The sequence below is a fragment of the Oreochromis aureus genome, linkage group 16, assembly GCF_013358895.1.
Source record: "Oreochromis aureus strain Israel breed Guangdong linkage group 16, ZZ_aureus, whole genome shotgun sequence".
NCBI classification, from domain to species: Eukaryota; Metazoa; Chordata; class Actinopteri; order Cichliformes; family Cichlidae; genus Oreochromis; species Oreochromis aureus.
Genome location: NC_052957.1, coordinates 29107866 through 29238920, shown reverse-complemented (window position 1 = coordinate 29238920; position 131055 = coordinate 29107866). Strand labels below are relative to the sequence as shown.

The 131055-nt window shown below is 42.2% G+C and overlaps 7 protein-coding genes and 2 pseudogenes across 7 annotated transcripts; 1 reads left to right on the top strand and 8 right to left on the bottom strand.

The window, feature by feature from the left end:
- Positions 1 to 28927: 28927 nt before the first annotated feature.
- On the bottom strand, positions 28928 to 29852 carry LOC116319981 (annotated as a pseudogene).
- Positions 29853 to 39889: 10037 nt separating this feature from the next.
- LOC120433520 (olfactory receptor 6N2-like) lies at positions 39890 to 43148 on the bottom strand. The gene is made up of 2 exons (XM_039599799.1): positions 41738 to 43148; positions 39890 to 40645 (listed from the first exon to the last, which is right to left on the bottom strand). The coding sequence occupies exon 2, from the start codon at positions 40640 to 40642 to the stop codon at positions 39890 to 39892; it is 753 nt and encodes a 250-aa protein (XP_039455733.1). The 5' UTR covers positions 40643 to 40645; positions 41738 to 43148.
- A 1841-nt stretch (positions 43149 to 44989) lies between these two features.
- LOC116311229 (olfactory receptor 6N2-like) lies at positions 44990 to 45910 on the bottom strand. Its single transcript, XM_031728287.2, has one exon. The coding sequence runs from the start codon at positions 45908 to 45910 to the stop codon at positions 44990 to 44992; it is 921 nt and encodes a 306-aa protein (XP_031584147.2).
- Positions 45911 to 51514: 5604 nt separating this feature from the next.
- LOC120433518 (olfactory receptor 11A1-like) lies at positions 51515 to 52498 on the bottom strand. The gene has a single exon (XM_039599798.1). It carries the CDS (start codon positions 52496 to 52498, stop codon positions 51515 to 51517), a length of 984 nt encoding a protein of 327 aa, XP_039455732.1.
- An 11406-nt stretch (positions 52499 to 63904) lies between these two features.
- On the bottom strand, positions 63905 to 64906 carry LOC120433517 (olfactory receptor 13C2-like). The gene has a single exon (XM_039599797.1). The coding sequence runs from the start codon at positions 64904 to 64906 to the stop codon at positions 63905 to 63907; it is 1002 nt and encodes a 333-aa protein (XP_039455731.1).
- Positions 64907 to 71491: 6585 nt separating this feature from the next.
- Positions 71492 to 72418, bottom strand: LOC116317814 (olfactory receptor 2AT4-like). The gene has a single exon (XM_039599796.1). It carries the CDS (start codon positions 72416 to 72418, stop codon positions 71492 to 71494), a length of 927 nt encoding a protein of 308 aa, XP_039455730.1.
- A 4488-nt stretch (positions 72419 to 76906) lies between these two features.
- Positions 76907 to 77883, bottom strand: LOC116325919 (olfactory receptor 6N2-like). The gene has a single exon (XM_031746980.2). The coding sequence runs from the start codon at positions 77861 to 77863 to the stop codon at positions 76907 to 76909; it is 957 nt and encodes a 318-aa protein (XP_031602840.2). The 5' UTR covers positions 77864 to 77883.
- Positions 77884 to 109708: 31825 nt separating this feature from the next.
- Positions 109709 to 116895, top strand: LOC120433516 (annotated as a pseudogene).
- A 13058-nt stretch (positions 116896 to 129953) lies between these two features.
- LOC120433515 (olfactory receptor 13C2-like) lies at positions 129954 to 130895 on the bottom strand. The gene has a single exon (XM_039599795.1). It carries the CDS (start codon positions 130893 to 130895, stop codon positions 129954 to 129956), a length of 942 nt encoding a protein of 313 aa, XP_039455729.1.
- Between the last annotated feature and the right edge of the window lie 160 nt (positions 130896 to 131055).

Here is a 131055-nt window from a genome sequence, read left to right as displayed (position 1 = left end):
GAATTCCAAACATTCCGGGCGTATATGTCATTCGAATTCGGAACTTATATGCATTCGGAATGCCGAACACTCCGAACTTATATGCATTCCGAATTCCAAACATTCCAGAACCTATATGCATTCCAGAATTCGGAACTTATATGCATTCTGGAATTCGAACAGTCCGAACTTATACGCATTCTGGAATGCCGAACATTCGGAATCTTGGCCCATTCCAGAATTCGAACATTCCGGAACCTATACGCATTCCGAATTCGGACATTCCGAACTTATACGCATTCGAATTCCAAACATTCGGAACCTATATGCATTCGAATTCGGAACTTATATGCATTCGAATTCCGAACATTCCGAACTTATACGCATTCGAATGCCGAACATTCCGAACCTATATGCATTCGAAATTCGAACATTCCGAACTTATCGCATTCGGAATGCGAACATTCGTATGGAGGACCACAAAGCCACAGCGCATCGAAATAAAAATTTCTGTGTTTTAATAATGAATTGTAGAATAAATTCTGCAATTGTAAATTCATTTTTGAATTCCAATTTAATAAACTGCATTTCAAAATCCTTTTTCCAATTGCACTTTAATAAACTGCATTTCAAAATCCTTTTTCAGTTGCAATTTAATAAACTGCAGTTCAAAATCCTTTTCCACTTGCAATTTAATAAACTGCAGTTCAAAATTCTTTTCCACCTGCAATTTAATAAACTGCAGTTCAAAATCCTTTTTCCACTTGCAATTTAATAAACTGCAGTTCAAAATTCTTTTTCCACCTGCAATTTAGTAAACTGCAGTTCAAAATTCTTTTCTACCTGCAATTTAATAAACTGCAGTTCAAAATCCTTTTTCCACTTGCAATTTAATAAACTGCAGTTCAAAATCCTTTTTCCACCTGCAATTTAATAAACTGCAGTTCAAAAATCCATTTCCCTTTCCTGTTCGCTCCGGGATTAGCTGCTGGATTAGCTCCTGGATTAGCTGCTGGATTAGCTCTTCGATTAACAATTTGCTGGAGGCTATTCAAATTAGCCACACCGTGGGATGTAAGGAGCTCTCTGATTGGTTGGTCGGACACAGGCTGTCTGCCAGCCTGGATTTTTCTAGCTCATAGCTTCTCCCTGCTACGAAGCGTGTGTGCTTGTACAAAGGCCGTTTAGCGTCGGGATTTACACTCGGCTCGACACGGATATGTGAAGAATGAAGGGACCCTGCAGCGAAACGGAGAGCCAACCTCTGACTGAGTGCCTGTCTACACATTCTGACCACCTGTTGAAGGTAAGGTGCTAACGTGGCTAACGCTAGCGTCACCGCACGTAGCCCAGTTATTTTAAGATCATCTTAGCTAATGAAAGTTTTACGTCGCAGCTGTACGAGCTCGCTACGTGTTTTGTAAGCTGCTGTGCTCTTCACAAATAAAACTGGAAGCAGCTCAGACTGTTAGAACCAGCACTGAGCCCTGTTACATTTATACAGTGTTAGAGCAATGGCTGCAACCTACAGCCTTTAAACTAGCGATTACAATGCTGACAGTAAACTCGTCAGTCCAGATGTTACCACATTACTCTATGGTACTTAGAGTTAAAACAACTGAGACAGGCTGATTAAAATAACAGCTGTCAGTTCTCTCATTCAACATATAAAGACTGGAGATCACACTACTGATTTCAGTTCATTTAATATGTGAGTGCACAGATTCATTCTCAACTGGACATAAATGATGATCAAAGCTTGTATATATGATGAATTCATCAAATCCCAGCCTCTAACACAGTGCGCTGTGTAACGTCGGGTTGTGTTTAGTGGTTGAGAGGAGGCGGTAGAAACCTTAGCAGGATAGTAGGAAGAATACACGATCACACTGGTACTAGGAATTCCACAGCGTATCCTTTAATGCACATTCTCTTCTTCAACCATATAAGCCCGGTTGAACGGCTGCAGCTTAACAAACATAATGCGCAGTGTTCGTACAACCCATACGTTGCAAACAAAAGAAAAACAAAAGAAAGGTCTCTCCTCATGCACTAGCGTGCAAGCACATGTCCATAGAATCACAGAGAGAGGGCAGTGGCCCATACTGATGACAACAATAACCCTCGACTTGGGTGTCTTAAAGAGACACCACACCATAGTGGCTGTTACATATTCCCCCCGGGTTGAACAAAGGCTGTCCCCAGCCGAACACAGCAGAGGTACAGTCCAGACTTAAACAGCCTCCATACATGGTCAGCAGGATAAGATGATGAAACCAAAACAGGGAAATGTACAGTGCAATATCGACAACTGGCATACATGACAGTGTCCCACATGGTGAATGTCCATTTAAATAAATGCTAAAGAAAGAAAATAAACTCAGGACAGCCAGGATAATTACAGAATGAAATTCCTTTTTTTTTTACATTGCGTTTCTTCTTTTTCAAAAACTGCAACAGTCAGCAGGAACACCGTACCAAAACATGAAAACATTATCAACATGTAGTGCAGAAAACTCAAACCACGGTCCTGTTACAACAGTAGACCACATAAAACACATCAAAAAGCAAATAAGGTCACTTTAAGTCAAATCTGTCAGTATGAAAAGGGTTGGTCCACCTATTGACTGACCAGTCAGTGGTGACTCTAGGAACTCGTCTTGGTCTGAGGTTATAAGAACCTCTAACAGCACACCCATTGTCAGCAGGAGGTGAACCGTTAACCTCTGTCTCCAGAGCAATGTCAGCAGTCTCTTGGAAAGAGTTCTGGTCCACGAAAAGCGGGACAGTGTCAGTACAGTCAAAGTCAGTCTCAGCAGGGGTGTTGCTAAAGACCGTGGGAGTTGTGTCAACAGCGTCACAGTCCATGCGGCCTGGGGTTGAAAGAGCAGGAGGCAAGCTGCAGTCCGGGACACTGAGATCCAAAGCTGCTGCAGCCTTTAGTTTTGCATGCTTGCCAGATAAAGCTGAGGCCCAGGTGTAGAAAGGTTGCAGGTTTGCAACATTAAAAACTCCAACTTTCTCCCCAGTGTCCACTGTGGTGAGACAGTAATTCACATCAGACATCCTCTTGGAGATGCGGTAGGGACCAGTGTAAAAGAAAACCAACTTTGCAGAAAAGTTGGACGATGCACCCGATTTTGGGTGCGACTTTACTCTGACGAGGTCTCCAACTTCATGAGAGACTGTGCGACGTCTCAGATCATAGTAGTGCTTTTGCCTTTTATGACTCTCTTCGAGCACCAAGCGAGCATGTTCATGAGCATCCCGAAGTGAAGCTCTCAGGTCATCTGAGTAAGACGTTTCAGGGTCGCTCAGTCCTTCCCAGGAGGGTTGAGTTATTGGCTGGGGGGAGGGTTGCCCCTGTGAAACACTCTCCCCCCCCTGAAGTTTCCCTGCCGCCTGCCAGCTGCTCTCGTCTCTCTGACAATGCCAGTTTCATCTGGATCTGCAGGCTGAGTTACTGGATGGTGGTCAGGAGGCAGCGATTGAGGAGGCTCCGGAGCTGTCCTGGGAGAGTGGCGAGCTCCTGAAAATCAGTGGAACAGTTAGGGCACGTGAGAGATGTAACACCAGGCATGGCACATTTAAAACAGCGGGGTCCTCCCTCAGCTCTGTTTTCAGCTGAACTTCGGGAAGACTGTGAAAGGCTGGTGCCAAGAACAGAATGCAGCTCATGGGCACGCAGCACTAGATCAATTACTGACCTTACAGGTGTTCCATACAGTGCTACTCTGTACTTCTCCACTGCGTGTTTACAGATTAGCTCAATTTGCTCCTGTTCAGATGGTGGGTTCCTCAGTCTCCTGAATTCACTGAGCATATGGGCAACAAACGTTGGCAGAGGCTCTTCAGGGTGCTGCTGAAACGGTCCAGGATGCCTCTCAAAAAAATCTGCTCCTGGTTGTCAGCAGGCAAGAAGACAGTTCTGAAAAGTTCACAAAACTTAGCCCATGTAGATACATGAGGAATGAGCACATTAAACCACTTTCTTGGCTCCTTAGCTAGGAAGTGTGGTAGCTCTCTGAGGATTTGGGCATCTGTTAAGTCTAAGGAGGTTTTATAAGCCTTAACAGACTGTAGCCATTCTTCTGGGTGAAGACTGCCATCATTAGCGAACACAACTGGCTCTAATTTAGCTTGGTGCAATGCTGCAGCAAGGACTCTGGTTGTATTAATTAGCTCCAGCGAATCCGATTGGGATTGGGACAGAACCCTGGCGGGCTGCGTGGGGCCAGGTGCTGAGATAGATTGCCCTGTTTCCCTGGTTGGCAGGCCTGGCACATATGGAGTAGAGGAGGCCTGAGGAAAAGGGTGAGTAATCTGGGCAGCTGGTACTTTTGGGACTGGTCTTTTTTGTTGAGTCCACTTGGGCTCGACTCCACTGCTCCAAAATATTCCTCTGGAGGTCCAAAGATTCATGAAGGCACTGCTGAAGCATATCAACCTCTGCCTGTAGACTTTGCACTTTATGCCCAAGGTCAGCAGCACTATGTCTAGCAGGAACTCGGTTGGGGTGTAACATAAAGTCTATATCATCACACATGTCAGTCAAGTCAGGATGAGTAGCCATAATACACACTTATCAAAATCAACTTCAGTTCCGATCACACAAAAATATCCAAACCATGTGAATTCTTAATTTAAGCAGCAAATGTATTATCTGACTTTGAAACGTGGAGGCAGAAGAAGTAAACACCCTGAATCAAAAGCGTTTTGCTGCAAAAGTGATCCAAACTTATGAGTAACTGTGTATGAGTAACACCTTTTCAAGTCAAATGCACATAAAACAGCATCTCAATAAGAACAGTTAAGTCAGGAGAATCAATAGTAAATCAGTTTGAAATATAGACAGCGTTTTTTTTTTTTTTTCAAATATATATACACTCACAACATCAGTTCGGTGATTTTCCAGCCAACTCCAAACTTGTCCAGTCCTGACACGGCATAGAGGTTTGTCCGTGGAAAAGTTCCCACTTGCAGAGACCGTACGGATGAAGCAAAGTCTGCAGCGTGAGCTCGGCTGGTGAAGGGAGAAAAAAAAAATCCGTGCGCTTCACCTCGCATACATGCACTTCAGAAACTATGAAGAAGCGGCATCCGTCTCGCGTCCAGGTAGTGTGAATCACGTTAATCCAAAACGTCGCGGTAAAGGCGTTCAGCAGATAACGATATTATATCCGAAAACAGCGTTGCGGTGGCTTCACCCGTTGCCGTGAAACACACCTCCGTGATCCGGTGAATCGGTGATCTTCCCGCGTCCGCCGTTAGAGGCCAGCCTGGTCTGTTTCCATGATATGGCAGACATCTACTTTGCCGCGATGTACCTTGTAATGTATCAATCATCAGCTGCTCGAAGATACTGCATACTGAGGTCCAAGAGAAGATGTTCGGGCGCCATTTTGTAACGTCGGGTTGTGTTTAGTGGTTGAGAGGAGGCGGTAGAAACCTTAGCAGGATAGTAGGAAGAATACACGATCACACTGGTACTAGGAATTCCACAGCGTATCCTTTAATGCACATTCTCTTCTTCAACCATATAAGCCCGGTTGAACGGCTGCAGCTTAACAAACATAATCGCGGTGTTCGTACAACCCATCGTTGCAAACAAAAAGAAAAACAAAAGAAAGGTCTCTCCTCATGCACTAGCGTGCAAGCACATGTCCATAGAATCACAGAGAGAGGGCAGTGGCCCATACTGATGACAACAATAACCCTCGACTTGGGTGTCTTAAAGAGACACCACACCATAGTGGCTGTTACAGTTGGCTCTCCGTTTCGCTGCAGGGTCCCTTCATTCTTCACATATCCGTGTCGAGCCGAGTGTAAATCCCGACGCTAAACGGCCTTTGTACAAGCACACACGCTTCGTAGCAGGGAGAAGCTATGAGCTAGAAAAATCCAGGCTGGCAGACAGCCTGTGTCCGACCAACCAATCAGAGAGCTCCTTACATCCCACGGTGTGGCTAATTTGAATAGCCTCCAGCAAATTGTTAATCGAAGAGCTAATCCAGCAGCTAATCCAGGAGCTAATCCAGCAGCTAATCCCGGGCGAACAGGAAAGGGAAATGGATTTTGAACTGCAGTTTATTAAATTGCAAGTGGAAAAAGGATTTTGAACTGCAGTTTATTAAATTGCAGGTGGAAAAAAAGGATTTTGAACTGCAGTTTATTAAATTGCAAGTGGAAAAAGGATTTTGAACTGCAGTTTATTAAATTGCAGGTAGAAAAAGAATTTTGAACTGCAGTTTACTAAATTGCAGGTGGAAAAAGAATTTTGAACTGCAGTTTATTAAATTGCAAGTGGAAAAAGGATTTTGAACTGCAGTTTATTAAAGTGCAATTGGAAAAAGGATTTTGAAATGCAATTGGAAAATGGATTTTGAAATGCAGTTGGAAAAAGGATTTTGAAATGCAGTTTATTAAATTGGAATTCAAAAATGAATTTACAATTGCAGAATTTATTCTACAATTCATTATTAAAACACAGAAATTTTTATTTCGATGCGCGTGGCTCTTGTGGTCCTCCATAATTCCGGAACCTATATGCATTCCGGAATTCCAAACATTCCGAACCTATCGCATTCGAATTCGAATGCATATAGGTTCGAATGTCCGAATTCGAACTTATACGCATTCGGAATGCCGAACATTCCGAACTTATACGCATTCGAATTCCAAACATTCCGGAACCTATATGCATTCCGGAATTCGAACTTATATGCATTCGAATTCCGAACATTTCGGAACTTATACGCATTCCGGAATGTCGAACATTCCGGAACCTATATGCATTCCGGATTTCCGAACATTCCGGAACTTATACGCATTCCGGAATGCCGAACATTCAGGAATTTATACGCATTCCGGAATTCGGAACGTTCCTTTCAGGTCTCTACTGCACCTCTTTACCTTGTCCTTCTGTTTGAAGTGGTCGAATTTGGCCACAATAGGACGTGGTCTCCCGGCCCTGGTCCTCTTAGCCGTAATACGATGGATTTGATCAAAAGTGATGTTCTTCACGGCGTCCTCTGGTAGCTTCAGGTGGGTTTTAATGAAGCCTCTCAACATTGCTTCTGTGTCCTCACTGGCAGATTTTGTGATACTAGAAAACACAAGGTTATCTCTCATGCTTGCAGGCTTGCAGATCAATAACAGTCTCTTTTATTTTCTTATTTTCTATGTTAAGCTTGGTCACATTCTCGGTCAGAGACTTGACTGACTCCCATAGCATGGCGTTTTCAGCCAGGAGCGTGCGTTTCCACCTGCTGCTGGTTGAACTCCAGGGATTCTCTCAGGGATTTAATTTCCTGGTGTAAAATCTACACCAGGGACAACGAGCTGGAGATTCGCATGCCAATTGACTCCAGGAAGTCAGTAATGTGTTTGCCGGCAGGTGATGTTGTGCCGGGGGAGTCTGCCGACGGGATCTCATTTTTTGCCGGGGAAGATGCGCTTTGGACCTTCTTCATAACTACACCCTCGGAGCACTGGTCGATGTAATCTTGGAGAGCGTCTAAACTCTCCCCACTCTTTTCTTTGGCTCTCGGAGGAGGTGGACGCATCTTTCACCCTCTCCTTCCCTTGTCTTCCCTGCTGCCTCTATGTCTCTGTCTAGTCTCGTCTAACTCTAACCCTCAAAGAGTCTCTCAGTCTTGTTCTCTAAAACCGAAAAAATTATGGATTTGATCAACTGGCCCCGTAACGAAATTGAAACCCTCCTGGGCTTGGGAGAGTCCGATTGTCCTGCTGAGACGTTTGCTGCCGAATACTCGATGGTTGTTTGCATCCTGTGTCTGGCAACACTCTCAACTGAGGGCATTGAATGACATCTACCAATTCAGAAACACGATAACAGAGTTCTGGCTGATTGGAGCTGGCTCAGCCCTGTCTTATCGAAGAACAAGAAGCGGCTACAGCTGTTCAAAATCCCACAAGGATGGCCGACATGATAGACCAGGGGTGTTGTACTCTAGGCCTCGAGGGCCGGTGTCCTGCAGGATTTAGATGTCCTTGATGCAACACAGCTGATTTAAATGCCAAATGACCTCCTCAATATGTCTTGAAGTTCTCCAGAGGCCCGGGAATGAACTAATCATTTGATTTAGGTGTGATGACCCAGGGTGATATGTAAACCCTGCAGGACACCGGCTCTTGAGGCGAGTTCGACACCCCTGTGACAGACGATGGGCAGGGCTGTGAATACTCAGACTGTGTTTATTGAACGCAATATGGATAACATCTTGGAGAAGCTCATGGTTTTGAAATGGGTAAGATCTTGGAGAAGAAGAACGGGAATTGAGAGAATTGGTGACCAGTAACGGACATTTGACAAACTGTAAAAATTCGATGCAGTTGTTTACACTAAACACAAACATTCACCATCTTCACTCAGGTGGCTATCCCACTGGCGCCAGCTGAAGGCCTGCCAAGGTCAAAGCTGACTGGAACAACAAAAATTCTTCCATGATAAACAGGACTGTTGTCAGAACTCTTTGTCCCTCCTTCAAGGCCACCTGGGTCCACTGGAGACTGTTGACCTTCGCTTAACCGGGCGTGGTGACACTTTCTCTCAGCTGAACATGGGATACACACACACACACACACACGCACACATGTACACTGATACTGATACACTCTCACCATCACCCTCCCTTCCCCAAATCCAACGCCTCCTCCCATGCTTACCTCCCATCCGATATGGACAGCGGATCAGCTGGAGGTGCGATGGAAGATTGCAGCGGTCCCAGATCCAGCTGTGCACACTGGAATATTCTCCCATGTTGCTTGTCTGTGTTTTATTGTGTTATGGTGTGATGATATATGTGCATTCCTGGATTATCCCTTTGTGTTACACATTTCACTGTTTTTTCCTTTGCTACCTAGCCTGATCTGGCTCCCCAATGTGATGTTTGTGTATTTTATATACGGTCGGCAAGGTCTGTTATCTCAGTTGTGGGCAACTGCAACTGACAAATAAAGGCCATCTCATCTCATCTCATCTTATCTCATCATTATCTGTCCTCCAGGGTGTTAATTAGGTTAATTATGATAAGATATGGTTAATTATATGACAGTTGATTGGTATATTTGGAATAACGGGAGCTTGAAAAAAAAAACCCTTTTGTTAAATTCTAAGCTACCATTTGCTTTCTTTCTGCCAAATCTTCTGCGTCTGACGTCACCTACAGCATGAGTCACTTACCTTTCCCGTCACCAGTGAAGCTAGTTTTTTTTACTTTTGTAATGGCGGCATTCTGGCTCTCTTTCACTCTTCTGTACCACCTTTAGGAGTCAATCCAGCAACAGGCAAATGCTAGCAAGACCAGGTACTTTTCTTTCAAAAAAGATGTTTAATGAAAATTTAAATTACGGCAAGACTCTGTCAAAAAACTGTGTTGCTTCTGGCTTATCCGACTCCCCCATTATGTAAGAACATAATTACAGTGTGCCAGAAGCCCAGAATATCAAAAAGTGCATCTATATTCTATACTTTTAACATAACAGTATTTGGCTATTAACTGGAAATTATACACTTATACACACAACAAAAATATATATTTCTCCAAAAACTAGCCTTTAATTGGCTCTTACATTGGTGGCTGTAAATAAACCCTTGAACTCTTATGTGAGTCCGCGCCTGAGTCCGTTATGTTTGACACGGAAAGAGTGGAAAACGCACACAATCACACACACACACACACACACACAAGAAAACACAGGCTGGCAGTGGGTCAGAACGATGTGCAGCAGAGAAACGCTAAGACCACGGAAGGGTTATATGTTCTATGTCAAATCATCAACGATGAATATGGGGAAAACAAAAACAACCTTTATAAATATCTTGCTTTTCTTTTAGCTTGTTCTCCAGGTGTTGTTGAGAACTTTTGTGAATGTAAATGTTAATTGCTTTCATTTAATTATTTTTAATAGTTCTAAATTCAACCAAGTATAAAGTCCCTGCTCTTTATTAATATAAATCATGCAAGCTATGCATCAGCCGCACCCAAACACTCAACATGATTACATAAATTAAGTCATACAAACTTAACAACAACCTTACTGAAGTCTCCAATAAACCGTCTATAGAAATTGGCAAATCTTAGGAACCGTTGCAGCTCCTTCTCAGTCTGGGGCTTGGGCCATTCTATCACGGCCTTTTTCTGGGCCGGAGCTGCCCCTGCTCCACTATGATTCCAAGAAATGACACTTGTATGTGAAACTCGCATTTCTCACCTTTGACGAAGAAAACTTGAAAACCAGGATGAGACAGACATGGTTCATTTGGTCAGAGAGATTCTTAGTGAAATTAAGAATATCATCCAGAGAGAGGAAGAGAAAGTGGATAATGAAATCTCTCAGAATGTCATTTGCCAGTCCCTGGAATATGGCGGGAGCATTGGTGAATCTGTGAATTTGTGAACGACAAGGCGAGATACTCGTCTGATACCTCAGATATGCAAACTGGTTTCCTTTGCATATCCTGACTAGGTGGTGGTTACACAGGTCCAGGTCCTGCAATAACTCAAAAGCGGAGGACAACAGCGTTAGTGGGTACTTGTTCTTCACCCTTCACCCGAGTGGGAACGTGGATGGCAGAATGATCTCTGCAGCTAGTGAGTCGGTGATGTAGCACTCCATTGCCTCCCTATCAGGTTTTGAAAGACTATGTAGCCGATTGGTGGGCAATGGAGTGCCAGGAAAGAAATCTATAGGCACAGGTATCTTCAGGGAAAACATAAAGGTCAGGCTTATCTGTAAACTCCGAAGGCTCAATAACAGAAACACTTTACAATAAAGAAGTCAGGTCTGATACAGTTATTGTCCAGGTAGCATTTGATACACATTGGCATGTGAGAGGTCATTGTATGTATACTTTTCAGTAAAAGGGTTTTTAATACAACACTGCTGGCACAGTGATCTGGGTTTTCCCCCCCTCCACATACATTTTACCAAGACTGTTGAATAGAAGTTCGTTCATATAGAAAAAAGATTCTACATGATCATAAGAAATGCCGCATTTCTGCTGTAGTCAACCTCAAAATCTTCTGTATTGTGCAAAAATCCAGATCCACCCCTCATTGTTTTAGTAAAGTAAAATACAGCAAAAAATAAGAAAAATCAAAGATTCAGTGGCACTAAGTCCTGTTGTTCTTAAATGTATTTTCACCTGTTTAGCAGGATGGATGTTTCCTCGGTGCTGCAGCGGTCATGTCAATGGGGGATCCGGTGGTTTGTCTGTGAATTTCACATTCCTGTGATGCTAATGTATTTGTCACTTTTTACGGAATCATACTCAAAGTAATGTCAGTAATTCCAAGTTTTAAACGCTGCATGGTCGTACTCTCTCCCGAACTCTATATTATCCATTGTTGATCTACACATGTCTGTTGCTGCCACGGACATCGCAGGCTCGTACGTTATTGTCATGAGACACTCTCACAAACAAAATCCCTGTTTAGTAACGCAGTAACGCAAGTAACAGTAATCTAATTCCTTTTTTTGCAATAGTTATCCTTTACTTAACTTGTTACTTGAAAAAATTAATCAGATTACAGTAACGCGTTACTTTTAACACGTTACTGCCTATCTGTAGTTATTACTATATTCACAAGTCTTTTTTAATTTTTAATTTTTAGGTTTTTGTTGTTTGCAAACAAAAACCTAAAAAGCCTTTACAACATTGGTGTAACACCAATATTGTATAGGCCCAGAATAGGCCCAGGGGAAGAGAGAGAGAGCCAATGGTTGCCTGTTCACTGTTCATCCCAGTGATCTAAACCAGCTTCCACAAATAAACAATTTAATGAGAAAAAAACTTCATGACACACATCATTTGCCTGCACACATGCACAGGGTCTAGACTTGTTTTGCTCAAAACTGCAAAGTTGTTTTACCTGCATACGTGACAGTTAGTTCCAAAGTAAAGGACATTAAGTGAAATAACAGGATGCATCTGGCGGAGGAACAGAGGAAGGAAATGTTATTTTTGAATGTGTCCAAGGTTGGGATTACTGGAACTGATGCATGTTATCTATCTGCTTTGACACATGATGCCCGTCATCAGTGTTATATTATAAATACAACTGCTGATGTATTGTTCGGGGGAGATCGATGCAGATTGTGTGATGGTGCTCATCTTCCCCACACGCGTGTGTTTAATAAAATCATTGTTTTGACACCCTGGGACCTTGCAGTCGTTTGTCTCTTCCTCAAATACGAATCATGACATGTATTTGTCACTTTTTACGGAATCATACTCAAAGTAATGTCAGTAATTCCAAGTTTTAAACGCTGCATGGTCGTACTCTCTCCCGAACTCTATATTATCCATTGTTGATCTACACATGTCTGTTGCTGCCACGGACATCGCAGGCTCATACGTTATTGTCATGAGACACTCTCACAAACAAAATCCCTGTTTAGTAACGCAGTAACGCAAGTAACAGTAATCTAATTCCTTTTTTGCAATAGTTATCCTTTACTTAACTTGTTACTTGAAAAAATTAATCAGATTACAGTAACGCGTTACTTTTTAACACGTTACTGCTCATCTCTAGTTATTACTATATTCACAAGTCTTTTTAATTTTTTAATTTTAGGTTTTGTTGTTTGCAAACAAAACCTAAAAAAGCTTTACAACACTGGTGTAACACCAATATTGTATAGGCCCAGAATAGGCCCAGGGGAAGAGAGAGAGAGAGCCAATGGTTGACTGTTCATCCCAGTGATCTAAACCAGCTTCCACAAATAAACAATTTAATGAGAAAAAAACTTCATGTTCTTTCACCTACTATTTAACCTACTCTAAATATGCCATTCCTTTAAAAAAAAGTTTTGTTTTGTTGTTGGTTTTTGGAAATAGCCTGGATAGAAAGGTGGCCAGTCTATAACAACACTAAAACAGTAACTTCCACTTCTGCAGCCAATTTAAGATTTTAAGCAAAATCTGGGACTCTTCACTGAACTGAAGAAGTAAAATGTCTTCAAGGAACTTAAAGTAGTCCAGTTTTCCAAGCTCCTTAAATTGGTTTTGCGGATGATCACAAAATAACATTTTACAGTCAGGAAATCCCCCAAATCTTAATCCAGTCGAGATAGTCAATCCTATAATGCAAGTGAACAAACAAAGTCCCACAAACTGTGATCACCTTGGAGCTCTGATAAGGCAGGAACGGATGGCCATCAATCATCATTTGGCCACAGAGAATTTCAGAAGTTCCATCCATCCATCCATCTTCATCCGCTTTATCCGAGGCCGGGTCGCGGGGGCAGCAGCCTAAGCAGAGAAGCCCAGACCTCCCTCTCCCCAGCCACCTCCTCCAGCTTATCCGGGGAACACCAAATGCGTTCCCAGGCCAGCCGAGAGATATAATCTCTCCAGCATGTCCTGGGTCTGCCCGGGGCCTCCTCGGTGGGACATGCCCGAAAACCTCACCCAGGAGGCGCCCAGGAGGCATCCTTGTCAGATGCCCGAACCACCTCAACTGGCTCCTTTCGATGTGAAGGAGCAGCGGCTCTCTCTGAGCCCCTCCCGGATGGCCGAACTTCTCACCCTATCTCTAAGGGAGGCCAGCCACCCTTCGGAGGAAGCTCATTTCTGCCGCTTGTATCCGCGATCTCGTTCTTTCGGTCACTACCCACAGCTCGTGGCCATAGGTGAGGGTAGGGACGTGATCGACTCGGTAAATTGAGAGCCTCGCTTTTACACTCAGCTCCCTCTTCACCATGATGGACCGGTGCAGCGTCCATCACTGCAGCCGCAGCACCAATCCGTCTGTCGATCTCCGGCTCCCTTCTCCCATCACTTGCGAACAAGACCCCGAGATAGTTGAACTCCTCCACTTGGGGCAGGAACTCATCCCCGACCCGGAGTGGGCACTCCACCCTTTTCCGGCTGAGAACCATGGCCTCAGATTTGGAGGTGCTGATCCTCATTCCCGCTGCTTCACACTCGGCTGCGAACCGTTCCAGTGCGAGCTGGAGGCCCTCACCTGATGAAGCCAACAGAACCACATCATCCGCAAAAAGCAGAGATGAGATTCTGAGGCCACCGAAGTGAAGGCCCTCTGCCACATGGCTGCGCCTAGAAATCCTGTCCATAAAAGTTATGAACAGAACCGGTGACAAAGGGCAGCCCTGGCGGAGCCCATCACCCACCGGGAACGAGTCCGACTTATTGCCGGCAATGCAAACCAAACTCTTGCAACGGTTGTATAGGGATCGAATGGCCCGTAGCAATGGGCCAGACACCCCATACTCCCAAGAACACCTCCCACAGGACACCCCGAGGGACACGGTCGAATGCCTTCTCCAAGTCCACAAAACACATGTAGACTGGTTGGGCAAACTCCCATGCACCCTCAAGTATCCTTGAGAGGATAAAGAGCTGGTCCAGTGTTCCGCGACCAGGACGAAAACCGCATTGTTCCTCCTGTATCCGAGGTTCGACTAGCGGACGAACTCTCCTTTCCAGCACCCTGGCATAGACTTTCCCAGGGAGGGTGAGGAGGTGATCCCCTGTAGTTTGAACACACCCTCCAGTCTCCCTTCTTAAAGATGGGGACCACCACCCGGTCTGCCAGTCCAGGGGTACTGCCCCTGATCTCCACGCAAAAAATTGTAGAGGCGTGTCAACCAGGACAGCCCTACAACGTCCAGAGCCTTCAGGAACTCGGGCGGACCTCATCAACACCAGGGTCTCTGCCACCAAGGAGTTGTTTAACTGCCTCAGTGACCTCGCCCCGAAATTGGCGGGTCATTCCCTCATCCCCAGACTCTGCTTCCTCCTCGGAAGACGTGTCAGTGGGATTAAGGAGGTCCTCGAAGTATTCCTTCCACCGCCTGACAATTTTCTCAGTCGACGTCAGCAGCGCTCCGCCAGCACTATACACAGTGCAGGTAGAGCACCGCTTTCCTCCTGAGACGCCTGACGGTTTGCCAGAATCTCTTCGAGGTAGTCCGAAAGTCTTTTTCCATGGCCTCTCCAACTCCTCCCACACCCGAGTTTTGCTTCAGCCACTGCCCGAGCCGCATTCCGCTTGGCCTGTCGATACCTGTCGGCTGCCTCCGAGTCCCACAGGCTAACCAAGCCCGATATGACTCCTTCTTCAGCCTGGTGGCTCCCTTCACCTCTGGTGTCCACCATTTGGTTCGGGGATTACCACCACGGCAGGCACCAACCACCTTGCGGCCGCAGCTCAATGCAGCAGCTTCGGCGATGGAGACGCTGAACATGGTCCATTCGGACTCAATGTCCCCAGTCTCCTTCGGAATGCTGTTGAAGCTCTGCTGGAGGTGTGCGTTGAAGATCTCACGGACTGGGGCCTCTGCTAGACGTTCCCAGCACACCCTCACTACACGCTTTAGGTGCACCGGGTCTGTCCAGCGTCCTCCCCCGCCACCTGATCCAACTCACCACCAGGTGGTGATCAGTTGACAGCTCAGCCCCTCTCTTTACCCGAGTGTCCAGAACATATGGTCGCAGGTCTGGTGATACGATTACAAAATCGATCATCGACCTGCGGCCTAGAGCGTCCTGGTGCCACGTGCACTTATGGACACTCTTATGTTCGAACAAGGTGTTCGTTATGGCCAAACTGTGATTTGCACAGAAGTCCAATAACAAAACACCGCCGGATTCAGATCAGGGAGGCCGTTCCTCCCAATCACGCCCCTCCAGGTCTCGCTGTTGTTACCCACGTGAGCATTGAAGTCTCCCAGCAGGACAACAGAGTCTCCAGGTGGGGCACCTTCCAGCACCCCCCCCCAGGGACTCTAAGAAGGCTGGGTACTCTGAACTGCCACTCGGCGCATAAGCGCAGATGACAGTCAGGACCCGTTCCCCGACCCTGAGGCGCAGGGAACAAACCCTCTCATCCACCGGGAAAAACCCCAACGTACCGGCAGCAAGCCGAGGGGATATTAGAATACCCACCCCAGCCCGCCGCCTCTCACCAGGGGCAACTCCAGACTGAGACAGAGTCCAGCCCCTCTCCAGGAGACTGGTTCCAGAGCCCCAGCCATGCGTAGAGGTGAGCCCGACTACAGGGAGTGCAGAATTATTAGGCAAGTTGTATTTTTGAGGAACAATTTTATTATTGAACAACAACCATGTGCTCACTGAACCCAAAAACTCATTAATATCAAAGCTGAATGTTTTTGGAAGTAGTTTTAGTTTGTTTTCAGTTTTAGCTATTTTAGGGGATATCTGTGTGTGCAGGTGACTATCACTGTGCATAATTATTAGGCAACTTAACAAAAACCAAATATATACCCATTTCAATTATTTATTTTTACCAGTGAAACCAATATAACATCTCCACATTCACAAATACACATTTCTGACATTCAAAACAAAACAAAAGCAAATCAGCGACTAATATAGCCACCTTTCTTTTGCAAGGACACTCAAAAGCCTGCCATCCATGGATTCTGTCAGTGTTTTGATCTGTTCACCATCAACATTAAGTGCAGCAGCAACCACAGCCTCCCAGACACTGTTCAGAGAGGTGTACTGTTTTCCCTCCTTGTAAATCTCACATTTGATGATGGACCACAGGTTCTCAATGGGGTTCAGATCAGGTGAACAAGGAGGCCATGTCATTAGTTTTCTTCTTTTATACCCTTTCTTGCCAGCCACGCTGTGGAGTACTTGGACGCCAGCGTGTGATGGAGCATTGTCCTGCATGAAAATCATGTTTTTCTTGAAGGATGCAGACTTCTTCCTGTACCACTGCTTGAAGAAGGTGTCTTCCAGAAACTGGCAGTAGGACTGGGAGTTGAGCTTGACTCCATCCTCAACCCGAAAAGGCCCCACAAGCTCATCTTTGATGATACCAGCCCAAACCAGTACTCCACCTCCACCTTGCTGGCGTCTGAGTCGGACTGGAGCTCTCTGCCCTTTACCAATCCAGCCACGGGCCCATCCATCTGGCCCATCAAGACTCACTCTCATTTCATCAGTCCATAAAACCTTAGAAAAATCAGTCTTGAGATATTTCTTGGCCCAATCTTGACGTTTCAGCTTGTGTCTCTTGTTCAGTGGTGGTCGTCTTTCAGCCTTTCTTACCTTGGCCATGTCTCTGAGTATTGCACACCTTGTGCTTTTGGGCACTCAGTGATGTTGCAGCTCTGAAATATGGCCAAACTGGTGGCAAGTGGCATCTTGGCAGCTGCACGCTTGACTTTTCTCAGTTCATGGGCAGTTATTTTGCGCCTTGGTTTTCCACACGCTTCTTGCGACCCTGTTGACTATTTTGAATGAAACGCTTGATTGTTCGCTGATCACGCTTCAGAAGCTTTGCAATTCTAAGACTGCTGCATCCCTCTGCAAGATATCTCACTATTTTTGACTTTTCTGAGCCTGTCAAGTCCTTCTTTTGACCCATTTTGCCAAAGGAAAGGAAGTTGCCTAATAATTATGCACACCTGATATAGGGTATTGATGTCATTAGACCACACCCCTTCTCATTGCAGAGATGCACATCACCTAATATGCTTAATTGGTAGTAGGCTTTCGAGCCTATACAGCTTGGAGGGATACAACATGCATGAAGAGGATGATGTGGGCAAAATACTCATTTGCCTAATAATTCTGCACTCCCTGTATATCTAGCCGGTACTTCTCAACCTCACGCACTAACTCGGGCTCCTTCCCCACCAGAGAGGTGACATTCCATGTCCCTATTGCCAGTCTTGGCAGTGTAGAAATGTTTAGCTTATTTTAGAGTTTAGATATGTAGGAATGTTTAGTTTGCTTTAGAGTTTAGAAATGTGTTAAGATAGAATGTAGAATTATGGTAGAGACACTGACACTGCCCTGGATATAAATAAAGGCCTGACTGTGTCATGAACTTAGGAGTAGATCTTAGGAGACCCTCCCTAGTTGAACTGTGAAAGTAAGACAAAGAGGAGTTATTGCTGAGTGGAAATTCCCAGAGGGATACCTGTGTGGGGGTCTCAACATTTAACTTGATAACTGTGGTCTGGAGAGGAGATGGTATTTATGGCCCCTAGGAAGAGACACACACCCACAGTGTTTTAACTGTTACACTCACACATCCACATGCACACTCACTCACGTGCACGCACATACCAGGTATGCACACACAGTCACTCACGAGCACTCACACATACACGCGGGAACGCGCACACACAGGCATTCACATGCTTGTGCACATAGACACAGACACAGAGTTTCCAGCACACTGTGGGGGATTTATGATGGGGTCGCCTCTATAAAGCTGGCTGGAACTAACAAAGGGGTGAAGATTGTTTCAGAGGGACATCGGCCTCGTCTTCCCTTCTAGAAGTGCATGCTTAAATGAAGATGAATAGAGATGAATAAAGATTTTGTAAAAATGACTACTGAGTTCCGGTGCCATTTCTGGATCCCTCGACGAATAAAGGAACTGGGGTAAAACTGATTATGCAACAGTTTTGGTGCCGAAACCCGGGATTCGTACGAGGCCCAGAGAGGATGAATTGGCAGAGCTGAGATCGTGAAACGAGGCGAACAGAGAGCTAGCTCACATGATTAAAAGGTAAGCACGACCTGTTTATTTTCCAACCGTGCATATTGTTTAAAGCCTAAATTATCTGTTCGCTAAGTTCAGCGTGTCTCAGTGTAAATTCACTCAGTATGTAAAAGAAATGGTGTTTGATCTGTTTTAGTGGCGGTGCGTGATCCGTCTTAGTTAGTATTTAATAGAATCGGTGTTTCATCCGTGGCGGTGTGTGATCCGTCTTAGTATTAGGAAAAAGTGGCGGCGTGTGATCCGTCCTCCGTGCGTTAAAGCAGGAAACGTGTTACTATTAGTTAGAAAGCGGAGCTGAAAGGCCTCGTCGCCAGCTTAGGGCTGTGTGTGTTCCGGGCTTGGTTGCCCCACCTATTCTCGGACGCGGGGATAGGACCTGTGGGACAGGAGATTCCAGGGTGGTTACCTAGGGGACCGGGGACGCCTTAAATAACTAAAGCTAGGTGTTGGATCCTAGTCGCCCTTGATAACCTGCATGAGAGTGGGGGCAAGTTGCTTCGTTAGTGAAAGCATGACGGCTTGGCTCACCCCACTGACTGCAGCATTAGTAAATTGCGTTGTGTGTGTGGAAAGCGCCGTTAGAGTCGGCGTCTCGTTTGAAGTACGGGAGTCAATTACAGTAACAAAAAGAATTTGTGTCTAAAAGTGTGTGTTTGTGGTGTGTAGAAATTGCGGCAGGAGGCCGTGTCGCGAATTGTTGCAAACTGTGAAGTCAATTGGGCGGTTGAATTTGGTTTTATTTTTTATGGGGAAGAGAAACTGCGGTATCCAGTCCGTGGCGCAGTTTGAATAATTCGTGAGGCAAATGTGGTGCGATCTGAAGATCGTGAGCCTAATTGTCCTAGTTAGGTTGAGGTGTATAAGAGCGGACGGCACCCGCTCTTTGTGCTGATCAGGGCGTTGTCCTGTATCAGCAGAGAAGGTGTCTCGCATTAAGTTTTAATGGGACTGCGAGAAGCATGAGGTGTGTGAGCCAGCCTCGAGGGGGCGGGTTCACAGGTGGAACAAACGAGGAGTAAAATGTGTGTGTGTGTGAGAGAGAAACAAAAGGTGGGGGCGAGTGACCAGCCTGTGAGTGTGTGTGAATTACTTGATGACAAAAAGGGAGACAAAGCAGATGAGTTGATTTTCTGTGAAATAATAATAGTTAAGAAATCAAAGTGATCAAATAGGAGAAAATGAAATAAAGTAACTAAAGAAAAACTAAACAGTGGATTAGTGTTAAGTAAATGATAAATAAATTGATAAAATTAATAGTGACATTTAAAGGTGATCAAGTACTCAAGGATGAATGGAGAATTTGTTTGCTGACTGTATGCGAGCTGTTGGGGTTAAAGGAGAATGAGGTTGGAGATGTCATGGTCCTGAGTCTGTCTACTCAGTGTTTTGTGTTTCTTTATGCTTTTGTTTATTCTGAGTATGTATTCTGTTATGATTTGCCATTTGTTAGGTTTCTGTTCTGTGCCTGCCTTGGTCTCACTGTCTGCTTGTGAATCTCTCTGTGTAGTTCAGTGTCGTGTCTGGTTCTCTGTGTCTGAGTTTCCTGTTTTATTCTGAAAGTTCATGTCTCATATCAGTGTGTCCAGTTTTACCTCTCCCCTGTCTCGTTAGCCTAATTTCTACCAGCTGTGTCTCCCTCCTGTTGCCCGTTCCCTGATTACTCCCCGTGTATTTAAGCCCTGTGTTTTCCTGTGCTCTCTGTCGCGTTGTACCCTCAACTTGCTGTGTGCTCATGATTTCCAGTCCTCCTGCACCTCTGTTTTGAGTTTTGTTTGCTTTTGTGAGTTTTATTTTATGTGGAAGTTTTTGGTCCAGCAATAAAGCTGCGTTTTCAGTTTAAATCTAGTTTCCGAAGAGTCCTGCATTTTGGGTCCACCACTCCTGCCTGCCTGCCACACAGCCTACCATGACAGGAGAAGTGAGTTTACAGGTTAATGTGTGGGTGTAAAAAAAAAAAAAAGAGAGAGAGAGAGAAGAAAATAAAAAGTATGGAAGTGTGAGTGGGAAATTGTCTCCAACTGGGGGAAGCAGTGACACTTCAGGTCACCTTCTTCCCCTGCTGGACACAAAAGAAAACATAATTTGGAGTGTTGTGAGTGAAAATGATTAATAACAACATCAAGAAGTTTTTTGTGTTTGCGGTTAAGGACAAATAAAATTTTATTTTGGGGTTTAAAGTCAGTAGAGTACAAAACAAAATAAGCGGAGATGTGTTGCTTTAGGAGTGATGAAAACATGTGCAGTCACAGTGCATAATGAAAGTCTCTCAGTCTGTCGGTTACAGGTGGGGAACGGACCTGGATCAATTCTCCACGGGCAGCAGTCGGAGGAAAATTATAGGTTAAAATCATTAGAAAAAAAAAATAGAAACACCCAGCCAGAATTTTTTGGCTGAATTGTTTTGCAGCTTCCCGTCCTCATCCTGAACAAGCAAGCTCCAAGGAAGCTAATCTCTCCCTGAAGACACAGAGTGCAGTTCCAGAAGCACAGCCATGAACATTAACAGTGGACAGCAGTCCGAGAGACAATACCAGAGACCTGAGCAGAGAGGTCCAGCAGCACTATGGGCAAACGGCATCAGAGAGAGAAGATCCATCATCTTGATTGGATGAATGGAGATTCGTTTCCAGCAAGCTGCAACCTCACTGTGTGTGAAGGACCTTTGAGAAGATTGTCTGAGTTTGACATTTGCCATGTTTGGAGCGAGATGGCAATGAAAGAGACAGTGGGACACAGAGATACACGGGACAAAGCTGAAGAAGACTGACTGACATCGGACTGCAAAGTGGGAGAGAAGAACGAAGAGAGAGGACCAGAGTGAAAGAAAAGGAATGCTGTTTTAGTGTGGGGAGAGGACTTATTGTTTTAATCTGTAGATGTCGTGAGGTGCCATGACGAGAAGGAGTAACTGAGAGGATCGTCTACAAGATGGGAGCTGAGGCCAGGAGAGAGTCTTCAGGAGGATCAGAGATCACCTTCAGCACAGCAGACATCGCGCAGGAGATCGTCATGAGGAGACTCTGCACAGCAAAATTTTAAATAAAATGAAAGAGTGTTGACGTTGAGGAAGACAGCTAAGGTGTACGACGTGCTCTGCCTTAAAATCTTCAGCAGCGTTGGAACATGAGAATCGAGGGATGGAGAGAGCGTGCCAAGCTCCAAAAGTGACAGCGCAGAGGAAGTCCAGCGATGGAATTGTGATTCTGTGAACAGCACAAATGATTTGATGCTCTGTAGAGAAGCCTTTTATGAGGGAGAGATGTAAACAGACAAGCCTTTCATCTACATTTATATCATGTCAACTTCTCTAGGCTGGTTAAGGGGAAATTGGAGAGAAACAGTAGTGTTAGGTGTGATAACTGTTGTTATTGTAACTGTGATTTTTCTTATAAGTGAATTGCCCAGAGACAGACCTGAATCCACTCCGGCGACTCCACCATCACAGGCCACGGCGAAGCGAACCAAACGTAGGGAAACAGGTAAATCAGATGAGTGTTTTGATTATTATGGCGGTATAGAGTTGGACCACGTTAAAGGGTACATAGCTTCGTATACATTCGACCTTTGTGCTGTCATTAAATGTAAAGGTTTAAACAGTTCATGGCGGGGATATGTCTGGGTAGGTTACAATCCAATGGTAGATATAGAGTGTAATAATCAGAAGCTTGGCTACCCCTATCACACTTATTGGAAGGGCCCGTGTGAGTACTGGTCTACCATAGTGAAGTATTCTGGCACGTGGCGCCCGTACAAGGACACCGCGTGGCAGAAGCTTGGGTTTCAGCGGGACTTCTCAGCTGGGCAGAACCCGTTGACCCTCTCACTGACCCGTTGGTATGACACTGTGTGGCCCGCCCGGTCTGTGGTGTATTTATTTATAGGGGCAGATGTCTCAAGGAAGGATCCATACGGTCTGGTTAAAATTAATTTTAGAGAGTTTGCACCTGATGTGGCTGAAATAATTGTATTAACACCTCCCCCACCATTGTCACTTTCAGAATAGGGCCCACAAATACTTGAGGTAGATTATACAAGACTCAAAGCTAAAACAGCTCATTACAATGGCCACTGGCTACCGTGAGAGCAATTTATGGTTAGACTGGCTTATCCAAAATGCTAGGGAACAGAATGTTTCAGATTGTGTGGCGTGCGCAGCTGCCCGCCCACATCTTTTCACAGAACCAGCTCCTTTATATCCCGAAGACCAGTGGGGATTTGAGTGCATGCTCAGACTCACCAGAGAAGCGGTTTTTGAAGGTAATTGTACTACATTAGCAAGTTTGTTTCCACCAATAGGTAATGACACTGTACTTGGTCCCTTCATGCCAAGAAGAGCCAACTACACATGTTTTAACTTTACTGTGTTTTTCCCTGACAGACATGAGAATGAGGTCGGGGAGATTAACGCTGATTGGTGCACTGTGACGTACCTGGCGAGAGGAAAGTTATCAAGAGACACCGGCACTGAAATAGGCCTGTGGGCACGTGCTGGTTTGTAGTATTATTATGGTGGGTACAGATTGTATGTTAGAATTCCTAGTGGGACTTCTGGTCTCTGTGCCATGGTACGTTTAGGTGCACCTCTCGTTTTAGTGGAGAAAAGGGGGTGCGGCTGGCTAAGCCCGGCACTGCTCAACTGACAGCCACGTGCAGACGTCATGTGTTGGCCAAACGGTCACCAGGATCATTTGACCTTATAATAGGATCACCAACACACATAGATGCTATTGGAGTGCCTAGGGGTGTGCTTAAATGAATTTAAGGTAGCAGACCAAATTGCTGGAGGAATTGAAAATCTCCCAATAATTTCTGCATTTTTTCCAGTAACTCCAAATAAGAATGTGGATCGTATTAATTATGTGCATTATAATGTCCTGAGACTGGCGAACCTTACCAGGGACGCGGTTGAAGGGCTTGCTGAATAGTTGGGTCCAACATCTTTAATGGCAGTACAAATCGGATGGCGTTAGATATGTTGTTGGGAGAAAAAGGGGGCGTTTGCGCAACGTTTGGGGATATGTATTGTACTTTTATTTTAAATAACACAGCTCCAGACAGCTCTGTGATCCGAGTTCTGGAAGGCCTAAGGACGTTGTCCACCACGATGTACGAGCATTCAGGAGTGGATAACCTGCTGGAAGTATGGATGATTTCTGTCTTTGGGCAATGGAAAGGTTTCATTATGTCAATTATGGTTTCTTTGTCTGTTTTTACTGCAATATTAGCGACATGTGGGTGTTGTTGTGTGCCGTGTATCAGAGCTTTGTTCGTAAGACTCATAAATCGTGCTGTGGGAGAATCTGATACAAAGGCAGACACCATGCTACTTTTGGGAAATGGGGAGTCACAGTATGAAAACATTATGGTGAAAGATTTAGTGTAGTTTTATCTGCCATAGGGCAGATAAAAAGGGGGATTTGTAGGAATGTTTAGTTTGCTTTAGAGTTTAGAAATGTGTTAAGATAGAATGTAGAATTATGGTAGAGACACTGACACTGCCCTGGATATAAATAAAGGCCTGACTGTGTCATGAACTTAGGAGTAGATCTTAGGAGACCCTCCCCCAGTTGAACTGTGAAAGTAAGACAAAGAGGAGTTATTGCTGAGTGGAAATTCCCCAGAGGATACCTGTGTGGGGGTCTCAACATTTAACTTGATAACAGTGGTCTGGAGGGGAGATGGTATTTATGGCCCCTAGGAAGAGACACACACCCACAGTGTTTTAACTGTTACACTCACACATCCACATGCACACTCACTCACGTGCACGCACATACCAGGTATGCACACACAGTCACTCACGAGCACTCACACATACACGCGGGAACGCGCACACACAGGCATTCATGTGCTCGTGCACATAGACACAGACACAGAGTTTCCAGCACACTGTGGGGGATTTATGATGGGGTCGCCTCTATAAAGCTGGCTGGAACTAACAAAGGGGTGAAGACTGTTTCAGGCTACGTCCACACGTACCCGGGTATTTTTGAAAACGCAGATTTTTCTATGCGTTTGCACCTTTAAATCCCACGTGTAAACGGCGTTTTCGGTCACTGAAAACGGAGATTTCTAAAAACTCTGGCCAGGGTGGATATTTTCGAAAACTCCGCGTTTTGCATTTACGTGTGGACGAGAAAACGGAGAAAACACAGCGTCAAAGGTGTGCGCCTTTTTGGCGTCACAGTGTGCGCCACGTTGTTGTTTCGGTGAAATGAATTTCTACAATACTGTTACTGTTAATTGTACTCTCTGCAGTGTTTAAATGCTTACATACACACACACAGTTACTGTCCCTCCACACATACGACTCGGTTCTGTTTCTATGCCCCATCTTTGTTTACTATTTCCCACCGAGGCTTCTAGACTTCTGATTGGCCAACATTTCTACACGGTTAGGAATATAGCGCCACCTGTTGCTTTAGCATGTTCCTAGCAGCGTTTTCCTTCATTTCTGCCTTTACGTGTGGACGGGATTATTTTTAAAAACGAAACGGAAAATCTCCGTTTTCAAAAATACCCGATATGCGTGTGGACGTAGCCTCAGAGGGACACCGGCCTCGTCTTCCCTTCTAGAAGTGCATGCTTAAATGAAGATGAATAGAGATGAATAAAGATTTTGTAAAAATGACTACTGAGTTCCGGTGCCATTTCTGGATCCCTCGACGAATAAAGGAACTGGGGTAAAACTGATTACGCAACAGCAGCCGGGGATCAGTCCGCCAGGGCCTTCGCTCCTGGCTGCCGCCCGGCACACAATTTCAGAAGTTATGAAGAAGAATCATCACTGTACACACTGGATACATTTGATTTCTTTCCCAATTAAATTCTTTAATCTCATGAAATGCTTGTGATTGTTCTTCATTATACTGAAGCAGAAATCAAGTGAACATCATGCTGTATAAGAAAAATTCAAAAGGAACCAGTTAAATGAGTAAATCATAAGACTTATCACCAGAATAACAGCAGCAGAAACAGTTTTAATAGTTTTGCTGCCCCTCGAGGTAAAGTAGGAACCGATTTTCTTTTGTCCACTGTCCACTTTCTGCTGTGACACAACAAATTTCCCACGTGTGGGACTAACAAAGGTTATCTTAAGTTTGGAGGTCTGTAGTGATTGAGGAAAACTGGCGACCTCTAAGCATAAGCATCCGTTGACACCACTCTGTGTCCACTTCATGGCTGATTTACTGTCTTTCCCAATTTGCTATAATACCACTGATAGATGACTGTGGAATATTTAGTAGCAAGCAAATTTCACTAGTCTGCACATCTAGGTGCTTGATGTTATACACCTGTGGCCATGTAAATAATTGGAACACCTGCATTCAATTTTTTTTATGGGTTAATATGTTAAAGGTATTCACTTAATGTGTGACTGAGGATGGATGATTTCAAGAAATAAATGACAAACCTTTGTTAAGGTGGAGCAAATGGCAGCACAAACATGAGTACAAAGAAAAGTACTGGAAACATACAGGGAAGATAAGACTGTTTCAGTGAAGGCAAGAAGGCAAGCGCTATTATAATTTTTCACAAACCTGACATTCACCAGGAGCTCACCAGATTTGCTGCATATGGAGTGGATGTTAGCGAGGAGGATAGTAGGAAGAGGGAGCCAATGCTGGCCCAGTCTTTTCAGGCTGTGATGAATACTGCCATGACTGCCCTATTTCCATGGCTTGGAATCCTGATTTAGGTGTGATATATGAAAGCACATGACATACCAGAGGATATATGGAATGTTAAATTCACTGGTAGTATTTCTCTGGTTACCTATCAACAGTGTTGGGTAAGTTACTTTAAATTAGTAACTTAGTTACATTACTAGTTACTTCTCTAAAAAAGTAACTCAGTTACTTCAAGTTACTCGTTACTTTCAAAGTAACTAGTTACTAGGGAAAGTAACTTTGGTTTTACTCAGAATTCTCTTGTTAATGTGTTGCTTCCGTAACTGGATACCCAGCCAGACTGCCAGTCTTCTAGCTTGCTTACTTGCCACAAGTGCACTGTGCCACCTACCAACAGAAAGGAAAAAATAATGTGCACATTTCCACGAGAGAAATCCCACGCCTGGACCGTCGTTGACCGCCGCCATGATTCTAGCCTGCTTTTTACATCCAACACAAAAACTGCAGTCGTGGTGCTTTTGATTGTACTCAGAACTTGGAAATTCTGCCTTCTGAATAGGAAGATGTAGGTAACACCAGACTGCAGATGAGCTGCATACAGAGCTGGACTCTGTATGCAAAAAATCGTCCCGGGCATTTTGACTAGAGACCGGCCCACCATTATAGGAAAAATCATAAAGCCTTTGAATGAAAACAAACACTGTTGTGACAGTGATGTACACTGTTCTGATGGTATATATGTATCAATCTATCAATCGTTTGTTGTAAGACTCAGATAATTATTTTTTTAAAAGCGAGACATTTTAAATGAGAATAATAAAGAAAAGTATTTCTTTGTGCCCCCCCCCTTTCCTGTTAATGCCCTACCTGGCCCCCTGGCATCACTTTGCTAGACCCGCCCCTGCACAGTTACCAGCTGTCAGCTACGTGAAAAGGATCCTGGTGTTATTTGTCTCTCAGAAACAGTTCATAACTTCCCTTCAACTCATCCATGTCACCTAAAAAGGTAAACCTGTTTCTCCATCACCTGTTCAGCTCTGATGATTCAGTAAGGACATCTCCTGGTTTCATCTTCATGTTTCCCTCTCACCAGATAACCAAACCGATATCATGACCAGCAGCTTTACAGCTGTGGCTCCAGCAAACATCAGCTGATACTAGAAATTAATATTAAATAAATTCTAACAACAGCTGATCAAGCTTAAACGTGCTGCTGTTGTTTAACGCGACATCCGCTGGTTTCCTCTTTCTGGCGCAAAGTGGGCGATAAATAAACAAGAGAAAAAAGCCGATCAGCTGATCATTGATCAGTTTCATGATTGAAGTAGAAACAGGAGAGGAGAGAATGAGAGAAGAAGAGGCAGCTGTGCAGCTTCAGCTTTGTGTCTTTTTCATTGTAGCTGAAGTCCGGGACAAACTGTGTTCCTTTTCACCTCAGTACGAAACGCTTGAAATATTTTCTCTGAATACCAGACGATTCTGTTTTTTACGGACGGTTGGCAACTCTAATAATTAACCGTATGAACAAAATAAAGTTCAACATCAGTAACATAGCACCCACCCAGCTGTATAGAAACTCCGTCATGCTAGCTAGCACGCAGATACGAAAAAGTCAGCATAACGAAAATAAACTCCACCTAAACTTGGTTTATATCTGACCCAGATAGACTGCAGGTCATAACTTCTTACCTGAAGTTCAGTTCACCTGACACGCGCGGACCGGCGGCCGCTTGGGTCTCTCCTCTTGCCTCCTTTTCCTTCATCCACCTGCTGGCTTCCACCACTTGCTAATGTTATTGAATCTGTGGAAGATCCGCGATATCCACCACACGGCGTAACGAGTAACGAGCCTATCTAAATCCCAGTAACGAGTAACGCGTTCCTGGTTTTGGCATAATAACTAGTTACCGTGCTCGTTACCACAATAATAACGTAGTTACTGTAACGCGTTACTTAATAACGCGTTAGTCCCAACACTGCCTATCAATGATAAATCACTAATTTAAGCAAGGCAAAGTTTTACTAATATTACATGATAATAATAACTGTAAGCTGTAACACCTGCAAACTGTAACTTTATGGCAGTCTAAAATACCACTAAGTTGGACACCAAATCTACTCATAGCATTGTTTAAAAAGGAAGGCTACAAAGACAGTTCTCTCTCTCATACACACAGTTTTGTGCACAAATGACACGTAACTCTATAGGCTAATGTTATACAATTTTATATCTGACTGAATAAAATATGTCTTGTAATAATTTCCTGTGTTCAGCATTAGCACATTGCATTTGTACCAGATATTATTTAGTAAAGATGTGTCTCTAATCATGTTTTTAATTCCTCTTCCGGCCCTGCACCAGCAGCTGCAGCAGTAGGACTTGTGGTGGCAAAAAATATGTTCACATTATGTTTAATCAGAATCAGAATACATTAATAACCCTTAAGGAAATTAGGCTTGTAAGAATAGGCAGTATTCCTTAAGAAAATGAAAAAAAAAATCAGCGTCAGCAACAACTAAATCCCAAACAACAACAATAACACGATAGTTTTAGCTGTGATTAGGATGGTCTTTGAGTGCTTGAGCAGTCGAGTATGAATGGCTGTATTTACCTGCAGTAGGCATTTAGAGTCACTGCTGCTTCTTGCATGCATGAGAGCAGGAGGGAAAAGAAAAATACATAATTGATACTGATGTTACTGTTTAATTAGTCATAATCATGAACACAAATGATTTCAACTGTAAGTAAAAAAAATGAGTATTGACAGTATTGATACATTAGTTTATTTTGACAGCGCAGAACAACCTTTTGAGGTGTTTAGAAATCTCCTTCATTTTTAGTCCATATATAATTGGATTGAAAAGGGGAGGATACATTACGATTTGCAAAGTCAATATTGAATGTACAATCTTTGGAAAATTAGACTCCAGACCAGATATAATGATATCAAATGCACACAAACACAAATAGCTGATCAAAACTATCAAGTGGGGCAAACAGGTCTGTGCAGCTTTTCTCCTGACTTCTTTACAGCTTTGATAGGATATCACAAGTATCTTGGTGTAAGTGAAGAATATGAAAACTGCAGGGAGAATTGCAACATTAAATAGTACAACCATATTATGTACAGTCTGTGCTTTTAAATGCACACATAGAAGCTTGTAAATTGTATTGTTGCAAAAAATTCCAGGGAAAGTAAAGTTACAGATTTTTTTATTGGCCATTAATACAGCTGCCACTGCAACCTGAGAAGAAGGCACAATCCAAGCTAAGGTTAAAAAAATGCTGATAGTGTTTTTTGTCATGATAATTGGATATTGCAGAGGTTTGCATATAGACACATATCTGTCATAGGCCATGGCAAACAAGAGTAAAAATTCTGAACCACCCAAGGAGTAAAACATAAAAACTGAAAGAGACAGACGAATAAAATATGATCTGTCTTTTAGATAAAAAGTCAATCAAAAGCTTTGGGTAAATAACAGTGCTTAACATAACAGAGTTCAATAGCAAAGCTGCAATAAAAATGTACATAGGCTCATGGAGACTTTTCTCAACCACAATGAGGAATACAATGGTGAAATTACAACAGAGTATGAGAATGTATACAGTAAACATGATCATAAAATAAAGATATCTGTATTTGTTCACCTGGAAAAACCCATCAAGAGTTACGTATGATACATTTAATGCAAGCTCCATTAAAATGATGAACCAAAATTGTAATAAATAAAATGAGATATGACAGCAAGTGAGAGAAAACAGAAAGTGAACACCTACCTTATCCTGATCGGCATATGAGTGGACTTAAGAAAGTGAATGGTTTGACTTCTACTTGGACTCTGTTCATGAAACTGCTTCACCCTCTATGGACTTCATCCCTAACTTCATCCCTAACTCTCAGTACAGTCCTGTGTTGAACTGTTTTCTCAGTACTGCCCCCGCTGTTTTTTTTGACTATTAAAACATTTAAGGAATTTCTTGTTTCATTCCTGATCACAACCACATTTATTGTGAATATTTGCACCCACAAAGTAAAATTGTATTTATTTTGTAAGAATTTTTCCATTCATCTAAAAAATACTTTTTGTCCTTTGTAGTATTATAGTGTATATATGTTCTCACTGTAAAAAAAATCCTTTCACAAGACTGCAAGTAGTGTGAAAAACTAAGTACACACTGGTTGCTTCTATAGGAATTAAAAGGGTAAGTAGTAACAATGTGCTAATATTTAAATGCAACTTATTAATTGATCATTAGCAAGTGTCAACATATAGGTTATATGTAAAAAATATTGTATATATGAAAAAGGTTATTAGAAAAAAAAAAACCTAAGCAAATATAAGCAAAAACCTGCTGAATGTAATGATAGTACAATTACAAAAAGACTGAACAGGTATGGCTTATTTGGAAGAGCTCCCAGGAGAAAGGTTTGTGAGGTTGCATCTAAACAAACCACAAGAATTCTGAAACAATGTCCTTTGTAGAGATGAGACCAAAGGGGGGATGCTTACCCAAAATATATAGAGTGTTACAAAAACCATCCATTTTCTTCCACTTATCTGGGGTGGCGACTCCATCCTTTCTCAGCTGTGGACAATGGGCTTAAACTTGGAGGTGCTGATTCCCTTTCCTGACGCTTCACACTTGGCTGCTAAGTACTCCAGTGTGAGCTGGAGGCCACCACCTGATGAAGCCAACAGAACCTCTTAATCTGCAAAGTGCAGAGACAAGATTCTGAGACCACGCAAGTGGAAGCCTTCCACCGCTTGGTTAGAAATTCTGTCCATAAAAATTATGAACAGAATCGTGACAAAAAAATAGCCCCGGTGGAGTCCAACATCCACCAGGAACAAGTTCAACTTGCAATGGCTGTATAAGGACCGAATGGCTCGTAGCAACAGGTCAGACAGCCCATACTCCCGAAGTTCCTCCCACAGAATACTCTGAAGAACATGCCCGAATGCCTCATTCAAGTCCACAAAACTCATGTAGACTGGTTGGGCAAACTTCCACACACCCTCAAATATCCTCAAGAGGATAAAGAGCTGGTCCAGTGTTCCACAACCATGATGAAAACAGCATTGTTCCTCCTGTATCCGAGGTTCAACTAACACAGTCTGCTGTGCAGCACCCTGGCATAGACATTCCAGGGAGGCTGAGGAATGTGAGTACACCCTCTGGTCCCATCTGGATGGGATCCACTATCCCAGCCTGCCATTCCAGACGTACCACCCCAGATCTCCATGCAGCACTTTAGAAGAGTACCAACCAGGACAGTCCTCCAACATCCAGAGCCTTCAGGAACTCAGGGTGAACCTCATTCACCCCAGGGGCTCTGCCACCAAGGAGTGGTTTTACTTCCTCAGTGACCTCACCTCCAGTGATGGATCATTGACTGTAGAAAACATGGACGACGCCACAGCTCCCCAAATATGAAGCCAAAACGTCTCTATCGCCCCCTGGTGTCTGGCTGCAGTATAGGTCATAAACCCCGCCTCCTCCATGTTAGCGGATGGGACTGGGGTCAGACTAAAATAAATTTATTCTCCTCAGATAATTTTTTCCCAATGATTCTTTCTTTTGTTATCAATAGTTCTCATCATGCTGATTGATGTCCAAGGGGTCTCCTTTCCCATAAGTTTGATTCTAATTCCTACAGCGGTGATGTTAAATTGGGATGAAACGTCATCATAACAGCTTTGACTGGCAGCTGCAGTCACGGAGAAACTTGCGTATCTCTGTTCGGGAATAGCAGATAGGGCTTTGGAGTTGACGTCACTGGAGGTGGGCCACGCCTCCCTTTCCGCCATGACAGTAGGCTAGACACAGGATACAGCTTCAGCTATGGTTCGTACGTGTTGTATTATCAGTTGCAACGTTTGATCACACGATCGTGAAGGCAAGAAGCTGGATAATGGGCTCTCTTTTCATCGTTTTTCAACCTGGAGGCAACGTGAGGGATCCCATGTATCCGATATTACTAAACAAAGACGTCAGGCTTGCATTGCAGCGGTGAGACGAGCGGATCGAGTTCTGTGCAATCCCCAGCTTTTTGTTGGTTTGGTCTCCGCATCTTCTTTCCGGTGAGTTCTAAATTAATTCATATCACTATTAAAATGCTTTTAGTGTTATTTTCAATGTGCTGAGGTCATAGATAATGAGATAAAACATGCTAATGTGTGATGCTGCAGAACCACGTCATGTCATCATGTCGACTGAGTAGCTTATGATTTAGCATTATTGCAGGCAAACCAGCATATGAAATGGATGTAACAAATCCAGACTGGGCACCAACACTGCACATGGGCCTCTAAAACATACTAAATTGCTCTCATTGTACACTAATCCGCACATAACTTCCAGATGAATCACACACCTGTCATGTGCACTAATTTTATCTTACAGGCTTTTATTATGCAGCTGCAGAGTCTGAAGGTTCTTATTAATAATAATAAGCATAATTCTTAAACTGGTTTGCTGTGATGCGCTGACTCCACAGACAAAGGGCTGTATCGCGACCGATTGCGCCGAGAGCGCCAAGAGGCGGTACTTTCAAAAATTGCGTGCATCGGTAATGTGGACCCGTATGAAATAAGGAAGCGGGTGGAAACCCAGACGACCTACCGCCTTTGTCCTATCCCGATCTTTGCATACCTTGGCTGTGGAGTCAGCGCATACACAGCGAACCAGTTTAAAATTATAAATCCTGGAGGCCCACATCCAATTCACGAACGGCTGGGTGCAAGATTTGTCCATCTTTATGCCTCCATGCTGTGAGTACGTTGTCGTTAAGACAAAGGTAAGTCGGTTTGAACATGATAACTTTCTAAACAACTTCCTTGTTACAGTTTTTGATTTGCACGTACAGCCAACCCATCTATATTAGCCTTGGTTCATTACAGACCTTTTTATTAAAAGTGGTTTTGTGTGTTTCAGGTACTGCACTCACAACAACTGAATGAAACTGCACTGTGACCTCGTTGTGTGGACACAGAGAGACCTTCTGTCATCTGGCGTCTTCCCTGATGTGGATTTCTGGGAACCACGTTTAAAGCAAGCACAAGACTTCTTTCTTAAAGTGTGTCTTCCTGAACTTGTTGGGAAATACTTCTCCAAACAACGTGCTGCTCTAAATAACCTGCAATGTTTCATTTGTGGTTCAAGATTGATGCCAGCTGTGTGTTGCCATGTAAATAGTTTGCATTTCGTTTTTATGTACTTGCTAAGTACATGTGAACAGATCAAGAATAAAAAAAAACAAAAAACATGTATACTATTCTTTTCTGTTTCATTGAAACTACTTCACACAAAGTACAATTATTTACAATGAACCACACATGCAACACAACAGCTTTATGAATACTCAACAAGAGCAAGTTTCATTTGGCGCTGGTAGCGTAGGCTCTGAGAGGAGGGCCAGCGTTTATGCTACGAAAACACGACCGCCTGTTTTAACCTGACAGCCTGAGGTGTTCTTCAGTAAACTGGACTACCCGACAGAAGGACCCGAGGCCCCGCTGCACTTTTTCGGTAAGTTAATCGTGTTTGTAAGCTAATCCGTAACTACTGTCCTTAGCTATGTCCTGAGACCTAGCTAGCTAAAATGAGCACTCGGCTGTCAGGGTTCGTTTAGCTAATCTGTGCAGGTGAATGAATTTACTAAAGAAATTAAGAGAAACGTTCCGGGCTAATCAGTCACTAATTACTGTTACTGTACTTTTATTACAAGTATTATACTGTAAAAGCAACAGGCTGCACCCTGCTTCAGCTCCTGTGCAGAACTGAATATCAAATATATGCAAACAACAGCATGTTTTCAGTCTCTTGCCACATCTGTAAAGACAGTATCATTTTTTTAAAAGCTTGTACTTCAGTAACTCCTCGTTAATCAGGAACTATGGATTAAAGTACTGTAGTGTACTGTAATACTGAAAAAATGCAAGAGAAGAACTTCAGATCCTGAGTGTGTGAGGACAGAAGAATCAGCTTCATTTCAATTTTGAGGGATAAACTTTATATTTGAGTTTGTGATGGTTCTGTTCTCTTTGTGATTACAGGAGCTGCCTTCAGATTCAGACCTCAGCACCACCCAGTGACAGCAGACAGATCATCCAACATGTTAACTGCAAAATGAACTGATGAAAACAGAGCAAAGGTTAAAGTACCACATGTGCTGTAGTGAAAGCTGCAGCTTTATTGATAAAGTTAAAGACAAAAAAACAAAAGGATTAATCACTCATGTAACTATGTCACTATATATCAGCATTAACAGGACCTCAGTTTGATGTTTCACAAAGGTGCTGATCTCAGACCTGCACAGCTTCCGTTTTAAACACTTTATGTACTCAGCTGCATGAAGAGCATATGAGATTTTCTCTGGCACAATTAAATAAAACCTGATGAAGGTCAAAGGTCGTCACTTGTATGTTGAACTACAAACTTGTGATCTGCAGTTCTTTCACAGTTTTTTGCAGATAGTGTGTTATTTACCATAAAGTGATTCAGAGTTATTCATACCAGAGTAACCAGAGAAGATCATATATTTTTAAATATATAACTTTCTACAGGACTGAATATAATATCTTTATGTAAAAGTCCGGAGCCTCTGGGGAGTATCTGAGTATTTATAACATTACACAAACCAAAGGTCTCCATCACAGTGTTCATGAAATGCTGGGTTTATCCATCTCCTGGATCGGGCCTACGGAGTGCTGAAGATTTCCCTGTGAGGGAGCTGCTGGTGAAGATCATGAGTCCTGCTTGATCAATGTGATGAGCTTCAGTCTTCCTGGTGTTTCTTAAATGATGCCTCTCTCAGTGGGTCAACAGAACTTCTGGCACAGGACAGCTGTGATGAAAGAAAAGGAAGAAGTTTCTCCAAACCTCTGGACCCAGGAAACCCAGCTTGGTCCTGATGGTCTCCCTCACTAGTTTCTCTCCAGGGTGAATGTAGCTGTTGATATAATATGGACTCTATTATTAAATGAAAAGAACAAATTAGACTACACTACTGAAACGTTCTGCTGATGTTTTTAAAGTTTTTATGTTACCAGGCTGTAGAGGGCTCTGAAGATTTAAACAGTTTTAGATCCATTACACTCACAGTCTTATGTTAAAATCTCAAAGGACAGCATTATATTTTTGATATTAACAGTAACTCTGGACCTCTGTAGAGTGTGCAGATGATCTCATCGCTGTCTAAAAATGGATAAAAACAAACCTAAGAAGTGCTGAATCCTTCAATAACACAGACTATTAGAGTAGCAGGTGTGTAGCATCGCTAACTAGCTAGCAACAAGCCTCCAACACAGTGCGTATGCTAGCGGCTAATCTAGCAAACGAATTAACAACAAAGTGACTTTAGAACTATAAGATGATAAGCTGTGCGTCTTTTTTTATAACAGTGACATGGTTGTATTTACCTTAATTAAACGAGTCGTCAGTCGTGGTAAACCAGCAAAAAAACTCGAGCAGCCGGGCTACGTAAAAAGTGTAGAGGGGCGTGTTTGCGGTCATGTCCAGCGGGTGTGTGGGCGGGAGTGTTACACAGTCGCTCCACCTCAAGTCACTACTGCGCAGACTCTGGCTCCAAATTTGCAAAATGGCAGCCTCCACAAGCGGGATATTTTGGCTTCATTTTTGCACAATGGTAGGAGGCGGAGTCGCGTCGTCCATGTTTTCTACAGTCAATGTGATGGATGAGTCGTCAACATTGACAGAGTCCAGCCCCTCTCCAGGAAACTGGTTCTGGAGATCAAGCAGTACGTTGAGGTGAGGCTGACTATATCTAGATGGTACTTCTCAACTTATGCACTGGTTCAGGGTCCTTCCCCACCAGCGAGGTGACATTTCATGTCCCAATCTCCAGTCTTGGTAGCTGGGTATCAGTGCGCCAGGGTCGCCACCCTTGGCCGCTGCCCAGCAGACACTACACTGGACCCTTTCTTGCGGGTGTAGGACCTACAGAAGGGTGGGCCCATCCCCCTTCTGTGGGCACCCTCCCTCCCCAGGACTGGCTCCTGGATGAGGCAAACAAATGCCTGCAAACTTCAATGAACTGAAGCAACACTGTTAAGAACAGTGAGACAAAATTCCTCCACAATGATGTGAAAGATTTAAAGAATGACGATAGTCATACAGAAACTGATTAATCCCTATCCTTTCTGTTCAATTAATTAATAGCATTGTGCTAGGCATACAAAATCTGATGTATCATTCATTTTATTAAATATTCAGTTAGAGCTGACATGTTTCTTTACACTGCCACTGACATCCTTCTTGGTTAAGTCTGTTTTTTGAAGTATGTGACAGTTACCTCAAAAAGTTGACTCTGTTCATCTGGACATGACGTCTCAGTGGGAGCAACATTTTGTCCAAGTGACTTCTTGGATGAAATGTTTGTCCCACTGAAAACGCTACATCCAGATGAACAGAATCAACTTTTTGGGATTTCCTTACCTGGATGATTGAGCATGCATCAATATATGTAACAATTTGTGTTGGGGTTTTTTTTGTATTGTTTGAGCCAGTGTGCCAATTGAAGGACCTTTTGGCTTCATATGTCCCAAAATCATGATTGAGTTATTCTCTTGTTTTATTGTTTCATGATCTAAAACATCATTACTGTGAAAACCTAGTTTTTAGTATAAGTATATAACATTTAGACCAAAAATATATGTGAAACAGTAGTCTGTGAATTTAAACATTGAATTTAAAAAAAATTCATTATCTAAAATCTTTTTCTCCATACATTTTAGTTACTTACATCAGGAACACTGAGCACAAAAAAAACAAGGGAATAACCACCAGACAAGACAAACCCTGGGAGAGGAAATTAACATTTGTTATTGTATTGTTTCCCTAAAGAGTTGTCTTATGGGTCTTGAGAGTTGCCTGGATGTGCATGTGTGTGTGTGAGAGGGAGAGAAAACATTATGAGAGAAACATTAATATGAAATTAATATTAAATTTAGAATTATTTTTGTACAATGTTATTAAAATATCCCCGTTTCATACATTTTTAATCACAGTGAAAGGAAAAAGCCATCAATATTTGTTACCAGATTGGATGAGTTAAACAAAACCTCCAGGATAAACAGGTCTATACATCTTTAAAAACAATCTCTAAAATTTCAATATCAGAATAAAACAACATAAAAATCATACATAAAGAGTAGTATTCCACCAGTGACTGATGTCTAATAATGATATCAGGAATGTCACACTCAGAAATGCAAGTTTGTAAAGTGCATCAGCACATAAATATTTCCCTTTTAAAGGAAAGTCAAAAAGTGTTTTCTTTTTGTAGCACACAGACAAACTGCTACCATAACACGGTGAGCAGAAGCAAAGCTAAACCAAGGGAATTTGTGGAGGACTATAAATATCTTGGAGTACACATAGACAATAAACTAGATGGGCTAAAAACACCACTGCACTTTGAAGGAAAGGCCAGAGTCGTCTCTATTTTCTAAGGCGGCTGAGGTCCTTCAACATCTGTCGGACAATGCTCAGAATTTTCTATGAGTCTGTTGTGGCCAGTGCGATCCTCTATGCTGTTGCATGCTGGTGCAGCAGGTTGAGGGTCGCAGATGGCAACAGATTAAATAAACTGATCCGCAAGGCCAGTAATGCTGTGGGGATGGAACTGGACTCCCTTAGGGTGGTGTCTGAAAGGCGGATGCTGACCAAGATAAAGACAATGCTGGATAATATCTCCCACCCATTCCAGGACGTGCTGGCTACTCACAGGAGCACGTTCAGTGAGCGACTGAGATTACCAAAAAGCACCAATGAACAACACAAGAAATCATTCCTGCTTGTGGCCATCCCCCTGTACAACTGCTCCGTCTAATACACTGTAAACACTGCAATAGTTAAATCCTTTTTATATTTATTGTTAATTTTTGATATTTATAATTGAATGATTTGTATATATTAGTGCCATTTCTTAAATTTGTATAATCTGTAACTTATTGTATTGTTTAAATAGTTTAGTCTATTACTGTTACCGTCTTGGAGCAACCGTAACCCACAATATTTCTTAGGGATTAATAAAGTATTTCAGATTCTGATTCTGAAACCACTACATGTTGTGGATATAATGTACAGGCAAACAGAACATCTTTAACATTATTGTATCCCCAGAAAATAGTCTGCTGTGTCTTGAGGATTGTTTCTTTTTTCACTTCTTTATTTTATTCAACTTCAGTTGTGTGCTTTTTGTAGAATTTTTTTTCTATTTGCCGGTGTTTTCTTAAGTTGTAGTCCATTTGACCTCTCTGGGCCACCATACATAAAGTGTTGTGACAAAGAGTATGGGCTGTGGTGGACAGCTTTGTTATGTTTAAGTTCAATCGGAAATTTCCTCACAACTAAATATTTTACTGTCAACTGTTAGTGGTATTACAACAAGTGATAGGTCATGTAAAATCACAGAGTGGGGTAAACGGATGCTGACGTGCATAGTGTGCAGAGGTTGCCAACTACCTGCAGAGTTAATGGCCTAAGATCTCCAAACTTCTGGTCTTCAGATTAGTTCAGGAATATATTCCATTAAACCTTATTCACGATTTATGATCAGTGTTACTATTAAGCATTTATTTTTCTTTTCATTGTTATGTCAATTTCTGATTAATCCTTTAGTTATGTCCTCCAATGATGCATCTCTTCTCCACTTCTTTCATACCCAGTGTTTTCATATACCACTACTGCATCACATTAGCATTTGTCTTTGTGTGTGTGTTTTTTGATATCTTTCTATGCTCTCATATTTTCTATTTTCTCTTTCTCCTCACTCTCAACCAGCTGTAGCAGATGGCTGCCCCTCCCTGAGTGTGGGGCAGGGAGGTGATTTATTTTTGAGCTTCTGACAAAGCTCATGATATCTTATGTCAATGAGACCTCCCATCATCTCCAGAACCAAAAACTTTGTTTGGTTCTTTATCATCTGCAGGTTTCCAAGTATAGTCCTAAATGTTCCAGGCATAACTTGTCCTATATTTAGAATGCTTGCTTGGCATATACTGTTTGAAAGTATATGCTATAGTCTTCTCTTGTACAGAAAAAGTTGTGTGCATGTATGTGGATACGTGCATGCATGCTTACGTGTGGGTGTGTGTGTCCATCTGACAAAAGGGCATGTACGTGAACTCAGTTATTTATACTAACTCGTCTATTCCACATTCATTTCTAATGATAGGTCATTTCTGGCCAGGAAAACCAAGAGTGTGCAAATGTTAACCACCAATAAACCACCAAAAATTGTATGCAGACTAAGAGAGTTTATTTTGTATGTTGAAATCCTCTTTGTGGACAAAGTCGTGGAATCATAGGTCAGTCTGATCACTAACGTTTTCAGGGAGAAAAACTTTTAAATCAGTCAAATTTGACTGGAACAAAACATGAGTTTTAATCGTTCTCATTCTATATCCACACTGTAACCACAACAGTTCATGTCCATGAAAAATAAAAACATTATGTCACAAACTGCACTGAAACTGCCAAAGGCTGCCAAACCTATCATCTTTATTCAGAATTACTGGATTATTTTTACTATGATGTTTCCTGTTACTATGAGTGCTAAACAAGAGAGTAATCAAGGATTACTCTCTTCATCAATGACTGCAGAAAACATTATGCCTTATAATGCACCATAAACCTGTTTCTTTTACCAGTGTGTTGCACAATAAATAAATTACTAATAAATTAGTAAATAAATGTATAATAACACTACATTATTTCATGTGTCTAAGCAACCTTTTAAGGTGTTTAGAAATTTCTTTCATTTTCAGTCCATATATGATTGGATTGCAGAGAGGATTATAAGTTATTATTTGGAGTGTCATTACAAAACGTGCAGTTTTGGGAAAATCAGATTCCAGTTTAACAATGACAACATCATAGGTAATCAAAACAGAACAGTTCATCAAAACTAGCAGGTGAGGTAAACAGGTCTGAACAGCTTTTCTTCTGACATCTCCACAACTCTGAAAAGCAATTATGATTATCTTTGTGTATGTGAAAAGTATAAAAAGCATAGGCAAAAGTCCGAGATTCAACAGAACAATTACACCGTATATCGATAATTTGTTTGAAGTCACACAGAAAAGCTTGTTAAGTGAATTATTACAAAAAATTCCTTTCAAAGTAAAGCTACACAGTTTGCTATTAATATTTAGTGCAATTGGCACTACAACATAACAAGCAGGTACCAGCCAAGCAAAACACAGCAGTAAACTGACAGTAGTTGTTGTCATGATGGCTGGATATTGCAGGGGTTTACAAATAGACACGTATCTGTCATAGGCCATAGCTGACAATAGTAAGAACTCTGAAGAGCTTAAAAAGTAAAACATAAAAACCTGAAAAAGACAAGCTTGGTAAGATACGATCTGTTTATCAGATAAGAAGTCAACCAAGAGCTTTGGGTGGATATTAGTGCTGAAAAGAAGAGAGTTCAATAACAAAGCTGCAATAAAAATATACATTGGCTCATGAAGGTTTTTGTGTATAACAATAAGGCATATGATAGAAACATTAAAGCAAATTAACAGAATATAAGCTGTAAGCATGATCACAAAATAAAGATATCTGTATCTGTGAATTTCCACATGCCCACCAAGTGTTACATACGTCATATTTAAATCAGCATTGTTAAAGTACAGCTATAACTACTCTGTTTCCTACACTGTGCACAGAAATTCACACTATTTAACTGTCCTTAGAATTCAGAAAGTAAATCATTCAGTGTTTGTGGTATGGTTTTATCCAACACAGACACCCTCCATGGATCTCATTAACCTCGTCATAAAAAGATTTCACCGACATCGTGAAACTCTGGAGGCTAAAAGACTTTTACGATAATTGCTGACAGGTAGGAGCAATTGTGAATGTTTCGGTGGGTCTAAAACAGTAATCGGGTTAAAATTGTAACAAATATTTGGTGTTGTTAAGTGAGGTAGGATGGTTGAAAAAAAATTGAAGTGCCCCCTGGTTTATCTCTGATTACATGTGAAAGAGGGTAAAAGGACTTAACATGCAGCCTCTTATCTCACTCACCTTCCAGGGGCATTGTTATGACTATGATGCGTCCTTGGCATGTGTGTGTTTGACATGCATGATTTTATTAAAGAAGTTATATTGAGTATATTGTGACTGACAAACACAAAGTCATGAAAAGGAAACGTCACATAAATGTATTCCTGTGTAATTGAGTTACAAAGAGATCATATTTGAATCATAAAGAATCATGACATTCATGTGATTGAGCTGATGATAAATCCTGTTGATGTTTAATTGCATAAAGTGAATGCAACATAAAGGTAAATATATTCATATGTGATTTTATAGTTTGAATTATGTTCATGTTGATGTGTAAGGTCACAGAGAGACACAGAGAGAGAATATAGGGTGTGGTTGGACATCGGCTGATTGGATGTCAAACAGAGACTGGAGGTGGTATAAAATTTTTGTGTGGAGAGATAAGTTGCTCATCCCTTTGTATCCTGCAAGATGAGCAGTACAGAAGATTGGCTTGAAGAGTTCACAGTAGGAAATTTCAGCAGAAACAGAAGAGGAATCAACCTCTCTGCACATTTTTGCTGCGATCAATTTTAAATTCGAGCTCTGCTTTGCCTTCTGCATAATACTCATGGACCTTTTTGAAATGTGTCAATCAAGACTTCCTGTACAGGAGTAACAGTTCTGCCAGTCCACAGTCTACAACCTCAAAACAGATGCAAGATCAGAGTGTCTCCAGGTGCCTACAGTGCTCAATTGCAGAGACTTTTTTTATTCATATTGTGCTTTAAGAACTTTTCTGATGGACAAAAGCTTACAAAGCTCTGTACTTAAGAACTTTTGTTATCACACTAAAACAATGGAAAACAATTGTGACATAAATGTACAATTATCTGCTATATTAAACCCTTTTGCACATAGTTTTACTTATATTTTTTAGTTATGTGATGATTGCAAAACCCTGGAGGAGAACAAAAAATGCCTACTTATTACTCCTAATCACACTGCTTCAGGTGTCACTGTCAGTGCCAATGTAAAAGTGCAGGGAAATAACCCTCTTGGCCATGGGGGAAAATTACAACATATATGCAGAGGGCCATGGGGATGGATGTTCCCTCCACAAGCTTAAGGGTCAGTTCCCAGTAATTCTGCATCAGGGAGGGTGAACCTGTCCCTTGCTTTTTTCTTTACAGTGTCACGGTTTGTGGGGCAAGCTGTGTGGTGTTTGTGAATAAAGGACCCAAAATGCAGGCAAAGTAACAATGGTAAAAATAAAGGCAAAAATGCGGGATGGGGAGCTGTTAGGTCTGCGCTTACAGGCCCCGCTGGTTCAGAGACTTATCACCGTGAACAAAGCAAGACAAACAGCGATCCATTTTAACTTGCAAGGGAAGCCGATCGGATCAGGGTCTTGGAGCTAGGAGCCCCTCACCTGATGCCAGACAACTCCAAAAAAACCCACCAGCCTTTACACACTATATATACACATGGAGGGAAACAAGGCAAACAGGAAGGAGGCACAGCTGATCCTAATTAACATGACGAGACAAGAGACATAGACCTTCAAAGTAAAACAGGAAATCCACAGACTGAATTTACATACACAGACTCAGGGACATGAAACAGAGCACAGAGAGAACACATGGACAGGGATAACTAGACACTCAACAGAGGAGGCACAGGAAGAAAACCTAAAACCTAGAAACGCTGAGAACAAAACCTAAACACTAATATAGATAACATTGAAGAAATCAAACATCAAATCAGAACAAAACTCAAAACACTGGGTAACCGATCCAGCACCATGACACACAGGGCTTTCTTGAATCCCTCTTTGTCTGGTCCATCAGCCAGGACCAGTTTGGATCATTGGGATACACAAACCCATCCACTGTAAAAAGCTGGTAATCGACTAATGTTCTGATTTGCTCAGTCTAATTTTGATTTATTAAACTAGAAACTAGTGTTCTTGAGTCTGGGCTGATATTTATTTTGAGTTCAAACAAAATGAACAAATGAATCTTCTAAATTTATCATCTATATTTAAAGCTATGACAATAGCTATTGTAAATGTATTTCTTTTACAGGATATTCCAGTTTGGAGCCTGCACCCTCTTTGGTTTTAGAAGGCATTCAGAAGCTCATACAAGCCCATTTAATGCCTAATTGCAGAATCAGGAATTTGACTGCCAGGGTCTCCATTGCTGACCGCAACTCAATTCACAAAGCACCAAAGTCCTATGCCTGTTCAAGCTAATGGTGGGCCCACATGAGGGTGGCCCATATAGGGCTGAGCTTAGCTGTGACCCACAGATGAGGCCCCACCAAGCCCAGCTCTTTACTCTATAAGAGGAGGTGTTTTGACAGCTGGCTGAGAATTCTTGTGAGGTGTGGCTGTCTCTGCTTTGCCTGCTGTCCCCCCCATGACCTTGACCCATGTAACTGGATAGCAGTAATGGATTATGACAGGGAAGTGTAATACCCCAGAGAGACTAATGCAGGCTACTGCTAGCTTTAAGCTTTTGGGACTTCTTTGTTTATGTTTGGTTCTTAGTTTATCATTGCTATATTTGATTTTCATGTATCTTAAGTCTGTGGTTGTTAATTTCAGCATATTTCAGTTTGTATTCTGATTGAGATTTATTTAGTATAGTGTTGCCTCCCCCCGAGTTTTGTTTTCAGGTCTGACAGGTTTATTGGAGGTTTATTTTGTTTTGTCACAATCATTATGTTTTGGATTGATATAAAACACTCTTATTAAATTGCTTGTTTTTGTTAATCCTGCCTGTCTTTTGAGTACGCATTTGGGTCCTGCAAATAAACTAGAGACTAGAGTTGGACCCAGCAGACTCCAACTCTTCTGATGAGGACAAAGAGGATAATATTTACACCATAATGCTGAAGTGCAATGAATGGCTGACTGGCTCTTACAAAGAATATAAAGAAACTGTTTTCTATTTTCACATGCTGCCCATATAACCTCCAGAGGGTCTCTGTCTCTTCTTCTGGCGCAGCAGAAGCAAGGCCCAAGAAGGCCCTGGACTCTGATGGTTCTTGTTTTTGATCATGGAATTTAATAAATCTGTGATTTAGTATAGTCATCACCAACTGCCAGAAAGCATCTGAGGTCACATCTCCTCAAAGGCTGACTCAAAGCATCCAGAGGGAAAGTATCTGTCTCCACTGTTGCCCTCCTAGAAATGTTCCTAAGACTTTGCTCCTCCTCCAGGTTGATCCACTGAACTGTTCCCCTGCTTTGCCCCATGGCTTGGCTGGCCCCAGGAACTGTCATCACTGCTGCCTGAAATCTCCTGCTCCCTGTTTTTTGTTTTTGGTTCTGAAATTTAATAAAACTATGATTTTGTATAGTTTCTAAAAGCACAAATATGCCCAAATGCTTGATGAAAAATTAAAAAGTCTTGAAGTTAGTCTGTACAAACGGAGCCCTTTGCCTTCTTGCTCTTCAGTCAGTATATGTGAATCTTTAATTCCCTCATCAATAGGCAGCAGCAAAGTGACTGAGTCTTTCTTATACATAAACACAGATCTATTTAACATTTTAATATCATGTAAATAGGATGAAATGTTATTTAACCCACTTCAAGATGAAGCATCAGAAACTGCAGAAACAGGAAAAACAGAGTAAAATTGACAAATGTGTAACTGATGAGTGTGTGTGCACTAGTACATGTGCTTTTCTCACATCTTCACAACATTAAAAACTTTTAGATTGATCACTAATTCGAAATATCCTCACATCAATTTTAAAATGATAAAAACATTGAAAATGTGCACATTTGTAATGCTATATTAGTTTATGATTTCTTAACAAACAGCCTTTTAAGGTGTTTAGAAATATCTTTCATTTTCAGTCCATATATGATTGGATTGCAGAGAGGATTATATATTATTACTTGCAGTGTCATTATGAAACGTGCAGTTTTGGAAAAATCAGATTCCAGTTTAACAATGACAACATCATAAGTAATCAAAATAGAATAGTTGATCAAAACTAGCAGGTGAGGTAAACAGGTCTGTGCGGCTTTTCTTCTGACATCTCCACAACTCTGATAAGCAATTATGATTATCTTTGTGTACGTAAAAATTATGAAAAGTGTAGGAAAAAGTCCAAGATTAAACAAAAGAATTACACCGTATATAGACAGCGCTCTTGAACTCACACAGAGAAGCTTGGAGGCAGAGTTATTACAAAAAATTCCTTTCAAAGTAAAGCTACATAGTTTGCTATTAATATTTAGTGCAATTGGCACTACAACATAACAAGCAGGTACCAGCCAAGCAAAAATCAGCAGAAAGCTGACAGTGGTTGTTCTCATGATGATTTGATATTTTAGGGGTTTACATATAGACACGTATCTGTCATAGGCCATAGCTGACAATAATAAGAATTCTGAAGAGCTTAAAAAATAGAACATAAATGCCTGGAAAAGGCAAGCTTGATATGATATGATCTGTTTCTCAGATAAGAAGTCAATCAAGAGCTTTGGGTAGATGTTAGTGCTGAAAAGAAGAGAGTTCAGTAACAAAGCTGCAATAAAAATATACATTGGCTCATGAAGGTTTTTGTGTATAACAATAAGACATACGATAGAAACATTAAAGCAAATTAACAGAATATAAGCTGTAAGCATGATCACAAAATAAAGATATCTGTATCTGTGAATTTCCACATGCCCACCAAGTGTTACATACGTCATATTTAAATCAGCATTCATGAAATAGTCAAAAACAGACACAATAGTTATTTAAAATGACCTGACACCCATATACATCTTGTGTCTTTGTCAGAATTCAGAAAATAAATCGAATGCCAATGTTTGTGCAGCACTTTTAATCAGACTATGGCACCCTCCATGGACCTTATTTGCATCTTAACAAACATTTCATCACCATCACAAAACTCTGAACTTTATCATGCAGCATCCATACACAGTAAGTGCAACACATATACACACAAATCACTCAGCAAAAAGAAGGCATTACTGGCACTAATTGGGTTCTTTTTAGCACACAAGACATAACATTTAGTCACAAATTTGAAAGGTTTGAAATGGCATGAGCTGTATAAGCACAGGAGACAGCATAGGTGAAACCTAACAAATACTAATGAGATTTCTAACCAGGTTGTAAATATGTTTTTCCATACTGTACCCTTGGGGTCATTTTTGGAGCCAGCCTCAAGTGGTCACTAGCTGAACTGCAACTTGAGTCTTATGTAACAGAGTTTGCGCTTTTTTCTTGAGCCACAAATATTTAGTATTTAAGTAAATAAGCAGTGTTGGGACTAACGCGTTATTAAGTAACGCGTTACAGTAACTACGTTATTATTGTGGTAACGAGCACGGTAACTAGTTATTATGCCAAAACCAGGAACGCGTTACTCGTTACTGGGATTTAGATAGGCTCGTTACTCGTTACTTCGTGTGGTGGATATCGCGGATCTTCCACAGATTCAATAACATTAGCAAGTGGTGGAAGCCAGCAGGTGGATGAAGGAAAGGGAGGCAAGAGGAGAGACCGAAGCGCCGCCGGTCCGCGTGTCAGGTGAACTGAACTTCAGGTAAGAAGTTATGACCTGCAGTCTATCTGGGTCAGATATAAACCAAGTTTAGGTGGAGTTTATTTTCGTTATGCTGACTTTTTAGGTACTGCGTGCTAGCTAGCATGACGGAGTTTCTATACAGCTGGGTGGGTGCTATGTTACTGATGTTGAACTTTATTTTGTTCATACGGTTAATTATTAGAGTTGCCAACCGTCCGTAAAAACAGAATCGTCTGGTATTCAGAGAAAATATTTCGCGTTTCGTACTGAGGTGAAAAGGAACACAGTTTGTCCCGGACTTCAGCTACAATGAAAAAGACACAAAGCTGAAGCTGCACAGCTGCCTCTTCTTCTCTCATTCTCTCCTCTCCTGTTTCTACTTCAATCATGAAACTGATCAATGATCAGCTGATCGGCTTTTCTCTCTTGTTTATTTATCGCCCACTTTGCGCCAGAAAGAGGAAACCAGCGGATGTCGCGTTAAACAACAGCAGCACGTTTAAGCTTGATCAGCTGTTGTTAGAATTTATTTAATATTAATTTCTAGTATCAGCTGATGTTTGCTGGAGCCACAGCTGTAAAGCTGCTGGTCATGATATCGGTTTGGTTATCTGGTGAGAGGAAACATGAAGATGAAACCAGGAGATGTCCTTACTGAATCATCAGAGCTGAACAGGTGATGGAGAAACAGGTTTACCTTTTAGGTGACATGGATGAGTTGAAGGAAGTTATGAACTGTTTCTGAGAGACAAATAACACCAGGATCCTTTTCTCGTAGCTGACAGCTGGTAACTGTGCAGGGGGCGGGTCTAGCAAAGTGATGCCAGGGGGCCAGGTAGGGCATTAACAGGGAAAAGGGGGGCACAAAGAAATACTTTTCTTTATTATTCTCATTTAAAATGTCTCGCTTTTAAAAAATAATTATCTGAGTCTTACAACAAACGATTGATAGATTGATACATATATACCATCAGAACAGTGTACATCACTGTCACAACAGTGTTTGTTTTCATTCAAAGGCTTTATGATTTTTCCTATAATGGTGGGCGGTCTCTAGTCAAAATGCCGGGACGATTTTTTTGCATACAGAGTCCAGCTCTGTATGCAGCTCATCTGCAGTCTGGTGTTACCTACATCTTCCTATTCAGAAGGCAGAATTTCCAAGTTCTGAGTACAATCAAAAGCACCACGACTGCAGTTTTTGTGTTGGATGTAAAAAGCAGGCTAGAATCATGGCGGCGGTCAACAGACGGTCCAGGCGTGGGATTTCTCTCGTGGAAATGTGCACATTATTTTTCCTTTCTGTTGGTAGGTGGCACAGTGCACTTGTGGCAAGTAAGCAAGCTAGAAGACTGGCAGTCTGGCTGGGTATCCAGTTACGGAAGCAACACATTAACAAGAGAATTCTGAGTAAAACCAAAGTTACTTTCCTAGTAACTAGTTACTTTGAAAAGTAACGAGTAACTTGAAGTAACTGAGTTACTTTTTTAGAAAGTAACTAGTAATGTAACTAAGTTACTAATTTAAAGTAACTTACCCAACACTGTAAATAAGTAAGTAAGTAAAATAAGTAGTAAGTAAATTTGATGGTTTGAAATCCATATACAGCATCCAATGATGTATTCTTGACGTTTTACTGCCACTGGGAGAAGAGTGTGTACAGACAGCTTGGCTGGAAGCTGAAAGATAAGGAAACCTTTACTACCAGTGAATACTAATTAGCTAACACTTGCTAGCTACCAGGAGCCATAGGTCAACAGCTCCAGTATATCTTATCATTATCAGTGATATTTTAAAACATGTCACAACTAAAAGCACATCTTATTTCTTATTTTTTCTTAATCTCTTATTATTATATTATTATTATCATATAGTTAATTGTTTAGCACAGTAACTTCAATTGCTTGATTAATTGTTACTGTAGTGTTTTTTAGGAGCGAGAAAACAAATATACTCCAATTAAAAGTCTTCACAATTTATTATCAAAATGGTTAGAATTTCATATTAGTTTTACATGGTGCTGTGGACTCGTCTCTCTAGCTCAGAGACAAAAGGCTGCTGCACCCAGGCTGTAAATGCTTTTTATAATGCGTGATAAACATAATGTTAACATGACTGATCGAAACAGTTTAGGTCTGATGTCGGTTCACGTTTCTTCTTCTGCAACTTTCTGCATATCTCCTTATTTGGAGACAAGACTTCACCCATCACCATGGCAACCACCTATTGCCCATTCATACTCAGATGGATGAATCAGAGAGCACCTTGGTGTTAGTATCTTGCCCAAGGATATTTGGCATGCACTCTGGAGAAGCCAGAGGTTAAACCACCAACCTTCCACTTAGTAGATGCCCTGCTCTCCCTCCTGAGCTACAGCCACCCACAAATAAAAAAGCACTATATAATTGTGAGTTGTCAGAAGAATTTGTTTACCAAACCACTCAGGCAATGATCACAGTGTCTCAGAATCTAAACTAAAACATACAACGTCTTGGCTTCATTTATAGTGGGGTCCATCCTGCGGTTTACAAGTACTTAATGTATGGAACTTTCCACTGCCCATGCAGACATACTGAGACCGGTAGGTCTTATCTTTATTACCCCAGCTTTCCTGCTTTTAGTTTGTTTCCTTCCCAACAACCTTTTTGCTGTTTCACAAGTCCCCTTCCAAGTAAATAATTAACTGCCCTCCAACAGACATAAATTGGGCAAGTTGGGCATGAGTCCAACTCCAGACGTCGAAGGCCGGTGTCCTGCAGGTTTTAGATGTGTCCTTGATCCAACACAGCTGATTTAAATGGCAAAATTACCTCCTCAACATGTCTTGAAGTATCACCCAGGGTGATATCTAAAACCTGCAGGACACCGGCCCTTGAGGCCTAAAGTTGGACAGCCCTGGCATAAGTTGTGCTAAGAAAATTTCCAATCACAAGTACATTTACTGCTTCTAAATAGAAACTGCATTGAGTGTACTCCATTTACTGATGAGGCCAGCATCTAAGGCAGCCAAAAGGACAGTGTAGTATACAGAAGAGGACCAGATAACTTTCACATTGTTTCAACGATGTTTCATTGTTTTCACAATATGCTACAGCATGTAACAAAGTATGCGCTTTGTCTAGCACTTTGAATTAATACACTCTACTGAGTAAACGTCTTTATTTTTTAGTTTAGTTTAGCCCGGGTTATGTTGTGTTCCCATGTGTTTCCACTTCCCTAATCATCCCTCAGTCTATATATTGTCTCTGCTTTCCCCGGGCCTTTCTCAGAGCATCTGTTTAGTCACTCTCTGTGTTGCCATGTTACTAGTGTTGCAGGTTTCTCGTGTTTAGTTTGTACCAGTCCAACATAGTGCATTACTATAAATTTTACCATAATATTATGAACTAACCATTTTAGTCTCCACCAAACTGTACTAAACTCTTAGTATTTTCATGCAAACTTGTAATAGAGCTAATTATTTAAGCTATTTATCAGGTCTTTCACAATATGAAAAAAACACAACTTCAGCAACAGATCACATATCTGATTCCTTTGACAATAATCTATCATCTTCCTCTCTTGTCCCAGCTTTCTTTTGTTTTTTGTGATGTTATGGCAAATTACATTTTTTTTCTCTTTGGGAAATACAGCATCTATATTTAGTTATCAGACCTGTTATGTGCAGAACTATTTGTGTGTTTAGCACTGTGAACACATCAGAGGAATGAGAAGGAACAAAGGATGTGTTGAAGGTGTAAGCAGTTCTTTCAATATCGTAATATTCGTATTACCGAGGAAATACTAAACTCCATACTGTTAGCTGGAAACAACGCAAGGCTAAAACAGACAGGGCTAAAACAATATTTTGGATGAACCAATGATATTCAATTGCTTATTATGATACCAGGATGTTGATCTGGATCATGCTCACTTCAACTCCTGTGTACATTGAAAATATGAATACTGAAAATATCAGTTAGTTTAAATTATAATTATACAGGCAACAATAAAGTTCTAAAAGCTTTCAAAGCATGTCGGGCTTATTGATTTAACTTTAACACAAAGAAAGAAATCTTTTCTATTCATTAGGTGACCTCAAATACCTCTGAACTATTTTTGAGGTCACAGATTTATTAATTATTTATGAAGTGTAGGAAATGGTATATGTTCATTTTGCAACAACGTCACTTTATGATACTTTCAGTCTTCAATGATATTGTATGGTGACAGACATTAAAAATGGTCATTGCCAAAACATTTGATGGTACGAAGGAATACAAAGGGTGCATAAAAAATTAAAGCAATAAATCATGACATTAAACAGAGATAGTGTCTGTTTATAGTATATTATAATCATATATCATATCATATCTTAGATACCATCAGTGTATCTAGAAAACTACTGAAACAGAACAAAATCAGAAACTAAATATGATCACAGCTGCTGGGAATATGCAGTTCTGGTGAAAAGGGCAAAGCTATTGCATCATTGTAATGCATATTGTGTTCAGCAAGCAGGATAAGTAGGTTAATGAGTTTAAGTATTATATTCTATTGATATACTAACTATCATCCTCTATTTGTACAGTATATAGTAGACACACAAGTATATAAAATAATACCGACGTATATAAATGCATGCAAATTAATACAGGTACATCAGTACTTTACAGTATAATATTATAGTGTAATATTTACATAAACAATAATGATAACAATAAAAACAACAACAGGTGTAATGTATATCACCTGTAAAAACACACAACTGCACTGAAGAGAAGTCAGGTCTTTAAATTTAGATTACAAAGGAAATTATTGCACTTCTAGCATCAGCTCTGACAGATAATTTAAATTTGCTCTGACAAAACAACCTCCTGAGGTGTTGAGAGATTTCTTTCATTTTCAGTCCATATACAACTGGATTAAAGAGGGGATGATACAAAACCACTTGTAAAGTCATTATGAAACGTGCAGTTTGGGATAAACTAATTTCAAGTCGAGTTATAATTATATCATACGAACACAAACATGAGAAGCTGATCAAAACGAGCAGGTGAGGTAAACAGGTCTGTGCAGCTTTTCTCCTGACCTCCCTGCAGCTTCGATAGCATATTATAAATATTTTTGTGTATGTAAACAGTATGAAAAGCAAAGGAAGAAATACAGTGTTAATTAGTATAAACACACCATATATTAAATATGATATTCTCGGGGTTGCACAGTAAAGCTTGGAAATTGCATTGTTACAAAAAATTCCATTCAAAGTAAAACGGCAGATTTGTGAAGTATTTATAATTACAGCTGATGGCACAAGCTGACAAGCAGGCAGAAGCCAAGTTAAAACCAACAAAATTTTGACAGTTGTTTTTCTCATAATAGTATGATATTGCAAAGGTTTAGATATGGACACATACCTGTCATAAGCCATGGATGCCAAGAGGAAGAACTCTGAACCAGTTAAAGAGTAATAAATAAATCCTTGAAAACTGCACTGTGAATGAGTTGTAATCTGCTTCTCAGATAAAAAGTCCATCAAAAGTTTGGGGTAGATATTTGTACTGAACATAACAGAGTTAAGCAACAAAGCTGCAATAAAAACATACATAGGCTCATGGAGGCTTTTCTTAATCCAGATGAGGCAAACTATGGTTGAATTACTGCAGAGTATTAGAATATAAGCAGTAAACATGATAACAAAATACAGAAATTTGTATTTTTCCAATTCTATATGCCCACCAAAAGTTATATATGTCTCATTAAATTCATTATCAATTGCCATGAAACTAAATTTTGTATTAAGCAGACTGAAATCTAAATGTAAGGAAAACACACAATACAGTGAGAGAAAATTTGTACCACTTGTTTACCCTTTTGCATAACCATCAAGTGTTATATTTGTTAATTTTAATTCCTCATTCACTAATAAAACCAAATGTTCAACATTAGTACATCAGTCAGACTATATTACAGGCAGAAAGACAAGATGAGATCAGAATTTCATACAAACGCAAGACGCCAAGCAAGAATGATCCACAGTCATCTTGATATGTGAAAACATGACAGTGAAATTTTAGAATTAGTGGAAGGACCTTATGAATCATTTCTTTTCTCTCTCTGGTGATCTCATTACGTCAAGAGAGTGACTGCCATGTGACCACCTCCTCCGAGCCCTAGAGGCCCTGACCTGTAGGCTTTATTAGTGTTTGTGCAAATGTTGTCTTGAAATTTTTCTTGCTCCTATTCAATTTTTGATATGTTGCCATATATGTTACATTTAAAAAAAAACCATCCCATGAATATTTTGGTTATAACTGAAATAGTACCATCAGCTGCACAGCCAGTGGCGGTCCTAGCCTGTTTGGCTGCCCTGGGCGAACACTCCCTCCCCCTTATTCTTCTTATATTTATTGTTTGTTTACTTGCACTGCTGTAACTGGAGTCTCGTCGTCTCGTCTCTCTATATACTGGACTGTATATAGCGGAGATGACAATAAAGTTTACTTTGACTTCAGCACAGCAGCAAGCAGGCACATCGAGGGCTCTTGCGCTCATTTTTCGCGTATAGAATTAAAAAAAACATCGGTGCAAATTATAAGTCTGTATCATAATGTCTGGTGTTTTCGTGTTTGTTAGTTTGTTTTTATTTTGTTTTATTTTGCAAGTTGGTTATTAGATGCCACTCCAGCCAGCCAGAGAATCCCCCGCCGCCCCGCCCTCTCCTCCTTGTGCCACAAACAGCAGCACCTCGCAAACGGAGGGCGCCCTTAGTCCCAGCAAATGGGCGATAAAAAAACGATCGGTGTTCATGCAATCTCCGAAATGCATTGGCATGATGTCGGGGCAGCATGGGTGTGAGCAACTTTTTTTTGCCGATGCTCGTGATGTCGCCCCCACCAAGATGCCACCCTGGGCAACCGCCCATGTCGCCCCTATCAAAAACCGCTACTGTGCACAGCCAACAAACTGTGCATAATGACTTCATGGAGATCCTTTGTGACTGCAGGATGTAGCAGACAGCAGTCTTGGTGTGTAGCTGTAATGTAATAAGTTGAAAAAAGGGGGGCAGGGATAGCTCAGTAGGTAGAGGTGTCGCCCCATGATTGGAAGGTCGGGGGTTCAAATCCACTGAACGGCTACACTGAGGTACCCCTGAGCAAGGTACTGTCCCTACACACTGCTCCCTGGGCGTGTGCTTAGTGGCTGCCCACTGCTTCACTGAGTGAATGGGTCAAATGCAGAGAAAAATAAGTAATTTCCCCGCGGGGATCAATAGAGTATACATCATTATTATTTACATGTAAATACATATGAGCCATCTTGCTTAATTGTTTCTGCCATAGAAGGACCCTGGAGTGTATTTTATACCTTAATTTTTGAGTAGTGACTTTATGGCTTTAATTATGTATATATTATCTCACCCTCAACTTCTGCATGCGTGCCCATTTCACGCTTTGTTTATCCAAAGCGGGAAATGGACACGGTGGACTGGAGTGTCTATTACACGCTAATGTTGTGGAAAGAGTTATTTATTAAACCAGGAGAACATCTATTCTCTATTCATCTATTTTCAGATCTCATAAAAAACTGATATAATTCACAAAATTAAAGATATAGGCTACTTCACTTCAAGAAAGATTACCAGCAACATAGAACTGCTGTAAGTTTTGTTATCACAGTTTGCTGCCTTGATTTCAATCTTTCGTACCTCATTACAATCTAACACTTAGTTTTTCAAGAGTGCACTGCTGAAAGCAGAAAAAAAGTCTGATTTTATGAACTCTGGACATTATTTTCAGTGGCTTTAGTAATGAATGAGTTAATTGTCTATTTTATAGGTTGATTATTTAAGCCTGTGACTTTCAGTTGCGCTGCACAAAGGAAGCTCTCATTGAAGATGCTATTAAATTTAAGCTTGATCATAGTCTGAGATTACCAAAAAGCACCTCTGAACGACACAGGAAATCATTCCTGCCTGTGGCCGTCTCCCTGTACAACTCATCCTAAAATACTGTATACTCCAATAGCTACACGCTTTTTGCACATGCTCTTCTTTCTTATTCAGATATTTATTAGTAAGTAACTTATATGTATGTATATATTGTATATATTGTGCTATTTCATACTTCTTGTATTGTCTGTTTTTGTTACTGTTTGAACTGGAGCACTGTAACCAACATAATTTCCCCTAGGGATCAATAAAGTATTCTGATTCTGATAGTCGGCATAGTCACATCAGAAGTATACTATTCTGAGTTCAGTGGAATTGCTGTAAAGCTCAGCTTTTCAAATATGCAGGGCACCGTATTCTTAATGGGTTGCTTGGTGGTGCACTGGTTGGTTAGCACTTTTGCTTCATAGCAAGATATTTCTTTGTTTTGTGTAGAGTGCACGCATGTTCTTTCTGTGCCTGTATGTGTCTTTTTGGGATTCTAAGGTAGTCATGGAGGTGAGGTAAACAAAGTAGTTTAAATGTAAAGTTCTGCATGGTTACCTAGAAAAGCGCTATATAAATCTGAATAGATTCCATTTACCATGCTTGAGTATGGAATGCAGTAATCACACTGGACTTTTGGGGTAAAAAGTATCCTGTTCAAACATGGTACACAATAGATTTTATATGTTACAAACAAGCCTCGATATTGACTGATGAGGCCTGTAAGACAGCCATACAGATAATATTGTATCTGTAAAGCAGTGGGGGTGTGATAGCTTTGACAAGGTCCCAGAAAAAGAGATCTGTTGATGGGTGTGGTGACCTATTCTTGACTGAAGAAGTCACCTGGATGGGTAACAAAATGTTTCTCCCATTGAAAACACTACATCCAGATGATAGGTAGGCTTACGCAGTTAATGATGAAAAAATTTTATTGTAATTTTTGCAAGTGTAATAAATATATATATGATATAGGTGAATAAAGGAATATGAACAACATGTGCGTAAAAAGTGCTATATATAAGATACTCCATTTCCATTTCTACAGTGTACAATATACAGAAATAACAGAAATGTATATGAATTTAACACAAATACACAAAAATACCTGAAAAGTACCTCTACACACACACACACACACACAACACACACACACACACACACACACACACACACACACACACACACAACACACACACACACGCACAGACACACACATATATATGGTGAAGGTTGCAATACACTATTAAATTTCATTATTTAATAGATTACTTAACTTGAGAATTTGCTAATGTTAATCTTTAATATGTACAGTATGTGCTGTATAAATAAATCTCTACTCTGCAGAGAAGTCAGGCCTTTGAACTTGAATTGCAAATGAAATGACGGCACTTCCAACATCAGTTCTGACACATAAGATGCAATGACAAAACAATCCTCTTGAGGTGTTGAGAGATTTCTTTCATTTTCAGTCCATATACAATTGGATTAAAGAGGGGATGATACAAAACCACTTGTAAAGTCATTATGAAACGTGCAGTTTGGGATAAATTAATTTCCACTCGAGCTATAATTATATCATACGAACACAAACATGAGAAGCTGATCAAAACGAGCAGGTGAGGTAAACAGGTCTGTGCAGCTTTTCTCCTGACCTCCCTGCAGCTTCGATAGCATATTATAAATATTTTTGTGTATGTAAACAGTATGAAAAGCAAAGGAAGAAATACAGTGTTAAGTAGAATAAACACACCATATATTAAGTAGGATGTTTTGGGGGTTGCACAGTAAAGCTTGAAAATTGCATTGTTACAAAAAATTCCATTCAAAGTGAAATTGCAGATTTGTGAGTTGTTGCTGAATACACCTGATGGCACAAGCTGACAAGCAGGCAGAAGCCAAGCTAAAACCAACAAAATTTTGACAGTTGCTTTTCTCATAATAGTATGATATTGCAAAGGTTTCGATATGGACACATACCTGTCATAAGCCATGGATGCCAAGAGTAATAAATAATTCCCTGAAAGCTACAAAGTAAATGAGTTGTAATCTGCTTCTCGGATAAAAAGTCCATCAAAAGCTTGGGGTAGATATTTGTACTGAACACAACAGAGTTGAGCAACAAAGCTGCAATAAAAACATACATAGGCTCATGGAGGCTTTTCTTAATCCAGATGAGGCAAACTATGGTTGAATTACTGCAGAGTATTAGAATATAAGCAGTAAACATGATAACAAAATACAGAAATTTGTATTTTTCCAATTCTATATGCCCACCAAAAGTTATATACGTCTCATTAAATTCATCATGCATTTGCTCCATGAAACTAAAATTAAATTAATGACACTAATTAAAGATTTCTAAATGTGAGCTTTGCACCAAACTTTACTTTATACCACAATTCAGCCAGGGACTTTTATGACACTTGGTTACCCTCTGCAAATTTTTCTGTACTTTTATTTAACCATCAAGCTTCACATTTTAACTCATCCTTCAACAACAGAAATAAAAATCCAGCAACATTGATAACAACAACCAGAATGTACAACGGGGAGAAAAACTGAGATGAGATCAGGATTTCATACAAATGCGAGATACCAGACTGATATTGTCTCAGCAGTGAAAGGACCTTATGTATCTTTTTTTTTCTCTGTGGATCTCATTACGGCAACTGAGACATGTGACCACTGTCATCCAGCTCTAGATTTCATGACTTGTACGTCTTGTTAGTGTTTGTGCAAATATCTCAAACTTTTTTTTCCTCGAATTAAAGTTTTAATATGGTGCAATTTATATAATGAATATAAGTACTTATCCTTTTAAAAAATTCAGTCATGAGTAAGGCAGTAATATTAAATGTGGTTAATTACTTTAGTCATAATATTTAATCACTTTGTATTGCAAGTCCTCTCCTCTCGTTAATCACTAAGCTTCTGTCTTCAGAAAGATGCTTTGTGAATAAGTGTTACCTTAAAATTCCACCTTTGCAATATAACACCATGATTGGCAACAAGCCCATACATTACAGCTACAGAATTACAGCTTTCCCTTTCTTTTGAATCTAACTAAATGTATTTATTCTAACATTAACTGTCTTGCCAGCATCCCATATATATTGCTATAATTGTAAATTTTATGTGAAGTTAGTCATTGTGCTTTGGGGGCTGGTGATGTTGCTCTCAAATGGAGAAAACAACTGCAATCACATCCTGTGTGCCACTAGATCAGGGGTCGGCAACCCGCGGCTCCGGAGCCGCATGCGGCTCTTTAGTCCTTATTTTGCGGCTCAAGGTGGTTTGGGAAAATAGAAGAAGTATTTAGCTGAAGTGTATTTTATTTGTGTTTAGTTCTTTCTTTTTTTTAACTTGTAGTTCTAAATTGGAAGATTATTGTGATTTTGAAATATAAAAATAAAATGATATCTTATTATTTTTTTTCATCGCTCACAATAAGCGTCACACTCGCGGAAGCCGGTGTACCCGCAGAAACGCCGTGCATTTATCGAGACTTTCGACACCAGGTAGGCCAATTATGGATCTTCAGATCCACATTATGTCAGCAGCTGTTCTCCACCGTGAACTATTTTAAAAACAAACACCGCTCACGCCTCACAGATGACAGCTTACAGTCCTGCATGAAGATGAAAGCCCCGATTTGCGGACGCTGTGCGCAGAGGTTTGGGACCAGAAGTCTCATTGTAAACACATCACGGCAGACCCGACGATGTTTCCATGAACATGCTTTTCAGCATCTCTTTATTGAGCACTTTTCACACACGGTTGCTGTACGCATACAGCCGGCTGTAGCTTTTCAGCTCACAGCCCGACAACACAACAGCAGAGAGAACACAGACTTTAAGGCGGCAAGGCGCGATTGCGGGTGTCGCTTAGGTGCGTCCGACTCCCATGCAGCGGCACTGCAGACCACGCCCCGCCGCACGCATTAACCAGGTAAAATAGATATTTAGGCAGAATTTTGCAAATATCTATTTTTTATTTTTTTTTAGCAGCATAGTGCTTTTTTTCCAGTTACTTTTTAAAAGTCAGGTCAAGGCTCCAAAAGCCCAAAGGCGATATAAGGGTGGCGGCTGAGAACAGTTTTGTTTGCTACATGGATCATTTTAGTTCAGCTGGGTGTCTTTCCTTTTGTTATATTTCTTTAAGAGTTCAAAATGTGTTGATTACATAAATAAAATGTAATTTTCTCTGTAGCACTTCATGGATTACATAAGCAGCACACCTTAGTTGCTCTGTGGATTCTTTTAAAAAGCAGTTAAAAACCTTTCTGTTCAAACAAGCCTTCTGTTGATCTACGCATTTTATATTCTTTACATTCTTTACATTTGATCTTTTACATTGTGTATAATGTCTATTGATTGTATTGTTTATTTTAATATTTGTGTACAGCGCTTTGTGACTGCCTGTCTGTGAAAAGCGTTTAATAAATAAACTTTACTTACTTACTTTAGTTGTTCACACAAAGCACAAAAAACAATATATACAGTGTTATCTTCATTTCAGATTTCAAAAAGTATTTGCGGCTCCCAGTGTTTTCTTTTGCGTGGAAACTGGGTCCAAGTGGCTCTTTGGGTGTTAAAGGTTGCAGACCCCTGCACTAGATGAAAATGAAGTGAGGCGGTTTTTGGCACTTTATGGCTTCCAGATTTGGTGTCATGGTCTGGGGTAGTGTCTCCCTGTTTGGTGTTTTTTTTCAGCTCCTGCACCTGGCCTCACCCATGTTGTTTGGTGTCTGCTGGCAGAGCCGGCCCAGTCACAGCTGCCGGCATCAGCAGCAATCAGTGGCCCCGCACTTAAGGCCAGGCTTCTTGGATCACTGTCCATCTGACCATCCCTGCAACGTCTGCAGCAGCTAAACAACTCACCTGCTTGCTTCCTCTCAAAGCTCGTGATTTCCTGAATCACTCACCTGGCCACCCTGCTTCTTCTGGAAACGCTTGTCGAAGGAGCTCCTCCCTTGGATCCTCCTCTATCTGGACATCTGGACACTTAACAGGAATCCATAACTCCCATATTAACTGTACCCACAATAAAGTCAAGAGCTGTGGTTTTTTTGGCTATCTGTCTTCAGTCTGTGTTACCCACAGGTTCAAGCAACTCACACTCAGAGGCCAATCAACCTCCAGATCTCACCACTGTACCCCTAAATTACCATGATCTCCATGAAATCTTTAGCAAGGATAAGGCCATGTCATTACTGCTGCATAGCCCATATGACTGTGCCATAGATGCATCCTTCCCCGGGCCCCGCTGCTGTACAACCATTCACTGCCCTAGAGGCAGGCTATGGAAAAATACATCCGTGTGTCGCTGGTGGCAGGCATCATTTGCCCATCATCTTTGCTGGTATATGCAAGGTTTTTTCTTTACGGCTGAATGACATTACAATAAAAAATAAATATCCTTTGCCACTCATCAATTCTGTCTTTGAACCACGCCAGGGGGCCACTATCTTCACTAAACTTGACTTCCATAATGCTTATCATTTGGTCCCCATTGTGGAGGGAGACACGTGGAAAACAGCCTCCAATACTCCGTCAGGTCATTTTGAATACTTGTTCATGCATTTTGGACTCACTAATGCACCTGCTGTATTTCAGGCTTTAGTACACTTTTTGAAGTTCTAAGAGATTTTTAAAAATCTTTTTGTTTTTGTTCATCTACATGACATTTTGATATTTTCCAAGGAACACCGGATACACCGCCTTTATGTCAAAGCAGAAAAATGTGATTTCACTCATCATCTGTTACCTTCTTAGGTTACATTCTCACAGAGGGGCAAGTGGAGACTGACGAGGTAAAGATTAAGATAGTGGTGGACCGGCCAACCCCCACCTCCCACCACTTTCTTGGGTTCATCTGAAACCGCAGCCAGATAGCAGCACCCCTTAAACAAGTCATCTCCACAAAAACTCCCTTCCTCTGATCTTCAGAACCTGAAGCCACATTTTCCAAGCTTGAAGCAATGTTTACTTTGGTGACAATCCTTGTCTATCCAAATACCAAGTTGCAGTTTATTTTGGAGGTAGTTGCATGTTATTCGGGGCTGGGGGCAGTCCTCCCACAATGCTCTGGTCCTCAAGGTAAGCTGCAACCCTGCGCCTTCTTCTCTCACCATTTAACCCTGATGAAGCTGTCAGTGAGTTTTTTACATTCAGCCCGAAGGGAAACAAATTGTGTGGACAGGCATACCTTTTATCCCTCCAAGTAGCCAGGAGGAGGGATTCTGTGTGGATCAGCCAGACATTTATTCTGTTCCTAAGTATGCAGGAGCGCTGCTCGTGTTGACCTCTATACTCGACGGCACTTGCGTGAGAGGAGGTGAGAATGTTATGATCGTACTCTATCCAAGGTAGTTGCTCACTCCAGATGACCTGATTGGAGGCTGAGAGTGGCCTCTAGTTCTTGGTTGGCGTGCTCAGTTTGTCCATTGCTCTGTGGGTGAAAACTGCGTGTGGTGAGTGGTTGAGCCATCTCCAGATCTGTGGGGAGTTTGGATAAGGCTAAAAAGTGGGCAGCTTTTAAGAAACAATCTATGATTGTTAGTATGACTGCGTTACCTGCCAACGGAGGAAGTACAGTAATGAAGTCGAGGGTGCCAGGGGTTGATAAATGTTGGAGCAGACCAGAAGGTGACTTATTCACTGGTTTGTTTTAGGCGTAGGTGGAGCAGGTGGTCACATACTCCCCGGTGTCCATGGACAGAGTGGGCCACCAGAAGAAACTTTGGAGGAAAGTTTTGGTGTAATGGACGCCAGGGTGACAGATAAACTTGGCAGTGTGCGCCCAATCCACCTCCTGGGAACGAATGGAAGTGGGAACAAAGAGGTGTTAAGCAGCACAGTCCGAGATCTGCTTCCAATCGCTGTGCTTCACGGACCACCAAGATCTAGAAACTGGAGAGGAGGAATGGCCGAATGACACCAGCAGCCCATTATATATTTTTCCATGGCCTCCCTTTCGGATTGCGACAAACTGCATGATCTGCTGGATGGAAGCAGCGCCCCATAGAGGAGGTCTATTGTGCAGTCATAACGTCTGTTCGGAGGTAGCGACAGCACTCTACCTTTTCTAAATACCTCATGTCATGGTAGACTGCAGCTACCATGTAACAGATCAGGCTTTTCGGGGAGTGAGACTTGGTTCTGGGAGTTAACAACAGAGTGGCAGACTTAAGGCATTTCATGTGACATTCCTCTCCCCACCCTGACACACATTCTTTCTTCTACTTAATACAGAGATTATGCTGTTGTAACCCAAAACGAGAGGAGTGAGGTGCGCTTTGAAAACAAAGAAACTAATAACTTGGTGGACTGGTTCTGTAATATGAGTTATATCAGGGAGACACAGAGCATGTGAGGCAGGGCGTCAATGGAAATGTGTAATCCACGGGCAAGAGAAGCTCTGCTCTAAAAGTTCTGCTCTGTGGTCAATCAAAGAGACCTGAGAGTGAGTGAGTTATAGCCTGATTGGGGATTTTAGCCAGCATAATGAGATGGGGAGGAGAATTTTTAGTAGACAGGCCGCCCACCAGCCCTATGCTATTGGCGGTTGTGTTCTTTTTGGCCAAGCCGGGCTGACAACAATGTAATGGCCTCTGTGGCCACAATATAGGCACTGTTCAGCGGAACTTCTGCCGGAAGTCATCCCCAAGTGAAGCATTGCATGCTAGCCGTTAGAGTTTTGTTGTCCTCTTGCAGTTTTTTCTGCCAGAATCCAAAAATCTATGGAGCAATCAGCCATGCTCTACTTACCTTGTTTGAGGTTTAACAGCGATGCGCAGTAGCCGCAGAGCTGGAACTTTCATCAGAAACTCAAGATAGGTTATGATCAGGTTTGCTTTTAACGCTGCTTGAGCCCACTTCAGCTCTTGATCGTTCAGCAGCTGCAAAAAGTTGGTAATTTTGGCTCCATCATCCATGAAGTACCAAAACACGAACATTTGTCCAGCTCACTGGTGAATGGTTACTGGGGCGGCAATAACCTTTGTGTGGCAGGAAGTGGTGTGGCACTCAATTTCTCCACGCATATGCATCAACATTTGTTGATGCCTCTTAAGCTGCAAAAGCCTGGCAAATTGGGTCAGAGTCTGCTGGTGCCATGATGTGGCTGGATTGTTCTGTCCCAGTGAATGAGTCGAATCAAGCGCAGGACTCTGTTGATGTTGAGAAAGAAGAGTTTATTTACAATATCACCAGGTGCTATAGGGCTCCAGGCAATCCAGGGATGGGGGAGGAAAAAACACACTCCTCTTCGGCCACATGCCACTCTCCTCTTTAGTCACCCTTGCAACTCAGAAAACACTCACATACACTAGGGATGAAAACAAGGATGGGTCCAGGAAGATCTACACAAGAAAACACGTCTGTCTGGAAAACACTAGAGACGAGAATATAGGAAAGCGCAGAGGCTACACTGATGAGTGTCGCACAACAATCCAGCAATGAGAAACACTGAGTCATTGTCTTAAGTAGTGGCTGGAGTCAGGCTAACGAGCAGCAGATGAGTGATTATTTGCAGATGCATAGAGCAGAGGTGGGAACCCGCAATGTGTTCCACCCCGGCAGAGAAGAGCGAGGGAGAGAGAAGGAAGACAAAAACAACAACACCGCAATCTCAGGAGAGCTGGGGAGACATGGGGAAATATGATAAAATTGAATAAAACATAAACTTGTGAGGTTAAACATGTTGTATAACTTGTCCAATTATATTATTATGATTCTAATTTGAAATGACTTGAAACAGAACAAAATTAACAATTTAAATTGATCTAAAAAGTGACTAAGCATATGCAGTTGTAGAAATGTTTGAAGGTCTTCCATAATTTTAATTTTAATTTAGCGTTTGCCCATATATATATATTTTATATGCATAGGTTATTACAGCTTAGTATGAGTAAGGAAATATGATGTGCATATACAGGAAAAAGGGTTACATAAAACATCTTGTTTGAACAGTACAAACACACAATAACAGAACTTTATATGAATGTAATACAGATATAAAAAACTACTTAAATACTGTATAAGATTAAATGGTTTTTAATTATGGTAATAATAAAATAGTAATATTACTATTACAATACAATACAATCAGTAATCTATAAAATTTTCATTAGTCAGTAACCAAAGTCAAACAACATTATAATACACAATTTTAATATGGCTAAGTTAACTTGAGAATTTGCTAATGTTAATCTTTAATATGTACAGTATGTGCTGTATAAATAAATCTCTACTCTGCAGAGAAGTCAGGCCTTTGAACTTGAATTGCAAATGAAATGACGGCACTTCCAACATCAGTTCTGACACATAAGATGCAATGACAAAACAACCTCCTGAGGTGTTGAGAGATTTCTTTCATTTTCAGTCCATATACAATTGGATTAAAGAGGGGATGATACAAAACCACTTGTAAAGTCATTATGAAACGTGCAGTTTGGGATAAATTAATTTCCACTCGAGCTATAATTATATCATACGAACACAAACATGAGAAGCTGATCAAAACGAGCAGGTGAGGTAAACAGGTCTGTGCAGCTTTTCTCCTGACCTCCCTGCAGCTCTGATAGCATATTATAAATATTTTTGTGTATGTAAACAGTATGAAAAGCAAAGGAAGAAATACAGTGTTAAGTAGTATAAACACACCATATATTAAGTAGGATGTTTTGGGGGTTGCACAGTAAAGCTTGGAAATTGCATTGTTACAAAAAATTCCATTCAAAGTGAAATTGCAGATTTGTGAGTTGTTGCTGAATACAGCTGATGGCACAAGCTGACAAGCAGGCAGAAGCCAAGCTAAAACCAACAAAATTTTGACAGTTGTTTTTCTCATAATAGTATGATATTGCAAAGGTTTCGATATGGACACATACCTGTCATAAGCCATGGATGCCAAGAGGAAGAACTCTGAACCAGTTAAAGAGTAATAAATAATTCCCTGAAACCTGCATAGTGAGTGAGTTGTAATCTGTTTCTCGGATAAAAAGTCCATCAAAAGTTTGGGGTAGATATTTGTACTGAACATAACAGAGTTGAGCAACAAAGCTGCAATAAAAACATACATAGGCTCATGGAGGCTTTTCTTAATCCAGATGAGGCAAACTATGGTTGAATTACTGCAGAGTATTAGAATATAAGCAGTAAACATGATAACAAAATACAGAAATTTGTATTTTTCCAATTCAATGTGCCCACCAAAAGTTATATATGTCTCATTAAATTCATCATTCATTCGCCCCATGAAACTAAATGTCAAATAAAGCAAACTAATTAAAAAAGTCAAAATACCACCTCTAGGCCAAAAAGGAGTCAGTGAAAATCTTTTACGACTTTTGATGTTTAAGTTCTATGGATCTTCTACAACAATTACAATTTTTATGTGTTACATTTGACTAACTTCAATCATTCAGGGATTGAATTAAAAATCCAACAACAGGGAGAACAACTGAGATGACATCAGCATTTCATACAAATGGGAGATACCAGACCGTGAGAGCCACTGTCGTTTCAGGATTGAGAAAGTGAATTATTACAATAAGTGGAGTGACCTTATGAATCTCTTCTTCTTTCCTCTGTGGATCTCATTACATCAACGACGGTCATGTGACCATTTCCATGCAGCCCTAGAGGCCATAACCTGAAAGCCTTGTTAGTGCAAATGTTTTCTTAACATTTTACTTTCTTACATTAAAGTTTGGGTATGGTGTAAAATATATCAATGTTTGGCTCCACACATATATGAACTTGACTGTGTAATGGAAAATTTCTATTATTCCCATTTTACCTGTTTAAGTGCTTATGTGCATGCTCAGTTGTGACACCATAAGAATTGGTGTGGGAGTGCAAGACAGTGTGTAAGCTTAATAGGCGATGATTAAAAGGTCGCGCCCCGGGTCTTTGTGTCAAAAGGTGAAGACCCCGCACTTTGACCTATAGAGGAAGAACTAGCTGTCTGTTTTCAAACATGCTGGGAGGAAGACCGTGGAGCATAGCCCACTCTAGCAAAAGCAAGAGGAAGGAAGCAAAGAGGAAGTACTGTCGTTATGAGAGGTTAAAAGGGGTGCTGGGACGCCTTAAGAGCTCAGAGATCACATGACTATTAGTCGTCTGTTTGCTCTCCCATGCGTGTGGTAAGGTGTTGGTCACAGCTAACCGTGTCTGCAGACTTTGTTAATCAAAATTCCACGACAAGTGACATTCAGTTCTTAATTGATAGGGATGTTGGCCTAGCATTTGCATCTATTAGAGCATCAGCTCTTCTAGGAAGGTTTTCCACAAGGTTTAGAAGTGTTAATGGGAATTATCTGCCCTTCATGGAGAAGCCCATTGTTGAGGTCAGACACTGATGTTGGACAAGAAGGTCTGGTTTGCATTTTCTGTTCTAATTAATCCCAAAGGTGTTCAGGTCAGGATACTGTGCGGGCCAAACAAGTTCTTCCACACCAAACTCACTCATCCATGTCTTCAGACTGTGCAAGACGACTCTTAACAGGCATCAACAGAAGATCTCATATCACTCCAGTTTTGGCCTCCCTTCACTGGTTGCCTGTAATTTTAGGTTTTATTTTAAATTTTTAGTTTTAACCTTTCGGTCATCAGGTCAGAGACTGCTGGTGGCCCCACGCACTCGATTTAAAACTCGTGGTGATCGGGCCTTTCAGGCAGTGGCACCAAGGTTGTGAAATTCTCTTCCACTGGTGTTGCGCTGTACAGACTCCATTGATTCTTTCAAAAAACAGGTAAAGACATTTTTATATAGATAAGCTTTCAAATAATTTGCTGTTTTTAGGTTGTATTTTACTGTTTTACGTTGTTATTTGTTGTATTTCCATGCTTTTTCATTTTCATTCACTTTATTGTGAAGCACTTTGTGATTTTTTTCTGTGAAAAGTGCTATATAGATAAATTGTACTTACTTCATGGAGTAGCATTATGTACTCCTGCACAGTCATATTGGAATGGCAAGTGGTCATCCCCAAATTGTTCCCACAAAGTTAGGACCATAAAATTGTGCTTAAACTGTCACTGGAGTCAAGCCACCAGATGTTTGTCCTTCTCTATGCATCTTGGAAGTAGATGATGTTGTTTGGATAGCATAAAATTGTCCAAAATGTCTTAGTATTCTGAAACATTAAGAATTCCTTTAACTTAAACTATGTGTTTGCTGAAAATCTCCTACATGGTGTTTCAGGTATGCCCTACCAGGAGAAGACATTGGAGCACACCCACAACACAGATTATGTCCTTATTTGGCTGGATACCAGTGTAGGAGGAGGTAGGTCTGGATATCTATCTTTGTCTTAAAAACTTAACCAGGGACAAGCTTTACAAATTAGCTGTGACTAGAAGTCCTATGTACACTGTAACATTTACATTAAAATTAAGCAATGTTAATATGTATCATTCCTGCTACATAAAATATATTAAAATAAGGCTGAATTAAAATTTTTCTCATCTCATGCAGATTTCCATGCATATGTCACATAAACTGTTTAATTTGCACTACTGCATGTCACGGCTGTGTCGCCGAATAACTGGATTAGACTCAAAAGAAGAGCCGAGACAGACACAGCTTAAAGGTTGATCCAGGTGGTTTGCAGGAGAGAACTAGCCTGTTTATGTTGGCATTGTGAAACAGTTTTAGGAGAATCTTCAGCTGGAAGGCGCAATAATGGAAACAAGGAAAAACACACAAGAGCAGGAACACAATATAGGAACTCACAGAGAATAAGACTGGCGTGTTACCACTTATAAGAGGCAGACCATCTTGCGTTGACTGGCTGGTTCTTAAACTGGCATGATGAACAAGATAAAAATCAGGTGTGTCTGGCAGAGGGAAACCCTTGACTCCACCCACATATGACTAGAGTGCCTGCAGCACTCTAGTCATATGTAAGCGAAGAGAAAATAACCCTGCCTGCACAGTGTTACAGAAAAAAAGGTTTTCAAGAGTCACAATATTGTTAGTAATATGATTTTAAGTACTTTTTTCTATATCTAACAGCTTCACTGTTGCACACAATGTCTGGATTTATATGGTGCACATAATTGTAATAAAGCTGCTATTGTCTGGATAAATTCCAAAACCTATCCCCCCTGAACTATGATGGAAGGAAGTCTATACTCTCCTTCACCTGCCTGTCCTCAATCTGAATTGCCATGCTGTTTCTGGACTTACACATCCAGCTACACTGTCATAACCACGTTATTAGATTACTTACTGTTTCGTGTGACCCATTATGTTGCATTGATTTTGCTAGAGTGTGCTATGTTTCTGTTCATAAATGTGTCCATTTTACATTTTTTTTCTTGAGATTGTACTATTATTTTTCCACATAATGTACATAGAGAGATAAAATACAAAGTGATATTTATATTTATGCTTATATACATACTTTTTCGTTGTCTTTATATTATCATTAATAGTTGTCCTTATCAGGCTGCTTTTATAATATTTTATTTTGACCTCACACTACCCGCCCTACTTCGTATTTCTGCCCCTTAAAATTTTTTTGTTTTTCTATTTTCTAAGCTCTTGTGGTTACACTTCCCTTCTGTAATGTATTTTTCTGATAGTAAATTCTCAACAATACAATTCTTGTATTTCAGTGATTCTTGAGATAAGGCACAAAACATGTCCGGCAGATAAAACCCAATTTTGTGGTTAAAAATATGCATTCAAGTGTTAACCCAACTGCCTAAAAGACAAACCAAGGCAATGTTTATACAACAAAAGTATGATTTTGCATTTTTTATACATATATATTTATGTTAAATGGTACAATAGATTACCAGTACCTTAAAAATCCATTGTCCAGAAGCAGGTGTGATAATATTAAAATACAGAAAAAAAATTAAAAGTAATGTAAAGTTAAACATCATGGCTCTCGTCACTAAGTGACAATTAAAATCGTGTCCAGAGTTTTTGTCAACACCATCAGATTTTTTTAAAAGTACAAAAAAATCAGGAATTATTGTGGGTAGCTTACACTCTGAGGACCGCTTTACCACTTCCTGTTTGATACACATGCCATGAGGTCACTGCTGTGATAATTTTTTTTATTTTTATTTCATTTATTGCATACCTTTCTGATAAACCTCTGTGTCGCAACCATAATGCGTCAACACCAAAGTCAATGTAATGCAAGATTTAATTTTTTTTTTGTAAAAAGAGCTTAATTTAGGTAGATTGTTGAGGCCATAAGCAAATGATGAAAAACAAGATGGCTTCTGTCAGAAAAACGTGTTATGAGAGAAAGTAGGGTATTTTGTCAACACCATCAGGATTTTTGTCTGACGGTGTTGACCCTTTTTCTAATGGTGTTGACAAATGCCACAAAAGTGTGCTATTCATCAATTATATTAAGTTATTTTTATTAATATTTCAGTTATATTGCTTCCTGTGTATTTTACTGATATTTCTGCTTTACAGATGTGTCGAATATTATCAAATTTGCATTATCTTGAACCTCATTGTTTATGTATACATTATTAATCCTGTAGGAAAAAGCTTAGTCCTCTGCATTTGACCCATTCACTCAGTGATGCAGTGGGCAGCTACAAATCCAGGATAGCCGCTGTTCGTTGGATTTGAATGCCCAACCTTCCGATCATGTGGCATCTACTGAACTATCTCTGCCCCGAGAGCTGGTCTTTAAGTGATGATGTATGAATCCTGCTTCCGGGCCCAAACTACTCTGTGTTTATTAAGCCTGTTGTGCTGTTAAAATGTTTTAATGCTTTTTATCTTGTTCTATTTAATCTGAACAAGCCCCTAAAGTCAGTGATCACTGTTGGCCTAACCATCAGAAACCCTTGCATTAACTTTTATCAAGTAGAAAAAAGCTAGTGTTCATCCTCCAGCTTCACTGTGTTTATGTTATGCTGACATAGCTGTGTCACTAGCAATCACCTAGCACATATAGCCCAACTTCAGTAACCCTACAAAAGTCACTGCTGCTTAGTTTTCTGTCTTCATTTATGTTGGAATGTAGGTGGAAACCAGCGAGCTAACTTCTAACTCAGCCACACTGATCATTTTATTAAAGATGAAAGAATTTAGACAGTTTGTAACTCTCAGTGATGCCGCAGAGTTCCTTTGACTTTGGGATCTGCAGCGGAGTTTGGACCTGGAAACGGCTAATGACATCAGACTTAAAGACCGGATAGCATTTCTGTTGCTTAATACATAATTGTGTTGTGAATATTCATCCTTAATCTGTATAAATGCATATGGTTCCGAAAAATTATAGTAATTACAAAATGGTACATTTCAGGCTAGAATGGCAAAGGGGAACCTGTCAGTAGAGGAATGAAAGAGAAGGAACAGGGAGTATCAAAAAAGGAGAAAAAGTTAACAGCCAGCCTGAGTTGAAGAAAGAGTTTCTCATAAAGGAAAGGGAAAGATGGAGAAATAGAGTGAAAGAGGGAAAAATAAAGAACATCGGTGATCTGAAAGAAAGAGAAAAAAGGCAGAAGAGAAGGTTTTGGAAACAAGCACAGAGAGACAAAAGGAGAGAAAGTACAGCAGGGTCTAAACACACAACCACAGAGTACTTTAGGAATCAAGGAGGAGTAGGCAGCTACTTGCTGGTGAACTATTAAGATGTAGAACTTGACATGTGCAAAAACAGAATTGTTATGATGTGTCTTGTGATATTTCAAAGGTTGTTAAGGTTTAATGGTCATTTTGAAAGAAATAATATCTTGTTTTCTACTAGTGTGTCACCACCCTCAGATTTGTGTCACCACCGTCAGCACCTTGTCAACTCCATAATATGGAGGTTTTGTTTATTTTTCTCTTTTGAAGAACCATATATTTTCCTACCTCATGATCTTCCAATTAAAATACGTAATTTTCTCAATAAATGTGTAATTTGCATGCTGCTAAATATAATTGTTTCTTATAGATTAAATACAAGCTTCTGAAAATATGTATGACTGTAACTCTAATAATAAAAAGCCAAAACAAGCTTACTTTTAAACATGGTATAATTCATTTGAAAACATATGTGCATAAACAGTAGAACACAGAAGCTGTTAATATATAAATTATTAAAAAATGTTACACCTGGGAGATTGTACCAAAACATGGTGAGACAGCCAAAACTTTGTGTAACAATTATTTGTAAATATGTTTTTGAAAAATCAAAAAATATATTTTAGAAAATCAAAACCTGATTTGTCCCTAATCTCAGGAATCACTGATTTCTGTTTTTGTTCTTCTTATATTTATCAAATTAAGTATTAAGAGACTAAAAAGACCAGACACAGCTTCAGTCTGTGGGTTCTGAGTTAAAAGGTTAACTAGGATCGTAGTTGGAGGAAGATAACACATTTATTACACAAGTCTATTTTCATATTAAAGCAACATGAGGAAGTGATATTTACATTGCGATTCCTTGAGGATTGATCTGTAATTTTAATAACACGTGAACAACATTAAACTAGACTTTTGCACAGTTTTAACCCCTTACTTTGAACAGAATTATGTGAATCTCCAGCATGACAAATAAAACTGAAACACAGTACTAAATTATATGTCTATATAAATACATAGGCAACAAAAATAGAAATGAATACCTCAATAGTGCAAAAAAACAACAAACATATGAACTCAATAACAGATTATTATTCAGTGGTGAAAGTAACACAATGACATATTACACTATAACAGTATGAACAATTTAACACAAAATGTTGAGTTAGATTTTTAATATATTAACGTAATAATTAATGGTGTTAGAAGGCTTAAATCTGTGTTTCATAATTTCAGATCTTTGAATTACATGAATTACAACATTTTTTTTTTGACACACTAGGTGAGTTTGCTTTGACACAACAACCTCTGGAGATGTTTAGAAATTTCTTTCATCTTTAGTCCATAAATAATTGGATTGAAGAGAGGATTATATGTTATTATTTGGACTGTCATTACAAAACGTGCAGTTTTTGAAAAATCTGATTCCATCCTAGCTATAATCATATCATAAGTTATCAAACAGGAATAGTTGATTAAAACAAGCAGGTGTGGTAAACAGGTCTGTGCAGCTTTTTTCTTGACTTCTCCAGAGCTCCGATAAACAGTTAGAATTATCTTAGTGTATGTAAAAATTATGAACAGCATCGGAAAAAGTCCGGTATTCAATAAAACAAATGCACCATATACAGAGAGAGCTCTTGACATCACACAGTAAAGCTGGATGAGTGAATTATTACAAAAAATGCCTTTCAAGGTAAAGTTACAGAGTTTGTTATTAATATTTAGTATGATCGGAACTGCAACTTGACAAGCAGGCAAAAGCCAAGCTAATACCAGTAGAAAAACGACAGTTATTTTTCTCATTATTGTTGGATATTGCAGAGGTTTGCATATAGACACATATCTGTCATAGGCCATGGCTGACAACAATAAGAACTCTGAGCAGCTTAAAGAGTAAAACATAAAAACTTGAAAGAGACAGACTGGATAAGATATGATCTGTTTTTCAGATACGAAATCAAGCAAAAGCTTTGGATAAATATTAGTGCTGAAAAAAAGGGAATTTAATAACAAAGCTGCAATGAAAATGTACATGGGCTCATGCAAGCTTTTGTGAATAACAGTGAGGTATATGATAGAGGTATTACAGCAAATTATTAGAATATATGCCGTGAACAGAATAAAAAAATAAAGATATCTGTATTTCTGCACTTCCACATGTCCACCAAGAATTAGATATGTCATATTTAATCCAGGATTCATTAAAAAAAGTTATTTAAAAAATGTAAACAGATAAGCATATATCTTTATTTAGTCAAACTATATGAAAATAAGTCTCACTCAGAAGTTGCAAATATCTTAACGAGAAAAGATCTTAATCATTCCTCTTTACCTTCCTCTGAAATGCACTCGGTATGTTTTCATCTTCAGAATTCAGAAAGTGAAGTGTTAAACATTTTTACCATTGTTTTATGAGACTGCATCATCCTCAGTGGAGCTTGTTAATAATTCATGGCACTCCTAAAAACTCTGGAGGCTTCAAATCACAGGAAGGTTATTAATATCACAATGGGCCCAAAACAATATACTCTTCATGTGCAACGATACACAAAATTCACAGTTTAGTTCGATACTTTGGTGTCACAGTTCGATATTTTTTCAATACAAAAAAATGTTCATGCCCTTTTTTAATTTGTAATTTATTAAAATTACAAATACATATTTTGACTCAAAAGTACAGATTTTAAATTTAATGTTGCTGAAACAACAAAATAATAAAAAAATAAATCTATCTGATCGAGAAATCACTCATCTTTGGAAAAGAGAGTTTATTGCAGAGAAATGGCTCTTTCCAAAATAAAAGCTATACTATACGCTTCTTCTGGGGTAAATTCTCAGCAGCATATTAAACATATCAGGTCCCCATAAGGAGAATCATGTGCTAACGGCTGTCTAAATGACTCGGGTAAAGTTTGTAGCATGTTTTTGTCTGCTTCCACTTGTCTTTGCACTAGGATGATGTCGGAGTAAATGTGCAGTCATATTCGTTGTGTTCCCACTAGTGCTGTCAGCGTTAATCTCGTTAAAATGACGTTAACGCCATAACGCGGCAAATCTCCGTTAACGAGTTACCGCGGATCGCCCCGTGCGTGGGGCTGGACGGCATCAACACGTTAACAAGCTAACCGCGCTAACGCACTAGTTCCCACCAATGTAATTGAGCATACTGTTTTACTTTTGTCCATGACGCTGTAGAAATGTGTAGTTTGTTTTAGAGTTTAGAAATGTGTTAAGATAGAATGTAGAATTATGGTAGAGACACTGACACTGCCCTGGATATAAATAAAGGCCTGACTGTGTCATGAACTTAGGAGTAGATCTTAGGAGACCCTCCCCAGTTGAACTGTGAAAGTAAGACAAAGAGGAGTTAATGCTGAGTGGAAATTCCATATCCACTCTTTGTGCTGATCAGGGCGTTGTCCTGTATCAGCAGAGAAGGTGTCTCGCAGAAAGTTTGAATGGGACTGCGAGAAGCATGAGGTGTGTGTGAGGCAGCCTCAAGGGGCGGGTTCACATGTGGTCTGGAGGGGAGATGGTATTTATGGCCCCTAGGAAGAGACACATACCCACAGTGTTTTAACTGATACACTCACACATCCACATGCACACTCACTCACGTGCACTCACATAGACACGCTGGTGCCGCACACACAGGCACTCACGTGCTCGTGCACATAGACACAGACACAGAGTTTGCAGCACATTGTGGGGGATTTATGATGGGGTCGCTGCTATAAAGCTGGGTGTAACTAACAAAGAGGTGAAGATTGTTGCAGAGGGACACCGGCCTCGTCTTCCCTTCTAGAAGTGCATGCTTAAATGAAGATGAATAAAGATGAATAAAGTTTTTGTAAAAATGACTACTGGGTCCGGTGCCATCTCTGGAGGCCCGAGGAATAAAAAGAACCGGGGTAAAACTGATTTCCCAACAACGCGCTTACCATTAGGGTCATACTTCACATGAAAACCAAAATAGTTCCAAATGCCAGATCTGAATGAGGGTGGGGGAGGTTCAATTTCGGGTAGTGTTGAGGCAGTTGCCATGTTGAAACGAGCTTAACTTCTGTCTCGCTAGCTTGTACGGTGCTCAGTGGATCTGCGCTCGACAATGCAGCCTAGGCGGAGTAGTTGAACGCAGATCCACTGATCACAGACAGCATCGTCAGAAGAAAAGTTGATAAAATAAATTCAAAATTTTGTATTGTTCAATACATATGCGTACCGAACTGAAAGCACTGTATCAAACGGTTCAATACCAATACATGTATTGTTTCACCCGTAATATATATACATACATATATATATATGTATATATCCTACCAGTGGCTGGACAAAGCTGGACTGAAAGACAGCACAGAGGCACTAATCATGGCAGCACAGGAACAAGCTCTGAGTACAAGATCCATAGGGGCTGGGGTCTATCACACCAGGCAAGACCCCAGGTGCAGGCTGTGTAAAGATGCCCCTGAGACAATCCAGCACATAACAGCAGGGTGCAAGATGCTAGCAGGCAAGGCATACATGGAACGCCATAACCAAGTGGCCGGCATAGTGTACAGGAACATCTGTGCCGAGTATAACCTGGAAGTCTCGGGGTCAAAATGGGAGACGCCCCCAAGGGTGATGGAGAATGACCGAGCTAAGATCCTGTGGGACTTCCAGATACAGATGGACAAAATGGTGGTGGCTAACCAACCGGACATAGTGGTGGTAGATAAACAGAAGAAGACGGCCGTAATGATCGATGTAGCGGTTCCGAATGACAGCAATATCAGGAAGAAGGAACACGAGAAGCTGGAGAAATACCAAGGGCTCAGAGAAGAGCTCGAGAGGATGTGGAGGGTGAAGGTAACGGTGGTCCCCGTGGTAATCGGAGCACTAGGTGCGGTGACTCCCAAGATAGGCGAGTGGCTCCAGCAGATCCCGGGAACAACATCGGAGATCTCTGTCCAGAAGAGCACAGTCCTGGGAACAGCTAAGATACTGCGCAGGACCCTCAAGCTCCCAGGCCTCTGGTAGAGGACCCGAGCTTGAAGGATAAAACCGCCCGCAGGGGCGAGATGGGTGTTTTTTATATATATATGTACACTTCTTTTCTTAAAATAGATGCACTTAAAACCTCGAAAAATATCTTTTTTAAATAATTTGTCTTAGCACCTGTTCTGAGATGTACAAATATGTACAAACTTGAGTGAAACTTATTGTGTGCCCTATCGTTCTCCCTACTCATTGACTGACCTGTATTCACCCTGCTTCACATTCTGGGTTGAGTGAGTTTTAGTTTGTCTGATTTTTTTTCACCATATTTTACTTCCAAAGTTTTTTCTAACTTTGTGGCTTGTTTGCAGTGACTATTGAATGCTCTGACACATGGCCTCATTATATTCTGTACAGATTCCTTATTTAACACAGCGAGGATGACTGCTCTTGAGTTCTGTGCTTGAGTACAGTTATTAATCACAGATGCATACTGTGCATGGGTGCAAATGAACTTTGCCTGAGCTCTAATACAGATCACTTAAATCAACCATTGTTGGAATGTCATGTATTTCTAAGAGTTCACTATATTTTTGTTCTCACTTGCTCTCTCTCTCTGGCTCCTCGCTTTCTCTATTGCTCTAAAGCACCTTATGTTTTGGGCTTTCTAGTAGATGTGGCCAACGGCTGTAGCGGATGGCTTGTTGCACACCTGTTCTCAATCTTCTCATCTACCTCAGTAATTAAGCACCAGCTTGTTACCAGAACCCTGCTTCTGAGATATCCTCTGTTCTGTTTATCTTAGCTGTATAGGATGCCTTTTAGAGTGACCTCTTTTGTTGGTCCTTCTTTTGGGCCATTCACTTCAACTCCTTTTCTACAGTATTTCTGCTGCTACATCAAAAAACATTTTCTGTACAAACTGAAACACAAATACAAAACCAAATTAACATCTATTAGGTGACCTCAGAGGTCTCTATCTCCATTCCAATGTTTTGTTTCTGTGATAATGCCCTTAACTTTACATAATGAATGCTTCATTGGAAAACACTAAATGTGTTCTTGTGTTGATTCTTTCTGAAATGACAACTCTTTGCTAAGATGCTAATATTCTTTATTATTGACACACAACAGACATGAAAACTAATAACTTGAATTTATATCTTTGAAGCAACAGAGTTTTAAGTCAAGAATAAATAACAACAGCAAACAAATAAATGAAAAATGCATTTAAGAAAACAGAAAAGCAATGATCCCTTGAGGTGTTTTTATATTACAAGGTAAAGAGAAAACCCCAGATAATCTCTTATAAGTCTTTATATGTTATCACAATAGCAGGGCAAAGAGTCCATGTGGATGATTTGCAAGCTACTGCTTGTTTTTTGTGGACACCAAATATAACATTGGAAACAAATCCCTTAGAGTGCCTAAATAAAAGAGCAACTCATGTAGCCATATGTGTATCGTATACAAATATGCAAATAGCAGTATATTTATAGAGAATATTTAAATAAATATGAATAACAGATACACTAAAAACAATATAAAGCAAAAAAATACAACCTCTATCTTAAATATATAGTATAAATATACTATATAAAAATAAATCTCAGACAGAGAAAAGAAAACTTCTATACTGTGAAACATAATACACACATTAACACAACAATTAAACCAGATAACATAAAAAGATCACATTTAAATTACATACTTTCAACATGAGCTTTGCCAGATGTTGAGTTTTCCTTCACAGAACAATTTCTTAAGGTGTTTAGAGATTTCTTTCATTTTGAGTCCATAAACAATTGGATTAAAGAGAGGATGATATAAAACCACTTGCAAGGTCAATATAAAACGTGCAACATTTGGCAAATTCATTTCTAGTCGAGCTATAATTATATCATACGAACAGAAACATGAGAAGCTGACTAAAATGAGCAAGTGAGGTAAACAGGTCTGTGCAGCTTTTTTCCTGACCTCCCTGCAGCTTCGATAGCATATTATAAATATTTTTGTGTATGTAAAAAGTATGAAAAGCAAAGGAAGAAATATGGTGTTAAGTAGAATAAACACACCATATATGATATATGTTGTTCTTGAGGTGTCACAATAAAGCTTGGAAATTGCATTATTACAAAAGATTCCATTCAAAGTGAAATTGCAAATTTTATAACTTTGACTCATTACAACTGATGGCACAAGCTGACAAGCAGGCAGAAGCCAAGCTAAACCTAGTAAAATTATGATAGTTGTTTTTTTCATGATGGATGTATATTGCAGTGGTTTGCATATAGACACATACCTGTCATATGCCATAGCTGCTAACAGAAAGAACTCTGATCCTGTTAGAGAATAATAAATAAATGCTTGAAAACTGCATAGTGAATGAGTTGTGATTTGCTTGTCTGATAAAAAGTCAATCAAAAGTTCTGGGTAGATATTAGTACTAAACATAACTGAGTTCAGTAACAAGCCTGCAATAAAAATATACATAGGCTCATGCAGGCTTTTCTTAATCCAAATGAGACACAATATAGTTGAATTGCTGCAAAGTATTAGAATATATGCTGTAAACATAATGGCAAAATACAAAAATCTGTATTTGTTCAATTCAACATGCCCAACAAAAGTTATATATGTCACATTAAATTTATCATTCATTTCGTCCATAGAAATAAATGGTCACTAAAACCGGCTGGATACAGAAGTCACACTGTGAGTGTTTCCTCAAAATACAGCCACTCCGAGACTGTAATTTATTTGAGCTGGACACTGCCTTACCCTCAATGGATCTCATTAAACCGTCCATGTGAACAAACAACTTCAAAAACACTGGAGACAGGATGTTTTGATTGACAATATCTCGGTTTTCCTTCTGCGTAATGTAAATTTTATCGGCATTTAAAAAACAATTAAAAAACAGTCAAGTTAAGTTGGCGGGGCATGATTGCGGATGCCATGCAGGTGTGTCCGCCTTCCCTGCACGGCACCACAGGCCACGTCCCGCCACACCAACATAGTTAGCTAACCAGACTCAAAGAGTCAAGAAGTTTATTGTCATTTTGTATGGTGTTACCCAGCCTGAAATGAAAAACTGTTTCTCACCACTCTACAGTGCAATAAACAATACAGTCAAAAAAAAAATAAAAATACAGAGAGCAGTAAAAAACGCAGTAATGAACTGATAAATAACATAAAATCTAAGGTCTAAAACAAACTCAAGTCACATTTGTTCGTAGGGGATGGTTAAATTAAGTAGTGTGTGTATCTGGGGAGTATATTGTATGTGTATACGCGTGCGTGTGCGTCTGTGTGTAGGTAGGTGGCATTACAGTCTGTTTGTTGACCTCACAGTGTAGCTGTGTGAATAGCTAACCAAATTAGAGTCCACTGAGACCGTTCAGGAGGCCGACCCGGGGGCCGACAGCACAGGAGTCTGAGCAGTTCAGGTGGCTGACCCGGAGGCCGACAGCACTAAAGTCCGAGCAGTTCAGGTGGCCGACCAGGAAGCCAGCAACAGAGACGAAACAGATCCGGAGGCTGGCCGCGGGGAAGGCAGCAGCGGCGACGAAACAGGTCTGGAGGCCAGCTTCAGGGAAGGCAGCGCCTGTGACAAAACAGGTCCGGAGGCTGTCTGTGCTGGCGAAGAAGTCCAGTCAGAGGCCTGGAAGGTGTCCGCCAACTCTGAGCCAGACGTGGACGAGGCGGTGGCGTGGCAACCGCAGGGCCAGACAAGGCAGGGCCAGACGACGGCACGGCAGCCGCAAACGATGGAGCAGGTGGTCGCCCTGCAGGCTGGATGGATCCCTCGGACCCTCCAGCGGGGACTGAAGACGGCTGAACAAGCCCCCCAGACCCTGCTGCGGAGGCAGGTGGCTGAACGGGCCCCTTGGACCCTCCAGCGGAGGCAGGCTGCTGAATGGGCCCCTCGGACCCTCCAGCGGAGGCAGGCTCAGGACCAGCAGGCACGGAGACCTCTGGCAGAGATGAGACAGAACCAGCAGGCGCAGAACCCTCTGGCGGATATGAGACGGAACTGGCAGGCACGGAGACCTGTGGCAGAGAAGAAGCTGGTCGGAGCTCCGCAGGACAGTGGCTCTGCTCAGGCAGTAACAGCAGGATGCAGTCCTTAGCTGGTCAAATGAGCTCACTAGAGCTTCCAGCATAGAACGGAGGTGGCAGAGTTAACTCCCCTGAGCTCTCAGCAGGGACCAATAGCTGAGACAGCCCGGTTGAGCTCCCAGGAAAAACAGATTGTGCTGGCTTCTTCGTGTCCAGCGGTCCAGAGTTAGCTGAGGGCTGAAACTCAGCCTCTGGGGAGGCCCTGGAAAGAGTAACAGTCTCTAAGTAGGCCAGGTCTTGAGGAACAACAAAAGTCTTAATATGTACGTCTCTCTGCTTAGAATTAGTGGTTGAAAAACAATTCTTTACAGGTTGTATAGACATAGCTTGCAGTACCGGTGGAGCAGGTGAAGGTAATGGCTGAATAGGTGCTGGAGCTAATGCTTGACCTGCAATCAGAGCTGAAGGCAGTAGTGATGGTTGTAAATCAGGTGGTGAAGTAGAAGACTGAACTGAGGGCAGTTGGGCTGTGTTGCTGATGCTGGCTGCTACTGCTTTCAGACCTGAGCTTGTGTCTTTGTGTGTTCAGGTCTCCTTTTCCGGAAATGTAAAATAAAGATCATTTTTTGAGTTTTGACCACTCTGGGTCCAGTCTTTCTTTGCCGCCAAAAGAATTGAAAGAACGGGATTTAATAGCTGCTGACTGAAATTGAGGGCAGCTGGGCTGATGACTGAACTGAGGGCAGCTAACTGAGCTTCTGGCTGGGCAGCTAATTGAGCTTCAGGCTGGGCAGCTAACATAAAAACCATAGTCCCAAGATGAAGCTCATTTAGAAAGAAATCCTGTATGAGCAGGTGAAGCTAGTCCAGAAGCCAGGGAAGACCGGAAACCAGTCACTGTAGCCGGTTGACTATAGCATGCTGGAACTCCTCCTGTGGATGATCCAGCCACAGATCACATAACTTATTCACTGAATAAATTATGTCCTCCCGAAGCTCATCAGACGGGGCGAGTGCTGCGGGGTCCATATAGTGGTCGCGTCATTCTGTCATGATAGGCTGTGTGGCAGGCAGGCCAGGTGGGCCCAAGAGCAGGACTCAAACAGGGAGTAGTGATGTGTCCTGTGTCGAAGCTTTGAAGAGTGTGTCTGGTAATCTCGGGGGAGTTTTTGTGAAGCGCGTATCGAGGCTTGCTTTGATTACGTATGCAGTCATGTTCGAGGCCTCACGGGCAGTCCGTACCACGTGACTGATTCAGGAACTGGTTCGCCGATTCGCGCACAGCTGATTCCCCCATCACATTGTGTTGTGGAATTGGATTACGTACGTGTTACATAGTTACTTTAGCATTTCTTCTTTGATGGAACCAGCAAGGAAAAGAAGATTTTCCCCTATTTGGAAACATTTTGATCTCATCTCTCCTAATAAGGTATACACACAGTAATAAATATCACAAATGACAAGTACCATAATATAAATAAACAACACCACAGATCCTATAATCTGATTTGTCTTTTGGTTTATAAAAAGGTGAAGTGTTTGCTGTGCTCCAAAGAACTTGGATACAGCAACAATACCTCATCTATGCTGAGGCATTACAGAGCCCTGCATGAGAACAAGGAGACTAACCAAGGTGGACCAAGCTCAGGTGAGTTTTTTTTTAGGTTTTAAGGATACAGTCATTTGATACATTTATATTCCCCATGTCATTCATTTATATTTGGGTTGTAATTACTGATATATGTAATTTCTTAATGATTTTTTTGTTTTATCAGGGGAGAGGAATGATATGGATGAGGCCTTGGTCAACATGGTGATAGAGGATTCCCAGCCCTTCACTATTGTGGAGGACAGTGGGTTTAGAAAGCTTGTTAAAGCTTTGAACCCTAACTATGTTCTCCCCACAAGGCAGGTGTGTATCTTAAAATATGAAGCATGTTTCCATTTTGCCTATATTTCCATATTAAGAGCTGCACTTTCTTCTGTTTAGGCTTTGAAAGCTATGGTGGACCAAAGATACAAAGAATCCAAACAAAAAGAAAAACTGACTGTGCCAAGGCTTCTGCAGTTAGTTTGACATCAGATATGTGGACCTCCATTAACACAGAGGCTTACCTAGCTGTCAACTGCCATTTCATCGATTCTAACACTGCATTGCATTCTGTAGTGTTAGGTGTTCACATACAATGTGCTCAAGCACATACTGCTATCAATTTGTCACAAGTTACAGCAGCTACATGTTATGTGACTAATGGAGCAGCAAACATGGGTGCTTGTGCTAAAGAGCTTCGTTTGCATCACAGTAATTGTGTGGCGCATACATATACCTAATGGTCAAAAAAGCTCTTGATCAACACACTGTGCTGTCTGAAATCCGGACCACCTGTAGGAGGATAGTGGGATATTTCAAGAGCAGTACAACTGCTAAGGTTTGTTCCGTTATTTCATTACTGCTTTAAGGTGCTGCTGCAGTAACACACCTTGAATTAATCAGTTTTTTGTTGGCTGTTTTTCTAGGAGAGGCTGACAGAGGTGCAGGAGCAAATGGGCCGGCCTGCACTGAAGTTAATTCAAGAGGTGGATACAGGTTGGAACAGCACATTCCAAATGCTTCAATGTGTTCATGAGCGCAGGGAACCTATTGGAGCATCGTTAGCTGGCCTGCACACTGATATTTGCCCACTATCCTCTGAACAGTATGACCTTATGGCAGAATGTCTCAAAATGCTCTCCCCATTTAATGATGCCACCACTGAGCTGTCGGAGGAAAAGCGAGTGTCTGGATCCAAAGTAATTCCACTTCTAACAATGTTGCACCATGCAATAAATGAAGAGGAAATGGGAGTTGTCCTAACTCCAGAGAGCTCCACCATGGTTGAGTGTCTGAGGAGACAATTAAAGGAGAAGCTCTACACATTGCAGTCAACGAGCATCATGTCATTGGCAACAATGCTGGATCCAAGGTTAAGAAAAAAAAAAAAAAAGCTTCTTTAGTCCCAATAAAGCAATCGATGCTGAGAAGAGACTCATTTTTGAATGTGCTGCTATTTTGCAGCACTTGGCTCCCTCATCAGGAGCCTCAGCAGCAGCAGCCTCATCATCAGAAGCTTCTCAGCCTGTGACTCAAGGTATATGAGCACATTTTGATTATTTTATTGTATTTAGTTACTTACATTCTGTTTGTTTTAGGTAGCAAATTGTGGCGTCATTTGGACACCACTGTTATGGAGACAAAGACCCCAAATGCTGATGCAACAGCTGAAGTGCAAAAATAACTCCATGAACCAAACATCAGCAGACTGGAGAATCCGCTGGAGTACTGGGTTGGACACAGATTTGTTTATCCAAACTTGTATAAACTTGCTGTGGTTTTTCTTGCAACCCCTGCCTCATCTGTGCCCTGTGAAAGGGTATTTTCAAAAGCAGGAGAAATCCTCTCAAAAAAGAGGAACCATCTTAAGCCCAGCACTGTGGAAAAGCTGCTATTTTTGAATAAAAACAAATGAGAATTTCTCCCTAGTGTCATAAGCACTGTTATAAAGTCACAAGCACGTTCACATCACAACTCCCTCCCTATTTGTTTCCATGTACATTCCTGTGTTAAGCTTCCAATGTATTATACACAAACATTAATATAATATTAAATATAACTAATATTTAGAGTTTAGTGATTGGTGTCATGAACAAAAGTAATTTTTTTATTTATTCAACTTGAAGCGCCACACACTAGTTTGTGTCATTATCAAGATATACATAAGCATGATTACACATTTACACAATCATCCCAAAAACTCAGTCCCAATAGTTTCCACTTTCTCTTTTGTATCAGACATACTGAGACAATATTCGGGATAAATAACCATAAAAACAATTTATTTATTGAGTTTGGAGGTTTACACATCACATCATTATAATCATGGAGCCTGTTTCACTTGAATCGTCTACTTCAGGGGTGTCCAAACTTTTTTCACTGAGGGCCACATACATAAAAATATAGGAGGGGCTGGGCCACTTACTAGAAATTAGGTATATAACCTTAACTGTAGTGTATTAAAGTTAGAAAAATCATTTAAAAGTGGTCAAATGTGTTATATTGCTGAATATAATTAAAGACAAAACTGGCTTCATCACAGCTTTCCATAAATGGATCTTTATTGATTTATTCAGAAAAAGCTTTGGTAGCTCATCCTCAGAACAGCAGCAGATTTCTTCTTGGACAGAAGATTTACAGCACAGAGAAAAAACAATAAAGGGGAAAATGGGACGGGTACATTTCAAGCTTGTTATTTAAGTTCTTAGACTTAGCAACACACCTATTAACGTTCGTTTGAAACGATTATTAACATTAACAGACTGAACTGGACTTAATAACAGGAGTCCATATAATTTTAGTAAATTATTCTGGTGAGTATCAGCTGCGCTGGGTATGTAAATCGGTCCATCCAGCTGCGGTGCTGATTTTACGCCACTCGTGCCAAAAATCCGGACAAATGTCACCTGACCAAGGAGCAGATCTGCATCAGATGAGATCAGCTGACTGTGCGTGCGCTGTGCACAGCGGTGTGTACTCTGTGTGTTAACAAGAAAAACGCATATAAGAAAGTGGTGCGCAAAAGCAGGGTAGTGACAGAATTGATGCGCATTATTGATATTTGAAGCATGTGTACCTGCACATGCATGCATATTAACACACGGGTACTGTGGAATATATTTTTTACTCACCTAAATCGCTCGTGCTCTCCTCCACTCCCCGCAAAAAAAAATTTAGCAGCTGTGCGGTGTCTGTGGCATCAGTTCTCGGATCGCATGCGATGGAGTAAAAATCAAAAGCACAGCTTTATCAGACAGCTGCAGTTTAATGTTGGCTGACGAGTCTTCAGTGCGTGGCACAACTGTATTTATGGACATGCTGACGTTGTTGAAGTCCTGCACTTTTTCCGGGCACATTATTTCGGTGACTTTAACGAGGCCGTGTTTTATGAGGTCTCCATCTGAAAAAGACTTGCCATGTCTTGCGATGACTTGGGCGACCTCATAGCTGCTATTGGAGCCTTTTCCTGGACAATTTGGGCACGAAAAAATACTGTTGCTGACCCATGGGAGAGCTACCCTTTGCTTTAATTTCTGCTCTCGCTCAGCGCCAGTGTAGGATGCACAGGCCTGATGTTTGGTTTCATAATGACGTCGTACATTATACTCTTTCATAACTGCCACAGTTTCAGTGCAGATCAAACAGACACACTTCCCCTTTAATTCTTTGAAGAAATATTCATTCTCCCACCTTGTCTGAAATTTTCTGCACTCACTTTCTACCTTACGCTTCTTTGGTTCTGCCATGTTTGGTAACTTGGGGTAAATTTCTTCTGTGATTGTCCTTTTGGTAGAGCAACTGCCTTGATCAACAGTAGCTCCCCCTGGTGTTAAAACTAAGAAGTGCAATACACTCAAGCAAAAGTTGAAGTGCGGGCCATTTTCTATTCTATTTATAAAATTACTTGAGGGCCAAGGCCCGCGGGCCGGACTTTGGACACCCCTGGTCTACTTGATGGCGCAGTAGAGCAAATGAATCATCACAACGTTTCGAACCATGAGTCGACTACTTGGATGGAAAGCTTCAGTTCATCACGAGGCTTCATCTTACCATCACTAACAGGGAGGTTAAACTCAAAGCACAGCTTTATTGCTAGAAAAAACTCCTCAAAATAAAACTCACAAAAAACGGAACAAAAACTCTGAACAGAGGAGCTGGAATACTGGAACATGACAAACACACAGCATGTAGAGAGTACAACACAACAGAGAACAAAGGAAAACACAGGGCTTATATACACAGGGGAGTAATCAGGGAATAGGAAACAGGAGGCAGACACAGTTGGGTGAAATTAGGGCTAACGAGACAGGGGGGAAGTAAAACTGAACACACTGACATCAGACATGAACCTTCAAAGTAAAACAGGAAACAAGAAGAAAAAACAAAGACGCAGACTTGACACTGAACTAAACCTACAATAATAATAATACTCAAAACGGCACCACTAAAGAATCAGAACATAAATCCTGATACGGAAAAAACACCAAAATATGAGAAACAGAAAAAGCTGGGTTAAAATGACCCAGAACCGTGACACAAAGAACCCTTCCAGCGTCCTGGTGGTTCTGCAGCTGATGCTCCTGTACTTCTTGCCACACGGCAGCAGGGGGAATAAGCCATGGGAGGGGTGGTGGGAGTCTCTAATGGTGGAGATAGCTTTGTGTATGCAGTGGTTTGTAGATCTCCTACAGTGATGAGAGAGGGGCACCAACAATCCTCGTGGCAGTCTTAACAATCCTATTAAGCTGACACTTCTCATAGGACTTGCAGCTGCCAAACCAAGATGCAAAACCTTGTATCAGGATGTTTTCAATGGTGCCTCTATAGAAAGTTGTGAGGCGAGGTGTGGAGAGTCCTGCATTCCTGAGTCTCCTGAGGGAGTGGGGATTCTCGGACAGTCTCGGTCATTGTGTTGTTACGGCCGGTCTAGGAACCCCGACCGCAACACGAAAGAGTGATCCATCCCCTGCTCCACCCCAAGCAGCACATCACACCATACTTAAAACATAAAGTAGTTTTATTTACAGACAAACCAAAGAGAAAAGATCACAGGAGTCACTCAGGCTTCGGGGTGGACCCACGTCAAAATAACAAACAGAAAGGGAAACTAACTCAAGGGAGCGTGTACTTACCTAGCCCCAAAATAACATAACAAAACAACAGTCACTTACCTCCCTAACTAACGAAACAGGAGAAAACTATACCCAACAGAAAAGGCGGTCCACCCCTACTTCCTCCTGGACCAGCAAAGCCACATAGGGCGTCGCAGCCCCTGCCGGTTGGGGTAAAACCAAGGATGGATGGCTTCCGTCTTCAATCGTGCCGCCTTATACTTCGCCTCCAGGGCAGCATCCAATCCTGGCGGACCGTCCTCAGGATCCACCACTCCCGGAGGCGCACCTGCACAGTCAGATTTGCATAGCATAATCCCAACCCACGGCGACAGCCGTAACAGTGTCCTTGGGCAAGACACTTCACCTGTTGCCTACTGGTGGTGGTCAGAGGGCCCAGTGGTGCCAGTGTCCAGCAGCCTCGCCTCTGTCAGTGCACCCCAGGGCAGCTGTGGCTACAATGTAGCTTGCCATCACCAGTGTGTGAATGTGTGTGTGAATGGGTGAATGACTGAATGTAGTATAAAGCGCTTTGGGGTCCTTAGGGACTAAGTAAAGGTCTATACAAATGCAGGCCATTTACCATTTACGCATACATTTGAACGAGAAACAGTCCAACGGGCTATTTGCCTTATGAACTCATGTTTGGTCCCTATTGCCAGTCTTGGCAGCCGGGGATCAGTCCGCCAGGGCCTCCGCTCCTGGCCGTCGCCCAGCACACAATGCACCCGACCCCTATGGCGCCTCCTGCGGGTGGTGGGCCTGCGGGAGGATGGGCCCATGTCTCCTCTTCGGGCTGTGCCCGGCCGGGCCCCATGGACTAAGGCCCGGCCACCAGACGCTCGCCCTCGGGCACCCTCCCCGGGCCTGGCTCCAGGGCGGGGAGGGTGAGGTGGTTCGGGCATCTGAGGTGGTTCGGGCATCTGACAAGGATGCCTCCTGGGCGCCTCCTGGGTGAGGTGTTCGGGCATGTCCCACCGGGAGGAGGCCCAGGGCAGACCCAGGACACGCTGGAGAGATTATATCTCTCGGCTGGCCTGGGAACGCCTTTGGTGTTCCCCGGATAAGCTGGAGGAGGTGGCTGGGAGAGGGAGGTCTGGGCTTCTCTGCTTAGGCTGCTGCCCCCGCGACCCGGCCTCGGATAAAGCGGATGAAGATGGATGGATGGATGGATGGATGGATGGATGGACTCATGTTTGGTAGGCAGCCCAGACTGCCAATTGATCTTGTCCTGGGAATCCTCCCTGATATTGCAAACCACAAGACCCACTCAGACTATGTCAAGGGCCTTCGTCAATGCCTACAAGAGATCTACTCATTAGCTGCTAAAAGTGCCCAGAAGATGAGAAGGAAGAACAAGGCTAGGTTTGACAAGGAGGTCAGGACAGCTGAACTCTTAGAGGGGGATAGCGTGTTATTGAGAAACGTGAATATCAGAGGGAAACACAAACTGGCAAAACAAAAAATCCATGTTGTTGTCAGATGGATTAGAGACAGTCCTGTTTATGTAGTCAAACCTGAAACAGGGGAAGAGCCATACCATACGTTGCATAGAGACCTTCTTTCTCCGTGCGGGTTCCTAACTATGTCTATGTCAGGAGGATGAGTTGTACAGTGATGAGGATGAATTTTATCCTACCACATGGGTGCCAGAAATTATCACTAGGGGTCCTTTCCTGCTGTAAGAACATATTATTGTAGTATTAGGGATTGAGTTGTATTAATGATAGTAAAGCATTATATTTGTTATTCATTTAAGTAGGCCATGGGTCAAGCTGCTAAACACTCACACATAGAGCACACACACAGAATTGGGAGAATAAGTCAGAGGTGTGTGTGAGAGGCAGAGGCGACAGAAAGGAGAACACAGTGTGCGAAGAAATGGGCAGCAAGGACACGAGCTAGGGAGACAGCACATAGAGAGGCATTAGCAGGCGCCTACTTTTGAGAAGACAAAGGTTGTTGAGTTCTGTGTGCTGTTGGGGCCGCCCCAGCAGATTTTGATGATTGATGCTGAACTGTGAAAATCCCCATGTACATGTAATGAAATTAGTTGATTGTTTATTCTGAGAAAAAAACAGGAATGAAATATTACACTCTTTTATGATGCATTACACTGGTGATTTATAAGAAATGCTGTTTGCAGAGAATCATGGCCTTATTTGTCTGATAAGAAAGAACAAAACACACTGCACAGTATGCCATGGTCATAACTTAGACTCACTGAGAGAGATAAAGAATGTGAATGCTTAGTTTGGAGGGGGACCGAAGCTATAAGAATGTGAGAAACGGTCAGACACTTCGAGATTTTGCCGGACACCCTCCCTTGCTCATCTCCGTCCGGACGTAATGCTCAAAGTGTTGTATGGAATGAAGAGATTGTTGATAGAGCATTAAAACAGCAAGTGTTATTCTTCCTTCAGCCCAAAGAGCAAAGAGTTCGGGTATTTTAACGATACAGAGGGAAGGAGGCTTCAATGAGCCTCATCCAGTTTCCAGGGTATTAAACTCAGACACCTCTTCTTTTGTGTCCCAAAATTCCACACACTTACCTGAGAGACCTACCCATGAGCTTCAACCAGGAACTCCTCTTGTCAGCTCTGAGAGTAGTGGTTCAGTTACACATCCTACTTCACACTGTAAGGCCCCAGACCATAGTGTTATTGATATTCCTGAACCTGATATGACAACTATCAAACCTGTTAGAGAGGACACAGATCTCATCACCAAAGACCCTGTAGTGGCAGACAGGAGCCTTTAACCTCAGCCATCAGTTTGTTCTTTCAGGCTTTAGGAGCTCCTACTTCACACGTGTCTGTACCTTTAGGGGCAGATATGCATGCAGGGACTCATGCAGTCTAGAGAGGGAGAGTGTAGCCCTGATAAGATTTACAGCACTCAGAAATATGGGTTACCTGGAATGCATCTTAGCTTCTCGTCTGGTAATGTAATTTCTGGGCTTGCCATGAATGCATCACCTGCAGTGCGTGGTGTGTCCTGTGGTGCAGGGGAAAAAGAACAGCAAGGAAATCTCCATGCTCCAGGATGCCATTGCTGTTGTGGATGCCTTCTGTGAGTCAGGATGTTGACATGTGGATGTTTGCCATACCAGGAGGGTGGTAGGAAACCAAAAACCTTTTTAATTTCTTTGCTACTTTTCTCCATCTGAGACTCAGGTTGTTTTTTGTTCTTGGACCCATGATAAACTGATAACTAAATGAAAGTGATGTCATCAAAAACTGAAGGTTGATAACCAGTAGATGTGAAGTGGTACCACATTTTTTTGTTTTTTCCGTTTCTTTGTTTTTCTGGTTTTTCATCCAATTTGGTTGTTAAAATTATTTTGATGGTGTATTTGAGTTATTTATTTTACTTGAAAGTATTCCTACTTTAACAATAAGCCAAATGGAACTGAACAAAATAACTTATGTTTCATAAATCTGTGGTCCTGTGTGCTGTGGGGTTGGAGGTCTTGTTTACTCTTACAGAGTCTGCTACTGTCAATCTCCTTCCTAAACCTAGTAGATCAGTGAGCATGAATTTGAGTGAACCTGTGCTAAAGTTGAACCGGAATGCCATAGGTCTAAGACTTTTGAAATACAAGCCCTAGATTCAGATATTGTAGATATTATACTTGGGGCCAGCAGTGTAGATGACCTCTTATAGGCTCAAGCGTCCAGGTTACAAATCCATTTGGAATAGGTAACTGGGAGAACTACAGGTTAATATAGACTGCGATACAGTATGGTCTAATCTAAGTTTGACTTCTAGGAAGTTTGCTCATCAACTAATTCATTTCAAAACCATCCACATAACATATATTACACCCTGTAAGAGATTTCAGATGAAACTACAGGCTACATATTGCTGTCACATATGCAAGAATTCATCACCAGGCACGTTTCTACACATGTTTTGGAACAGTCCAGGTATATCTGACTTTTGGGTCTATGTAAACTCTGTGTTATCTGATGTACTTGAAGTGTTTTACATTCCTAATCCTGGTCTTTTCCCCCTTAATGATACCTCTGTCATCTCATTCAAACAAATTCAATGCAAAATGCTGTTTGCTTGATTCACATCCGTAAAGAAGACAATTGCAAAGCACTGGTTCAGTCCCGACATTTGTATGAAATCATTCTGGATACAATATCTTCGCTGTATTGTTAATTTCGAACATAACACTGCAGGATTTAATAAGGCTCGACCCACATCTGTCAAAGCTTGGAAAATCTTCCCATCCAGCATTATGTGTTGGAAGAGGCAATAACTTATTGTAACTTTGTGTACGTATTATTATTTGGATTTCCTCTGTTTTTTTTTCTGTTCTTCTTTGATTTGTTGCCAATGTTGCGTTGTTACTGCAGTTTATAATGATGCTGAATATGTCTGTACCCTCACTCCCGCTCCCGAACCCTGTTGTAAATCAGTAAAATGTTGATCACACACACACAAAAAAATATTGTAATTGTTGCTAAAAAGAATTTAAACTCTAGTAATCCCCACCCCAACAGTTTTTTTTTGTATAATAAGTCTCTTTACATTATCTTTACACTGAGACATTGGGAAACTAGTTTAATTATAATCACTGTTAGCAGAAGAGTAGTACCAAATGTTAATAGTATACAAGATGGAGGAATAGAAAAGCCACTTTTTTACTGTCTCTCCATGACATGAGAAATTATTATAACTTAGCTACACCTGACACGACAAAACAACCTTTTTAGGTGTTTAGAGATTTCTTTCATTTTCAGACCATATATAAACGGATTAAAGAGAGGGTTATAAAAAACCACTTGTACAGTCATTATTAACTGTGCAGTTTTGGGAAAATCTAATTCTAATCGACCTATAATGACATCATATGCACACAAAGTAGTAAAAATGCTTAAAACAAACAGGTGAGGTAGGCAGGTCTCTGCTGCCTTTTTCTGGATAGCTCTACTGCTTCTGTAGGTTATTAGAAAAATCTTTGCATAGGTGAAAAGTATGAAAAACACAGGAAAAATAACAACATTTAGCATCGCAAATAAACCATAAATTAATGTTGCTCGTGGGCTCTCACAGTAAAGTTTCCACAATGAATTATTGCAAAGGATTCCTTTCAAAGTGAAATGGCAGAGTTTTTTATTAAGAACTAATGCATGCAGCACTGCAACTTGAAGGCCAGGCACAAACCAAGATAAGAATAGCAAAATATTGATGGTTGTTTGTCTCATGATGACTGGATACTTTAAAGGCTTACATATAGACACATATCTGTCAAATGCCATTGCTGATAACAATAAGAAATCAGAACCACCTATCGAGTAACACATGAAATGCTGAAATCGACATGCTGAAAAAGTAATCACCTGTTTTTCTGATAACACATCAACAAAGAGTTTTGGGTAAGTCACAGTGCTCAGGAGAACAGAGTTCACTGACAAAGCTGCAATAAAAATGTACATGGGCTCATGGAGATTGTGATGAATGCAGATCAGGAAGACAATCACTGAATTACTTATAATTATTAAAACATAAAGTGCAACCATAATTAAAAAATATAGATATCCAAATCTCTTAAGATCAACATAACCATCAAGGGTTATATATGTTGCATTTAATTCATCATCCATTGCTATATTCAAACAATTTAAATCAACAAGCAATATAACAGACTGTATAAACAGACTTAGAAACCAAGAGAAGACTATGTCAATTTTATACAAGAATGAGATACCAGAAAGTCCTCTATCTCAGTCCACATCTGTGAATGTAAATGGTTGCGATCAGTTGAATGGTCTTATGAGTGTTTTTAATCTCTGTGGATCTTATTAAGCAAACTATACTGCTGTCATGCAAACATGTTTATCAAACGCTGTAGGCTTAAATCTCTGGGATGTGTTAGTGTTTCTGCAAGTTTTGGCAAGATAATAAAAATATTATAACAGTAACATTTAACTCTTCATCCAATCTTATATTCTTGAGAACATAATTATGATTAAAATATTATATAACAATATACAAAGATATAAGACAAGTAGTCACACAGATGGTTAACAAAAGATTTCTTTTTACAAAATTGAGTCAAATAACTTATTTCCAATTTTTTTCCATTCTAAGATTTGTATGTTTTGTAGTTTTAAATAACAAATAAAGCAAGGGAAGTGGAACAAGCAAGGCCAGAATTAAATAACTTTTTTCTTCATAGTTGAGCATTGTTGATATTTATGTACAATAGATCTTTACATATCTCTCAGAGACTATGGTACAGTGTGTTGTGTAGGTTGGAGGTCTTATTTACTCTTACAGAGTCTGCTATTGCCAATCTCCTTCCCAAACCTACTAGATCAGTGAGCGTGAATCTGAGCGAACCTGCGCTAATTATGAACTGGAAAGCCCTAGATCTAAGATTTTTGATATACAAGCCTTAGATTCAGATATTGTAGATATTATACTTGAGGCCAGCAGTGTAGATGACCTCTTATAGGCTCAAGGGACATACGTCTAGGTTACATAACAAGTGGCGAGCCAGCTAGGGGATTGGTTAATAGTAGCTTTCTGATCTTCCACCCCACAATACGCACGTTTGAGATTTAGACATTCATTTCACTGAGTCAGGTATGGATATTTGCAACCGTTTTGGGGTTGATGGTCAGAACTCCCTATGTGCTTCAGAAGGAGCTGCAGGGAAACCAGGGCCCATCACACAATGTACAGAGTAGTGCTACACAGCCCCATGCAGCTCAGAATGGTAACACACCTAACAATAATCAAAATGTGCTTGCAGAGCCCACACACGGTCATAGAGCATCTCCTGCTAATTTACCAATGAGCCCAGTCTACGTCAGTGAGAATGTTTCCACCCCCTCCCCCAAATCCAGAAAGTGATTGTGTAGCCATGCAGTACTGCCCTAAGAAACTGGGTGACCAAAAGTTTTCTTGAACTCAGCCAGGAAATCATTAAAGCGGCAGTGCTGCAGGGGATTCTTAGAAAGATAGGCTTCAACCCAGCATAGCGCCCGACCACGCAGTTTACCCACCAGGTATGAGATACACGTGACGTCGTTGATAAACCTGCGGGACAAGCGCCCAAATGCCAACTCAACCTGAAGCAAAAAACCCCCGCAACTCCCCGGATCACCCGCATAAGGTTAAGGCTCCGGGTAGACCGCGTCGCGAAAAACCGGCGAGGCTTGTCCCTCAGACACAGCAGGTGGAAGGGGCGACGGTGCTGGAGCCTGATCTGAAGTGCTAGGATCTGATTTGGACTCGGTATCCTTGAAAGATCACAGTGCTTGGATAGTTGCTTTTAATTCAGCTTGCCCATCGGTGCGTGCTTTGACTTGGGCCAGGAGAATCTGCAGGTTCTGTTCATGCGAGCCCAGAATGGCACCCTGCTTGGTGAGAGCAGCCCGGGTGAGATCCGCTGAGTCCATGACTGGTCAGGTTGTGCTGTCACGGCTGAGCAGCCGAACACGGGAAAATGGACTCAGAACAGGGAAATGCTTCAATTCTGGCGCTTTAAAAATCATACAAAGAGGGAAGCCTGAGACGGACTGAACTATCCTACTACCAGTGGGATGCAGAGTTGGCACTGAGTTCACAGGGAAGTGGGGTCCGTGAGTGAGTCTTGGAAAGAAACCTTCCAGCACTGCAACGAGGGAAAATGTGTTAGGTTGTGACCCAGTCGCCATTCCAGAGTGCAACAGGTGTAATGCAAACAGTCTTACTTGGGTGCAGGCGAAAACAAAGCATGGGGGGGGGACGCAACGAGACCTAAGAAAATCAGAAATCAGGGAGGGATCAAGAATAAATGAATGAGGAACCCACATGCATTCCTCCGGACCGTAGCCGACCCAGTCCACCAGGAACTGCTGACCCCTGCCCCATCGGCGATCGCCCAGGACCCGCCGGACTGTGAAGGCCGGGTGGCCGCTAACAAGCCAGGCGGGAGGCGGGGGAGCTGGCGGAGGGCACAAAGGACTTGAGCTGACTGGCGTCACCAGAGAAACATGAAATACAGGGTGGACTCTGTTAAGGTTCAAAATTGGAGAAAAGGAGTACGGAGGGCTCACAAGCAAATGACAACTCTGGTCCAGAAGGTATGATCAAAGCGAAGATTTATTGATTACACGCCGAGTCCGACACTGGGCAAAGTCAGTGATCGAACTGAACTTACAATAATTAGACAAAGGTTTTATAGGGTAAGACAACAAAGCCCCTCTTTTGCAAAGCAGACAAAGTACAGCTTACGTCAACCTAAACCACAAAATGTTCCGTTAACTTTTAACATAGTTTTAAGAACATTACGTCTCATCTCCATCCCGGTGTCGCACCATGAACGCATTCTTATCTCCCAGAACATCTGGTGCACTTCCTGTAACCATCTGACAATATGCCGGCACAATTTGCAATTGCAGCAAAAACACATCTTAACTTCTTACCTACTAAAGTGAATCTACTATGGTGTGTACGTGTGTGTGTGTGTGAGTGTCTGCTGTGTATGCTATGTATGTGTCATGACCTCTCCTGCACCCCGGCTCACCTCATACCTCTCGTCCTAGCCAGACATAAGGCCTGCGCTCGTACACAGCTGAACTATGTGTGACTTCTAGACTAAATGTCACACTCAAATGATGCTACTCAAACCATGAAGGAAACTTACTTAAAATGAACATAACTGAAACTTAAAACTTACTTAAAAGGATATAAGTGATAAATGATACAAACTTAAATCTTAGCTCTAAAGGATATAAGTAATAAAAGATAGAAATAACTCTAGGCGTATGTCATGTAAGCAGGTGTGTTGCAATTCCTTTCAGAGCTCCTGTCCTCCTCACCGTGTATTGGCTGATCATTAACGCCTGCCAAGAGTTTCTGACCCTCACTTGACCAGGAGCCACAGCTCTTTAATAAGCTCAAATGCCATCATGTATAAAAGATTAAAATCATTTTCATAACAAAGGTTTTTTCTTCTCAGATCTGCCAATATGTTTGCTCGTCTCCATTACAGTTTAATCATTGAAAATCACCCTGATCAGCATACTATGTGGAAATTACAGATTACATAATGGCAAAAGCATTTTGTCAGACCCCTCATTCCCCCTTTTGACCTCTGGCTGACCAGAGGTCACCATACTTTCAGGTGCGTCACTCCTCGTCCCACACAGCGACTCCCATGTCCATCAAGGGCATCATGGGCATGTGGGCTTCTGCTCCCGAATCCACTGCCTTCGTGATCACCTTTTCTAACAGAGCTCGGGCACAAGGAATGAAACAATAGCCACAGGTCACCAAAATGCCCACCAACACAGCTAATGAAAGCATAATTGAAAGCACAAACCCTTTCCACTGTCCGAAGACCGAGGTCATCCAGCCCTCCAGCGGATTATCAATTCCCGAGTGTTCGTGCATGGTCCTAGAGAGCGTTTTCAGCCCCTCTAAAGCTCGGGTCACTGACCCATCTGGAGCCGTGTTATTTGGAATAAAAGTACAGCACTGATCACCGAACATAGCACATACACCCCCTCGTTCTGCTAACAGCATGTCTAGAGTCATTCTATTCTGCACCCCCATCAACGAGGTCGGACCCAATTGCTCCACTAGCCCTTCCATCCCATCTCGTGTAAGGTTAGAGAGTCTCAGCAGATTATAGTGAACATAATTAATTCTATCCACATTCTTGTTTGGGGTCACTGGAAAGAGAGCAGCGATTATTGGAATATTTTCAAACCCGGCTGCTATTTGATCCATAGCTTATACTCATTTGGAACTCCCTGGGCACTCCTATTGAGTCTATCCAGGTCGGCGAGTCCATCCTAGGATCATAAGCATGTGTTCCCTCAGCCCCTCTCTTCACCAAAACGTGTCTCTTGCGCCTAGCTGTCAGTGTGCGTGTGTCGTGCTTTGGGAATGCCTTCACCCGGTTTCCTATTAGCATAAGTGGCGCACCTAGCCTCACCATTGCGCACGTCCCCACGCTTCCCAGAGGAACACGAGCCAAAAGAGTTTTGTGTCCGCAGTAATAATAAAGCCCACTTCTAGCCCAGATCCCAATTAACGTGTTTGCATCACTTACATTGTTTGTGGTTCTCCCCGTTTTGGTAACCGAACACCAACTTGGGTCAGTTTCTCCCACCTTATATTTCACGTGATTTGTGGAAAACTTAAAACACGTATAATTATCTTTTTTCGGCATAAATGGTCCTGCCTTCGTCTGTTTATCGGTCGGGGGAAATAAACTGGACAAAACCGTGCAGTTTCCAGTGCTCACAGCTTCTCTAGTCAGTTGCAGCATACAGTCATAGCCCCACTGATCCTCTGGATGTAGTGGTGCAGGTTCTGTGAACAAACGTGGTCTAGCCGACGCACAAGCCACACGATTTGACACTTGCTGTTCCTTGGCATTTTGTGCCATCCAGTCCAGCCACAGGTTGCTGTCACTGAACCCGGTGGCACGTTCTATCAAATCCTTCGGTTTTAACCTCGTATAATCTACCATGAGGACTCGCCTGGCTTTTGGTTCCCGTTCCTCTGGTGCTGCGGTAGACGACTCGTTTCCTACTGGCTTGGGTTTTGGGTCGACAAGGTTTATTCTAATTACCCCTGTTGGATCTGTTCCTAACATATCTACCCCGATTACCAGGTAGAACACACCTCCCGGACTATCTGACCTAGGGAGAGCGTTCCAGGGACCCAGGGAAAGGGTGATGGGGTTCTGAGAAGTGGAAAAATCCCTCTGAATTGCTATCCCTTTTAACCCCTCAGGCACTTGCGGCTGCCACCCTACTCCGGTCCATCCTACCACATTCCCCCAACCAGGAATACACCACTGCCCTGCAGTATAAGACCCCAGCACAGCGTGACTTCCCCGGCTGGAGTGAGGGCTCCCTGCCCGCGTGCATATGTCAGGGTGGCTACAAATCCACACATCATATCCCCTCCAGCTGCTGTTTGCCCCTCCGCAATCAATCACTTCACATAAGTCAAACGTATATGCACTTGTGGACCCTTTAACGTAGTCCAACTCTAGCCCCTTATATCTGCTGAGACACCCATCCTTTGTGACCGAGATCTCACGCTTTGTTCTCACCCTCGGCCCCGTTTCAGTGAACGATCCCTCTTGTGGTGCTGGAGTGGGCTGGCCTCCGGGTCCGGACAGTTCGCTTGGGTTTTTCTGCAAAGTATAAACGAGCAAACATACGGCCATAATTAATATCATCACAGACATCAAACTCACAATAACAAGTAATATTTTAATTTGTGCCCTCTCTTCATGAGGTTCTGATTCACGGCGTGGCATTTTCAACGTGTATTTAATGACTAAAAAATAAAAAGAATGCCAAGCGTTATTTTCCTGTGTCTCTTTGCTGCTTGCTTTTTCTCTTTTTCAGCTACCCTTTTCTGGCCACTCAGTTTGTGGTCCCTCCTTTCTGCAGGCGCGGCGACCTCCTCCTCAGCGGTTCTTCTTTCTTCGGCCTTTCGGGTAGACTACCGATCGGCCCGTTGCACGGGGGAGAGGATTTATTTTGCCTCTTAGGTTCGTTGCCCCCTGTGTCCGGCGGAGCCGGGTCCTCGTCCACTAGGCTCTCGTCTGTTGCCGCACACTGCGTCCAATGGAACCAGGTGTCGCCTTTTCCTTTTCAGCTGGACCGCTGTAGCCGTCCGGGCTGTCACCTCGTATGGACCGGTCCACGGGGTTCCTTCCACTTATGTTTGATGACCTTTAGCCACACCGCCTTGGCGACAGGGACCTCTCCTTTCTCTCTGGGGTTCTCACACGTCACCTGTTTTGTGAAACTGGACACAAGGGCTTTCAACTCGTTAAAATATTCAGCATGAGACCTGTTCCTTTTCTGGGGCTGCTCCGCCGAGACCACTGTCCAAGGGGCTGGAAACTGTCTCCGGTCAGCAGCTCGTGCGGGGTAAAGCCTGTTGACTGATTCACAGAACATCGTATGGTCATCAAAGCAATGGGGAGTGCAGCTACCCAATTTAACCCTGTTTGTGCGCATATTTTAGCTATCTTATTTTTTATGTTCAGATTCATTCTTTCTACTTTTCCTTGAGACTGGGGATGATACACTGTCCCAAATTTGTGCTGCACTCCCAACATTCTCTCTACCTCTTGCAGATCCTGGTTTTTAAAGTGTGTGCCATTATCTGATCTAATCCTTTGAGGAAACCTGTGTCGCGGAATGTAATGATTGATCAAACACTTTATTACACTTTTCGCGTCTTCCTTCCGGGTTGGCCAAGCCTCTGGCCAGCCTCAGGCATCAACACACACCAACAAATACCTCACACCACCGGGGCCTGTCTCAATCATGTCAGTGAAATCAATAACAATCTCCTCTCCCGGTCTCTCAGGCATCAAAAACTTACCTGGCTCTGGTTTCACTGCTGGTTTGGGATTGTGTGCTCCACAGATTAGACATGTTCTGGCCTTCTCCTGTACCATGTTCCTTAACTCCGGGTGCCACCACCGACAGAAGTTTTTCTCCATTTGTTTTATACCCACGTGGCCCAGTCCGTGAGCTTCACTTACCTTTTGCTTTGCCATTTTGGTCGTTAGGACTGGACGCCCGTCCGGGCTCCTCCACAGACCTTCCTCCTGCCAGGCTCCTTTAGCCTGCCACACCCCCTTTTCCTCTGGGGCTGCTTCCTTCTGAGCCTGTCTGACCTCCTCCAAAGTGTTGGTGCTCACCTCCTCTTCTGCCGTTACCTGCACCATTTGTCTCTGTCCTTTGTAGCCTGCGGCCTTTTTTGCAGCTTCATCAGCTGTCCGGTTTCCTCTTGCCACCGGGTTGTCTCCCTGTGAATGTCCTTTGCATTTTACAATACTTACCTCATCTGGATCCTCTAGGGCCTTCTCCAGTTCCTCCATTTTGTGGCAGATAGGTGCGTTGGTCGCGGTTGGTCTCTTCCACTGAGCCAGTTCCACATGTGCGGCTCCAAACACATATGCTGAGTCCGTGTAAATGTTCACTCAGGTTCTTGGCCAACCGCAGAGCTCGGATCAGGGCTATCACTTCAGCTCTCTGGGCTGACTGCTGTCCCTCAATCCTTCCTGCTTCTATTACCTGGTACTCCTGTCCTACTCTGCGAACTACAGCATACTCTGCTTTAAGTCCCTCTTCATCTCTGTGGCAGCATCCATCTGTGAACCACTCCTCTGCTCCTGCTATGGGTTCCGCTTTTAGATCCTCTCTCACTTTCTCTTCAACCTGGGCTCTTTTCACACAGTCATGTGGTTCCCCTGACCCCATTAAATCTGCCATGTTAATCCCTTCATGTGTGAATGTCAGATTAGGTGCATCTAGAATTTTGCTCAACCTCTGTTGTTTCAGTGGGGTCATTGTGAACGCCTGTGAATTCACATAAACCACTACACTGTGTGTGGTGAGCACTTTCAGTGGGTGTTCCCTTACTATGTGTGCTGTTTTCTGGATGATTTTTGCGACCCCTGCTGCGTGTCGTGTGCATGTTGGGTGTCTTGCTTCTATTGGGCCCAGTTTTATGCTGACATACATGAGCACGTCTCTATTCCCCCCTTTTTTCTGAAACAATACACCATTTAAAATGTCATTTGTTTCAGAAACATCCAAATAGAATGGTTCATCGTAATTTGGTGTGGCCAAGTCAGTGGCTCTCGACAAATCCTGCTTCAACGAAATGAACGCGGACTCTGTGGTCGGCGCCCAAGACAACTCAGCCTTCAGGTTTCAAGCGCTGACTTTCTTAATCAGGTCCCTTAAAGGGGCGGTTTTACCCTGCGTAGTTCGGAATGAACTGTCTGCTGTAACCTGTCAAACCTAGAAAAGAAATCAATTCTTTCACAGTTCGCGGTTTGGGATGTGTGAGAATTTGGTCTCTGTGTGTGTTCATTAACCCCACGGATTTGTGTGCAATCACCCGGCCCAGAAAAGTTACCTCCGGTCGGACCAGCTGCAGTTTCTCCTTACTGACCTTGAAGCCGCATTCTGCCAGTCGGTTCAACACTGCGGCGAGGCTGCCGCACGCCGCCACGGAAGGAGCTGCAATTAGGGAGGTCATCAACATACTGGATTAGTATGCAGCCCTCAGGCAGTTGACATGGTGACAGGGCTTCTTTCAGCACCTGATTGAAAATGCCTGGTGACAGTGCAAAGCCCTGTGGCAACCGTGTGTATCTGAACTGTCTGCCTCTGTATGTGAATGAAAAAATGTCTCTGAGTGACTCGTGCAGTGGAAGACAAAAGAATGCATTAGCCAAATCAATGCACGTGAACCATTTCTGGTCCCATGTAATTGCCGTGAGAGCTGTGTATGGGTTAGGCACAGGAACAGTTTCCGTGCGTAGTATGGCATTAATAGCTCTCAAATCATGTGCCATTCTGTATTTCCCCGTGCCCTGCTTCTCAACTGCTAAAATAGGTGTGTTCCAGTATGAGTGTGATGGTTCTAACACCCCTACCTGCAACAGCCCTTCAATGGTTTCTGCAATGCCTGCGTCAGCCTCCGGTTTGTGCCTGTACTGTGGTTTATTGATGGGTGCATCCGATTTCAGCTCAAAAAGAACAGGCGAACAGGAAGCCAAACCCACATCCGTTGGCCCTCTGGACCACAATGTGTCAGGCAGTTTGGGGAGTTCAGCCACCGCGTCTGGATGATCTGTTTTCTCCCTGCCATGTGTTCTGGAAATTTCTTTATGTTCTAAAATCACAGCATCGTTAGACCAACAAAGTATACGATAGATTTTACATTTAGGAGCATACCAAACATTTGGAATTTGCGTACCTTGCCACCAAGAGTTGTCCAGCGCCCGCTTGACCATTGGCCCTAGTTCTCGTGCCTCATGACCGACATGGACTGCCAATGTAATGTGAGGGGCTGAATCCTCTCCCACATTGTACCAGGGCAATTGTTCATCCGTTAATTTGACAGCCGCGGCAACACCTTTTGGTCCAATGTAAATATTGTGTGTTTTTACATTCCAACGTTTCTCCCTCAAGATCACTCTCAAATTGCTCCCTATAGGTGTCGTCTTCTTCCTTATCATAAAAAAGGGTGATGTGGTAAGGATCTCTAGGCTCAGAGTAGACGGCCAAGCTCATTATCCAGGGTCTCCATTGCTGGTATGTTCTCAGAATGCCTTCCTCCACCAGCCGTCCCCAGTATATGTCTGCTGTGGACTGCTCAGAGTCTCTGACCAGATATTGAGTCTTTGAAGGCGATCCCAGGCACGGGAATTCTTTTCCTCCAGGCAGAGTGACCATCAGGCCGTCTGCCGAACACATAATAGTTGCTCCCAGTTTCACAAGCAGATCCCTGCCCATGAGATTTACAGGCACCTGTGGTGACACCACATATTGGTGTTTCAAAGTCTGTTTTCCCAGCTGCGTCAAAGCTGGATCAGTCAGCAGCAGAGTCATTGGAATCCCGGAAAAACCCACAACACTAACTGTGCTACTTGAGAGTGTTGCACAATCAGGTGTGTCTCTCAATGTAGAATAGGTTGCTCCAGTGTCCACCAGGAAGGGTAGTTCTGTACCTTCCACGGTCATCGACAGCATGGGTTCTGCCGCACCCACACTGTTCGGTCTCTCCGGGCGACGTCAGTATTGCTCCCGTCCCAGCCCCAGTCAGCGACTGGATACTGGGCGACAGGCGCTGCACTGGGATTCGGTGCTTGGTGCGCTCCCCTGTACGCAGCTCCGCCTCTGATGTTTCCACGTGCCTGGGGTTGGTAGCCCCGCCGTGGATAGTTACGGGGCCTCTCAGGGCATTCTCGAGCCCAGTGTCCCTCCGCTCCACAGAAAAAACAGCCACTCCAACCGTCATTGTTAGCTGGAGACCCCAGAGGCTGAGCTCTTAGTCCACCCCTGCCGGATCCACCACGCCCCCTTTGCGATCCACCGGTCCCCCAATTCCCAGCAGGTCTACGTTGCCCTGGTGCATTGGCGGCCCAGCGGTCATCAGGATAGAGATTCGGATCCAAATCCGGCCAGTCAGGCACCGGGTCAGCCCCGGGCCTTGCCACCATTACTGTTTTGCTTGGTTCTTTCAGTTCCTTTTTCTTATTGTTAAGTTTGTCGCGAGCCTCCCCCAACTGCAACTTGACAAGCAGAGCCTGTGCTTCCTCGAGCTCTTTTTTCTGTTTATTCACCTGATCCTGTTCCAGCTGGAGCCGGTGCACCACGTGTCTCTCCCACTGCGCAGAGTCTGCTACTGCAAAGTCTGGATTCTTCTCTAAGTCTGCTGTAACCTGTTTTGGCAGCCCCGCTAGCACGGCCGAACGAAACCACGCCCTACTTTCGCCCTCTTTACCCGGATGTATGCCTGCTTCGGTTAGCCACTGCTCCTTAGCCTTGGCTAAAAACTCCCCAGGTGTGTCTTTAGGGTCCCAAATTATTTTAGGTATCGCCCCAGTGTTGCGTGTTGGATACTTTTCGCGAACGGCATTAGACAGGGCACTTTGGACCTCACAGAGAGGTAGGTCATTAGCATACGTAGTGGTACGTGCTAGCCCCTCTACATCAGCCAACCCACCCCCAAGGAGACAGCGTCCGGCCACGGCGCGAAAATCACCAATAGCAAGTTCCTCTCCTTCGGTCAGTGTGGCCAGTTTCCTCAGCCAACTAGTCCCTCCTTCTGTAATGGGCGGAAGTTGTTTAACCAATGCTTCCAAATCTCTGACTTTATATGCTCTATACATTGGTTCACCACATGGACCAGACATCAGAGGCATATTCAATTGTCCGTCCTGTACTCCTCTGTCAAAAATCACTTTTCTATTTTTCACCACCTGTGTCTTTCCCTTTGACTGCCCAAACATTGATCTTCTCCGACCTGCAGTGACCTGCTTCTGTTTTCCACCTTCATCCTTTTTTACTTCGCGGTTTCTCAGCATTATGCTTGGCCCTGGGTCTGACTCAACTTCTCCCTCTTCGGTTGCTTCCTCTTCATCGCCTTCCTCCTCTTCATCACTCCAGGAGACCTGGTCCTCTATTTTGTCCTTTGACCCGTCCTTAAGTATTTTCCGCTTCATGATTTCCAATGCTCTGAACACTTTCAACAATGCCTCAGGCTCCTCATACATACGACCATGCACTTCTCCTTCCCAGCGTTCCCAGTCGGGCGTTTTTTCTGCTCCACCCAATCTCCTCATCTGGGCCTGTCCTTCCTTCTGCGGACCTGGCGATCCCTTGTGCTTGGGCCGGGCTCCCAGCTCCATCGTAGGCCGCCCATCCTCGCTGGTGGGCGTCCCCTCCACCTGTCTGTCCTGTCTGGGCTGTTCTACCAGGCGTTCCTCGGTCGGCGTCAGCTCATCACTCATGAGCCCCCTTTGTGGCGACGTTGGGCCTTCATCTGCAGCTGAGGCCTCCAGTCTCCCACCTTCACTAAAGGGCTGACGCCCCCCTGCTCTTACTTCTTCCTCCTGACTCCCTATGTGTCCACTAGTGTAGTCAACATTCACCACTCCCCCCAGGACTGTTCCTCTTTGTCCTTCAGGCCCACGAACCTGTCCTCCATCCAAGGTCATCACCGGCATGACATAGGGTGGGGGTGGGGCACTTGGCATTAAAGTGGCCCATGGGTATATTTTGGGTGTGGAGTGTCTAGCAGTTTCCTCTGTTTTTGTGGTCAAGTCCCTCATTTGATCCTCCAACTTCTTATTTTCCTCTTTCAGTTGTTTTACTGAGGCCATTATACTCACCATGTCCCCTGCTCTGGCCGTGTCATCCTCCTTCATCCAAGATTTTGCGGCATTCCACAAAAACAGCCACTTAGAGCACTTGTCATGCACTTCTCTGAGGTCTTTCATTGCTGCTTTGGTCTTTCTATTCACTGAGTGACCCACAGACTCCTCCTCCAGTTGCTTCAGTTGTCCTTCACATCTTTCTCCTTCAGTTTGGAACACCAAGCTCAGAGCTATTTCATCACTCAGTTTCTTTTGTTGAGATGTGATGAGCTTACTTACCTCAAGCTCCATAACCTGACATTCTTTTTCGGCCGCTTTTAATGCCCCAGCATTAGCCAGCCGAATAGCTTTCTTCAGCTGTTCAAGCTGAGCCTTCAAGGGCTTATACCCTTTTATTTCACCAGAGGTCGCCCTGTCACCCATTCTGCCACACACTCACTTACCTCCTCCAGTGACGTTTCTGACTCCTCCTCCTGAGTTACTCTGTTGTACTTCCTTTTCGGTTTCCACAACTCGTCTCACCACTCTGACAGCCCCTTCCTCGTCTTCTCCTGCTTGGTGACACACAGAGTTTAACCCAACTTGACATATACCATCTGTGACTTGGCCACCCGTTCATCACAACACACTTCATTTGTTCTCACCAGGGTTCCACCGTAACACACCCTCATGCAAGCATGTTAAAATCGGAACCCGTCTCCGCTGCTTCTACCAGGGAGAAAAGAAACGCCGCCCCGCGTAGATGGCACCACCGGGTCATCCTCATTCACCGCCAATTCCACTAATCCCGTAAACAATAGAAAACATTTATTTACATACTCATCCAAATCATCTAACTCAACTTCTGCGCATATGGACAAATCATACGGGGCGTCCTCCGTTTCTCCATGGCAAACACAGTTAACTTCAAACACACCTTCCACAAGTGAAATCTCCACCTTACAGAACGCCTCCAACAACATTACGGTTATTTCCAGCTGATTGTCCCCTATGTAAACCTCAAGTCCAGATTAACACTCTTCAATTATAAACCTCCCTATTTCCACCAACCCGTTTTTTTTTTTTGTTTTTGTTTTTTTTACTTTACTGCTAAATTAACACCAACTCCCTTCTATTGTATAATTCTTTACTCCTGATAAGTCCACTTTATTGCGTGCTCATTTTACTGCAATCTTATAAAACTCAATCCTGTAATTTTATATCTGTTAATCTGTCACGCTTATTAGTGGCTCATGATTGCTTAAGGCTTATGTCTGAACTTGACCACCGAGCCGGAGCATCATTCGATCCTAACAGGATGACCACTCCATTTTCTCTGCGTCAAGACAGCTCATTCGTCTTTAACAGTTCTCTACTGATATGTCAGCATGCTACAGCTCGACATTATTATATGGTCATGTGCTTAACAAACTCAAATTATCCGATTAAATTTTGTGTACTTTATCTTATCTTCACAATTTAATCCCAAAAGTTCGTCAATTTTTATAATCAGTCCTATAACCACAGCATAGACCACAGTGAGTTATACCTAACTGCACCATGTCTTATCATGCACAGTAAAATTTGACCAGGTTTCTCAGAGATGCTTATTTGTTTATTTAAGCCTCAGGTAAAAAACACAAGAAAACTCAAACGTCAATAACACCAGCTATGTATTGCCTAAATTAAAACAGCTTCAACTTCAAAACATCCAGCTTTGCATCACAACAACAATATTCCAAACCCAGCTCATCAATTACATCATCACAGCAATGAAACAAAGCCCCATGAATATCCCCATAACAAACAAAACAACGTCATATTTACAGTCAGTTAACAATATGTGTAAATCATGCTTATGACCTCAAAAACACTTTAAGCCAAAACAGGAATCCTTGTGCGTTTCACAGCAGCCAGCTCATTTGCATATACTCGCAACTTCACCGTCCGTTACCCGGTCCACTGGTACTCTATGTCAAAGGGACTAAAGGCACGTTCGCAGAACAAGGAAAACGCACTGGCAGCTTCACGTGGGTCCCTTTCCTGTCTCTCAATGTATTTTTCCAAGCACCGGAATATCAGGAAACTACGAAACAGAAAGCTAAATAATTCTGACCGTCTTATTTCTGCAGACACTGTAAAACCATACTGGTTCTCCAGCGTTTCAGCCCAACAAATGCTTCTCATATAAATAAGATTTCCTGTGCGTGAATATTCTATTTGACAAGATCCAGAAATAAACATCCCTCTTATCTAAGAAAAATCAAATCACAGTTCATATATTCTATCTCAAAACTCAGCAAAACAGTCACACACTCATGTCAAACATTAAAACTTTCCTCACAAAATTGTAATAAACAAAACCAGCGTCTTAAATACAGGCATTCAGCAATACGTAACAGTTTCTATAGAATCCCCAAAACTCTAGGGATTTCGCAGCCACGTTCTTTATTAAACAGCTGTTAAAACCCCTTTGTGCACTCACAGTAGCAGCCACTTCATTTACATAAACACAGGTTATCTAAAAATAACTCACAGACCTGCAGCATTCTCTCACTCAGTCAGACTCATCACGCACTCACACACTTAAACTGTGACCCTTAAACTCAGTCACTGATCACAGATTCACCGCAATTAATTCAAACTCTATTTATCCTCTCGTAATAAGCAAAACCAACCTCTTAGTTACAGGCATTTAGCAAAATTTTCAAACAATAGTTACAAAGCTCAATACGCTCGAAACCGAAAGCAACAATCACTATGCGCGTCACCGCTCCTCATTTACATGAACACACCATCTAAAAATAGAAGTCAACAGGCAGTGCACTGCTGATGCAGAGACTCCCTTCACACGAGGATTTCTTATTTTATCTTACACAGACGTCTTATAATTACAACTGCACAGATTCTAGGCCTTATAAGTCCTAGCAAATTTTGATGACTTTAACATAACGGCTCCAACCGATAAAGTCCCTGACATTTTTGCGACCAATTCACCAGACCAGACTCGAACTGGTCTGTCCAGATTTCTAGCCCTAACTTAATTTACCAGTAGCCAAAAAAGCGCAAGTAGAGGACTTGAACCCCTAGCAATTTTGAAGATTCCCCAGTTCTCCCCGGCTGTCGTACCGTACTACCCCTAGTCGCCGCTAGGTCAAGGGTAAACGTCTTTACCCAGGAGGGAGCGTTACCTCCGAGAAAACGCACTTCTTAACAGACGCCGCTGTCGTCCTAGAAGAATTTATAATAATTTGAAACAACAATCTACACCCAAAACAGGATTAAGATTGAGGCAGATCTACCTTTGTGGACATAGGAGACTTGAACTCACAACATGACCATCACAAGACAGACCGAATGACCAACAGGACTTGAGCCCACAAAAATGACCAAATTCCCTACTTTCTACGTGAGACTCGAACTCACTTTAATTCTTTTCCTTTTCTTTGGGACTTGAACCCAGTACTTCTACTTATAACATTACTTCAACCAACATACTCATGAGATTCCCATCAAAATCAAAACCAAAATCACAACAGACATTCACCAGTAATTTCAGTGAGTAGACTTTAATTTTGTCATATCCAATTTGACACCTTTTGGAAATTCACTTCAACAGGTAGTGTCTTACCTTTTTAATTAAGCGGCGAATGTCCCTCACTTCCACCACTGATTACCGTCTGTCCGCCCGACCACCTCGGACCCTGTCCAGCGCCTCACTGGTCTTCTCCTTCTCCAACCACCGGAACGAGCCCCCAAATGTTAAGGTTCAAAATTGGAGAAAAGGAGTACGGAGGGCTCACAAGCAAATGACAACTCTGGTCCAGAAGGTATGATCAAAGCGAAGATTTATTGATTACACGCGCGGAGTCCGACACTGGGCAAAGTCAGTGATCGAACTGAACTTACAATAATTAGACAAAGGTTTTATAGGGGTAAAACAACAAAGCCCCCTCTTTTGCAAAGCAGACAAAGTACAGCTTACGTCAACCTAAACCACAAAATGTTCCGTTAACTTTTAACATAGTTTTAAGAACATTACGTCTCATCTCCATCCCGGTGTCGCACCATGAACGCATTCTTATCTCCCAGAACATCTGGTGCACTTCCTGTAACCATCTGACAATATGCCGGCACAATTTGCAATTGCAGCAAAACACATCTTAACTTCTTACCTACTAAAGTGAATCTACTATGGTGTGTACGCGTGTGTGTGAGTGTGTGGGTGTCTGCTGTGTATGCTATGTATGTGTGTCATGACCTCTCCTGCACCCCTGCTCACCTCACACCTCTCGTCCTAGCCAGACATAAGGCCTGCGCGCAGTACACAGCTGAACTATGTGTGACTTCTAGACTAAATGTCACACTCAAATGATGCTACTCAAACCATGAAGGAAACTTACTTAAAATGAACATAAATGAAACTTAAAACTTACTTAAAAGGATATAAGTGATAAATGATACAAACTTAAATCTTAGCTCTAAAGGATATAAGTAATAAAAGATAAAAATAACTCTAGGCGTATGTCATGTAAGCAGGTGTGTTGCAATTCCTTTCAGAGCTCCTGTCCTCCTCACCGTGTATTGGCTGATCATTAACGCCTGCCAAGAGTTTCTGACCCTCACTTGACCAGGAGCCACAGCTCTTTAATAAGCTCAAATGCCATCATGTATAAAAGATTAAAATCATTTTCATAACAAAGGTTTTTTCTTCTCAGATCTGCCAATATGTTTGCTCGTCTCCATTACAGTTTAATCATTGAAAATCACCCTGATCAGCATACTATGTGGAAATTACAGATTACATAATGGCAAAAGCATTTTGTCAGACCCCTCAACTCTCAGAGAGGGCGGAAGGGCGAGCTTGAGCGCAGTGGGACTGATGACCTTTGATACCGTAAAGGGTCCGATGAAGCGGGGCACTAATTTGCGTGAAGTGGCTTGGAGTGGAATGTCTCTAATGTTCCCGCACTGACCCAGATCATGGCACTTAGGGAGAGGCAGGATAAGTTTTTAGCTCAGCAGGCTGCTCCCCATTCACTTTAAACTATAGTAGCAGCTTCTGCCGTGGGACATCCAGGAGCTGCAGTTGATGATAACTCCTGTCCCAACAGATCAGTTAATGGTGCTGAAACACAAAAGGAAGTTGTACCACATACAATGACTTAAACCTACCGTAGCACAGAGCAATCTATGCTTCCAGGACTTAAAGGTCCTCGTTGTGCAGCTTCTGTCTTCTTTGAGGGTTTACTGCGTGAGTCCATCATGGACACCGGCTCACAAGCTACAACAGTGTCTGAGTTTCCATAAGAGCCACCTATCTCACTTACCTGTACATCCAATTCATGCCCTTCTTGAAATCGAGGGAGCTGGAGGACAGCAGGTCCCCTATCTTGGCTACACAGAAGCTCGTGTCACGTTCCCGCTGTCCATCCCTGGCAGGAAAGAGGAGCTAGTTGTGTTAGCACTTGTGGTGCCAGAGTGTCAGTTCAACAGCAGGACCCCCCTGTTGATTGGTACTAATGTGTTATTACGACTCCATGAACAAGTACTTGAACAAGATGGTCCAGAGTTCATTTACAAACTCTTCTCTAGAGACTTTGCAGTGATCTTCTAGCATATTGCCCACATCCATGACCTCAACAACCATGCATCTCCTGTCAGATTACATGGTGGAAATCCCATCACCGTCCCTGCAAAACAAAAGTGCTGCGTCACAGGTGATGTCAGGCTGAAAAAGAACAGTCAGACCACATTTGTGCTTGAACCCAATGAACGTCACAGGTTGCCAGGTGTCGTGTTCCTTGAAGCTGCACTGATGGAAATTCCCTTTAAGTCTAGCTGCAAGGTAAATGGTTCTCCGTCATGGACCTTAAATCTGGTTATTACCAGGTTGAGATTGCTGAAGAAGATAAGCCTACAACTGCTTTCACATGTCCCCTAGACTTCTTTGAATTCAATCGCATGCCACACAGTGTCATGAATGTGCCAAGCACCTTTCAGCGCCTTATGGAGAGGTGTGTTGGTGACTTGCACCTCAGTGAGGTATTGGTATTCCTGGACGACTTGATTGTTTCTTCAGACACATTGGATGAACACGAAGCATGGCTCATGAAGGTACTGAACCGTTAAAGATTTCAGTCTAAAGATTTCTCTGGAAAAATGTAATGTCTTTAAAATGTCAGTCAAGTATCTTGGTCATGTCGTTGATGCACAGGGAGTTCATAATGACCCTTACAAGATATCCGCCTTGAGAGATTGGCCTCGTCCTTCAAATAGGAAAAAGCTCAAATGTTTTTTAGGCTTTGCAGGGTATTATCGGCGGTTCGTCAAGGGATATTCCCAGATAGCCAAGCCCCTTAATAGCCTGACAGCAGGCTACTATCCACCAAAGAAAAGAGGCAAAGTGTACAAGAGGGAGAGCTTCACACCTCTTGTGAGTCCTAATGCACTTCTCGGTGAGGAGTGGACTCCCGAGTGTGAGAGCGCATTCAGAACTCTGATCGAGAAACTGACGTCTGCGCCCATCCTTGCCTTTGCGAATCCACACGTGCCATATGTCGTACATAACAACGCTTGTCATGATGGGTTGGGGGCAGCGCTCTATCAAGAGCAGGAGGGAAAGCTCAGAGTTGTCGCATACGGCAGTCACGGTCTTTCCAAGAGCGAGAGAAACCATCCCATACACAAACTCGAATTTTTGGCCTTAAAATGGGCTGTTTGTTTGTGATTACCTTTATGGATCAAGTTTCACTGTACTTACCGAAAACAACCCCCTCACATATGTCTTGACGTCTCCAAAGTTAGATGCTGCTGAACATCGCTGGTTAGCCGCTCTTTCTACTTACCAGTTTAACATCAAGTAAAACCGCGATGCAGATGGGTTGTCCCGGCAGCCTCAAGGTCCGCCTCTGGAGGATGAAGCTTTTACTAAAGAAAGAGAGAGAATAGAGGATGTGAAAAAACGATTCATGGAAGCAAGATTATTGATATTATTGATATTCCTGAACCTGTAATGACACCTATCTGACCTGTTAGAGAGGACACAGATCTCATCACCACAGACCCTATAGTTGCAGACACTGACAACGTAGCACCTGAGAGTCCAGAGTCTGAGAACACAAATATCAGGCGTTCTTCTAGGGAGAGACATCCGCCTCGGAAACTCACCTATGATGAACTGGGGGAGCCTTTAACCTCGGCCATCAGTTTGTTCTTTCAGGCTTTAGGAGCTGCTATTTCACACGTGTCTGTACCTGTAGGGACAGGTATGCATGCAGGGACTCATGCAGTCTAGAGAGGGAGAGTGTAACTCTGATAAGATTTACAGCACTCAGAAATACGGGTTACCTGGAATGCATCTTAGCTTCTCGTCTGGTAATGTAATTTCTGGGCTTGCCTTGAATGCATCACCTGCAGCTCCGTGCGTGGTGTGTCGTGTGGTGCAGGGGAAAAAGAACAGCAAGGAAATCTCCATGCTCCAGGATGCCATTGCTGTTGTGGATGCCTTCTGTGAGTCAGGATGTTGACATGTGGATGTTTGCCATACCAGGAGGGTGGTAGGAAACCAAAAACCTTTTTAATTTCTTTGCTACTTTTCTCCATCTGAGACTCAGGTTGTTTTTTGTTCTTGGACCCATGATAAACTGATAACTAAATGAAAGTGATGTCATCAAAAACTGAAGGTTGATAACCAGTAGATGTGAAGTGGTACCACATTTTTTTGTTTTTTCCGTTTCTTTGTTTTTCTGGTTTTTCATCCAATTTGGTTGTTAAAATTATTTTGATGGTGTATTTGAGTTATTTATTTTACTTGAAAGTATTCCTACTTTAACAATAAACCAAATGGAACTGAACAAAATAACTTATGTTTCATAAATCTGTGGTCCTGTGTGCTGTGTGGGTTGGAGGTCTTGTTTACTCTTACAGAGTCTGCTACTGTCAATCTCCTTCCTAAACCTAGTAGATCAGTGAGCATGAATTTGAGTGAACCTGTGCTAAAGTTGAACCGAATGCCATAGGTCTAAGACTTTTGAAATACAAGCCCTAGATTCAGATATTGTAGATATTATACTTGGGGCCAGCAGTGTAGATGACCTCTTATAGGCTCAAGGGACAAACGTCCAGGTTACAAATCCATTTGGAATAGGTAACTGGGAGAACTACAGGTTAATATAGACTGCGATACAGTATGGTCTAATCTAAGTTTGACTTCTAGGAAGTTTGCTCATCAACTAATTCATTTCAAAACCATCCACATAACATATATTACACCCTGTAAGAGATTTCAGATGAAACTACAGGCTACATATTGCTGTCACATATGCAAGAATTCATCACCAGGCACGTTTCTATACGTTTTGGAACAGTCCAGGTATATCTGACTTTTGGGTCTATGTAAACTCTGTGTTATCTGATGTACTTGAAGTGTTTTACATTCCTAATCCTGGTCTTTTCCTCCTTAATGATACCTCTGACATCTCATTCAAACAAATTCAATGCAAAATGCTGTTTGCTGGATTCACATCCGTAAAGAAGACAATTGCAAAGCACTGGTTCAGTCCCGACATTTGTATGAAATCATTCTGGATACAATATCTTCGCTGTATTGTTAATTTCGAACATAACACTGCAGGATTTAATAAGGCTCGACCCACATCTGTCAAAGCTTGGAAAATCTTCCCATCCAACATTATGTGTTGGAAGAGGCAATAACTTATTGTAACTTTGTGTACGTATTATTATTTGTATTTCCTCTGTTTTTTTTCTATTCTTCTTTGATTTGTTGCCAATGTTGCGTTGTTACTGCAGTTTATAATGATGCTGAATATGTCTGTACCCTCACTCCCGCTCCCGAACCCTGTTGTAAATCAGTAAAATGTTGATCACACACACACACAAAAATATTGTAATTGTTGCTAAAAAGAATTTAAACTCTAGTAATCCCCACCCCAACAGTTTTTTTTTGTATAATAAGTCTCTTTACATTATCTTTACACTGAGACATTGGGAAACTAGTTTAATTATAATCACTGTTAGCAGAAGAGTAGTACCAAATGTTAATAGAATACAAGATGGAGGAATAGAAAAGTCACTTTTTTACTGTCTCTCCATGACATGAGAAATTATTATAACTTAGCTACACCTGACACGACAAAACAACCTTTTTAGGTGTTTAGAGATTTCTTTCATTTTCAGACCATATATAAACGGATTAAAGAGAGGGTTATAAAAAATCACTTGTAAAGTCATTATTAACTGTGCAGTTTTTGGAAAATCTAATTCTAATCGACCTATAATGACATCATATGCACACAAAGTAGTAAAAATGCTTAAAACAAACAGGTGAGGTAGGCAGGTCTCTGCTGCCTTTTTCTGGATAGCTCTACTGCTTCTGTAGGTTATTAGAAAAATCTTTGCATAGGTGAAAAGTATGAAAAACACAGGAAAAATAACAACACTTAGCATCACAATTAAACCATAAATTAATGTTGCTCGTGGGCTCTCACAGTAAAGTTTCCACAATGAATTATTGCAAACAATTCCTTTCAAAGTGAAATTGCAGAGTTTATTATTAGGAACTAACGCATGCAACACTGCAACTTGAAGGCCAGGCACAAACCAAGATAAGAATAGCAAAATATTGATGGTTGTTTGTCTCATGATGTCTGGATACTTTAAAGGCTTACATATAGACACATATCTGTCAAATGCCATTGCTGATAATAGTAAGATATCAGACCCAGCTATCGAGTAACACATGAAATGCTGAAATCGACATGCTGAAAAAGAAATCACCTGTTTTTCGGATAACACATCAACAAAGAGTTTTGGGTAAGTCACAGTGCTCAGGAGAACAGAGTTCACTGACAAAGCTGCAATAAAAATGTACATGGGCTCATGGAGATTGTGATGAATGCAGATCAGGAAGACAATCACTGAATTACTTATAATTATTAAAACATAAAGTGCAACCATAATTAAAAAATATAGATATCCGAATCTCTTAAGATCAACATAACCATCAAGGGTTATATATGTTGCATTTAATTCATCATCCATTGCTATATTCAAACAATTTAAATCAACAAGCAATATGACAGACTGTATAAACAGACTTAGAAACCAAGAGAAGACTATGTCAATTTTATACAAGAATGAGATACCAGAAAGTCCTCTATCTCAGTCCACATCTGTGAATGTAAATGGTTGCGATCAGTTGAATGGTCTTATGAGTGTTTTTAATCTCTGTGGATCTTATTAAGCAAACTTTACTGCTGTCATGCAAACATGTTTATCAAACGCTGTAGGCTTAAATCTCTGGGATGTGTTAGTGTTTCTGCAAGTTTTGGTAAGATAATAAAATTATTATAACAGTAACATTTAACTCTTCATCCAATCTTATATTCTTGAGAACATAATTATGATTAAAATATTATATAACAATATACAAAGATATAAGACAAATAGTCACACAGATGGTTAACAAAATATTTCTTTTTACAAAATTGAGTCAAATAACTTATTTCCAATTTTATTTTTCAATTTTTTTCCATAATAAGATTTGTATGTTTTGTAGTTTTAAATAATAAATAAAGCAAGGGAAGCGGAACAAGCAAGGCCATAATTAAATAACTTTCTCTTTATAGTTGAGCATTGTGGATATTTACATACAGTAGATCTCTACATATCTCTCAGAGAATATGGTACAGTGTGTTGTGTAGGTTGGAGGTCTTATTTACTCTTACAGAGTCTGCTATTGCCAATCTCCTTCCCAAACCTACTAGATCAGTGAGCGTGAATCTGAGTGAACCTGTGCTAATTCTGAACTGGAAAGCCCTAGATCTAAGATTTTTGATATATAAGCCCTAGATTCAGATATTGTAGCTATTATAGTAGATATTATATTTTGAGTGTGCTTCAGGAGGAGCTGCAGGGAAACCAGGGCCCATTACACAACGTACACAGTAGTGCTACACAGCCCCATGCAGCGCAGAATGGTAATACACCTAATAATAATCAAAATGAGCCTGCAGAGCCCACATATGTTCATACCCACACACTCCGTTTCAGAGAGACAAACCTTGAACATCCCGATGTCAAACTTCTTCTCAGGGGTGATGTCTTGTAAGGGAAGTGGTCCAAGCGAGGCGAGCTGGTCTACCAGTTGGCCTTACTCAAACAGTTCAGAGAAAGGGCATTGGAGGAAGTACTTGATGATGTCGGCCATCTTGGTTCTGAGTGTTCACTTCAACTTGCTCGTGCCAGGTTCTACTGGCTGAGGATCGCCAGAGACATTGAGGAGAAATGCAAAAAGTGCGAACGCTGTTTCAGGAGGAAGGCTGTGCCTCAGAAGGCTGCGCCTTTGGAGAACATTTCTGCTACTTATCCGCTCAGACTTCTTTGTATGGATTATCTATCCCTTGAGCTGAATGATAGAGACTCAAGAAGCATTTTAGTCATCACTGACCGTTTTACAAACACTGGCAGACTCTGCTTACCAGCAGTACAAAACTAGCAAATCAGCAGCAAAGAGAGCAGTAGCAAAAGCGAGATCAGCCCACTACGACCAACTATACGCCGACCTGAATACACCAGAAGGAGTGAACAAGATCTACCACCTCGCGAAGGCGCACCACCGCTCAGCGCAAGATATCGGTCAAGTCAAATGCATCAACGACAATAACCACCAGGTCCTCCGAGATCCGCCAACCATACTAAGGCATTGGAGCAATTACTTCTCAGAGATCAGTAACAAAGAATTCCCCCACCCTCCAATTATAAGCGCTGACCCAGTACCCGGACCAGTCCCGCCTATTACACCCGCTGAAGTGGAAACGGCCGTCAAGAAGATGAAAAATGGAAAAACAACTGGACCAGACGATATTCCAACCGAAGTCTGGAAGCTTCTCGGGCGACCGGGAACGACCATCCTGACAGAACTGTTTAACAACATTGTCAGCACAGGGGAAGTCCCGAAGATCTGGACGACCAGCATCACCATACCCATATGGAAGAACAAAGGGGATGTAGCCGAATGCTCAAACTATCGTCCTATCCGCCTACTATGTTACACGACGAAAATATTCAAAAGAGTCATCGATGCACGTCTTCGGGAAATGGTCAACGTCACCCCCAACCAATACGGTTTCGTAAAGGGATGTGGAACAACTGACGCCATACACGCCGCCCGACTCCTGCTGGAGTAACACAGGGGAAAGAACAAGACGGTACATATGGCCTTCGTAGACCTGGAAAAGGCTTTCGACAGGGTACCCCATGACCTCATATGGCACTCCCTAAGATCGCATGGTGTCCCTGAGGCGTACAACAAATGGATACAGCTCCTCTACGACAACGCCACCAGTTCAGTCTGATGCGCCGCTGGACTATCACCTCCCTTCCCAGTTAGTGTTGGGGTCCACCAAGGGTCAGCTCTGTCACCCCTCCTCTTCATTCTATGTATGGATACCATCACGGCCGACCTCCAGCTACCTCATCCATGGTCACTCCTCTTTGCCGATGACGTATTCCTCGCCAGCAAAGACAGAGAAGAGACCCAAACGACGACGCAACTCTGGAAGACCCGGCTCGATGAATATGGCATGCGGCTTAATACGAAAAAGACCGAATACCTGGAAGGAGGCCCCCAAACTGATGGCACCATCATAATTGACAACGAAGAGCTGAAGAAGACAAAAGAGTTCCGCTACTTGGGCTCAGTCATCAGCTACAATGGAAATATAACCTCCGATGTCCGAGCAGGAATAAATGCAGCCTGGTTAAAATGGCGACAGGTCATTGGGGTCCTTTGCGACAGAATAATGCCAGATCGACTCAAGGGAAAAATTTACAAAGTGGTGGTCCGCCCAGTAGCCCTGTATGGCTCCGCATGTTGGCCCGCATTGACCACACATGAACAGGCCCTAAACACCATGGAGATGCGTATGTCTCGATGGAGCCTGGGAATTACAAGACGGGACCGTGTTACGAACAAAGACATACGAAGCAACTAGGTGTAGCCCCAATTAAGGAAAAGATGCTCGAGTCCCGCCTGAGGTGGTATGGACACGTGATTCGAGCGATGAGAACTCTGTAGCAAAAACGCGGCAATGATGATCGACCCAGAAGGATGCCGCCCCGAGGCAGACCAAAGAAATGGTGGATGGACAAAATAAAGGAGGACATTAAGACCATCAACGCATCACCTGAGGACGCCTTGGACAGAACCAAATGGAGAAACCTTTGCCGAAGAGCGGACCCTGCACCAGCAGGAACAACACCAGGATGAGGAAGAAAGTGTTGTCCACACAGAAGTTCATGTAATCCGTAATGCAGTGTGTGAGGCTGTTGAGGTCATCCTCCAAAGGGCTGCAGAGGTTGTCCCACACAGTAGAACGGAAACAGTCCTCATATATATATATATATATATATATATATATATATATATATATATATATAAAAAACAAAACAACACCAGCGCGCCCTGCGGGCGGTTTATCCTTCAAGCTCGGGTCCTCTACCAGAGGCCTGGGAGCTTGAGGGTCCTCTTGCCAGTATCTTAGCTGTTCCCAGGACTGCGCTCTTCTGGACAGAGATCTCCGATGTTGTTCCCGGGATCTGCTGGAGCCACTCGCCTAGCTTGGGAGTCACCGCACCTAGTGCTCCGATTACCACGGGGACCACCGTCACCTTCACCCTCCACATCCTCTCGAGCTCTTCTCTGAGCCCTTGGTATTTCTCCAGCTTCTCGTGTTCCTTCTTCCTGATATTGCTGTCATTCGAACTGCTACATCGATCACTACAGCCGTCTTCTTCTGTTTGTCTACCACCACTATGTCCGGTTGGTTAGCCACCACCATTTTGTCCGTCTGCATCTGGAAGTCCCACAGGATCTTAGCTCGGTCATTCTCCACCACCCTTGGGGGCATCTCCCATTTTGACCTCGGGACTTCCAGGTTATACTCGGCACAGATGTTCCTGTACACTATGCCGGCCACTTGGTTATGCGCTCCATGTATGCCTTGCCTGCTAGCATTTTGCACCCTGCTGTTATGTGCTGGATTGTCTCTGGGGCATCTTTACACAGCCTGCACCTGGGGTCTTGCCTGGTGTGATAGACCCCAGCCTCTATGGATCTTGTACTCAGAGCTTGTTCTTGTGCTGCCATGATTAGTGCCTCTGTGCTGTCTTTCAGTCCAGCTTTGTCCAGCCACTGGTAGGATTTCTGTATATGGCCCACCCTACATATATATATAAAAAAAAAAAAAAAAAAAAAAAAAAAAACACCCAGCACGCCCCTGCGGGCGGTTTATCCTTCAAGCTCGGGTCCTCTACCAGAGGCCTGGGAGCTTGAGGGTCCTGCGCAGTATCTTAGCTGTTCCCAGGACTGCGCTCTTCTGGACAGAGATCTCCGATGTTGTTCCCGGGATCTGCTGGAGCCACTCGCCTAGCTTGGGAGTCACCGCACCTAGTGCTCCTTATATATATATATATATATATATATATATATATATATATATATATATCATACATACATATACATATGTATGTATGATATATGTATAACAAGCTGATCTACACTACGGCAGCAGTGATCAGTGAGATGCTTGGCTACAAGTTGAACAGCCACAAGGGGCAGTACCCTCCATGGAGAAGGAGGCTAGAGGGCAAGATCAAAGTAGCACGAAGGGAGGTTAGCCAACTAACGGAGTTGCAGAAAGGCGCGACAAAGAAGGTGCATAAGAAATACAGCAAGCTGTCCATACCTGAGGCCTTGAAACTGCCAAGCAAAGACTCACAGCCTTGGCCAGCCGCTTGAGGAGGTACACCAGAGAGATAGAAGGCAGGAGAATAAACCAGCTGTTCTCCACAGAACCAGCAAAGGTGTACTCTCAGTGGCAAGGAACAATAAGAGAACAGCACCACCAAGGCTGGAGACGGAGCAATACTGGAAGAGCATATGGGAGAAGGACGCAACCCATAACGGCAATGCTCAGTGGCTAGTGGATCTGAAGGCAGACCATAGCGACCTCCTGAACAGGGTCCAGTAACCATCACAGTGGCAGACATCCAAGAAAGGGTCTCCAGTATGAAGAGTTGGACAGCACCAGGGCCCGACATGGTTCACGCCTACTGGCTGAAGAAGCTGACTGCACTCCACGCAGCGTCTGGCAGCACAAATGAACCAACTGCTAGTTAACGAGAGACACCGAATGGCTAACCAAAGGTCGGACGGTCCTGATCCCCAAGGACCCCAAGAAGGACCGGTCCCATCCAACTACCGACCAATAACCTGCCTCAGTACTACATGGAAGCTCCTGTCAGGCATCATATCGGCTAAGATGAACAGGCACATGGGTCAATACATGAGCGCGGCACAGAAAGGGATTGGCAAGAATACCAGAGGCGCAAAACACCAGCTACTGGTAGACAGAACAGTCAGCCGAGACTGCAAGACCAGACTGACCAACCTGTGCACAGCCTGGATTGATTACAAGAAGGCCTATGACTCAATGCCCCACAGCTGGATACTGGAATGCCTAGAATTGTACAAGATCAACAGGACCCTAAGAGCCTTCATCAGGAACTCAATGGGAATGTGGCACACAACACTAGAGGCCAACTCCAAGCCCATAACACAAGTCACCATCAAGTGCGGGATCTACCAAGGAGATGCTCTGTCCCCACTGCTGTTCTGCATAGGCCTGAACCCCCTCAGTGAGATCATTAACAAGACTGGCTACGGATACCGACTACGGAACGGAGCGGTTGTCAGCCACCTCCTGTACATGGATGACATCAAGCTGTATGCCAAGAGTGAACGAGACATCGATTCACTGATACACACTACCAGGCTATACAGCAATGACATTGGAATGTCATTCGGGCTGGAAAAGTGTAGTCGGATGGTAACAAAGAGAGGGAAGGTAGTCAGAACTGAGGGGATTGAACTACCAGAAGGCAACATTGCAGACATAGAGGACAGTTACAAGTACCTGGGGATCCCACAGGCGAATGGGAACGATGAAGAGGCCGCTAGGAAAGCTGCAACCACCAAGTACCTGCAGAGGGTCAGGCAAGTCCTGAGGAGTCAGCTGAGCGGTAAGAACAAGATCCGGGCCATCAACACCCACGCCCTGCCCGTGATCAGGTACCCTGCTGGGGTAATAGGCTGGCCAAAGGAGGAGATAGAAGCCACTGACATCAAGACAAGAAAGCTCCTTACCATGCATGGAGGGTTTCACCCCAAGTCTAGCACCCTGAGGTTATACGCTAAGCGGAAGGAAGGGGCCGGGGACTGGTGAGTGTCAGCACCACAGTCCAGGATGAGACAAGAAACATCCACGAATACATCACGAAGATGGCCCCAACTGACAGCGTGCTCAGTGAATACCTCAGGCAGCAGAAACCCAAGAAAGAGGAGGAAGGCGAGGAACCATCATGGAAGGACAGGCCCCTGCACGGTATGTACCACCGGCAGATAGAGGAGGTGGCTGATATACAGAAATCCTACCAGTGGCTGGACAAAGCTGGACTGAAAGACAGCACAGAGGCACTAATCATGGCAGCACAAGAACAAGCTCTGAGTACAAGATCCATAGAGGCTGGGGTCTATCACACCAGGCAAGACCCCAGGTGCAGGCTGTGTAAAGATGCCCCAGAGACAATCCAGCACATAACAGCAGGGTGCAAAATGCTAGCAGGCAAGGCATACATGGGCGCCATAACCAAGTGGCCGGCATAGTGTACAGGAACATCTGTGCCGAGTATAACCTGGAAGTCCCGAGGTCAAAATGGGAGATGCCCCCAAGGGTGGTGGAGAATGACCGAGCTAAGATCCTGTGGGACTTCCAGATGCAGACGGACAAAATGGTGGTGGCTAACCAACCGGACATAGTGGTGGTAGACAAACAGAAGAAGACGGCTGTAGTGATCGATGTAGCAGTTCAATGACAGCAATATCAGGAAGAAGGAACACGAGAAGCTGGAGAAATACCAAGGGCTCAGAGAAGAGCTCGAGAGGATGTGGAGGGTGAAGGTGACGGTGGTCCCCGTGGTAATCGGAGCACTAGGTGCGGTGACTCCCAAGCTAGGCGAGTGGCTCCAGCAGATCCCGGGAACAACATCGGAGATCTCTGTCCAGAAGAGCGCAGTCCTGGGAACAGCTAAGATACTGCGCAGGACCCTCAAGCTCCCAGGCCTCTGGTAGAGGACCCGAGCTTGAAGGATAAACCGCCCGCAGGGGCGTGCTGGGTGTTTTTTTATATATAGGGTGGGCCATTTATATGGATACACCGTAATAACATGGGAATGGTTGGTGGTATTAAAGTCCTGTTTGTGGCACATTAGTATATGTGAGGGGGCAAACTCCTCAAGATGGGTGGTGACCAGTGTTGGTCAAGTTACTTGAAAAAAGTAATCAGTAACTAATTACTGATTACTTCCCCAAAAAAGTAATCCCGTTACTTTACTGATTACTTATTTTCAAAAGTAATTAATTACTTAGTTTTTAAAAACATGATTTACAACCTGAATAGGTGTTAAAGCGATAGATCTTTCAGCCCAATTCTGCTTTTTCTGCATAATCTATCATACAAAATGTAATCAAATGGAAAAGTCTCTTTTTAAAACTTGTTTTATTAGTTTTAATATTTTAACTTTATGCATCAAGCAAAATTTTAATTATATGCAACATTCTCTGACTGGAAGAAATTTGTTTAACATTTAAACCTATTTTCTGCACATTCCAGCACATAAAATAAAATATTTTTTTGTGTTTACACTCACTCTTTCAAATAGATGCAAGTAAAACACAGCAGAAAATAAATAAAATCAAAGACTAGCAGTTCTGTTGCTCTATTTTCACCTGTAAAGCAGGAGTGGGGTAGGCGGAGGTTTACCCTGGTGCAGGTGTGCCGCAGCAGTCAGTGGAAGAATCCGCGAGTTTCTCTGTGAGTTTCGTGGTAGCGCACTCAGTGCTTGCTTGGAAGTTTAGGGGGTTTTTTTCCTGTAAAAAGAAGTTTTCTTCCCACGCACAACGGACACTAATGTTTTTGCCACTTTTTATGGAATCAAACTCAAAGTAAGGTCAGTACTTCCACGCTTTAAACGCTGCACGCTCATACTCTCTCCGCACTCGATATATCATCCATTGTTGATCTGCACACAGCTGTTGCCATGAACGTCGCACTCGCTTATGTCACTGTCATGAGACACTCTCGCCAAAAAATAGTAACGCAGTAACGCAGCGTTCCTACGGGAAAGTAACGGTAATCTAATTACCGTTTTTGCAATAGTAATCCCTTACTTTACTCGTTACTTGAAAAAGTAATCGGATTATGCGTTACTGCCCATCTCTGGTGGTGACCATGGTGGCCATTTAGAAGTCGGCCATCTTGGATACAACTCTTGTTTTTTCAATAGGAAGAGGGCCATGTGACACATCAAACTTATTGGTAATGTCACAAGAAAAACAATGTTGTGCTTGGTTTCAACGTAACTTTATTCTTTCATGAGTTATTTACAAGTTTCTGACTACTTATAAAATGTGTTCAATGTGCTGTCCATTGTTTTGGATTGTTTTGGATTTTGGATTACAACCAAATTTCCCCTTGTGGGACAATTAAAGGATTATTCTATTCTATTCTATATAGATATATATATATCTATATATACATATATATATTCATATATCCCTCATATATGAATATAACAGTAAATACTAAATATTGAATATTATTGTGCAGCACGTAGGATCGACAGCGCACAGTGTGCTTGAGGTAGGAGCCAAAAAGGGTGTCGTTTGTGTCTGTGAGCACCCGCGTGTACACCTCATGAGCGCGCTTATATTTAAAAGGTTCCTTCGTGTAATGATCTGCTAGAGGGTGTGGGGAGCCATAGCCCCGTCCTCCAGGGCATGAAGCGGGTATGGAGGAGACCCAGGCTCCAGACATCCAGAGGCCCTCAGAGCAGGATTAATCCTTAACGGTGTGCCAGCATTTACTGCTGCGTTTTACCAGAAGCACGGAAGGAATATCCCGGAAGGAGAACGGCTTACCCTTATACTGACCGGTGCCGCTCTGCAATCACGTACAGGTGGATTCCCAATTAAACCAGGCACGAAATAAAGAAGAGGGACCGTGAGTAGTAGAGCAAGCGAGAGAGAGAGAGAAAGGAAAAGAGAGGCAAGTAGGTCATCCGGCTACAAGTCTAAGACAATCAGAAAACTCTGCACACGGATAGGAGCAGACAAAGTACATACCATGCCGTACGGTCCCTGGGGAAACCCAGTGGAACGGTTTAACTGGACTCTCCTTAGTATGCTATGGACCCTGGAAGAGAGAGACAAATACCATTGGAGGGATTTTGTGAAACCTTTGGTCCACGCATACAATTGCACGAGAAACAGTACAAGGGGATATTCGCCTTATGAACTAATGTTTTGTAGGCAGCCCAGACTGCCAATTGATCTTGTCCTGTGAATCCACTCTGATATGTGTAACCACAAGACCCACTCAGAGTATGTCAAGGGCTGACGTCAACACCTACAAAAGAGCTGCTCATTAGCTGCTAAAAGTGCCCAGAAGATGGAAGAGAAGAACAAGGCTAGGCTTGACAAGGACATCGGGGCAGCTGAACTCTTAGAGGGGGATAGCGTCTTAGTGAGAAACGTGAAAATCAGGGGGAAACACAAAATGGCAGAACAAAAAATCCATGTTGTTGTCAGATGGAATAGAGACAGTCCTTTTTATGTAGTCAAACCTGAAACAGGGGAAGAGCCATACCATACGTTGCATAGAGACCTTCTTTTGCCGTGCAGGTTTGACTGAGGGCCAAAACAACAAAAGATGTGCAAGGGGATGCTGATTGTTAGGAGGACGATTTGTAGAGTGATGAGGCACATGGGTGCCAGAAATCATCACTAGGGGTCCTTTGCTACAGAGGGAAGGAGGCTTCAATGAGCCTCATCCAGTTTCCAGGGTATTAAACCCAGACACCCCTTTTTTGTGCCCCAAAGTTCCACACACTTACCTGAGAGACCTACCCATGAGCTTCAACCAGGAACTCCTCTTGTCAGCTCTGAGAGTAGTGGTTCAGTTACACATCCCACTTCACACTGTAGGGCCCCAGATCATATTATTGATATTCCTGAACCTGATATGACACCTATCCGACCTGTTAGAGAGGACACAGATCTCATCACCACAGACCCTGTAGTGGCAGACCCTGACAATGTAGCATCTAAGAGTCCAGAGTCTAAGAACACAAGTGTCAGGCGCTCTGCTAGGGAGAGACGTCCGCCTCGGAAACTCACCTATGATGAGCTGGGGGAGCCTTTAACCTCAGCCATCAGTTTGTTCTTTCAGGCTTTAGGAGCTGCTACTTCACACATGTCTGTACCTTTAGGTGCAAATATGCATGCAGGGACTCATGCAGTCTAGAGGGAGAGTGTAGCCCTGATAAGATTTATAGTACTCAGAAATACGGGTTTCCTTGAATGCATCTTAGCTTCTCGTCTGGTAATGTAATTTAATTTCTGGGCTTGCCCTTGTTGGAATGTACAGGAATTAAAAGAACTCCGTGAAGTGTTGATATTAACACCCTGAATGCATCACCTGCAGCTCCGTGCGTGAAGGTGTGGTTCAGAGGAAAAAGAACAGCAAGGAAATCTCCATGCTCCAGGATGCCATTGCTGTTGTGGATGCCTTTTGGGAGTCGAAATATGTATGTTTGCCATACCAGAAGGGTGGTAGGAACACAAAAACCAAAAGGGATTCCACCTAAGAACCACCTTTTTAATTTCTTTGCTACTTTTCTCCGCCTAAGACTCAGGTTGCTTTTTGTTCTTGGGCCCATGATAAACTGATAACTGAATGAAACTGACGTCATCAAAAACTGAAGGGTGATAACCAGTAGATAGTGAAGTGGTACCACATTTTCTTGTTTTTTCCTTTTCTTTGGGGGAGTTGGAATATTGCTTTTTCCTGGTTTTTCATCCAACTTGGTTGTTAAAATTATTTTGGTGGTGTATTTGAGTTATTTATGTTACTTGAAAGTATTCCTACTTTAACAATAAGATATTATACTTGGGGCCAGCAGTGTAGATTAACTCTTGTAGGATCGAGGGACAAACGTCCAGGTTACAAATCCATTTGGAATAGGTAACTGGAAGAACTACAGGTTTATATAGACTGCGATACAGTATGGTCTAATCTAAGTTTGACTTCTAGGAAGTTTGCTCATCAACTAATTCATTTAAAAAACATCCACAGAACATATATTACACCCTGTAAGAGATTTCAGATGAAACTAAAGGCTACATATTACTGTCACATATGCAACAATATCTGATGTACTTGAAGTTTTTTACATTCCTAGTCCTGGTCTTTACCTCCTTAATGATACCTCTGACATCTCATTCAGACAAATTCAATGCAAAATGCTGTTTGCTGGATTCACATCCTGGATGCAATGTCTTCTCTATATTGTTAATTTTGAACATAACACTGCAAGATTTAATAAAGCTTGACCCACATTTGTCGAAGCTTGGAAAATCTTCTCATCCAACATTATGTGTTGGAAGAGGCAATAACTTATTGCAACTTTGTGTACATATTATTATTTGGATTTCCACTGTCTTTCTTTTTCTTTTCTTCTTTGCCTTGTGGCCAATGTTGCTTTGTTACTGCAGTTTATAATGATGTTGAATATGTCTGTACCCTCACTCTCGCTCCCGAACCCTGTTGTAAATCAATAAAATGTTGATCACAAAAAAAAAAACATTTTATTGTTGCTAAAACCAGGTAAGCAGGTCTCTGCTGCCTTTTTCTGAATAGCTCTACTGCTTCTGTAGGTTTCCGTATTTTTCGGACCATAACGGGTCTGTTTTCATACATAAGGCGCACCGGATTTTAAGGCGCATTAAACGAAACAAAACAGTCAGATAAGTCAAACTTAACTCATTCTTCTTGCTTCCTCTACTTACGCACCATTGATTCATTAATGTAGAATTCTCTCACAGCTGCTCGATTCCCATGTTGTTGCAGTATATGTTGTTCCAGTGTTTTTCTAATTTTAGCTATGTAATTTTGCACTGTCCACTTTCTGCTGTAACAAAACAAATTTCCCAGGTGTGGGACTAATAAAGGTTATCTTATCTTACATTAATGACTAACCTATTGTGGATGGATGATCTCAGTTGTTCTCCTGACTGAAGTTTGGTCCGTTGGTCCGGACACAAAGTTCTGTATTTGAAGCACATTTGTACAAGAAAGATAAGTTACTGAAAAAGTGCTCGTGCTTAAAGTGCTTTGGCACTCTTTGGCAATATTGTAGTTAATGTTAAACTTCATCATCATATCTGCCTCCTCTGATGACCTGTTTGCTGCTGCCTGCTGCTGAAAGGCAGTGGGTAGAGGGGACACTTGGGCAGTGCAATTATCGCAGGATAAAATGTGTTTTCTGGATACACTGGCTATGAATTTCAAACGGATCAGGCCTTAACTTAACAAAAAATGTATCAATAGTTTCTTTCATCTTTTCTAATTACCCACAGCTACATCCACTTCTGTCAGGCCTGGGCTACTCACTAGGGCTGGGTATCACCGCTGATTTCTATAATCCATTTGATTCCGATTCATGAGGTCCCGATTTGAATCAATTCAGTTTTGCCTCAGACAGTCAGAAATATTATAATTCTGATCATTTATCAGTACTGATACATGTGAGACTTCATCAGAATTGTGAGCATCATAGCAGATGCCTTTGTGTCAAAATAACTGAGAATAAAACACAGAAAAACATGGAGATTTTCCTGGCCTGGCTTTTTATAGCAGATAACCTTAAAAATATTCTGCAATTTTGCATAATTTTAATTTAAAAAATAAGCAAATGAATAATGCAGAAAATAAAGATTTGAGATTGGAAAATGTTTTTGAAGTACATACAGAAAGAGAGAGAGAGAGCTGTGCAGGAAGTGTGAGTTTATCGTGGAGAAAGCAAAACACCCAAAGTAAGACGGAATAAATGATGACATTGATCAAATATGAAGCATAATTTGGATCTTCTGTTGCTGCTGGTTTGGTGAATTTTGGTTGGAGATAGACAAAACTTGCAGCGCAGAATCTAGTGCAAAAAAGACCTAAACACAAAGCACAGACCCGCCGACGCGTCAGATTCAATGAGCTGTCTGCTTTCAGCCCCAACGCAGTATTCGTCTACATGCCATAGGGTGAGAAAGCTGAGAAAGAGAAAGCTGATTTTGATGCGTAGGGTCCGCTCTGTGTTTACGTCTTTGTGTGGAATGCGTTTCTCATTTACTGCTCGGTGGTTTGAGCTTTAACCTGAGATTCTGGTGTTTCTGGCAAAATAGCCTACATTTATATTTAAAATTCAATTCAGGATTTAATGAATCGATATTCAAGCTACTCACCTCCCTCTTCCACCTGCACTTTCAAGTGTACACACAAAGGACTACGGGACAACTACAGGACCATGGCTAATCATAGAGGTCCTGCCAATTACTATCTCTGAATGGGACACACCATAGGGGCATGATGTGTGTCAGTTGTTGACCACACGGAGACTTTTAGAGTTGCCGAGCCTTTTTTTCTTTTTACTGGAACAGTTGGTCGCACTGGTGCAACCAAGGATTTTTTTTGGTCGCACCATGGTTGCATTTGCGACCAAATTGGTCACACTCTAGAGCCCTGGGTCAGTGTCCCTAAATGCGTCCCCTTGAAGAGTTGGTGCCTGTGCGTATATTGCTGGACACAGGAGGTTCGCAAACTATTGTGCTCGCTAGCGTTTTGCAATTTTTTGCTGAGAGTGAGTGTGGGGTTAATGTAGTGTTACGTGGAGTAGAGATGGGCTATGCTCCTCGTCCAGTGCACTGGATTTTCAGAAAATCCGCGCTGGTCACAGGGTTTTTCCCTGTTGCACTGTCTCTGGCTTTGCTTATAGAGGGAACAGATGTGTTACTGGGGAATGATATAGCGGGTGGTTTAGTAAGCCCTAATCTGGAGGTGGTAGATAACCCCTATGAACAAACCGTTTCCAGTGAATCGATGCTGCCTGGGCTGTATCCAGCCTGCGCTGTCACGCAAGCCCAGGCCCGTAGAAGCCCAGGGGGCATTAGTACTGTCTAAGTCTGTACTAATGCCCCCGCTCTCCGTGGGGGATGTCACACCCCCGAAAGCGGACAGTAGTGTGACAGCCCCGGCTCGAGAGCACCTTGAGGAGCCTAGCTCATCTGAGGAAGACGCAGTGCTTCCGGTGAACCGAGAGGAGCTAGCTGCGGGCCCAGGTAGCAGATGAAAAGTTGCGGAGGTGTTTCAACAGATTGGTAAGTGTTGAGGAGGTCACGAGCAAGCAGCAAGCCTATATTGTTGAACATTATTCTTATGCTGCAATGGACCCCGAGGAATGCAGAGGGGGTGGAGTTTACCTGTGTGTTCGGAGACATACCAACCCACACTATAGCATTGAGGCATAATATTAATATCCAGCGCGCCAAGCTGATTAAACAGTAGCCGTACTGCACCAGCCCCCTTAAGCACGCCATAAATAAACAAGAGGTCGCGTACCTCCTAACTCATGGCTTGGCTGTACCTAGCCAGAGCCTATGGAGCTCACCGTATATTGTGGAACCAAAAGTCTGACGGGTCTCCTCGCTTTATTACTGATTTTAGAAAAGTAAACGCGGTCACGGTAGCTGACTCATATCTTCTCCCAAGGGTTGAAGATTGTATTGATGGTATTGGTGCTGCTGCTTATGTTACTAAGCTAGATTTGCTCAGAGGTTTTTGGCAGGTGCCTCTCACTGACCTTGCGTCAGCTGATGACTTTTTGCAATATACTGTGATGGCGTTTGGGATGTGTAATGCTCCCGCAACGTTCCAGAGGCTAGTAAACACAGTCCTAGGGGATGTTCTGAACTGCACTGCTTACTTGGACGACCTTGTTGTTTATACCAGCACCTGGGAGGAGCATGTGGCTCACCTACACCAGGTATTTCACCGTCTGGCTCAGGCTGCACTGACATTTCCATGTCTACCTAGGGTCCAGTTCGTTACCTATTGAGGTATTTGCTGACCACAACCCTCTTGTGTTCTTGGCACACATGTTCAATCACAACCAGCGCCTTATGCCCTGGGCCTTGATGCTGCAGGAATACAGTTTAGATATAAGACACAAAAAGGGGTCTGAAAATATACTAGTCGATGGGCTGGCCCGACTGTGATCTACTATGCCTTGTATAAAATGTGATTTCCATGTTGTTTGTTTTGCATCTGTATAAGTCAGATTTTAAGGGGAGGGGTGTTACAGCCAAGTCGGAGCACGAGGAGGTGGGCTCTAGTAACGACGCTTCTGCAGGTCTGGGCTCGCTGAGGAGTGGTTGCCTCGGCGTTCAGGGTTAAGAAGTGAGCCAATGGCGTGGACAACAAGGTTCGGTGCAGCTATATAAGGAGGACGACATGCCAAGTAAGGGGGGCATCTTTGTGAGGTGCTGAGGCTGCCAGCTGCACCCCCCTCTCGGTCGCCTCCAGTCTCTGATTGTGATTTCGTTTAATGTATGTGACTAAAGTGTTAGTGGTGGAAAGTGCACAGGCTGTATCCCTACACGTTGCTCCCCATATGGAAAAGATATATATAAATCTTATAAAGTTTGTATCTGTCTTGTGTGAAACTTTTTTTGAAAAGCATACAAGAGTGAAAACAGATATAAGATCCCTTGAAAAATTATATAAATGAAACTTGTATGTTTTGGATACTTACTAAAACAATATATGAAAGTAATGAGAAAGTGGCCACTTTCATGAGTGAATCATATAAGCCTTATATGATTCACTATATGAAGTAGGCCACATCTTATGCAAGTCTTTTATAAGTTTTTACTATTTCTTTTCCATATGGGTCCCATCTTCGCCACTGCCGGTTTTCAGTTGTGTATGTTTTGTGTTAGCCACTATTATTAAAGCTCGCACCTCTGACACTGACCAGAGCAGTCTCTTGTGTTATCACCTTACATCCCTAGCTGAGCCGGGCGGTAACAAGGAACAACAAATAAATAGAACGACAAAGAGAAGCTGAATTTCATTTCAGATGAAATGAAATTAAATGTGTCTGAAATGAAAAACAAATGTGTAATAGTAGAATTACTGCAGAATAATTACAGTTGACTTTATAAACATTTTTTGTTGCATTTCATATTTTCTTTTACTTCACCAGATACAATATACTAAAAATGTTCTGACTGAAAGTTGGAATGATTTCATTATGCAGAATTAAAAGTGTTTTGAATAACTGCACAAAACTGGTTAACAACAAAATTACTTCACTTTAGCATTAAGTTTTAATACAAGGAAAGATTTTGGCCTGAGAAAGCAGCTTTTTTAGGTGTTTAGAAATTTCCTTCATTTTTAGCCCATATATAAGTGGATTAAATAAAGGATGATAGAGCATTATTTGTAAAGTCATTATTATGCGTGTGGGTTTTGGAAAATCTGATTTCACACGTGCTATGCTTACATCATACACAAAAAAAATAGAGTAACCAATTAACACTAACATATGAGGTAAACAAGTCTCTGCAGCTTTCTTCCTAATTTCTTTACAACTTCGATGAGAAACTATAAATATTTTTGTGTATGTGAAAACTATAAAGAGCATAGGAAGTATTGAGAGATCTACCAAAGCAACCACACCAAAGATGGTAATTAATCTTGATCTTTGACACTGAAGAGTGTAAACTGCATTATTACAAAATATTCCTTTTATATTAGAGTCACACAGTTTAGCTTCAGCACTCGCTATTGCTTGAACAGCAATATGACAAGCAGGTACAAGCCAAGCTATGATAAGGAAAATACTCACAGTAGTTTTTCTCATGATAGTTTGATATTGCAGAGGTTTACATATAGCCACATATCTGTCATAGGCCATGGCTGCCAACAGAAGAAACTCTGAACAACCTAGAGTGTAAAACATAAAAAACTGAAAGAGACAGGCTGAATATGTTGTGACTTGTTTTTCAGATAAAAAGTCAGTCAGAAGTTTTGGGTAAACAGTTGTGCTGTAAAGAACAGAGTTCAGTAGCAAAGCTGCAATGAAAATGTACATAGGCTCATGGAGGTTTTTATGAATCCAGATGAGATACAGAATAGTAGAATTAGTGCAGATTATTAGAATATATAATGTAAACATAATGAAAAAGAAAACATATCTGTATTTGTTAATTTCTGTGTACCAGTCCAGAGTTAGATATGTAACATTTAACTCTTCATCCATGAATCTTTTCAAAGATTAAACATAAAAAACCCCACTTGTAAAACCAGCAAAAATCCAAAGCAAAAACAAACGAACAAAAAACAAAAATATACCGGTATTCAACCCCTGTTGCGTCTCCTGTTCATAAAGAAATCTGAACCTGAGCTCTGACACGGAGCAC

Coding starts and splice junctions, on each gene's coding strand:
- LOC120433520 (XM_039599799.1), bottom strand. CDS start 40,642: ATGTATATTTTTATTGCAGCTTTGTTATTGAACTCTCTTCTTTTCAGC.
- LOC116311229 (XM_031728287.2), bottom strand. CDS start 45,910: ATGAATGCTGATTTAAATATGACGTATGTAACACTTGGTGGGCATGTG.
- LOC120433518 (XM_039599798.1), bottom strand. CDS start 52,498: ATGGCAATTGATAATGAATTTAATGAGACATATATAACTTTTGGTGGG.
- LOC120433517 (XM_039599797.1), bottom strand. CDS start 64,906: ATGAATGATGAATTTAATGAGACATATATAACTTTTGGTGGGCACATT.
- LOC116317814 (XM_039599796.1), bottom strand. CDS start 72,418: ATGAATCCTGGATTAAATATGACATATCTAATTCTTGGTGGACATGTG.
- LOC116325919 (XM_031746980.2), bottom strand. CDS start 77,863: ATGGACGAAATGAATGATAAATTTAATGTGACATATATAACTTTTGTT.
- LOC120433515 (XM_039599795.1), bottom strand. CDS start 130,895: ATGGATGAAGAGTTAAATGTTACATATCTAACTCTGGACTGGTACACA.